Here is a 144,179-nt window from a genome sequence, read left to right as displayed (position 1 = left end):
TCATGTGTCTCGTGACCGTTTGCGACTGCCATATTCCATGATGTATATGTTTGATTGAGATATGACAGATTGACAGAGCCATTACGGACTGCATCAGGAGAAGATTTCCTGACATTAATAACTTTCACTCTCAACCTCACACAAAGCGATTGTATGCCATCAGGGAGCACACCGGATGGAGAGCATCGACCTTTGGGCAACTTTTCTACTGAATTTTGCCTTTTACATGTTTTATATGCTTAATAAATGGTTATGGTTAGGTTTAGGAGCAGGGGTGGGATTAGTAGCTGTAAAATATATATAAATGAATATATTGTAACAAAAATGATTGTCACTGTACATTGTTACTTGTTACATCTTTTTATATTGTTGAAATGTGGTTATGTTGGTCACTGTAGGGTTATAGATAATCTAAAATATCTATAAAACATTACAAATTTATAAATATATTTATAATTGATTCATGTATTCAAATCGTCATCGATTTGTCCATTTTTTACATTTCTAAAGCTGTAAATACGTCAACATTTTTATGTTTTAGGTGCTTTCCAATGTCCATATTAAACGTTTTAGTGTCTTTTCAAATGTGCAAACATGTACGTTAAATGTTACAAATACCAACATACAACATAGCTACGTATATTAATGAGATCAGACTGCTGTATCACATGCAATTTGCACATGTCTGCAATGAACTAAAACTATTTCCTTCACTGGTAATGCAAAAGTACCTACTTTTGGTTTATTTTGCAAAAAACTGAAAATCTGACTGCTCATTATCTAGCTTATTACAACAGTACTTGCCAAATAAATAAGTAAATGGACATGAAAAATGTATTTGTGTTAAAATTATGTTATAAAGTGAGAAGAAAGTAATCGTTGAAAAGCTGAATTCCACCTCTGGTTTGTGTCAGAGATCAATTGGTGATTATTTTGTAAAAACTACTGTCCGGCTGCTTATTATCCAGCTTATTACAAGAGTACTTGCCAAATAAGTAAATAAATGGACATGAAACAATTATATGATTTGAATTAATTTTATTATCTTACTTGTAGATTAATTGCAAAATGATAAGAGAAGTACAAAAGATGACTCACAATACCGGGATGACCTGGCTGACATGTCTTAACCCCCGGATGTGCGGTTGTTACATCAGACCGCTAAATGGCACCATTGACCAATCAGAATACAGTATTCCTAAAACCCGTGTAATAAGTCACAATATTGACATAGGCCTACTTGTCGCAAACTGTTTGCATTTCCCTGTGAGTGTTTGCTTGTAATGTAGTTTTAAGATAACAAATTATCTTATTTTTTTACGTTCATAGATTTAAAAACGGCTGTTGTAACTTCGGCTCCACATTCTGCACCATTATTATAAAACTGAAAAAGTCGATGTTAACCTTTCACAAAATACTCCTCCACTGCACAATTAAGTCTTACCCGCATTAGCCCAAAAATCATGCACAGATGCCCACTCTGAATGTCCAGTATATTCAAAAACCTTTAGCGAGTTACTTTTAGTTTTTGTGATTTGGGATGCAATGTACTATGAGGGATGCAAATTAGGATGAAGCCTGTGCAAATCAATTCACTTGCTGGCCATCTTGGCAAACATTTACTATCAATAGACATATAAGTACAGCTTCTATCTACTTGAATGAGGAAATTATGACATTTTCAAAACTTTTGTATCAAGACTACATTTCAATAACATGTCAAATATGTATTAAAATTGGACAACATTGGTTAGATAAATGTTGCTTTTTTAGTTAAAATCTTACCAAAAATGTATTTTCAAGCTGGTCCAGCTAATGTGCATATGTGTTTTAGAGTCAATAAAACAGTCGATGCCTCTGGCACGGTCACATTTACCTGGACACAGCAAAATTCCACTCTTGAAAGAACGCTTGCAGGTCCCCGACCCTCTTGATGGAAGCGAGCGCGATCAGCAGGGCAGTCTTAAGAGAGGGGGCCCTGAGTCCAACTGATTCTAGCGGCTCGAAGGGAGGTCTCTGGAGGCCCGCGAGGACTACAGTCATCGCAATGGAAATCTATGTGATCGTGAAATTCACGTGATTGGCTTTTGGTGCAGAAGAATTTCCCTTCTCTGATTTTGCGTCCAGTTCAAGTTTGGTGAACTTTGACAGGCGAATTTGCTGCATTAACCAAAAGGAAGATGCTTGGTTTGGCAATGACCTCGGCGCTTAGTACACAGTGACACTGAATATTCAGTGTCAAGGATTTAAATAAAAAATGTTGTGGCAAGTTTCTTTATAACTTCACTCTCCCAAAGTATATAGTGTGGCATTAAAAAGAGGCTGCTTGGCAATTACCTTTTTGCTGGTTTCACACTTGCTAAACATCCACCCACACCTTCTACACCCATGGAATTTGGCTGTGCAAAAGGTAAACGTGACCGCGCCTTTAAAAGGGAACTGGATCTTTTAACTGCCATATTAAAGCTGAAGTGTGTCATTTCAAACAGAATTGCAAATGAAAAAATAAGAAAAAAACACTTTATTCAATACACTCAAAACTTAAGACACAAATGTTGTTGTGTCAGGCTGGATGGGCCGCTTAAAACCAACTCCACAGAGACACAGTGTTTACCTTTTTAGAGAACATTTACCTAAAAATGGCTTACTTACAGTTGTCTCTGCATATTGAAGAAAGTATTTTATCACCTAAAAGGTTTCACACTTCAGATTTAAGAATTGCGATTTCTCCCTTTCATTTTTCTACGAGTGGTCCATCTGCCCCACCTTATACTGTAAGCAAAGGTCACAACACTAATGTATCCTGATGGCTTTCTCTCTCCCTTTTCAAAAACCTTTCTTCTTGCCAACATTTTAAAAGCATGTCCTCTGGAAGGAGACCAATGTGTGAGCACTGATGCTATCTGGGTAACAGAGGGATGCAGCTTGAGGCTGTATGAAAGGCGGTGAAAGGCAGTATTGTACATGTTGTCCACAGCGGCTCTCAGAGGCTGAGAAAGTGAGCAGACACTTGAAGCTGTGCTGCTGCCAAAGTCACCACAATCCAGCACTCAAAGCACTGCCTTTCAACACTGTGATGTTTCTCATGGAGGTAAAGATTGGAAAATGAGAAAATTCAAAACATCAGGGCTATCCTGTAAGCCCTATGGAACTCTATACTCTTAGTATTATCTACAATAAGAACACTGAATAACATTTGTCCATTACATTTAAAGTGTGTAATTCAGCTTAAAGCAATACACCATGCAAAGACACCAATAATTAAAGGAATAGTTCATCCAAAAATGAAAAATCAGTCATAATTTACTCACCCTTGTGTCGTTTCAAACCTGTATGACCTTCTTTTTTATGCGGAACACAAAATATATTTTATGAATATAGCCCGCCATTTTCTTTCAGTACAATAACAGTGAATATTGCCTCATTTATAGCTTAAAAAAGGACCCAAAAGTATCAGAATATTAGTACATGCAACTTGTGTGTCATATTCCAAGTCTTCTGAAGGCATTCGGTAGGTTTTGGTGAGAAGCAAATAAATAAATAAAGTAAATAATGCTATGCTTTTGTTTTTAGCACTATGAAATATTTAACATTTTTGGGTGATTTCAACCCCAAAATGGTTTGTTTGTTTGTTTGTTTGTTTGTTTGTTTGTTTGTTAATGCCATGCCAGCTTCTGTGGCTATTTTCATGGCATGAGACAAATTAAAATACAATACAAAATACAGTGATTAAAAACCTATATAAGGTAAACTGATTCAGGTCTGACTGTTAAAACTAGAGATGTCCCGATACCATTTTTTAAGAACGAGAACAAGTGCCGAATATTCTTATCGGTAATCGCCGATTCCTGTTTTTATTTAAATTTTTTCATATCAACAGTTTATTTCATATATATTTTATCATCAAAATGGTAAATTAATTCATAAAACATTAATCAAATTAAAATATAACAAATAATTTTCAACATAATATTGTATTATTTTTATCAAATATAATGCTTTTATACAGAACCTCACATCACAGATCATCATAGATATGAGATATTGCTTAAATATAATACAGTTACTATTGGTGTGTTTTTAGTAGTAGTAGTAGTAGTAGTAGTAGTATTACAGTGAATACATAACTTTACAGTAGTAATATTTTTCTGTTGTACTTTTTTTACATTTAAATTTAGCTTTATTTTGGCAGAAACTTTTATTTTGGAGTGAAGCTCTTTCAGTTTCTGTGTGTTTTTGACAGTAACTTCTTACCTCCAAAAAAGCAGGTGACTACGTGACATACCCTGCGTTACAATCGGGATAAATCAGTCTCCTAAGGGCACTTCGTAGGGAGAACAATCATGATAGCCATGCTGTAAAATCGCGTCAAACTAAATTTCTAATAAAACAGAATAAAAGTTGAGTTCCGAATAAACTTGATTTTTGAACCCCACACCTTTCAGCCCCCCAAAGCTCTCACAGTGGATGGTAAAGTCTTCGAAGAGAACAGGATATAGGCAAATGGACACCCTTAATGTTATTATTAAACTGCACAAGGCTGCTATTTAATTAAATAAATACATAGTCTGTATGTGCCTCGTGTTACAAAGTAAATGAGCACCCTGCTCGCTGTCATCTGCTACAAACAGAGCACACATAGTGATTGTGTTTTCCGTGTATGAGCCAAGGAGATCTAAAAGGTGTTGGCACGACACCGGCTCCACACATTCACTTTAAAGCACGCAGCACATGCAAACTATATATTTATCTCATTAAATTGCAGCTTTTGCATTTCAATAATCTCATTGGGATATAACATGATTTTCATTTGTGCGCTAAATGTTTAAGGAATGACATTCGTACATTGATAATCATAAATTATAATTTTTACGAGCATGAGTACAACTACATGAGCGCGGTATTGGTTTGGTCAACCAATGGTGTGAGTTTGGAGAGGGATTATCTATTTGTCTGACCAGTGGCAGATGGGGGGCCATTATTGAAAACCATTATTTTTGCAATTCGATTTGATGACACTAGCAGATTTCTTTGCTATTGATCTTGTATATGCACATGTTTTTCACGTCCTTACACTTCCTTCACAAAATACACACACACAAAATCAGATTTTCATTGCTTAAAAGTTTTATCATACAAGTGCAAACATAAAGGCAGCTTTGTGACTCCCTCTCATGTGGCCATGTCCAAATGGCTTTGACAATTCTCCAAGAGAATTCATCCATTTAAAGCACTGAATAGAGCCTGAATGTTCTGCTTGACTCTGAAGACATCTGCTAAGGGATGAGAAATGGACGTCAGACATCGTCTCCCCTTACACGTCAGACATTAACACTTGACCCACAATCTGCCACGAACGGATCACATTTCACTCGCTGTAGCGCAACACATCCTGCTTTGAGCTAACAGAGGAAGATTGGCCTCAGTTAACTACTACCTGAGCAGATTAACTTACCGTCCATTCACCTCCACACTGGATAGTGTTCATACAAACAAAGTGTATGGCTACATGCAGTTTGTGTGAACGTTCTACTTTTGAGTTTAAGTTATGCAAGATTACAACACAAAATAAATCCTCATAGTTATTACGTTCAAACATGAAGTGAGATGTTTAAACGTTTTCATCATTTACTCACCATGATGTTATAAACCTGACTTTCCTGAGTTTCCTTTTCTTTAAAGCATCTCTTTGCATTTCTGTCCCACACTATCAAAGTGAATGGTTACTGAGGCTGTCTAATCAGTTCAGTTCAGTTTAATGATTTATCCGCATGGTAAATTTAATTTGCACAAGTGTCACATTGAAAACATCCAAACATACAAGGAAATAATAATATATAAAATCTCCTTTTGTGTTCCACGGAAGACATACAGGTTTTACCAATGTGCATGCTATTAAAAGATGACAGAATTCTCGATTTGTGGGTGAACTATCCCTTTAAGGGTTAATATTTTTTGTTATGTAAGTTGTCAGCTTCATCAAAGGTTAGCAGGTCCAATATTTGAGTTTTATATGAATTAAAGAGGACGAATCGTACTTTAAAAAATACAAAAATAAATAAAAGAGTTTGTCACAATGTACTGCTGGCTTCATCACAAGTCCGTTATCGAAGAATGAGGTAGTTAAAACTATACTGGACCCAACAGCGAACCCGCAGTCCATGAGTAAGCGTTGTACAGGTGTGGTCACGTGTTTACACACTCCACACTGTGTACGAATAAAAGTGAATGAAGCATGAAGTCTTGTGTTATGGCATCTTACTCATTTCACATCCAAAGAAGTAAGCCAGTCATAACAGAGCGTGTTTACAAGTCTTAAAGGCACAGAAGCAATAAAAAGCCTGTTTAATTTGAAGGGTTCAGGTGGGAAATGGTTATGTAAAGCTAAAGTATCTGTGCTTTGATGGAGAAAATTATATAAGTGGATTTAAGGGGGGAAAAAATATTAATTGAGCCCTATAAAGAAGCTATTATGATGCAATTTGAGCTCCTCTACAGCACCCATACAACAAGTGAACCCTACGTACTTGCAAAAAAACTGAAATAAAATTAAGATTTGTAATTGGAAAGATTTTGAAACCTATTGCTTTTCATCACTCGGAAGAACAGAGAAAATACAGCAAGTTAAAAACTCAGTACTTTCAAATGCTGTATTACTGTATTACTTTAATTTACTGCCTGGCCAAGATTCATGACTGATTCCTTCAGTCCCTCAGAGACAGTGACAGATTTAGAAATATTTAAGATTAAGGATTTAGTCATATTAAAGCTTCTCAGAGGATTTGCGGTTTTTATACAAGCTTAAGCCTATACAATACAATCAGCAAGCGTGGCATTTAGAGGAGTAGCTGAATGCACTTTAATTTCACCTAATAGTCAATGAAGTGACTGAAAACCATGATTTCAGAGATTTCAGCATATGGACAGCAGACCGTTAATCCACTTCATGTACATTTATTCTGTCTTTGTGTGAGGCAGATTGAATTAGATAACAGGTGATAGTGCACTAGTGAAATTTCAGACAGTCATCTGCGGCAAATAAATAAAATATGACGTCTTTATTCGAATCTCCGTGAACTCCTTGACCTAATTCCACTGAAAAGTTCCTGCTTAATCCCAGCTATCATCTTGGTTGATCCAGTGTGACTTGCATAGCAGATTTATTCATTAGTTTTTTTTATGCCCTGGTTGTCTTTAAAATAAATAAAATAAAATAAAAAAAATGTAAAAGAGGGTTAGGTTAAGAGGGAGAATAAAGTTCTCTCTGCCATCTCTCTGAAGCACAGCCACCATTCCCAGTCCCTTCTTTAAAGAGATACTGTACTTTACCCAAATGTCATTGTTTACTCACCCTCATGTGGTTCCAAACCCATTTGACTTTCTTTCATGGCACACAAAAGAGGTTTAGGGGCTAAAAGCCTCAGCCACCATTCACTTTCATAGTGTAGAAAAAAAGATGGAATTAAAGATGAATAAAAAGTTTATTCATTTAATTTTGGTAAAAATTACTCATTTCAGTTTTATGGAAATTTGTTATGAAATTGAAATGCATAAATCTTAGAAATAGGCTAAAATAATTTGAGTGCATGTGACAACTCACCCTGGTCTCCTCTACTTCATGCAAAAGCTGAAAATCGAATGTCCCTGGAGATCAAGAGATATGTTACATAAAACACATGGCTTTACACATGATATGTAATCATGTACAAACGGATACACATTAAATAAACATGCTTCACAGTTTACTGCCCATGAGCTCAGTGACAGAGAAGCGCTGTTTGAATTTCACTCAAGTTGTCCGACAGAGGTAACATGTTAGCTAACAAGGCATGAGCGCATGAAAGTTACATAACATTTCATTTAGAACAGTAAACATGTCAATGCAACTATAATATAAGTGCTAAGACATTATAACATCTCTTTGCATCTCTGTGAACCACCGCCACAAATTCCCATTCTCAGTCCCCTTCTTTAAAGTGATACTGTAGTTCACCCGATTGTCTTATTTACTCACCCTCATATCGTTCCAAACCCATTTGACATTCTTCCGAACACAAAAGGACAATTTAGCCAGAATTTTAGAGGCTAAAAGCCTGTCACCATTCACTTTCATAGTAACATTACATTTAGAACAGTAAACATTTGTTTAAAAGTGGTCAATGCAACTACAGGGGCAAGAAAAATGATGTGAACCCTTTGGGATTAACTGTTGTTTGTGTTTGTTTTTTGCATTAATTGGTCATAAAATGTGATCTCATCTTCATCAAAGTATAGACAAACACAATGTGCTTAAGCTAACAACACAAAAACAATTATAATCTTTCATGACTTTATTGAACACAACCCATGGAACGTTCACAGTGCTGTAGAAAAAGTAAGTGAACCCTTGTACCTCATACATTGTAAAAAAAAAATCCTGATACATTTAGGGTAAAAACTGGCAGCAGTGGTTTCCAGAAATTCACCGTAAAAAATACGGTAACCACTTTTCAGGCTTTACGGGATGTAATTTTGATGCCTTTATATTTTTGCATTACCGTTGTTTATATTATTAAATTACAATTTTGATCTATTAACCTTCTGAAACTGTAAAAATCTTCTTTTCACTTTATAATGTATTGTTAATCACCATAATTACAGAAGGGAACATTATGACATGAAGTTCATCAGTAGAGGCCCTTCCAGGAGCAATGACCAATAAACATGTTTTTACTGTAATTTTAACAAAAATTTACTGTAAAAAGTACATGTACTCTTGTTAAACATAATATAATTTTGACCGTTGATTTTACTGAAAAATCTTACTTTTTACATAATTTGACCATAAAACTACATGTATTGTCTTTTTAAAAATATTAAAACATTTGACCATATATTTTCAAGTAACCACCCATTAAGCAATGAATGTTTTTTACTGTCGCATTTTTACAGTCTTTTACTGTAAAATAAGGGAATTTTATTACAGTGATACCAACAATTAAAGGAATATTCTGGGTTCAATACAAGTTAAACTCAATCTACAGCATTTTTAGCATAATGTTGATTACCACAAAAAAAAATATTATAATTTCGACTCATCCCTCCTTTTCCAAAAAAAAAGCAAAAATCAAAGTTACAGTGTGGCATTTACAATGGACTTGATTGGAGCCAATCTTTGGAGGGTTTAAAGGCAGAAATCTGAAGCTTATAATTGTTTAAAAACACTTACATTAATTCCTCTGTTAAAACTTGTGTGTTATTTGAGCTGTAAAGTTTAAATTGTCATTTTTACAGTTGTTTTCGGGTTTGTTGACATTACATCGTCATTGGCAACAAAGTTGTAAAATTGGATATAACTTTACACAGAAAAGGTTACGAAGTGATTTTATCACACTAAAATCATATCAGCATGTGTATTGTTTATGTCTTGTGGCTATATGTGGCTGGGCGGAGGGCGGGGCCGGGTCGTGATCCTATACACCCGGTCCCGTATTAGGCTTAATTAACCTAATACAGGACCGGGTGTGTAGGATCACGACCCGGCTCCGCCCTCCACCCTGCCACATTATACTTTTGAAACAGTGAGTATTTTAACGTTTACAGATTGGCCCCCATTCACTTTCATTGTAAATCCATCACTGTAACCTTTATTTTTGCATTATTTAAAGAAAAAGAGGGGCAAGTCAAAATTAATTTTTGTGGTTATCAATTTTATGCCACAAATGCTGTCAATTGAGCTTAACTTGTATTGAAACCAGAATATACCTTTAATAACCTTGGAGATCACAGTTGGTCTGTTTTTAAAGGTTTATAAGTTACTAATAAATGAAGTCCCCTATGGAAAATATGTATGGGATATGTACTTCCCGAACTAGACTTGTGCTCTATTTGATTCCCTATGGCTCGGGACGCCCTTTAATGTAAGTCTATAGAATTTGTTTTTCTATAGAAAAAACACCACTAATGAAAGATGCTGAAGGCAAGTATAATCATTTTTAAACAGATATCTATGGATTGATAACAAATTACAAGTCTCATGTCTGCCTTTGTCAGACATCTGGCATCATGTAATCTGTATCCCAACATCCCTTATCATCCATTATCATTTGTTTAACTAATATGCAGAGATCTCACTGGAACCATGTAAGCAGCAGACCTACATTTTCAGTGTGTGTGAGATGCATCCTGTGTACTGACCACAGCTGGCTTCTGCTCTCCTCTTCTGCTCCACTTCCTCTCCCTCACCCATACACTGCTGCTCACCTCAGATGCCCTACACACACACACACACACACACACACACACACACACACACACACACACACACACACACACACAACTGCAGCCCTGCAGAGAAAAGGCCACAAGGCACAATAAATGACAGATTGACCTGTCGTCTCCTCTGCATGCGTCCCCTGAGTAACATTCACAGGCTGACCCATGAAATCTAATGTGAATGCAGCTCTGCCCCTCACTGCTCACCATTAATAACAATCCACATGGAGGAATGCTGAGTAATTTAGTAAGACCATTTAGTAAGACCACATGAAAGAACATAACAAATAATTGAGTTTTCAAGCAATCAAGTCAATGTAATAATTGATTATAATAAATGTTCCAGTTTGTATTTCAAAGCTCAGGTTTACCTTTCCAGCTCAGGAGACTTAAAGTAATGGTCACCCAAAATTGAAAATTCTGTCATCATTTACTAACCCTCGTGTTGTTCCAAACCTCTATGACTTTATTTTGTCAATGAAACAAAAAAGGAGCTGTCAGGTAAAGCAGCGTCAACATTCTACAAAATTGATATAGTCATATGGGGGTTTGTGATGGCATGAGGGGGAGTAAATGATCGCAGAATTGTCTAATGGCAGACGGTTGACTCAAGTGGCAAAAAAAAAAAAAAAAGACCCTTTATTATCAACTTTTGTCTTAGATGTAGAGTATCCAAAAGCTGTACACAAGTAAAAGTACTAAGTCTTTTAAAAAAAAAATATATTAAGTACAATTAAAAGTACATATCTTAATAATTACTTGAGTAAGAAATGATCAAATTAAAATATTACTCAATTAGCGAGTAACTGTTACATTGCAAATTACATTGCAGATATGTGATTATTAATTTGTACACCTTGCGTGCATGAATCATGCACCTGTGTCATCCTTTATGCGCACTGTTACAGTGATAGTTTAAAGATGACAATGATGATATCATTTATTCACCCTAATGTTCTAAACCATAATGACTTGGACACAATGATCACAATTAAGGAGATGTTAGACAGAATTTAACCTCAGTCACCATTCACTTCCATTTGTTTGTCATTATTCGACAGCGAATGGTGACTGAGGATGACAGTCCCTAACATTCTGCCAAACACCTTGTTTTTGGTTCCAGAGACGACAAAGACACAAAGGTTTGGAACAATGAGAGTGATTCTAAATTATGACAGAATACACATTTATGGGTGAACTATCACATGTCAAATTGGCATCCACATGAATGGCCAGACCCAGAGTTGTTCAGCAGAACATCACCCAGAGCATCACACTCCCTCCACCGGCTTATTGTCTTCCCACAGTGCATCCTGGTGCCATCACTTCCCAAGGTAAACTGTGCACACATACGTGGCCGTCCATGTGATGTAAAAGTAAACAGGACTCATAGGATCAGGTAACCTTCTTCCAGTGCTCCAAGGTCCAGTGCCGAGGCTCGTGTGCCCATTGTAGGTGTTTTCATACGGTGGACAGAGAACACACACACACACACACACACACACACACACACACACACACACACACACACACACACACACACACACACACACACACACACACACACACACACACACATATATATATATAATAATCACACACATTTAAAACTATACTTCTCTCTCCACTGCCCCTCCCTGAGAGCCCTCCAAGAATTCCAAATAGCTGCCCCATTTCCCATCAAATCAATCCAAGTTTCCCAGCCTTCTACATGGCACTTCCTCAAAAGCCGCCGCCCTCCCCATCCCTGTGCTCCACTCTTGAAGTGTGGGCACTCCAGCCGACTTTCATCCCCTTAAAACAATCTGTCTGCCAATCATAACACTGGTTAGGACCCAATTTGTATGTGTTTATCCCCTATATTGATGACCGTCCCATCGCCTAAAATACAGAGTCTAGGGCAAAATGAAATTTGAGTGACCAATACGTCACACATAAAACTCTGAACCTTCAAACAAAATTCTTGGATCTTAATACAACACCAAAAAAAACCATGGGTTGTCACAACGTGTTGAATCTGTAATTCTGTATACTGAAATTCCTGCCTTGTTTTGGTGTTGAATGAAGGCATCGCATAAACGTAACTCTTCATTTTCACTGTGTGAATTAAAGATGTTTGTTTTGAACACTTACTGCTGTTGATGCAGTGATGAAATTGAGTCGAGTGACAGAGTGCCGCTGTAAAGTTCCGATGCCATAGAAGTCCCATTCATAAATCTCTCAATAAATTACACATTTATTAACACTTATTGAATTAAAACCAGTAATTTCACGTCAGTAACATCCCTTATTGTAATGAAGAGTACATTTTTTCATTAGAATTTCACTTGAGTAAGAGTAAAAAGTACCCACCATTAAATCTACTCTTAAAGTAATTTGGTTTTGGAAAAACGTTACTCAAGTAAATGTTAAGGGGTAAATGTAGCATGACGATCAAAGGGAGATTTAAAGAGATTTTAAATGCTGATTTGAGCATTTTGAGAGTGTCATGAGGAAGTTGACCAAAAGGCTTTCTGACTCAGTCCACCTAAAAGATTACATTCCTTTCCACTAGGGCTGGGCGATAAAACGATATCAATATTTAGCGTGATATAAAAACTCCACGATATCGACGATAAGCTTTTGAGTAATTTTCTATATTTAACCTGTGTTCTACATCTAGACATGCGTGTTGCTAAAAACACTAGCAGTCTGGCTTTCTTATCGTATGTATCCACTGGCGCGTAGTGAGCGAATGTAAGCGAGCGCTTTCACTGCCTTCCTATGGAAGCCGAGCGTCAAGCTCGCAAGGTGGATTGTAAAATTGACAGCAGCACGGGACAAGCGGTTCCCAAGTGTTGGGAGTGGCTTTGTGCGGATTTCTTCGCTTCAGTGGAAACTCAGCCTTAGAATGTATGAAGTTGCTATTGCCCCCGCTACGCAGGTCACCGTTTTCGATCCGGATCCCAGATTGATTCCGTCTTGACTGCAAGACATCATGACGACGGTTACGCCCTCTCATCATCTCTATTGAGCAGTGCTACAAAAACAGCGGCGGTTACATCATATCTGATCTTTCTGCACTGTATTCTTGAATATTTTTCTCTGGCACTGAAAGACGCTTCACTGATGCCCTGTCCCGGTCCATCCATATCCAACTGCTCTCAATTGATAAACTCTATAAAATATTGTTATATTTTAATAGAAGATCCCTCAGACACCACTGCATTGGTTGTGTCTGTGCCCCCAATTCAGTTTTGTAAAGACTATTTAGACTTTGTAGGATTTAGTTTTCTCTTCTTTTATTGGAAATTCTAAAAAATGTGCAATGTGCAAATGTGATTCAATATCATGATAAATATTGATATCGAATGCTATGAAAAATAATATTGTGATAATATTTTTTGCCATATCACCCAGCCCTACTTTCCACTTCATTACACCCATACACAGAGAACCTGTGTGGTCATCCTTAAATATCGCACCTGTTATTTAAACTCCTGAGACCCCCACGTGACTGCTGTGTGCATTTTCCATTTCCCTTTTTGATTTGTAATAAGTAGCACTAATAATCAAGCAAAAAAAATAATAATCTAGAGCAAATAGTTTTCCTAAAAATGAATGTGCATATATATATGGACAGTGGGACTACTTTGTGAAATTTTAAATAACACTAAGCTATAGATAGTCAAATTTTTTTTAATCAAATTGTTTATTATCAGGATCAGATCAGAATCAGAATGAACATTATTGCCAAGCGTTCTCACTTACACATGGAATATTTTGGGGTGATAAGAGAAAGAAGTGCACATAGAACATTACAGTGAGACACAGAATATAAAACAAGGTAAGACTATCAATAGACATACAAATAATAGGACATATAACAGAATGGCATATGTATGTACATATGCAAGTGGTAATGTATGTACAAGGTAGGGATATGTACAGTTATTGAATTAAATATGTGAATTTACATATGTACGTGAGATATGTGTTTACATTTTTGCATTATGGGGGAGTCCTGAGGCAGTTTATTTGTTCATGAAAATGGCCTTAGGGTAAAAACTGTTCTTGTGCCTGGACGTCCTGGTGCTCAGTGCTCTGTATCACAAGCCAGAGGGCAACAGTTCAAAGAGGGAGTGGGCAGGGTGTGTGGGGTCCAGAGTGATTGTTCCTGCACGGTTCCACACTCTGGAGATGTCTGAGATGTGAGTTTCCCCAGTCTCAATAGCTGCTGCCTATCTGTCAGAAAGCTGGTGATCCATTGACAGATTGGGGTGGGCATGGAGAGTTGGGTCAGTTTGGTTGAGAGTAGATCAGGTATGATGGCGTTGAAGGCTGAACAGAAGTCCACAAACAGACTTGTTTGCTCGGTAATCAAACTGAAGGGGGTCCAGCAGGGGTCATGTGTTTTCCTTCAGGTAGGCCAAATCCAGTCTCTCAAATGACTTCATGAACACAGATGTGAGAGCGACAGGTCTGTAGTCATTAAGTCCTGTGATTTTTTTTTTAAATGTAAAAAAATTTGCAGACTGGAATGATAGTGGAGCATTTGAAGCAGCAGTTGGTCAGCGCAGAATTTCAGACAGGCGGATGAAACACCGTCTGGGCCTGAAGCTTTCTTAGTCATTTGTTACCGAAATACCCAGCACACATCCTCCACACAGATCATAAGTGTAGATTGAGTAGCAGGAGTGGGGGAGGAGGGGGTTCCGGGAGGTGTTGGCATGTGTGAAGTAAAGATTAGAGTGGGGGCGGGATGTGAAACTGGGCTTTTCTAACCTGCAGTAAACATATTAAATTAATCGGCCATTAGACAACTCTCTACAGAGTATGGGGGAGAAAAGTGTTACTTTTCAGACCTTTCCACACAGATAAAGGATAGTTGGCTGAAAACTGTTTTATAGAGTAGCTTCTTTTAGCCACTCTGATTTCCTTATTCAGTGTTTTCCTGAATTGGTTGTACAACATTTTGTACCCACTTCTGTAAGCATCCTATTTGGATGACAATGCTGTTTGAGTTTTCCTGTAAACCATGGTCTATACTAGAAGGGATGCACATATCCTCACAGAAACTGATATATGATGTCAGAGTGTCTGTGAGCTCACAGCTCACACCTACCTGTGTTGTAGGTCAGGAGAAGTTGGTGTAGTGGTGATCCAGTATATTTCTGTCTCTGGTGGGGCATGTGATGTGTTGTTTGTATTTTGAGAGTTCACAGGTGAGGTTAGCTTTATTAAAATCTCCCATAATAATGATAAGAGAGTCCGGGTGTTGTTGCTCTGAGTCTGTGATTTGATCAGGCAGCTGTAGCAACGCTGCACTACCCTGGACATTTGGGTACAAAAGGAGCTGGAATGCAACAACTCATTCAGATTTTTTCTTCGGGTGCGATAGCCCAGTTGCAGGCTGACGCGGAGCTGTCATGGCCACGCTCCGGCCCCCGTTTCTTTCTTCCCGGAGGTGCATGAGGAGCTCATGCGATTGCACCTTTTACTGCCCGTACCCTGTTCACGGGCCCCTTAGCTCTTACTACCCTCAAAAGGCGGTTTTAAAGTGGTAAAACCCATCACACGGCCGGCCACCAGGAACCCAAGAAAGGCTTCGAAGCACCCCTTAGACGGGCAGCCCAGGAATTTGGAGACCTGTGAAACAGGAGCTGGTAAAGAGACAACTCCCTCCCCCTAGTGGAGGGCCAGGTGGTGAATCCTTGTTTTCTGTTTCTTATGATTTTGCCACACCCCCAATGGGCTGCTGTACCCACATTTTCCAAGAAAAGAGCAGTTTCCTCACTTCCTGGGCCATACAGTCAGTGTCCACAGCCATCATTATCATAACTGCCAGGCACCGTTTCCTTTCAGCAGGTACGGCGCCTCTGCACCCAGATGTGGCACAATCTCCACCCCGTCGTGAGACTCCACCCCCAGGTGGTCCAGCTTATTTGGAGTCGATTCAGTCAAGGGCAGGAAGTATGCATTCCCCCTCCACCTTGAAGGTATATGTTGCCGCTATATCGGCACATCACGATGCAGTGGACGTAATATTTAGGGAAGCAAGACTTGATCGTCAGGTTCCTGAGAGGAACAAGGATGTTAAACCCCCCCAGATCACACCTCATCCCCTCGTGGGACCTCTCTGTGGTCCTTCTGGGCCTACGAGGAGCTCCATTTGAGCCCCTATAGTCAGCTGAGCTTAAGGGTCTCTCTTTGAAGACTACCCTCCTGACGTTCTCTTTCAGCGAAACGTGCCTGGAGTTCGGTGAAGACGTGCGCTTTTACTTCCAGTCATGTTCACTAAGTCGTGGACCCTGGATTTCCTTCCTCCTTAGCCCTGTGGCAGGTGACTTTTTTCAGAGAAAATTGCTGCCGGTCTAGTACATGTGCTTACTAGGCCCTGTGCTGGGGAAGGTGCTCCACATGCGCTGGTTACCCGTTGGTAAACAGGTGTGCTAAATTTTCTGCAAAATGGTTTCCCGTTGGTATACCACGTCTTCCTTGGGCAGAGGGACTGGTCACCATGTTTGTAGAACTTCTCCCCACCTGGTTAGGACCTACCACGGGACTTCTCCACATGAAATGCTTCCGAAAAGGTTCGGTAAGACCATATGATATTTTTACACTCAAATGTCCAGGGTGGGGTGTGGTCTCCACGGTGTCCTCCCCTTCGGAGGGACACCCCCGACGCAGACCCTATATGGCCCCCAGCTGAACGATTTCGTTACTTTTGGGGAGAAAAAAGAGAATAGGCCGTGGCTTGGTCAGCCAGTCCTTTTTTGTTGGGCAGTCGACTCGTCCCCAAGGTGCAGTGGACAATTTTGACGCCTATAAGAGCGTTGGGGGAGGTTATGTGATGGCCGGGTGTGCTGGCTACGATGCACACAGAGGTCTGCCCATCTCGCAGTTAGTTCACAGTTAGTTCACAATTCGTTTTGTATAGGGAACCCTAGTGTCACTACATCAACACAACGTCGAGTAAGTGAGAGATGAGGAATATCTCAGTTACTTTTGTAACCTCCATTCCCTGATGGAGGGAACAGGACGTTTTGTCCCCCCTGCCACAACACTACTCGCTGAAATGGCCAGGACCTTGTCTCAGCTCCTCAGCACAAACCCTGAATGAGTGGTTGCATTACAGCTCCTTTTATACACATATTTCTGGGGGAGTGGCATGCAAATTCTACTTTCTCAAAGATCAGAGGTGTCTGGGGCTCCCAAGTGTGACCCCTAGTGTCACTACATCGACACAACTTCTCAACGGAGTTTACAATAGTCACCGAGACGATATCTTACCAGAGGCACTTTGAAAAGAAAATTGACGGCATGCTGTTGTGACACTTGAATCGGTGTGGCAGAAGATAACCCTTTAAATGAAAGTCAAGATTCTTGTGAACATTATTCAGTTGATTTTTATTCATTTAAATTATGCGTTGCTTATAGCGAAGCCAAAATATAATGTCCACACATGTGTACGCGGGGTTGCACGAGGTTAAGATATGTAAATACATCAGTGTTGTACAAATCTTAATAGTTTTGTCCTAAATGAGATCCTTAATGAAATTGGCAGGATTCTGTCCACAATACTGTAATTCACAAGGTGGGCAGAATTTCCGATTGGCTTGCGTAAGTGTGATTGTTGCCGTTTTGTGTGTAGCCGGTCTCTGCTTGCTTAAATGTCATACGGTTAGATTCTTGCTTTTTAAATATTGTAAGATGTCTTTAAAATTTCCCGGGCAATGTGTCCAGTTAATCATTATCCTACTAATCAATCAAAACTAAAGTTTTATCTAAAAACAGCAATGTTATGATCAGAAACCACAGATGCTGCTTCTTCCATCGGTTGCCTACAGAAGGACTGACTTTGAACATCTGTTTGAAAAAGCTTGGAATAATTTGTTTGTGTGCTCTTTTGACTTTATTGGCAAGAAGTCAACAGCAGGGATTACTTAAATTATCCACCGTTACAGTCCAGCTATGTTAGACGTCCAGAAATGGAGTGCAATACATTACATATAAACAATAGCATTATAGTACTAACAGGTATGTGTATATGTGCTGAAAGTTCATTAGACAGTTTGAGAGTTTGTTCATTTCTATTCAACATCTTTTTATGTGCATGCTTCACATGCTTTGAAATGGCATTATTACTGAGTATAAAAAGGAATGGTGTTTTTCCTGAACTGTCTGTGAGTGGTGACGATTTTCAACTGTTTTCATGCTGTGATGCTAAATGAATAATTCTACAGTGAAAGACCATAATTATTAGATGAGACATCTACAGTAGTGAGATGTTTTACCACATTTTAAATTAACTGTTTTATGATTTTCCTCTGCCCTGCATTTTTCCTGCCTGCAATTCATTTTATTTTGAGTGTCTATGCAGAATGTGCATGCCTTCCCTTAAGGGGAAATGGTGATAAATATGTGTAATCAGTTAAATGGAATGGAGGCGGCGAGAACCGGCTTGACGATGTAAATAATTTTTTTATGAGAAACTTAAAAGACAACAACACACACATGACGGACACGTCCGTAAACTATCTCTCTCCCGCACAATCCTCCGCAGTCAGCCTTTATCCCTCTCGGAGGCTTGATTAGCCTGAAAAGGGACTGGGTGTGTAGAATCACGACCCTGCCCCGCCATCTGCCCTGCCACAATATTGTTTTATATTTGATTTACAGAGAACATTGAACTTTTGTATACAATTTCTGTAATGAACTTGGGGCCAAAAGTTTGGAAAAATTTACAGATTTAGCTGAAAATTGGTACTTTAATTCACCAAAGTAGCATTCAACTGATCACAAAGTATAGTCAGGACATCACTATATTTGGTTCATTAAATAAAGCTTAACATTGTCTTTGTGTTTGTTTTTGAGTTGCCACAGTATGCGATTGACTGGCATGTCTTAAGGTCAATATTAGGTCAAAAATGTAAAAAAAAGAAACAGCTCAGTCACTCATTTTTTTGAGGCTATACAATACTTGAAATTTCCAAAAACTGAAGATTTAATACAAAGGTGTACACTACAGTCTTCAAAGACAAAGGACAACTGGCTCTAACAAGGACAGAAAGAGATGTGGAAGACCAGATGTACAACAAGAGAAAAGTACATCAGAGTTTCTAGTTTGAGAAATAGACGCCTCACGTGTCCTCAGCTGACAGCTTCATTGAATTCTACCTGCTCAACACCAGTTTCATGTACAGGTTATTAATGTCCTGACTATACATTGTGATCAGTTTAATGCCACTTTGCTGAATAAAAGAACCAATTTCTTTCCATAAGCGCAAAATCATTATTCAAAACTTTTGGCCACCAGTGTATGTCCAAATATATATGTCTATTTGTATTGCATGTAGTTCTTTTAGTAGAGTACAGTTTATTGTGTGGCGAATACATCGTTATTTCCTAAACAAGAACAATAAATTCAACCTATCAACAGAAATGTTGTTCAGTCAACACTAAAACATTTCATGTAGGTTTTAGCATTTAGATAACAATTATTAAGTTAGATTGAGCTTACTAGACATTGCGCTCCCACAAAATAATTGTATTTTATCCAAAAATGGCAGCATGACAGTCTCATCGCCTGAGTCCTGCAATACACGAGCATCCTGCTCCCCTGTATCAGCACTAAGAACATAATCTTGGTATAACAAACTCTTCAGGTTCTGACTAGACTCAATATATGCTTTAAAATAAACATAATTATCTGCAGTTCTCAAAACATGTCCAACTTTACAGCTGTGAAGGAGCTAATAGGCTACACAGCTTTTCAGGTTAGTCTGCTCAGGTTCTTCCATTGATGGATAAAGACTCAACAAAATAACTAAATGCTTCTATTTGCGATATTTGGCCGACATCCTGAAACCCATAATCATTGCCAGATAGGTGGGGAAGAACAATATCGCTTCGCTGTAATTCTGTGATCATTTGTTCTCAAGTTCCTGTCATTTTTAATGCTGGGTTAGTACATAACATAAGGATTGTTTATGCTTAACCGCAAGTTACGCCCTCAAAGCATCATGGGACTTTTAGGCCATCACCACCATAGACATTGCAGAGGAGAAATATCATTGGTCCCACTTAAACTTAAACATTTTGTTATATCCTTGGAAAAAAATAAAAAATAATGAATTGTATTAAAAACATTTCTCAACGTTACAATTTAATCATGTTAATATTTTTGTGCAGACGCATTTCAAAATGACTTATTCGTGAACACTTCAACAGTTATTCCAGCAATAAAAAAGTTAAGAACATTTCTCTGTTGTGTCACCGAACAGATTTATTGCTAATTAATCTTGCCGCATAAAGGTTAGGGACTTTACAAACGAATGTGCCCTCAGGCTTATGTTTCAGGGCGAAAAACACTGACACTTTTTCAATCTGTGGGAACACAGAACTGGTTGAACAGTGTGTGCACTCGAGTGCACTGTATATTGGTGCACAGGTGTTTGTACACCTCAAATACATAAAACTCCTGTAAAAACATGCACCAAAGGAGGAATCAACAATTTGTCCACATTTCACTGCAATCTCCCTCAACAACTACAAAGGTATCTAGACAAATGGGGCCTGTATGCATGTTCCTTTGCTGACATGTGGGTTTGAAGGCTTTATCTGTTTTTCGGGCACTTGGACTGCATTCCTCCGCGCTGCAGTTTCACAGTCTTTTGACTTTGTTGTGTGAAAGTGTACAGAAGGAACTTGTATACTGCCCACGCTTCCCCAGAGACATTAACTAGGAAATATCCAGTCTGTACCAACCTCTGTGTGAGCCTTACACTCTTGAGAATTGGCTACAAATTCAGTTATGGTGATGCCAGGCAGATGCTATTGTCATGGGGCAATTGGTCATTGTCATTGGTGGTGTAACATACACTCAAAGGTGATAAACAGGAAGGGTCAATGACGTGACGCTCAGTTTTTTTGTTGTTTTTTTGTCCAGTTCTGTTCAATTATTCAAAATTACATTAAAAATGCACTTCCCACATAACAGTTACTTGAATGCACCTCTTCTATGAGTATATTTTCAATATAGTTAAATATAATTTTGATATTTTCTGGGGTTTAAGATAAAAAATGTAATGTGGTGTAACCATCCAGAGACAGTAAATAAATGATCATTAAAGGCTTGAATACTTGAAGAAAGAAATGTTGGTATGACTAGTGCAGAATAAGCTTTTATTATTATTTCTTAAAAAAAAAAAAAGTCAGTTGGTGTAACCAACATGAAGGTAGCCATTTGATTGTTTATGTTGACAAAAAACATTAACTGGCAAAGAACCCTCTAGACCCTCCAGACTGTGTGTGAAGTAAAAAAATTAAAAATAATATATATATATATTTACATGTTTTATGAAAAGGCACATTTTGTTCAGATCATGTGGTGTAACCCTGAGAAAACCTATTGACTTAAAAAAAATCATGATATTTGTTAAGAAATGGAAGTGCAGCGTAGTTCTAGCGGGAAGACTAGCAGCTGTACATCACATCATTAGCTGGGTAATTCCTAGCCAATTGCATGTAAGCCATTGCTTTATAAGTCCGCTCACAATCATCACATTGCTGTTTCGGTGTGCTAACACTGCAACCTCCACCACCCCACCACCACCAGTTGAGCTCCGTCCGTCTCCGTCCATGGGGGTAGGCTCCTCGCCCCTGCCTCCTTTCTCCAGCAGGCCATGACGGTTCCTACACCAGTTTTACATCTATCAAATAAATGGCATCTTAAACTTCACTCAAGCCTGCGTGTCTTCCGGATAGAAATACTCTTTCCCTTGAAAATTGAGTTTTAAAATGTTTTTGAAATTACTGATCAAGTTGTGTACACTCTAATATAATCAAGGTGCAATGAAAGTACTTTTATACCTTTTTCTTCATGACTATACCACAAGACATTTTAAAGCCGATTAATACATTTTTGTATAAAATGCTATAAATGTTTTTCAAACATGTATGAAACCAAACTGGACAACTAGATTACAACTAGATCTTTAAGAACTTGGCATGTGTTTTAAACTAGATCACGGACAACGTTATTTGTCAATGACCCAGAAATATAAAGGTGAAATAAATTCCACATAAATTTGCATACACTGAACAGATTGATGTTTCTGGGCCCAGTTCTGGGCTTGCTTTACCTTAAATGTCAATATTCAAGCGAGATCTGCATATAAAGATATTTAATTATAATACATGCACAACTTATAATGCTTTTGTGTAAACACTCTACCAACGTACACCTTTCTGACAAATTCATTTTTTATGAATTTTCCAGTTGTTTGTGATTACTGTAGACTGTTATGGTTATACCTTGTTACAGTGATGATATCAGATGGAAATACCAAATCAAATCAAATCAAATCACTTTATTGTCACACTACCATGTACACAAGTGCAACAGTGGGTGAAAGTCTTGTGTACAGTTCTGAGCAACATAGCAGTCATGACAGTGACGAGACATATACCAATTACAATAAACAACATATTTACACAACACAATTTACATATCAAATGTACACATACTTACACAACACAATACTAATATACAATGTACAGTAACAATACACACAATATAGAATACACTTACAATAAAAAATATATATAAAGTGTATAAAAAAATATACAGTAGGTTTTATTGTAAAAAGAATATAATTTATGATAGTCCAGTGTGAGATTAATAAAGTGCAGTGCTGATTATTGATCGTGAGAGATCAAGTGTTCAAAAGTCTGATTGCTTGGGGGAAGAAGCTGTCATGTAGTCGGCTGGTGCGGGTCCTGATGCTGCGATACCGCCTTCCTGATGGTAGCAGTGAGAGCAGCCCATGACTCTCTTGAGTCTCTGATGATCCTCTGAGCTTTTTTCATGCACCGCCTGGTATACATGTCCTGGAGGGAGGGAAGCTCCCATGGTACTTTGATGTATACCAAGGTAAATTTGCATTTAAGTCTTTACATGGTACTCCAATGTAGGCTACATGTCCAACAACACAATAATGCAGTTGTATTTATATTTATATATATATATATATATATATATATATATATATATATATATATATATATATACTGTAAGTGCTCTCATGTGCCGTTAGATTTTAGGTTGGAAAATGTCTTTACATGAAGTGATTCTTTCAAATGCTGCACGAGTTGGTGTTGACTTCCTGTAAGAGAGAAATACTTTCCTCATCTCCGGCAAAAGATAGGATGTATTTGCAGATTTTGTTTTAATTGATTTTAGGCAAATATTCCACTTCATCCAGCGTTTTTTTGTTCTCTGTGCGTAAAGTATGCCGTTCAAAACTTTTGAAACACTTGACTGAAACATTTCTCATGACCTTGAAAATATTTTTGTCTGAAGGTGTATGCTTAAATGTCTGAAATTAGTTTTGTAGACAAAAATATAATTGTGCCACCATAATAATTACTAAATATTAAACTAAAATTTAATAAAAAAAATAAAAAAAAGATTTTGAAATGGATGACTTGGACAGAATAATAATTAAGCCAATAAGTGCCCAACATTGATGGGAACTCTTTCAAAACTGTTTAAAAAGCATCCTCAAAAAAACTCAAGAAGTTGGTTGAGAAAATGTCAAGAGTACATTTCTGCAAATTCTAGGCAAACGGTGACTAATTTGAAGATGCTAAAATAGAACACAGTTTTGATTTATTTTGGATTATTTTTTTAGCCACAACACAATTCCCATAGTTCCATTTATGTTATTCCTTAGATTTGATGACATTAATAGTATACTAAAATGTGAACAAAAACAATTATAATAAAGAACAAGTAAGCGTTTCAAATCTTTTGACTGGTGGTGTATATACACACTTGAGGCCAAACTTTTGGAATAATGTACAGAATGTTTCGGAAAGAAATTGGTACTTTAATTCACCAAAGTGTCATTCAGCTGATCACAAAGTATAGTCAGGACATTACTGATGTAAAAAAAAACAGTAGCATCACTATTTTAAAAAAAGTCGTTTTTGATCAAATCTAGACAGACCCCATTTCCAGCAGTCATCACCCCAACACCTTATCCTTGAGTAATCATGCTAAATTGATCATTTGATGCTAGAAAATCTCTTTCTATTATATCAAACACAGCTGAAAGTTATTTGGTTCATTAAATGAAGCTTAACATTGTCTTTGTGTTTATTTTTGAGTTGCCACAGTATGCGATAGACTGGGATGTCTTAAGGTCAATATTAGGTCAAAAATGGCAAAAACGAAACAGCTTTCTCTAGGAATTCATCAGTCAATCATTGTTTTGAGGAATGAAGGCTACACAATGCTTGAAATTGCCAAAAAAAATGAAGATTTCATTGAAAAGTGTCACTACAGTCTTCAAAGACAAAGGACAACTGGCTCTAACAAGGACGGAAAGAGATGTGGAAGGCCAGATGTACAACTAAACAAGAGGATAAGTACATCAGAGTCTCTAGTTTGAGAAATAGACACCTCACGTGTCCTCAGCTGACAGCTTCATTGAATTCTACCCGCTCAACACCAGTTTCATGTACAACAGTAAATGTGTGAAGTTATATCCAACTCAGGGGTGCAGGCCTTATGGGAAGAATTGCAAAGAAAAAGCCACTTTTGAAACAGAAAAAGAAAAAGAAAAGGTTTGAATGGGCAAAGCAACACAGACATTGGACAACAGATAATTGGAAAAGAGTGTTATGGATCTTAACCCCATTGAGCTTTTGTGGGATCAGATAGACTGTAAGGTGTGTGAGAAGTGCCCAGCAAGACAGACACATCTATGTCAAGTGCTACAGGAAGTGTGGGGTGAAAGGTCACCTGAGTATCTGGACAATCTGACCGCTAGAATGTCGAGGATCTGCAAAGCTGTCATTGCTGCACATGGAGGATTTTGTTTATGAAAAATCTTTGAAGTAGTTTAAGTAGTTCTGAATAGTTTTTTTTATTTTATTGTTATGGTAATTTTTCACATTATTAATGTCCTGACTATACATTGTGATCAGTTGAATGCCACTTTGACGAATAAATGTCCCAATTTCTTTCCATAAGAACAAAATCTGTACATTAGTCCAAACATTTGGCCGCCAGTATATATATGAATTTTTTTTCCTGAAATGTTTTTTTCTCCCTGAAAATGTTCCCTCCTTAATGGCAACACATGAGAAAGAAAAATAGTGCTAGCTTACAACAAGCATGTGGTACCACCCCCCAATAGAATCCCATTATAATCAATCATACGGTCTACACTGTAGTGGCACGTCTGGTCGTGCCGACAGTAAACCGGTGCCCTGTTCCATTTTATGCCGCATGCACTGGCACTATTCCTGCCAACAACTCAAATAAATGGTTTCGAATGTTCGAGTCAAAGTGCCCGGCGTAAACAGGGTGTTATGCTTACAAGGTGACATAATGTCTGTGGTATTTTATCTGCTGATTTATAGATTTAAATTATAATACAATAAAAAAAATGTAATGTTAAATGTTCCATCAGGATTATATTTATATGTAATTATTTATATATTTATTTTTCAATTTCTTATAAAAAATTAATGTTTCTTGGAATACTATGTAATAACCATGAATATGTTACCCTTTCAGTACCACTGAAAGTATCAAATTAGTACCATCACTGTACTGTCATCATTTTGGTGAGGGAAGAAAGGGCCAAATGTCCTTTAGTAACCTGAAAACCATCAGCACAGCCTCTTGTATGTAATACACCACCTGTGTCTCAAAAGCATTACTCCAGTCTCACACAGCTATGGGCTATTGAGTTGAGTGAAGTAGCTCTGACCCTGCTAAACTGCCACAGAGTGCAAAATTATCTGCATGAATGAGCCAGCAGTCTTTTGCCTTTTCATGATACTGGCCTTTCTGTGCCAGCCTTGCCCCCGCATACCTGAGCTGAGCACGTGAGGAGGTTATCTGTGTGTGTTATGTAAATGTCCTGCTTTCCCAATGGCTGAACTGCTGTGAAAAGCTGTGTAAAATTTGTACCTGACCTCCCTGATGTGCCCTGCCTGCCATCGCTCTGGGACAGGAGAGTTGCGTAACGCTTTATGCCACCAGCAACTTGCCTACCCAGATCACACTACACTCACATTACCTTTCAGAGTGAGATTAGTTTGAACAATATTTACAGTGCTGCAATTATGCAATCAGGGAAACAACATATGCGTATGCCACAACAATCCCCTTCTGTTAAACATAAGGAACGAAGAGAAAATATTGTGAGCGGTGAAGTTGCGTGATAGTTGGTCAGGTGCAACAGTAATTGTTTCATAACACCTCATTTTCCTGAGGTTGGGTTGATTGTAAAGCTCATGAAACACTAATTTGACATTTTGCTGAACAAATAAGTGGTAAGTGTTATTTTCCCGAACACTTAAAAACACTGCAAGCACTGGAATGTGTGTGCTTGTGATGCAAAATGTAGCCTCAGTGTGTTATATGCTTCAAAATACTCAAGTGATATCCTCACAAAACATGTCCAGGTCACCATTTACCCCAAAATCAAATGATGAAAATGAAGATTATTTTTGCACGGTGAAATTGTTTTTCATGACATATTATCATGACAATTTAGTACAGGATGATTAGATAACATTGTTTTATATACAGTAGTCTCTTAACATAAACCATTACACAACAGTTATGTCTGTACAATTCTAAATACATGGTCCTCTATTCAAGTACAGTATAATAAAATCTCCCAAATGATTATCCTCTCCAGACTTCCAATAGCTCATATCTACTGATAAAAATGCCTCTGGCGATCTGTCACTTGAACTAGTTTTTCCACAAACATAGTTCTGACTGAAATAAACAATTATAGAGACCTCTGAATCTGACATCATAATGTCATGTTCAGTCCATGTTAAGAATGGGCCTAATTCAAACCAAACTGGCCCGGTTGCTAGGGAGGGTAGAGTCACATGGGGTAACCTCCTTGTGGCCGCGATTAAGTGGTTCTCGCTCTCAACGGGGCACGTGGTAAGTTGTGTGTGGATCACGGAGAGTAGCATGAGTCTCCACATGCTGGGAGTCTCCGCGGTGTCATGCACAGCGAGCCATGTGACAAGATGCGCGGATTGACTGTCTCAGAAGTGGAGGCAACTGAGACTTGTCCTCCACCGCCCGGATTGAGGTGAGTAACCGCGCCACCATGAGGACCTACTAAAGTAGTGGGAATTGGGCATTCCAACATTGGGAGAAATGGGGATAAATTAAAAAAAATGCTAACATCTCTGAATAAAAATCCATGTAGTGTCAATACTCTCTTCTGCCTCATGTGTCCCTCTCAAAATAAAGTTTACAGCAAGTGAGGGCATTTCTTTTAGTGCCATAACTCAACATACTTAGAGTTAAATACCTTGAATCGTACAACTCAAACAGAATAAACCACACTGTAATATTTATCTGAAGGCATAATTGATTTGCAGGACACAGCCTTAAAGGGATAGTTCACCCAGAAATGTAAATTCTCTGATCATTTACTCACCCTCATGCCATCCCAGATGTGTATGACTTTCTTCTGTAGAACACAAATGAAGATTTTTAGAATATTTCAGCTCTTCTAAAATCTGAGTGAAGTGGTTTAATCCAATGTCTTCAGAAGCAATATGATAGGTGTGGGTGAGAAACAGATCAATATTTAAGTCCTTTTTTCCTATAAATCTCCATTTTGACTTTCACATTCTGTGAAAGTGACAGTGAAGATTTATAGTAAAAAAAAAATCTATTGATTATTTCTCACTCAAAGCGATATCATTGCTTCAGAAGAAATACGTATATTAAACTACTGGAGACATTTGGATTACTTTTATGTATGTACTTTTATGCCTTTATGTGATTTTCTGAGCTTCAAAGGTCTGGTCACCATTCACTTGCATTGAAAGATTCTAAAGAGTAAAAGTATTCTTCTAAAAATGTTTATGTGCGCTCAGCAGGAGAAAGTCATACACATCCAGTGTGGCATAAATGATGAGAGAATTTTCATTTTTGGGTGAACTAAACCATTAAGAATGGCTTTTCACAATACATTTAACCGTAACCGTAAAAAGGCCACTTTTAACCCTGCACTGAGCAATGTTTCAAAGTTGTCATTTTGAAAGGTCAGAAGTGCTAACCCTGAATTGCGGTAACCCATGTGGAATATGGAACAAGATAACCCAGGATTATGTTGACTATGTGTTCAAAGTGACCCTGGGTTACCAGTTGTATGTATGAAAAGCCAAATAGTGTTTTGTTACCATAAAAAGATGAAAATTCTGTCATCATTTACTCACACTTATGTTGTTCCAAACCTGTATGACTTTCTTTCACAACAATCAACACACACACAAAAAAGATGTTAGACAGCATGTCAGCCTCAGTCACCATTCGTTTCATTGTATGGAAAAAAGAAGTGCCAAAATTCTTCAAAACTACTCTTAAATTTCACAGGGAAAAAAAGGTCTTATTGGTTTGAAACAACACCAGGGGGATTAAATTATAACAGAATTTTCATTTTTGGGTGAAATAACCCATTAAAGGAAAATGAAGTTGAATGTTGATTTCTACATCATTCTGGGTTACAGTGAGGCACTTACAATGGAAGTGAATGGGGCCAATCAGTAAACATTAAAATACTCACTGTTTCATAGGTAGAGCTACAAGACATAAATAATATGTGTGTTAACGTAATTATAGTGTGACAAAATCACTTACAGTACTGACCTTGTCTGTGTGAAGTTATATCCAATTTTACAACTTGGGTGCCATGATGACAACGCAGTAAACCCTAAAATGACTGAAAAAACGATTATTTAAATAACAGCTCAAATAATACACAGGTTGTATTAGAAGAATTAATGTAAGTGCTTTTATAAATGTAAAACCATCACAACCTTCTGCCTTTAAACCCTCCAGAAATTTACCCCATTCACTTCCATTGTAATTGCCACACTGTAACCTCAATTTTTGCCTTTTTTTTTTTTTTAAAGAAAATAAGGTAACGAGTCTACGTTATTTTTGTGGTTATAAACATTATGCCATAAATGCTGTCAATTCAGCTTAACTTGTATTGAACAAGGAATGGTCCTTTAAGGAGCTATTTCCATTTATTTAATAACTTGATTTGTGTAACTTATGTGAGCTTGATTTAGTCTTATTAAAGAATATTTGTACTTGAGTAAAACCAGTTTATCTTGATGTGACCACATCCGGCACATTTGTTTTTACAGTGTAAAGTGTGAAACTCACATTTGGTCCCAAATATGCCTTGAGCTGAAATATGCATGTTAACCTCTTTAACCTCAAATGTTCCTCTAGGTGAAATGAACACTGATCGTAGACGGCGAATGTATTGTTATCTTCTTAATATGTTACATTTTGTCATTGCAAATGATAATATGAATGCAAGCTGTAGTGATAAATGGTGGTCAGTAGTTAACCTGGGTGTTTTGGCTTTTTGTAGCCTCTCTTACACTAAAGATTCACAGACGGGTGTTATATCTGAGTCTTGACTATGCATTGAACTGAGTCCCGTATCAGAATCGTCATCATTAGTGTTGCATGTTTTTGAAAGGCCTCTTGCCTGCTCCACCCACACACTGTCTCCCTTGAGTGGCATCAGTGTGTCTGTTTCTATTGTGTCGGCCTCTTTAAGATTATCAGTGTCCTCGCAATCCTCCTTAAAATCCAAAGAGTTCACTTTCTCCAATAAATCCATCAGTTCCTTCTCTTTTGTCCCCCAAATCTCCTTCGTCAAGTCCAAATCGCTCCTTATAGCCTCCAAATCTGTATTCAAGCGCAGACCTATGTACAAACTCGTGTCAAGTTGAGTTCTGATTCTCTCTTCTTCTAAAAGCAGGTCATTTTCGGTAGATACATCCACCTTTGGAGGTCCTGCTTCGTTATCTTGAGTCTTACTTGTAACTCTAAGAGGTCCCTCCCCGGAGATGGTCTCACAGTCTTTATTTGAAAGTTCCTCGTGCCTTCTTTTCATCCATCTTTGATTGAGTTCCTCTTGAATCTCAGTTGTGATACTCTCCATTAGAGCCTCGTGTTCAGCCAGTTCATCCTGCAGTTTGATGACCTCCTCACATCTTTGAGAGTATTCCTCAAACTGGGCGAGAGCTTCTGCAGAACTCATTTTGTCCCCCTCACCAAGTGAGGTTTGATCTGAGTTTGCATCAACTAAATATGTGTCCTGGACATAATTTATCCCATGCATCTTCATTCTATCTAAGTGAACTTTGGCCTCATACCTGTCAATTTCCCTGTCGAGCTCTTTTATCCTCTGAATCTGCTGGCGGATGGTGTGATCTTGAGATACGACCAGGTGCACAAGGGTCTCCATTTTCTCCATAGATGATGCGTCCTTGGATACAGTCTGCGCCCTTTTCTTATTGATTTTATCCAGCTTTCTGAACGCTTTCCGAACAATCCGCCTTTGTTTTTCTTGTGACAGAGCCATGGTTACTCTTGCGGTCCCCTTGTAGACGCATGGGCTCTCCTTGCTGAGCACTACGCGCGCCTCTGCGCTCCGCGGCACGTTGCTGGGTAAAGATGCCTCGTTTTTCACCAACACAAACCTGACGTTTTCCTGTTCCTCTCCCCACGCACTCCACAGTCGAAGGATCTTCGTTTTGTTCGGTAAAATCCTTTCAATCCCTCTCCATTTCTCCACAATGCAGTAGGACAGTGGCGAGCCCGAGAGCATCGCGGTGGAGACGCACTGCTGTAAGTTCTGCTCCTCCAGTAACACTCGGATCACATCCGCGCAGGTCGTGCGCTTCGACAAGCCCGACACGAGCTTCTCTTCCCTACACACCCACACCGATATTTTGCTTTCCTCTGCCTCCATCTCTCAAACTGATCTCACCAAGTCTGTTAAAGTTGCCTGCCCCCTTCAAAGTTTTTATCCGGTAAATGAACACTGCGTGATAATATGTTTAAAAAAGGAAGGATTACTCCACAGCAATAGGGGGAATAATTGTCGGATAAAATGTTGTTTATTTGCTCCCCATAAGAGTGAAACTCATAGTGCAGTGTTGGCATGTTGCGGAGTCTGCACATGTGTCTCTGTCTCAGTGAGTGAATGAGAGCAGACAGGACAGCACCGCTCAAACTACTCTACTGATCACATGACCCAAAACACTGACACACACACACACACACACGCCAAAAAAAAAATAATACAAATAAATAAACAAATAAATAAATATTGCCATTTTTTTAAAGCATATTTAAATGTATTGTTGTTAAACACAATTACACAATTCAATTGTAAAAATTTTAAAAATAGGCTAATTACGTTTGATGGAAATTTAATGCATGAATATGAATATATATATATATATATATATATATATATATATATATATATATATATATATATATATATATATATATATATATATATATATACACTCACCTAAAGGATTATTAGGAACACCATACTAATACTGTGTTTGACCCCTTTCGCCTTCAGAACTGCCTTAATTCTACGTGGCATTGATTCAACAAGGTGCTGAAAGCATTCTTTAGAAATGTTGGCCCATATTGATAGGATAGCATCTTGCAGTTGATGGAGATTTGTGGGATGCACATCCAGGGCACGAAGCTCCTGTTCCACCACATCCCAAAGATGCTCTATTGGGTTGAGATCTGGTGACTGTGGGGGCCATTTTAGTACAGTGAACTCATTGTCATGTTCAAGAAACCAATTTGAAATGATTCGAGCTTTGTGACATGGTGCATTATCCTGCTGGAAGCAGCCATCAGAGGATGGGTACATGGTGGCCATAAAGGGATGGACATGGTCAGAAACTATGCTCAGGTAGGCCGTGGCATTTAAACGATGCCCAATTGGCACTAAAAGGGCCTAAAGTGGGCCCATTACTCCACCACCACCAGCCTGCACAGTGGTAACAAGGCATGATGGATCCATGTTCTCATTCTGTTTACGCCAAATTCTGACTCTACCATCTGAATGTCTCAACAGAAATCGAGACTCATCAGACCAGGCAACATTTTTCCAGTCTTCAACTGTCCAATTTTGGTGAGCTCTTGCAAATTGTAGCCTCTTTTTCCTATTTGTAGTGGAGATGAGTGGTACCCGGTGGGGTCTTCTGCTGTTGTAGCCCATCCGCCTCAAGGTTGTGCGTGTTGTGGCTTCACAAATGCTTTGCTGCATACCTCGGTTGTAACGAGTGGTTATTTCAGGCAAAGTTGCTCTTCTATCAGCTTGAATCAGTCGGCCCATTCTCCTCTGACCTCTAGCATCAACAAGGCATTTTGCCCACAGGACTGCCGCATACTGGATGTTTTTCCCTTTTCACACCATTCTTTGTAAACCCTAGAAATGGTTGTGCGTGAAAATCCCAGTAATTGAACAGATTGTGAAATACTCAGACCGGCCCGTCTGGCACCAACAACCATTCCACGCTCAAAATTGCTTAAATCACCTTTCTTTCCCATTCTGACATTCAGTTTGGAGTTCAGGAGATTGTCTTGACCAGGACCACACCCCTAAATGCATTGAAGCAACTGCCATGTGATTGGTTGATTAGATAATTACATTAATGAGAAATTGAACAGGTGTTCCTAATAATCCTTTAGGTGAGTGTATATATAGTGTATGAGACACCTACTTGCATTTTCTACCATTTCTATGAATCCGTTTATATTGCAGTTATTATTTGATTAATAATTTCAATAATTTATAATAGTAAAAATAATAATAATATAATTCTAATAACTATAATATGGTTTTATTTTTATAATTAATAATATAAATATATATATATATAGTGTATATAATAAGTATATACATAAGTATATATAGTGTGGCATATATATATATATATATATATATACGATACAACACTTGAATGTCAGCGATTATGTAGGTTATAATTTGTGGTGCTGTTGTCATCTCAACACCTGTGATGGCTCAAGTCACACTGAATAAAACTGATGGTTGTGTTAAAAAATACAAATATCTGCAATGTTTCTGGGTAGGATTTTTTCTCTTTCCTGCAAAATATCAACATACTTTAGGACAGGTTTCCTTTCATGAAAGATGTGTCATTTGCCTACTTTACATGTAGATTAGATTTTGTATTTTAAATTATGTTTTGACCAGAAAAGGTTATTCCAAATCCAGTTTAAGCTGGTTGGAGTGAATGGTAGCTGGTCCAAGCTGGGATCAGCAACAAACCAGCTACCAGTTGGTCATACCAGCTCAAGGTGGTCAAACTGGTTTTTGGAACACAGGAACTGGTTGATCAGCTTGTATGACAGCCATAGTGCAACTGCTCCCTCTAGGGTTCAAATTGTGACTATAAGAAAGAAAGAAAGAAAGAAAGAAAGAAAGAAAGAAAGAAAGAAAGAAAGAAAAGAGAATGAAAAAAAAGTAAAGAAAAGAGAATGAAAGAAAAGGAAAGAAAAAAAGAAAGAAAAGAGAATGAAAGAAAGAAAAGAAAAAAGAAAGAAAGAAAGAAAAAAGAAAGAAAGAAAAGAGAATGAAAGAAGAAAGAAAAGAGAAAAGAGAATGAAAAAAGAAAGAAAAGAGAATGAAAGAAAGAAAAAGAAAAAGCAAATAGAAAGAAAATAGAGGAAGAAAGGAAAGGAAAAAAAGAAAAAAGAAAGAAAAAATGAAAGAAAGAAAAGAGAAAGAGAATGAAAATGAAAGCAAATAGAAAGAAAGAAAAGAGGAAAAAAAGGAAAAAGAAAGAAAAGAGAATGAAAGAAAGAAGGAATGAAAAAGAAGAGCTAGAAAGACAGATTGAAAAAGTAAGAAAGAAAGAAAGAAAGAAAAGGAAGAAAAATAAAGGAAAAAGAGAAAGAAAGAAAGAAAAAATAAAGGAGGAAGGAAAAAGTAAAGAGAAAGAAAGAATGAAAAGAGGAAGGAAAACAGAAAGAAAAGAGAATGAAAAGGGAGTAAGAAAGAATGAAATAAAGAAGGCAGGAAAAAAAGAGATAGAAAGACAGATAGAAAAAGAAAGAAAAGAGAAAAAATAAAAGTTTTTGAAATAAAAAAAAGAAAGGGATTTTACTTGAATGAAAAGTGCAAGCTATACACAATCCCAACAGATCCTATAATTGCACAACTGAATGTCCAGTTAAGAGAATGTCCGGCATATCTGTTTCCTGTTTTATAAAGTAATCATGGAATTATGGGTAATGTAGGACTGGTCAACTAGGCCTTCTGTTGAGGAGCATTCACTGATTATAGTAGATGTATTGTTAATGTTAGATGTGGTAGTTTATGATGTATTTGTTATTTTCTGTATTTATGTTGATGATTGTTGTATGTTTTAATGTTAATTGTTAAGAGTTTGTTTATTTATGTATTTATCTTGTGTTGTGTTGATTTATTTTTCCCCTGGGAGGGTCAAATGGTTTGATCCTTGGGTTAAAAATGTGGTGTCTTTGTCTGATTAATCAGTCCTGAAGTGGACTCAAAGGTCTTTCTCCATGGTATGTACGTTTGCCCAATACGCACGCACGCACGCACGCACGCACACACACACACACACACACACATACACATATACAAAGAGGAAAAAATGACAATAAATTGTTTATGAGCATTGTCTCCTGATGCCTTTCTGGTCAACACCCCACAATATGGTGGCAGCATTGGGATCTTCCAGAAAGGGAGCAGTGCTTTGCTAAATCTTCAGGTGTGGTGGCCCCAAAGCGTGTAGCACGTGTTGAGATGCTAACACAGGTGGAACCTGGTTCAGAGGAAGAAGAACTGCAAGGTTTAGTAGAAGTGCTGTAGAGCAGACATCCCTGTATAGGCCTTCTAGAGATATTGTTGAGCTAAAGGATATGTTCCAGAAATTTCGGGTAGCTCAACAAGAAAGACAGGCTCATCAAGAACAAGAAACAGCACGACAAGAAACAAGATGAGGTCCATGCAACATCAGTACCGGTTACTTCAAGGGGAAGTTAGTCAGCGCACCTCACCGGCAAATCCACAGCCTGGAGGAGGTGATGGCTAATATACGTCTTCTGGAATTTCTGATGGAGTTGGCTTGGACGTGGCCTCTAGAGTTTCTGATGGAGTTCGACATCCAAACACAGGTGGGTCATTGAAGGAGCCAAAGATACAGAAGCTCTGTGAAATGGATGATATAGAACATTATTTGACCACCTTTGAACATATTGCGGGAACTTGCAAATGGCCTCAAGAGGATTGGGCGATACGCCTGGTTCCCCTGCTCACTGGCAAGGCCCGTGCGGCCTATGTGGCTATGGATGTAGCGGAAGTGAACAATTACGGGCAGGTGAAAGAGGCCATATTGAAGAAATATTCAATCAATGTTGAGACCTACCGACAGAGGTTCCCGCTCCATAGAGGTGTTGGCGGAAGAAACTCCTAAGGAATTGTATGTCCGGTTGAAGGATTTGTTTTACAAGTGGGTTGAACCCACTGGAAAAACGGTGCAGCAGATTGGAGACTATTGTTTTGGAACAGTTTTTGAGAATGTTGAGTCTGCAAACTGAACTGCAAACCTGGATTAAAGAGCATGATCCGCCTTCTGCTGAGGAGGCAGCTCAACTTGCAGATGTCTTTGTAGCAGCTGGATGGAGGATGGAGCCTTGGAGTTTTGCCCTGTGGAAAGGAAGGTAGAGGCCTCCTTCCCGCAAGGCATCCTTCCTGCCAGAAGGGGGTAAGAGAATGGGTGAGAGACATTTGAAACAAACTGAAAATTCTAGTTTAACTACAGTTGGGACAATTAGGTGTTATAGTTGTGGGCAGTTAGGCCATAAGAAACCCATGTGTCCAAACCTGACTAAAAAGGTTACTAATGTTTGTTATGTGCCTCGTGTGATAAAACCTGAGCCTAGTATTATTCCTACGCCAAGTGATGTTACAATTCCTGTGGAATTGAATGGTCAGAAGGTAGATGCTTTGGTAGACACAGGTTGCTCACAGACCTTGGTAGAAACCTATCTTTTATCTAAATGCTTCACAAAAATTGATTGCCCTGTCATGGTCAAATGTATTCATGGGGAAGAACAATCTTATTCAACTGCTGAGGTATATTTAGAGGTTAAAGGGCAGTCCTATTTAATGAAAGTAGGACTAGCCCCAAAATTACTATACCCTGTGATTATTGGCCATGATTGTCCTGTTTTGATGGATTTACTGCTCCCCAATAATACCTGTAATGTGGCGTTAACTCGGGCTAAAACCAAAAGGGGTCCGAATGTGAATGAAGGAAACCTTTGGACTTGTCTACCTTTTTATGATTGTGATTTACCAACCCTTCCAGTGAAACCTGTTAAGTCCAAAGCAGAGAAGAGGTTAAACAAGTTCCAGGGACCAGAAGTACAAGTTACTGACAGGGAGGGTCCAGATGATTTGAGCACTAAGTGGCAACTACCAACTGACATGTCTGAACTGCAAAAAGCAGATTCTGAAATTTCTCAAATATATGCCAGAGCTGCAAAACAAGCAGAGCAGGGTATGGAGATAGTCTCTTTTAGAGGTTTTGCTTTTTGTTTAGACAATAACCTGCTGTATCGTAGGACCCAAGGGAGACAACAAATGGTTCTCCCTTTGAGTGTGCATAAAACAGTGTTAACTATGGGACATTCTATACCCTGGGTGGGTCATCTGGGGCGCCGTAAAATGTATCACTGAATCAGTAAAAAAAATGTTTGGCCAGGAATGACTGAGGATATAGCTGAATTTTGTAAGACATGTCCAGAGTGCCAGTGGATTGCCCCTTGAGCCCCCCGAAGCTCCTTTAATGCCTTTGCCGGTAATAGACGTGCCCTTTCAACGATTGGGAATGGATATTGTAGGCCCTCTAGAAAGAAGTAAAGCTGGTAACAAATATATGTTGGTAATTTGTGATTTATGCAACTCGATATCCTGAGGTTTTTCCTTTTGAAGAACATTAAAGCCAAATCTGTAGCCTACTGTTTGGTTCAGTTTTTTGCTAGAGTGGGGTTTCCTCAAGAAATACTCCCCAATAGAGGGTCTAATTTCACCTCAAAGTTATTGCGATAGATTTATCAGTTGTTGAGGATAAAAGGTTTGAAGACCACGCCTTATCATCCAGAAACAGATGGGCTGGTTGAAAGATTTAATCAAACTCTTGTTCAAATGCTCCATAAATTTGTGAGTGACACTGGGTCCGATCGGGACCAGTGGTTACCATGTTTATTGTTTGCATATAGAGAAGTTCCTCAGGCCTCAACAGGTTTTTCCCCCTTTCAGCTGATGTATGGTCATGAGGTGCGGGGTCCTTTGTCTCTGTTGAAAGAATCCTGGGAACAGAATTCACAGAAATCAAGTAAGACAAATGTCATTGATTATGTGTTGCAAATGAGGGAGAAACTAGAGCTGACGACAAAGCTGGCAGTTAAAAACCTACAGGAGGCACAGAGTAGACAGAAATGTTGGTATGATCGGAAAACTAGACAGAGGGTTTTTGAACTAGGACAACAGGTTCTTGTGATGCTTCCAACAGAGGAGAACAAGCTTTTGGGTATGTAGCAGGGACCGTTTGTGGTTACCAAGAAGTTGCGTATGAAATTGTGACTCCGGGGTGTTTACGTTCTCATACAACCCTACATATCCATCTTTTGAAGGAATGGTTCCCAAAAAAGGAGGCTGCCGTGGTAAATTTAATTAGGGTTGTTGAAGAAGAGGAAGAGGTGGAAGAACAGTATTTACCTGTCTCTCATAATTCTTTTTCAGTTAATCTTGATCACTTGTTAGAGGAGCAAACAAGGCAAATTCAAGCATTATGTGATCCTGAATTGTTTAAAAGTACTCCAGGTTGCACATCAGATTGTGTTGAAACCCAATGCTCAGGTAAAAAGAATGAGTTATCGTATCCCAGAAAGTTTGGTTTCAGCTTTTAGAGAGGAAGTTAAGTTGACGCAAGAGATGGGTATTGTGGAACCTTCTCAAAGCAAGTGGTGTAATCCTGTGGTGTTGGTACCAAAAAAGGATGGTAGTTTACGTTTTTGCATTGATTTCCATTACTTAAACTCAGTCTCCAAGTTTCACTCCTATCCTATGCCCCCGTATTGAGGAACTGATTGAGAAGCTAGGTGAAGCCAAGTTTATTAGCACCATAGACTTATGTAAGGGGTATTGGCAAGTTCCCCTGGCCCCTGAGTCTCGAGAATTGACTGCTTTCTGTACCCAACGAGCCTTATGCAATTTCGGGTCCTTCCTTTTGGTATACATGGGGCTCCCCCTACCTTTCAAAGGTTAATGAATGCTGTTTTGCATGACCTGGAAGACTTTACAGCAGCTTATCTCGATGTAGTTCTATTTAGTGCTAATTGGGAAATGCATCTTCACCATATTGCAACAGTGTTTCAGCGAATTAAAGAGGATGGATTGATGTGAGACGGAGTATTTGGGCTTTGTATTGGGTAATGGTGTTATAAAACCCCAAGTCCAAAAGATTCATGCCATTCAGACCTGTCCACTTCCGGTCACGAAAAAGCAGATTAGGTCTTTCCTAGGCCTAGCAGGGTGGTACCGGAAGTTTATACCTCATTTCGCCACTAGAGCGGCCCCATTAACAGACTTGATAAAGAAGTCATGCCCTAATCAGATTCAGTGGTCCGAGTGCTCTAAGCAATCTTTTCAGGATTTGCGGGAAGCTTTAATGAAGGACCTGTCTTGTATAGTCCTGATTTTGAAAAGACATTTGTGCTTCAGACTGATGCCTCTGATGTGGGAATTGGGGCCATTATGATTTAAGAGCATGAAAATGACTTGCATCCTGTTGCTTATTTAAGCAGAAAACTGTACCCTTGTGAGACAAGGTACTCGGTAATAGAAAAGGAATGCGTAGCACTTAAATGGGATCTTGATTCCTTTAAATATTACTTGCTTGGTCGAGACTTTGTTGTTGACACTGATCATAGAGCCCTCAAATGGATTGATAAAATGAAAGATACAAATGCTCGTTTAACTCGTTGGAGTTTGTCAATGCAACCCTTTCATTTTGTTGTGAAACATCGTCCCGGGTCAGAGAATGTAACGGCGGATTTTCTCTCTCGCCTCCCTTGCGAGTGTTCAGGGGAAGGGAAGATGTGAGGATGTGATGGGTTATTTTTGAGTCGTACATGCCCACATTATATGTTTAAGTGATAAGTTGTATGATATGTATTTGTTGTCTTGTTGCGGTCTAAGGGTGCACATTAGGCAAGAAAGAATTACAACAAAAGTTTTTCTTATATGATACAACACTTGAATGTCAGCGATTATGTAGGTTATAATTTTGGAGTTGTTGTCATCTCAACACCTGTGATGGCTCAAGTCACACTGAATAAAACTGATGGTTATGTTAAAAAATAAAAATATCTGCAATGTTTCTGGGTAGGATGTTTTCTCTCTCCTGCAAAATATCAACATACTTTAGGACAGGTTTCCTTTCATGAAAGATGTGTCATTTGCCTACTTTACATGTAGATTAGAGTTTGTTTTTTAAATTATGTTTTGACCAGAAAAGGTTATTCCAAATCCAGTTTAAGCTGGTTGGAGTGAATGGTAGCTGGTCCAAGCTGGGATCAGCAAAAAACCAGCTACCAGTTGGTCATACCAGCTCAAGGTGGTCAAACTGTTTTTTGGAACACAGGAATTGGTTGATCCGCTTGTACGACAGCCATAGTGCAACTGCTCCCTCTAGGGTTCAAATTGTGACTATAAGAAAGAAAGAAAGGAAAAAAGAAAGAAAAGAGAATGAAACAAAGGAGGAATGGAAAAGAGCTAGAAAGACAGATTGAAAAAGAAAGAGAAAGAAAGAATGAAAAGAGGTAGGAAAACAGAAAGAAAAGAGAATGTAGAGTAAGAAAGGATGAAATAAAGGCAGAAAAAAGAAGAGATAGAAAGACAGATTAAAGAAAGAAAGTAAAGAGGAAGAAAAATAGAAAAGAGGAAGAATAAATAAAGGAATGAAAAAGAAAGAAAAGATACAGAAAGACAGATAGAAAAAGAAAGAAAGAAAGGGATGCAAGCTATACACAATCCCAACAGATCCTATAATTGCACAACTGAGAGAGTTTGTACTCATAGATGCATACTATATCAGGTTCAGTGTGAGGATGTGATGGGTTATTTCTGAGTCGTACATGCCCACATTATATGTTTAAGTGATAAGATGTATGATATGTATTTGTTGTCTTGTTGCTGTCTAAGGGCAAGAAAGAATTACAACAAAAGTTTTTCTTTTGTTTTATTAATTTGAAGTTTGTTTGATTCTTCTTACCTTTCTCTTGGTTCATGACTGCAGCATGGTTCCAGGGGGGGTTTTAAGAGAATGTCCGGCATATCTGTTTCCTGTTTTATACAGTAATCATGGAATTATGGGTAATGTAGGACTGGTCAACTAGGCCTTCTGTTGAGGAGCATTCACTGATTATAGTAGATGTATTTTTAATGTTAGATGTGGTAGTTTATGGTGTATTTGTTATTTTCTGTATTTATATTGATGATTGTTGTATGTTTTAATGTTAATTGTTAAGAGTTTGTTTATTTATGTATTTATCTTGTGTTGTGTTGATTTATTTTTCCCCTGCGAGGGTCAAATGGTTTGATTCTTGGTTTAAAAATGTGGTGTCTTTGTCCGATTAATCACTCCTGAAGTGGACCCTCCATGAGGAGGGTCAAAGGTCTTTCTCCATGTATGTACGTTTGCCATATAGATATAGATATAGATATGGATATGAGCATTGTCTCCTGATGCCTTTCTGGTCAACACCCCACATTCAGTAAATAAGGTCAAATCCTGCCCAAACGAATCCGTTAAGACTTCAGCAATAATCTAATTTTTTGAATGCCACACGCCGTTCACTGTTTCAGATCAACACAATTATCTATATCTTTTATTATCTTTTACATGAAAATCTAAAATTTATTTTGTGTTCACCACTGACAATTTTCCAGACAAGTGCACACTACAGTCATCAAGTGCTCAGTGCACAGCTGTTAGTCGAATCATTTATCACACTGCTGCAGAGACCCCTGCTGTTCACTTTCACAAATGAAAACTGGCATCGTCACTCCCCCTAGTGATCAGTGCTGGTAATACATCAGCTACAGGCATTACTTTAGCTATAAGAGAAGACAGATGTTGACTGTAAAAATAAGAAAAGAAATATATAAAATAAGTTATATCGATAACCATCATGATCAGGAAGATAAATCATCCAATCAGATGTGTGGTTTTGCCCTCTTCTTCTTTTAAAGCAGGGACACTGCATTTGAGGAGGGGTGCAATAACTAATTTCTGTGCGGTTATTTGGACGGGATTCACAAGGAGAAAAGCTGTTCCTGTAAGTGACAAAAGAGGGCGCTGTAGACCAAATGTTAAACTCAGATTTTCCATCCATATTTACATTAAGGTACATTAGTTAAAGGGACAGTTCACCCCAAAATTAAAATTTTCTCATTATTTACTCACTCTCACGCATCCCAGATGTTTATGACTTTCTTCAGAACACAAATGAAGATTTTTTGAAAATATTTCAGCTCTGTAGGTCCATACAATGCAAGCGAATGGTGACCAAAATTTTTAAGCCCCAAAAAGCACATAAAGGCAGTATAAAAGTAATCCATATGAATCCAGTAGTTTAATCCAGGTCTTCTAAAGCTATCCAATCGGTTTGGGGGTGAGAACAGACCAAAACGTAACTCCTTTTTCACTATAAATCTTGACATCTGCAGTCTCCTGTCGATCATGATTTTAAGCTTGTTGCACTTCATGCCATCTAGTGCTCAAAGCATGCGTTAAACACTAGGAATTGTAATCGATCTTGAAATCATGATTTTGCATAGAAACTGCAATGGCAAGTTGTACAGTGAAAATGAGTTATATTTTGGTCTGTTCTCACCCCAAATTGATTATATCACTTCAAAAGACATGGATTAAACCACTAGAGTCATATGGATTACTTTTATGCTGCCTTTATGTGCTTTTTGGAGTAAATTAATAATAATTGTTCCTATGACTTTAAGTACAGTAGGTACATATTATTGCATTATTAATCTTTCTGTTGTATCAGAAAACAGACTTAAACTTTTCAAAAACACGTGTTATCCAATATAGTAATGGTTCTGTTTGGGGTCACTTTGAACCCAGCAAAGACACATTATAGAAAAAGACAAAAATCAAAATAATAATGGGCATTTAAGCAATGCTATACTGTGCACAGTCCACCAATGAGAGAATTTGTACCATGTCAAAAATGTATTGTCATTTGTTCATGTTTTATATCTGGGGTCTCAGATTATTTATTGAGGACGTTTGAAGCATGTAATCAAGTTGGAATTTTGTTTTTGATCAGTTCTCAAGGAAAATGAAGTACTACTAACATGATGTTTTAATGTTATGCATGTGTTTCAAGCTATTTCAGACCCCAAACAGAACACGAGAAAAGACCTTTAATTGAACGAAACATGGAAAAGACAAGGAGCATTTTAATTCTTTATTTTATTCAATATTGTATACATACAAAGTGTCTAGAAAGCTACAAAATATCTACCACTTTATCAAGAAGGCATCAAAATGTTACGGAGCAAAGACAAGACCATATGCAATAAAGAACACACACATAGTAGATTTTTTTTCTTCTCTCTCAGCCTTGCTCCAATGTTGTCTTTTTTCCCCATCATCAGGGGGATATTAAAAGATATCACACCTTTGTACCAAGAAAAGCCAGAATTTATAATTTTATACAAAGCACCTTTTTACAAAAAAAAAAAAAAAAAAAAAAAATCTCTGCACACAAACCCAATATCTTCTTATGACACGATCTTGAACTGGAGAAAAGTTCACTTTAAAGCCAACATCTTTAAATGGTAATGAACATAGGAGGTACCAGTACCTACACATAGACAAAATACAAACGATCAAAAAACGTAAGCTAAACTGCTGACATACTGTAGTCCAGATTCCATTAAAATCCTTGCGTAGTTTCCATTACAAGCAAAATAATGTCCGTTTGACATTCATCATATTAAAGACACAAGTTCTCAGATCCCTACAGACTGTTAAAGGAGGAACTGACATAGCGAATGCACCAGCAGAGCAGCAGTAACAGTATCACCACCCAAAACATCATCACAAAACCATCGCATACATGTAGAACAATACAGGAAGATCTCTATATGAAACATGAACAAAGGGCGAAGGGAAGACAAACACAAAACGATTGACATTGTTTGCCTTTTTGATATCAAGCATACTGAACTCCACAGTTTACTTAAAGCGGTACAAAATACAGAGCCGTAAATCTAACTTAGTCTTTTACTCTGATGCTTCCTTTGAAATCATCCACTTACAAAAACAATAAATGTAGTGTATGGTCTAGTGAAGCCAGCTTTATCCATAAAGGATTTTACAAGTGACCTTGTGGGTGACTATTTGCTAAGGTTTGATGTGTAACACACCTTGACGTCACTTATAGTGTTTACTAAATTCAATAAAGAAAAAATGACATTATAATGGCTTAAAACCAATAAAAAAAATTACGCCATGAGGTTTTTCACATTTACAATTTGATTATGCACTATAAAAGTAGCTAAAGCTCTATGTCAAATAAGTCTGTCACAGAAAGGAACTCAACTTTCTTCAAATAAATGTACAGTTTGCCACATCCACCAAATCAAATGCTGATAGATATTTTTCTCTTTAATAGATACTATATAAATTTATCTCCGTACATATCCACTCACTAGCCCATGTTGATTTTTCTATAAAATTTTATGAAGGCAATGTGGTGAATATTTTACCGACATCCACTTATTTGGTATTTTTGATAATCTTAATAATGCAAAATAATATTAAAGGGATAGTTCACCCAAAAATGACAATCCTCTCATCATTTACTCACCCCCATGACGTTTAAAATTGGTATGACTGACTTTCTTCTGCAAAACACCAAGACATTTTGAAGGATGTACAATGAGTTTTTGTCCTAAAAAAGTCAAAGTCAATAGGGTCAAAACCTTACAAGCTCCAAAAAGGACACAAAGACAGCATAAAAGACTCAAGTGGTTTAATCCATGTCTTCTGAAGCAATACGGTCGCTTTGGGTGAGAAACAGACCAAAGTCCATATTATTCACTATTAATCTTGACATCCGCAGTATCCATAGCGCATTTAAGATTTATAGTGAATAAGGACTCACATTTTGGTCCATTTCTGACACAAAGCAATCGTATGACTTCAGAAGACATGGATTTAACCACTCGAGTCGTATATATTATGTTTATGCTGCCTTAATGTCCTTTTTGGAGCTTCAAAATGCTGGACCCCAATGACTTCCAGAGTAGCGACATAAACACATCATGGGATGCATCATTTAAAAAAGCTTCATTTTTGTTCCACAGAGGAAAGAAAGTCATGCGAGTGAAGACGGCACGAGAGTGAGTAAATGATGAGATTTCATTTTTGTGTGATCTATTCCTTTAAGTCTTTTCTAAGCTGGAAAAGTCTGAACCAAAGGCACTTTCATGCTACAGTGCAGGAAACAAAGAGGAGATAAATGCATCTCCTTACACTTTTTGGTCTTTTTACGGATAAAAAAGGCAAGATCGGATAGCTATGCATGTCATACGTTTTACATCACTGAGACTTCAGTAAGAAACGGTTAAAGGTCGACCAAATGTGCACACTGGCCAGTGCTCTTTAATTATGATGACACATACTATAGAATTTAAATAATGATGCTCTTCTGTGTTAACTTCATACACTAAGGCACTGTGCTGTATATTGTTACACTTTGGCAGTTTTGTACTGTACACTTCCTAAAACATGTGACGATAATGAAGTCTTCCAGCTTAGGAAAGAGGTCACAGCTTTAGTGGCATCTTTTGGAGTTCACACAACTATTATTAAGGCTTTGCAGTCGTACAAAACGATTAGGCCACTGAGACATGGGCTGTGTGGGTATGACAAAGGCAGCAGGATTGATTCCATAACTAAATCTGTATTAAAGATGGAGAGCATGTTCAGGGATGGGCTTCATCTGTGGAACAATTGTGTCCCAATTCAGAGGGGAAATCTGTGGGAGTTTACGCTCTAAGGCAAGTCCAACAAGTGGATCCAAGTGCTCGGGTTAAGTCGATAGATAATCTATCATCCCCTGTTAGTTAATGCAATGCTTCTTGTTTTACTTTTTACACAAGCATGTTGGCAGGAGACATTTAACTGTAGAGGAAACAGTAAGGGGGTTAATTTTCTGCGTTTTCTTATTGCAGGCGATGACATAAGTGAAAATAGACACAGGTTGCTATAAACTTCTGTTATCACAGTGCAGTAATTGCTCCGGATGCCAACGAAAAGGAATAAAGGAACGTGCACAAAACAATTCTTTTCAATGGCTGGACTACTGAATTCCCTGAATTTTCTGGATGTTCTGAATGCAGGAACTGCTGTTTTCCGACAGCCACAATAATGTTTTCTTTTTTCATCTACAGTAGCGTTCATTCAAATAAAATAGAAATAAAGAATGACATTTCTCAAATACCTTTTCTTTGGGAAAACCTACAAGTATGTGAGAATGTATATACACATTTGTACACCTAAATCACACATTTATGGCTACACCCATACACGTTCATACAAATGACATAAAACACGGACAGGAGACTAATATGTTATCTTTTCGTGAACTTACAGGATAAAAATCAAAGTGAGGTTGTTTTTTTTAGATTCAATCTAAATCAACCCATGCTTAAATTCGAATGATACTGTCATTTTATATGTACAGCCTATGAAATGAACGTTGACATTCTTTCTCGTATTAAAGCATAATACAACTGTACCGCAATTCACAGGTGCAGTTATACGTCAAACACATATTAATAAAGAAAAAAATATATAATTATATGCGTCACCCAAATGTGTGGGAAAATCATCTTGAGTAAGTGTTAAGCGAGAGGCACTGCCACTGTACTGAGGTTGAGAGTCTTTGTGAAAGAACGGCTTCATTCCTTCACAAGTCTGTAGATGTGATGCTGGGCTCCGTGTTCACTGTTTGACACCTCGAACACACAGGCCATGCACAGCAGGGTCTCCTGTGTGTCTCTGTTCGTGACCACCTGAAACAGAGAGAGAAATGGCATAACTGTAAAAGTACCACAAATAAGGTAAAAGTACCGTCTACACTAGGGCCTGTTTGTGTGAATACCACTAAACCAGCCAACAACATTTTCACCCCAAACTCAAAAGATAAAAGCAAATGAAAAAGTTGTATTGTTTATAGGACCATAAAGATTTTATGCACTGTGACATCATTTTCTTGCCAGTTAAAGGAATACTTCACCCAAAAAAGGAAAACTCTTTTGTCAGTCAAGCTCCAAAATCCGTAAGAGTTTTCCTCCTCCGTGGAACGCAAAAAGAGACATTTTGAAAAAGTTTGACAATATTTTTTAAATGCAATGAAAGTGAATGGTGACCGATTATTCTGCCAAACATTTTCTTTTGTGTTCCACAGGAGAAAGAACTGTAAGTCTTTGGAACAACATGAGGGTAAGTAAATAATGACAGAATTGTCATTTTTGGGTGAACAATCTCTGTAAGTACTTCCCCCTCCCACCCTATTCTCAAACGTAAAGCAAAAAATATTATATCATAAATATACTGCAAATAAATCCACAAATAAATACATGAAATTATTATTATTATATAGTTACTGTTTTCTTCATTATTATTATTTATAATATAATAATAACAATAATTATAAATAATATTAATTATTATTATTATTAAATATTAATGAAATAAATGTATGAAAATGACCATGGAAAATAATGTAAATAAATTATGATTTTGTGTTTATTATTATTATTATTAGTAGTAATAATATATTTTTTTATTTTTTTTATTTTAATAAATATAAAACATTGTAACTCATAAAAATCACCATGAAAAATAATGAGAATTACTAACAAACTCAAAAGTTAAATATGGTAATAAGAATTTGCTGTAAGTTGCGTTAATATGAAAATAAATCCACAATGAAAAAAAATCTTAAAGGAATAGCTCACCCAAAAATGTACATTTTGTCATGATTTACCATAATCTCATTTGAAACCTGCATGACTTTCATAGAACACTTAAGGAGATGTTAGGTAGAATGTCAGCCTCAGACATTTCATCACTTTCATTGCATCTCTTTTCTTCATACAATGAAATGATTTGGCAACTGAGCTTCTGCTACACATTTTCTTTTGTGTTCCACAGAAGAAAGTGCTGTAAGTCTTTGGAGCAACATGAGGGTGAATAATGATAGAAACCGACTGATATAGGATTTTTGAGACCGATAATGATACCGATTTTAAATGGGGGAAATTAACCGATTACCGATATGGTGGCTGATATAGCTCATTTCTGGAATAAAAACAGACCTTTTCTATATGACTATGCGAAGGTACTCAGAAGGCTGCTTCCTTAAACAAATATTCTTTATCAAAGAATATTTGACATTATTATTATTATTATAATACAGTTCAACAAATTCTAGAAATGAACACTGAGAAAATAAAGAATAAATAAAAATACAACAAATAGCTTAAAAAACACCAGTACTGTATGTTTAGTATCAATCTAATGCTGACTATTAAAATAAAGAATAAATAAAAATAAATAGCTAAATAAACATCAGTAGTACTGTTGAGTATCAGTCAAATGCTGACTATTTTAATACTTCCAGTCAATTTTTGGTTGCAAAACAAGAAGCATTTACACCTGCCGAGACAAGAGATAAACAGCAGCAGCGGTGTTCCACCATATTCTGCTATACTAGTTCAGGGGAAACTTTCAAGGGTGGAAAACCAAACTTTTAAATATGACATTTTGTAAATGCAACGACTGGAATTGTTCGGTTGAAGGGGGTACCAAACTGTGAATCCTGAACAAACAGTTTGGAGAATACGTGTTTACACGCTGACAAGGTATGTATGTATCTATATGATTAGCTAGTTAGCTATGAGCTTGTTGTCACTGAGAGTAAAAGATGGACTTTATTTACTTTCCAGCATTGCGTCTCACCAACTAGGTAACATGAAAACAACACTCAACAGACACAATCCACCACTCCATCGTTGTCTGCTGAGCTGAACAAAGATGCTCTGATGTTTACCTTTCAATCCACTACATTACTTACTGCACTGACAATCTATAGCTGGCTAACCACATGAGTGACATGGTTTTCAGGGACAGGATTAACGTTATATTAGTTATATTGTAAAGGGAAAATTATGGGGTCATTGTTTATTAACTTTCCAGTATGTATTTCACAAACTAATTTGGAAGGGTGGATCGATACTAAAGTATCGATACTTCCAATACTGATGTGCTATCAAGAATATCGATCCTGAAGCTCGATACTAGTGATATTATTTACATTACATGAATATCAATGCATCACATAAGCTTTGAAGTGGAAAATAATAATTATATGAGCGAATTGTTGCATGGCACTGAAAATGTAAGCTCAGTGTAGTTCTAGTGGGAAGACTAGCAGCTGTACATCATCGTACCTTTAGCTGGGTAACACCTAGCCAATCACATGTAAGCCATTGCTTTATAAGTCTGCTCACAATATTACATTGCCGTTTCAGTGTGCTAATTGAATAAATTACATTTATTAGAGGTATCACTATTGGTATCGGTGACACTGGCCTAAAAGTACTTGGTATCGGGTCGAAAAGAAAATAAGTGGTATTGCCCATCCCTACAAACTAGTTAGCAAGTTACAGAGAAGACACCGCTTAACTCCGCCCTGTGTGCAGAGCCACCGTCAGCTCAGCTCTGTAAACAATGGAGTTGGAGAGCGCTCTGCTGGACAAACTACGTTATGACACCAATTCTAAAGCACTGTTTTCTTCATTATATTTTCTGAAAAAAGTTTTCATATCTGCGCATATCAGTAAACATATACGGCGATATCGATATGTTGGTGACAGGCTAATATCGTCCGACCGATATATCGGCACTAGAAAATAATGACAAAATATTGGGGTGAACTATCCCATTATGTACGTCCCTCCTCACCCTACTCTCAAAAATGTAATACAAAAATAATTTTCATTTACATTGCTGTAATGTAAATAAATATATTATATTAATGATATATTGTTATTTTTTTCTTCATTATCATTAACTATAATATAATGATAATCATAACAACAACAAAATAAACAATTAATATTATTATTATTATTATTATTACTATTAAATGTTAAATTACAAAAAATGTGAATGACAATGGAAAATAATGTAAATAAATTACTATTTTGTTATTATCATTAAATAAATAAATATTCATTTTACAAAAAAAAATCCTTGTATCTAATGAGAATCACCAGGAAGAATAATACATTTAAAGTTTAATAAACAAACTCAAAAGTTAAAATATGGTAATGGTAATTTGTGATAACAATGTGTATAAATATGAAAATAATGACAAAATGAAAAAAAACCCCAACGGAATTGTTTATCCAAATTATCATTTTTGTTTTCACGATTTACCATAATCTAGTTTCAAACCTGCATGACTTTCTTTTTTTACATAAAACACATCTCCATAAGGAGATGTAAGGCAGAATGTCAGCCTTAGGCACAATTCATCACTTTCACTGCATATTTTAGCCCCCAAATTTAATGGTGACATGTCGGCCCATAATATTCTGCCAAACATTTACTTATGTATTCCACAGAAGAAAGACAATAATGCAGACTTGGAAATATGGGTGAGTATAAGACATAATTACAATTTTTGGGTGAACTATCCCTTTATTGGTCCTAGCAATTCACCAATAAAGGCAATGTGCTCACAGATGACAGTCAAAACCCAGAAGAGCAGGCTTGCTGCTGCACTGCTACAGGTTTAACAGTGAAGCACCAGGAAGTGAGGAATTTGGAAAGGAAGAGAAAGGAAATGAGCAGGAGAACACAAGAGATTATCAGGCTGTGCACAGCACTACAGGAATGCAAAAAATGCAGCTCAGAGGCCACAGGCTCCACCTTGCACTGGCCGCTCTCACTGATTGGCTCAGAGGAACTTGGTTTAAACATGAGTGATAGATAAGCAGACTCACCAACAAGATGGTAAAGTTCTCCAGGACACTATTCATCATGTATTTCTCAGGCAGGTGTTTGAGTTTGTGGATGAAGTTTATCATGTACTCGCACATGGGAGATCGGCTTATCCTGTAGACAAAGCGTCCGTTCTCGAAGCGAGCATACTCTGTCTAAAAGGACAGATGAAAGAGAGATGACAGAATGCACTAACAAAAACTACCATGATTTTTTAACAAGTACCATCACGGTTCCTTAGCATTCTTTTCAAGTACCATATAACTACACATTAAATGAATATTTGGGTTCAATATACAGGTGAAACTCGAAAAATTAGAATATCGTGCAAAAGTTCATTAATTTCAGTAATTCAACTTAAAAGGTGAAACTAATATATTATATAGACTCATTACAAGCAAAGTAAGATATTTCAAGCCTTTATTTGATATCATTTTGATGATTATGGCTTACAGCTTATGAAAACCCCAAATTCAGAATCTCAGAAAATTAGAATATATGAAAAGGTTCAGTATTGTAGGCTCAAAGTGTCACACTCTAATCAGCTAATTAATCCAAAACACCTGCAAAGGGTTCCTGAGCCTTTAAATGGTCTCTCAGTCTGGTCCAGTTGAATTCACAATCATGGGGAAGACTGCTGACCTGACAGTTGTGCAGAAAACCATCATTGACACCCTCCACAAGGAGGGAAAGCCTCAAAAGGTAATTGCAAAAGAAGTTGGATGTTCTCAAAGTGCTGTATCAAAGCACATTAATAGAAAGTTAAGTGGAAGGGAAAAGTGTGGAAGAAAAAGGTGCACAAGCAGCAGGGATGACCGTAGCCTGGAGAGGATTGTCAGGAAAAGGCCATTCAAATGTGTGGGGGAGCTTCACAAGGAGTGGACTGAGGCTGGAGTTACTGCATCAAGAGCCACCACACACAGACGGGTCCTGGACATGGGCTTCAAATGTCGTATTCCTCTTGTCAAGCCGCTCCTGAACAACAAACAACGTCAGAAGCGTCTTACCTGGGCTAAAGAAAAAAAGAACTGGTCTGTTGCTCAGTGGTCCAAAGTTCTGATGAGAGCAAATTTTGCATCTCATTTGGAAACCAAGGTCCCAGAGTCTGGAGGAAGAATGGAGAGGCACACAATCCAAGATGCTTGAAGTCCAGTGTGAAGTTTCCACAGTCTGTGTTGGTTTGGGGAGCCATGTCATCGGCTGGTGTTGGTCCACTGTGCTTTATTAAGTCCAGAGTCAACGCAGCCGTCTACCGGGACATTTTAGAGCACTTCATGCTTCCTTCAGCAGACAAGCTTTATGCAGATGCTGACTTCATTTTCCAGCAGGACTTGGCACCTGCCCACACTGCCAAAAGTACCAAAACCTGGTTCAATGACCATGGTATTACTGTGCTTGATTGACCAGCAAACTCGCCTGACCTAAACCCCATAGAGAATCTATGGGGCATTGCCAAGAGAAAGATGAGAGACATGAGACCAAACAATGCAGAAGAGCTGAAGGCCGCTATTGAAGCATCTTGGTCTTCCATAACACCTCAGCAGTGCCACAGGCTGATAGCATCCATGCCACGCTGCATTGAGGCAGTAATTAATGCAAAAGGGGCCCAAACCAAGTACTGAGTACATATGCATGATTATACTTTTCAGAGGGCCGACATTTCTGTATTTAAAATCCTTTTTTTTATTGATTTCATGTAATATTCTAATTTTCTGAGATTCTGAATTTGGGGTTTTCATAAGCTGTAAGCCATAATCATCAAAATTATATCAAATAAAGGCTTGAAATATCTTACTTTGCTTGTAATGAGTCTATATAATATATTAGTTTCACCTTTTAAGTTGAATTACTGAAATGAATGAACTTTTGCAAGATATTCTAATTTTTCGAGTTTCACCTGTAAGTTTTGGCATTATACTGATTACCACAAAATGTAACCTCTGTGAATTTGAATGCACAATCCAGAAATAATAAAATCCACATTATGTAGAAGGGTTGGCACACCAAAGAACATCCTATTTAATTTTTATTCATGCTTGTTCACCCAAATATGAAAATTCTCTCATCATTTTCTCATCCTCATGCCTATACTATCAGCTCTATACTATCAGCTCTGTACTCTTACTGTATTTCAACAATTTTCTCTCATTTAAATCTGTTAATAACAACTAAGCAATTTGAGGGGAAAGATCTGAGACAAAGTTGAGAATTAAAAGAAACAAACGAAAACTCCATTAAGTGCCAGATGAGATTTTGTAATTTCATGGACAACATCTGTTGCTTCCTTTGGCTGTGCCTCTATTCAGATGAAATTTACCTCCACTTTCTCCACGACCTGTTTGCCGAATGAGCAAACCTTTGTGGAGCAGGTGATGGTCATGTTCTCCGGACTCTCGTACAGACTGGTCACTCCGTAGAAGGCCCCCGTTTCATCTTGAATGTTGCAGTTTAAGTCAGCCTAAGAACCAAATGACATCACAGTTTTAAGTGATGGATGGCTTTACGTGCACATTATGTTTAGGTACAAAACTGCCATCTAATGGAGATTGTTAGCATAGCTGTGCAACTTATTTGCAATGAATGACTTACATTTCAGTCTGTTTCTCAAAAAAAGCTATCATATGGCTTCAGAAGACTTGGAATTTAGTGCAAGGGTCAAATTGACCACTTTTTACTTATAAGTCATTTTGGACGCCCCTTCGCACTCATTATGAAAAAGACCACTCTGGACATTATATTGCAATATATTGGTGTTCCACAAAACAAAGAAAGCCTTACAGGTTAGAAACAATGGTGAGTAAATGACAACATAACTTAAAGATTGTATTTTCCATGTACTAAACTACAAATCAAAGCAATTTCTCCATATTAGTCTTTAACAGAAAAGAGTGTCTGGGGTTCAAGAACATATTAAAAAACTTGAAAACTCAGAAAGAACAGCTTGCTCGTAGCTCTTTCAGTACGCTTGTTCATTACTAGTATTAAAAAACAGGAGAAGAAAGCAAGCTCAAATATTAATTTCTGCCATACTCTCTTTTCATTAAGACCAGCTTGTTACATTTCCACATCATTTTCAAGAGAGGCATTATTGTGCAGATCCAGAGTTTCATTTGAAATTCAGATCCCTCTGTCACTTCAAACGGAATTTGAGCAGCCGCGCTCTGACCGCAACATGGCCTACTTTGTTGGTTGCCGCTAGTTAGCATTTCACAAAATGCATGCAATGTTTGAATAGCTATTAGGGAAGCAACCAGGTCATCCAATTGTTTTGAAATATTAAACTGAATAAGCGCAAGCTTTGATCGTGGACTCTCCAGCTATGCCATGCCAAATATAGCTGGCAGTCTGGATGCACAAAGCTGTCTTTAAAACTTAAGTGGCCCAGTGTCTTTAGGGAAATGCATAATTTTTCATGGATGTAATCACACCGTGGATACATATTTGTGATAAATAAGCAGTTGTTTCTAATCATTTCACTCTCATTTGTTGAAACCAAATACTGGGCATATATTATACAGCACACAATAAAACTACAAAATATTTCCTGAACTAATTGTGTTACGATGGCAAATTTTTTCTTCGTATAATTGGCTCTTGCATTTTGTAAATTGCTAAACAAATGCACATTTTCTGCAAAGATTTACTTACCCAGAACTTAATAAGGAAGAAGGAATTCTGAGGACCCTTGCCAAACAGTTCCTTTAATCCTCCTTTCTTCTCTGGGAATTTATCGTAAATCTGACGAATGTCCACCGACTCCAGCAAGGCATCATTGTATGAGTAATTTGTCTGACCGATGTGCACGAAAAGATGCTTGTTATACTGCAGGGAGAGAGAAAAATTCAAACAGATTAGACGCAATAAATAATCTTCTCGAAATAACAAGTTTGCGCACATTTTAATACTTTTGAAATTGTAATTATATTTGTAAAAACCTGCAGGGAAAGCTAATTGTGATATTCTCAGAAAACCCACACAGTATCACAGAATATTGTCTTTTTTTTTTTTTTAATCATATAGAAATAACTGAAAGTTATTCAGCACAAATGTATATATTGTTTCTCATTTTAGTTATTGATATAAACACTGCAAGCAACGCTTAATGTGATGTTCCCACAAAGTAACTGAAAAAGTTTTGCACTTGCTCAAATTTGTAAATTTCGCACATTTGAATTATTATTGTGATAATAATTCAAATTATTAACATATTTAAAAAAAAGTATACAATCTTCTCAAAATAACTGCAAGTTGCATAAATTCTAATATTTCACACATTTTGATTATAGTAAAACACTACTGGGAAAGCCTATTGTGATATTCTCAGAACAACATCCACACGGTGTTATAGACAAAACATATATTTATATTCCTGGATTTTTTTTTTTATAAATCTTCTCAAAATAACGGCAAGTTATTTGCGCATACATTCAGATAAAAATAAAAAAACACAGCAGAGAAAGCTTATTGTGATATTCTGAGGACAATACCCACATAGTATCGTGGAAATAAAAAATATATTTGTAAGTGGTACTTGTCCATGTAAAACTCGCCACCATGATGCTAGGGTGTTGTATCTGGTTGCCAAGGTGGTTCAGTGTGGTTGCTATGGTATTCTGGGAGGTTACTAGGGCATTAATATGTGGTTACTTACTGAAACAAGTCAAAAGAGCCCACCTTCAAGTCTCTTGAAGTCAGAAGTTTACATACACCTTAGTCAAATACATTTAAACTCATTTTTTCACAGTTCCTGACATTTAATTGTAGAACACATTTCCTGTCTTAGGTCAGTTAGGATCACTAATTTATTTTAATAATGTAAAATATCAGAATATGAGTAGAGAATTATATATTTAACTTTTAATTTCTTTCATCACATTCCTAGTGGGTCAGAAGTTTACATGCAATTTGTTAGTATTTGGTAGCATTGCATTTAAACTTGGGTGAAATATTTTGGGTAGCCTTCAACAAGCTTCTCAAAATAAGTTCCTGGAATTTTGGCCCATTCTCCAGACAGAACTGGTGTAACTGAGTCAGGTTTGTAGGCCTCCTTGCTCGCACATGCTTTTTCAGTTCTGCCCTCAAATGTTCTATCGGATTGAGGTCAGGGCTTTGTGATGTCCACTTCAATACCTTGACTTTGTTGTCCTTAAGCCATTTTGACACAACTTTGGAGGAATGCTTGTGGTCATTATCAATTTGGATGACCCATTTGCGACCGAGATTTAACTTCCTGGCTGATGTCTTGAGATGTTGCTTCAATATATCCACATAATTTTCCTTCCTCATGATGCCATCTATTTTGTGAAGAGCACCAGTCTCTCCAGCAGCAAAGCACCCTTACAACATGATGCTGCCACCCCCATGCTTCACAGTTGGGATGGTGTTCTTCGGCATGCAAGCCTCACATTTTATTCTCCAAACATAAAGATTGTCATTATGGCCAAACAGTTCAATTTGTGTTTCATCAGACTAGAAGATCTTTGTCCCCATGTGCACTTGCAAACTGTAGTCTGGCTTTTATGGCGGTTTTGGAGCAGTGGCTTTCTTGCCGAGCAGCCTTTCAGGTTATGTTGATATAGGACTCATTTTACTGTGGATATAGATACTTGTCTATCTGTTTCCTCCAGTACCTTCACAAGGTTCTTTGCTCTTGTCTTTTTGCACCAAACTACGTTCATCTTTCAGAGACAGAATGCATCTCGTTACTAAGCGATATGATGGCTGTGTGGTCCCATGGTGTTTATACTCACGTACTAATAATGTTTGTACAGATGAATGTGGTTCCTTCAGGCATTTGGAAATTGCTCCCAAGGATGAACCAGATTTGTGGAGGTCTACAATTTTTTTCTGAAGTCTTGGCTGATTTCTTTTGATTCTCCCATGATGTCAAGCAAAGAGGCACGGAGTTTAAAGGCCTTAAAATACATCCACAGGTACACCTCCAATTCAGTACACCACCTATAAGAAGCTAATTGTCTAAAGGCTTTAATTTTCTGGTATTTTCCAAACTGCTTAAAGGCACACTTAACTTAGTGTATAAAAACTTCTGACCCACTGGAATTGTGATATAGTCAATTAAAAGTGAAACAATCTGTCTGTAAACAATTGTTGAAAAAATGACTCGTGTCATGCACAGAGTAGATGTCTTTGCTAATATTAAATCTGCAGAGTGGTTAAAAAAAATTGTTTTAATGACTGTATATTATGGGTCCTTCCTTCAATGCAAGTGCAAAATATTATTTTGCCCATTTTACGTCCACTACTCAAAATTCTTATGTCTGATCGGATATCACAGCTCTCCTCAAGAAGCTGCATGAGTATCATGTGAAGTATCATTTGTGTTCTTAGCAAGCATCTATTATAGGTCTTTAGGTAGCAACCCCAGACTTAATTGTAAAGACAGAACAATTTCATAATTTCAGCTAAACGGCTGATAAATGACTTCAGTCATGCCTAATCGATAACAAAACAAAATTCTCTGGAAAGCACACACAAACAATGATGGATTGCTGCCGTCTGAGGCAAATAAAAAATATGTGAATCCTAGCCTCTGGGTTGACATTCTGAGAAAACAGAAAAATAATTATTTAGCTACTAGAATGTCAAGACATTATCCAGCATTACTCAAAAAGAGGGAGTTGGTGAAATGCCTCTCAATGTTTAAGAGCCAGGGGGCTTTCCAAGAAGTGACTGTGTTTTGCCTCCATAAAGAAAACAAGATTCAATGTCATAATTATAGGTGCTTGCCAAGGCAAGCGTTACTATTATTATTGCTCATATGTTTTTTTTTTCTGTGTTAAATTCGCCTCACAATTTTTGTTTGGTGGATGAAAAAAAAAATTATAATAAATTGGCAAAACAATATAATAAATATAATGAGACCAGAATATCCTCTTTTGATTTTGGATAGTACACAACCACTTAGACAAGCCAAGCAACCACCTACTGCAGAACACGATAGCAACAGCATACCATTGCTCTAAAAAACAATCAGAACACCTAAGCAACCACATAGAAACGCTCTGACAACCACCCACAGAACTCTACAATTACAGTTATAACTTTTTGCACCACTCACATTTTCTTTATTCTCTATTCAACTGAATTACTGAATTGTGTTACAAAATCTACTACTGACACTTGATAGACACTAAAGTGACAAGCAAAATCTACTCACAGAATCTGGATCTCTCTGGTGTTCCAGAAAAGCGGAGAACTCCACCAGTCTGAGTTTCGATGTGCCGACAGATCGGCCCTGCCAGGCAGGAAATGTGTGTGCTGGTGGTGCTGCAGGCTCATAAGCTACACACACACATTAAATAAAATATTAAAGATTTATTTATATCCACTCGTCATAGAATTCCGATGCGTGTTTTTTGCAGAAAGATTGTAGGTCACACATGTCAATCATTACGAACTTTTCCACTATCGGGCCAAACTGTTCTTGTTGCGGAACAAGGTTCATTGGCATGATTACGGTTTTCTTTTTCCACAATGGTTCTGTGAAATCAGGATTAAAATGGACTGACTGGGCAAGAGACCAATCTTGAGTAGTCACGTCACTGAAGTCATTCCAACAGCATGGTTCACTGTACGGCTGTGAAATTTGTATCGTACCTTATTCAAGTGGAAATGGTAGTGGAACGGTTACTTACCGGGCTCAGTGGAAAAAGAATGCTGGAAAAGAACTTTGTGATAACAAGGTCACACACACACACACACACACGTTGGTCTACCTATCATTATGAGGACTTTCCATAGACATAATGACTTTTATACTGTACAAACGATAGATTGTATCCCCTAACCCTACCCCAAACCTAACCCTCAAAGAAAACTTTCAGCATTTTTACATTTTCAATAAAACATTGTTTAGTATGATTTTTAAGGGATTTAAATTATGGGGACACTAGAGATGTCCTCGTAAATCACATTTATAGCATAATTACCCTTGTAATTACCAGTTTATAACCTAAAAAAGTGTCCTCGTAAATCACATAAACACACACACACACACACACACACACACACACACACGAAGAGCCTGTTGAATCTGGACTGAATCAGAGTTATTGTAAATAAAAACTAAATTAAATAATTTCTGTTAACTGAAATAAAAAAATTACATAAATGGAAAAACAGAAATTAAACTAAAACATTTGTGACTACAAACTCTCAAAAATAAGTATAAAATTAAACACAAATTAATTTCTGTTTTTTTATAAATTCAGTATATTATCAAATTTGAAACTATTACAACCTGCCTTTATCAAACATGAAAATGGCATTAGATAGCGATAACACTAGACATTTTAACGGCATGACATTTTTTTTTATGTAAATGCATGAACTTGGTGGCATTGAAATACTAAAACAAAAATAAAAGACATACTGTAAAAGAACACTAACAAAAAATAAACAAAATTGAAAGGACTATTTGAAAATAAAATACAATTGTGATACATACTTGAAATTGTAGTTGTGACTGCTGGCTGGATAGTGTATGCTTGTTGAGCAAATGGTTTGATGCTAAAACAAAGAGAAAGGAGATTTAAGAATGGGAAACCAGCAGTCTGAGTGTCTAGCTCCTCTACATACTGAAGTGATTATGAGGGTTATATGGCAAAGAAAAAACAAAACTGTGCAAAGTATTCAAACTTGGATTCAACCCATTTCTGCCTCTAAGAGATAGAGAGAGCTGGACAGATTGGGGAAAGACAAACATCAAGAGGAAAATAACAACAATAAAGCATGAAAACAGCTAAGTAAAGGAATATTTAATTCTCTCATAATTTACTCACCCTCATGCTATCCCAGATTTGTATGACTTTCTTTCTTCAGCTGAACACAAACTAAGATTTTTAGAATAATTTCTCTGAGGTCCATACAATGCAAGTGAATGTTCTCCAAAAATGTAAAGCTCCAAGAGCACATAAAAGTAATCCAGATGAGAATCAAGTGGTTTAGTCCATGTCTTCAGAACGAATATGATAAGTGTGGGTGAGAAACAGACTGATATTTAAGTCCTTTTTTACTATCAATCTCCACTTTCACTTTCCTTTTCTTTTTGCCGATAATACATTCTCGCATTATCGCCACCTACTGGGCCAGGAGAAGACCTGTTTCTCACCCACACCTATCATAAAGCTTGTGAAGATATGGATTTAACCACTGGTGTCTTATGGATTATTTTGGATTACTTTTATGGTGCCTTTATGCGCTTTTTGGGGTAGCTGTGGCTCAGGTGGTAGAGCGGGTTGGCCACTAATGGCAGGGTTGGCGGTTCGATTCCCGGCCCACACGACTCCAGATGCCGAAGTGTCCTTGGGCAAGACACTGAACCCCAAATTGTTCCCAATGGCAGGCTAGCGCCTTGCATGGCAGCTCTGCCATCATTGGTGTGTGTGTGTGTGAATGAGTGTGTGAGCACTTTGAATACCGCTAAGGTTAAAAAAAAGCGCTGTATATGTGCAGACTATTTACCATTTTTGGAGCTTAAAAGTTCTGGTCTATTAGAAGTATATAAGAAGAAATATTCTTCTAAAAATCTTCTCTTGTGTTCTGCAAAGGAAAGAAAGTCATACACATCTGGGATGGCATGAGGGTGAGTAAATGATGAGAGAATGTTCATTTTTGAGAGAACTCTTCCTTTAAGTAGATGTGCTTTTCCTGAAGGAGAAGGTTTTAGGTTTTGATTCTGTGTAAATTAAATGCTGCATCAGAGCCGCATTGCCGTTGGCATGACACTCAGTGCGTGTCTTGTTTTTAGTTGGATGTGTACATGAATCACCATATAATATGACACCAAGGTCAAGGCAAGTTCAAGCACACATTACAAGACAGAAGGTCATCACCCTGCGCACACTCGCAGTTTCTTGTTTTCTGTTGAGTTGGTACGCACTCTCCACAATCAATAGCCACCTGAGTGAGTTCAGATCATTCTCCTCTTTGACTGTAGCTATGATTATGAAATTCTCACACAAACTCATGCGCATGGCAACACGAGAGTTGATTCTTGACAAAATGCTAACAAACAATATGGAGAAAGGGCAGTCATTTTTGCACTGATTTGCACAGAACGGAAAAGAAAAGCTGCCGAAATATCTAGATGAGACTTAGACAGCAGTTTGATCCCCTTTTTATTAGCTTACCAATGCCTCACTTTCGTCTAGTTTTTTCCCCCCACATTGGCTGTTACTCTTTGTTCTTCTCTTGCTAATCGGGACATTGCGCAAACTTGACAACTGGCCGACTAGATTAAGGTTTAATTTGAAATAAAAAGTCATTTAAATTTTAGTTTTTAGATTAAAATTTATTTCAAGTAAGTTTAAACAATACTTTAGTTTGAAATTAAATTATTGAAATTTAAGAGTGCACACTAGAAGAACGTCGCTGATGGGCACGTGCTGCAAGTTGGCTACAATCTGGGGGATTCATTTCGCAAGACTAGTCACAGACATCAAAGATGACAGGATGAGCGGCTACAGATGCAAGAAACAAGAGTAGGGATACACCGATGTATCAACTGCCAATTAATGACCAAAATTAAACCATCGGCAAATTGATTTTTAAGCATGAAAACGCTGATATAAAAAAAAACGATGGTTTATTAAAAATTAAATTTTTTATGTTTTAATGCATGACATGTATCATTAAACATGGTTAAAACTTTGTGTATTCAAATGCACTATCCAGAAACAATGATAGCCACACATTAATGAGGAAAAACCATTGTTATAAATGTGACAGTTGTTAAAGCGGCACTTTAATACAATACATGATGAGTTAAAACCATCCAAAACGCTTTGAAACCCGCAAACTTTGACATTGGTATGGTATCCATTAAGGATGCATGACTGAGTTGAAATCACAATATGGTCTTTTCGATTACTAAACCTTAAAAATAGTCTGCATTCAGCGATTCAGTCAGCATTGTGTAAGCAAGCGGCACCCTCTACTGGTGTTTATAGCATTATGTATTATCCACAATAAACTTAATAAAAGGTGTTTTTTTCCTTTGATAACTTTTTTCATAATGTGATTGACATTTCCATGGAATTGCCCCCATATATGCATAATATGAATTTGTAATGTTCTCTTATATACAGTACAAACATGTCAAATGTGATTTCTGTTGTTTTGAACTACAAAAACTGTAGTGCAAACATTTACAAAATAATATTTTTTTTCACATCAATCATCACGCTTGATATTTTATTTACATCTTCTATTTGTCTTTCATTGTGGTTCTCTTTAAAAATGTTGGCCTGTCATGTGTTCAACCGATCCAATCCATGTTCAATGGAAATTGTTTATTTTTAGAACAATAAAAAGCTTTTGTACCTCTTTTTATACATTTTTAAAACGTAACTTCTGAGGAAAACAGTGAGCTGATGGCAAAATAAGGCAAGTGGCAAATTGGCCAATAATCAGGATCGATATTGGCCAATAATGTTTTGATAAAATCGGTATTGGCCAAAAATTGTCATATCGTTGCATCCCTAAAAAAAAAGCATGCAAATATTTCAATCATCATTGCCATCGGTTTGATTTTGAACAGCCAACGATAAATGGCAAACATCAATATCAAGTCAATAGGACATTTTCAAATATAAATCTTTCTTAGGAAGCCTGAGGGTTTCACAAATCAAAAGGGTGAAATTATGGTTTTCAAACTGAATTGATTTAAATTAAACTGAAAGTATGGCTCACCCAAAAATAAAAACTCTCTCATCATTCACCCATCAAATCGTTCCAAATCCAAACAACTCATTCTTCAATGGAACGCAAGAGGTGAAATTCTGAAGAATATTTATGTTGCTCTTATTTCCATACAATGAAAGTGAATGGTGACTGAGGCTGTCAGTCTCTAACATTCTAACTAACATCTCATTTTGTGATCCACAGAAGAAAGAAATAATGGTTTAGAACAATGGTGAGTAAATGATGACAACTTTTCTTGTATGTTGAACAATCCCTTTATGGCTAAAGGAAGTGTAATGTAGACTAAGTTTGTTAATAAAGCGCTTTGACGTGGTTCAGAATTAATTGCAGATTACTGTCGAAAAAATAAATCTGAGGAATATCAGTACTCACTCTTGCGAGGATCCAGGCTGGCCCGTAGAAATCATGCCCTGCCAAAACTAGAGAATTAGATAAATAAATAGACAACAACAGTCTATCCACACTCACACACTGTCTGTACACTCTTGATACACAATATTACAGCCCAGTAAAAACGAGGTACACTACTGTATTTGCCATGCATTCTAGTTATCTTGAGTGTGGCATTAGTGTGTTATCTGATGAGGGCAGGTGATGTGGGTATAGCTCTGAGAGTGTGAAATGGGATTGGAGCAGCCCGGTGGCCAGCCGTGTGGCTGAATTAAGTGCACTGATAGGTGGGTGCCAGAGGGCGGACTTACCCCTGCTGCTCCAGGGAAGGCAGGACGTGGGATGCCTGGAAGACCCAGCTTGTTGTGGATGGCTGTGGCGGAGACGATCTGGGCTGAAGACATGGAGGCCATGCTCTGGAGAGCTTTGTCCTTCACACTTTGATCCTTCAACAGCATTTACAAAAAGAATGACTCAGAAGGGTACAAATACAGTAAACTAGGGGTAAAACAGTTCCCATAGAAAAAAACATGGTTCAGTTTGCATGTCTGCATGAAGTGCTTCTTAATCTCATGTTTAATGAGTCTGACAGCACTTTTGAAGTATGCATTCTTTTAATACAAATGTAATATTTGTAATATTAATAATGTAATAATTGCAAATTATCAGGAAAACAACGAGTGACAGTTTATGTCAGTTTCTTTAACTTTGGGCACTTTTAGCCCAGCAAAATAATGGTAATGACGCCAAATTAAAATAATTGCTCTTCACTGACAATTTTGTTAACTGGGTTCACAAGTACCCTAACTTATTTAAGGGCAAAACAGTTTGTTGTGGTGGAAATGATGCCACAAATGTGCAACATAATTTTTCACACATAAATAATGTAAAAGGTTTGTTAACCCTTTAAGCTCTGAAGGTGTTTTAAAGATTTCCTGTTTCAGTGGCATACCTGATCTTAACTATTTGTGATCATCACAAAGGTAGTGAAGCGAGTTGAGCCATTCGCAGTGTTAAAATAACAGTTACCATTATAAATCGGTCTCAGCCTCACGTTTCCTAATCAGTCCATCCTTAATAGCAACATAGAAAATATATAGTGGAACACAAAACTGTTATACAAACCAAACCATGAGGAATTTGAACCGTTTCACCCCAAGAAAGAACACGGAACATAGAACACGGAAAGACAAAGCAGCCCAGACCCTTACACACAAAGGTACATGGACAAAAGGTGTGTTAAATCATTTTCCAAAGCCATAAAAGCAGTTAAAAGATATGTACTACAGTATTAAAGACACTGAAAGTCTGAAAAGAACGAAGCCTGAAGCGCAGAGGATGGGAGATAATAATGTTGATTATAGAGTGAAGAACTGAAAGAACTGAATCCATCTAGTAGTGATATTGATGTTATTTTTTTCTAATAAAGTGCATTGTATCCATTGGGAACAAGGGTTAAGTAATACTAACTTTCTGTTTCTGTGGTTTGTAATGTTCTCATTGTAAAAGCTCCCATCAACGTCAGCAAACTGAGCAGAGCAAACCATACAGACGAACGTGCTGAAGAAAAGGGGCTGAAGGACACTGATGTTTCTCCTTTACATGTCTTCCTTGTTATTTGTACAAGGAGACCAAAAGCGATATCTGAAAATAGACTTTTAAAGACTCAAAGAATGTCTGTGCACAGACGGATTTCTAAAACTGGTCATTTAATTAACTGAGCTAAAATGTGTATGCCGAAACGCAACAAAGCCTAACATTCCACAGACAGATTATATAGTGTGCACGTGTGTATCAGGCTATTGTTCAGATCAGTATGGAAGTCCAGCCAACCCGATCTCGCGAAAATTCGTAAATAATTTACAAGTTGGCTATTTCGTATGGTCTTGCGCGAATGTTGTTCGCATAAACTCGTACGACTTCATCACGTGCAAATTCCAGGATGTCTAATGCGGAAGTAAGCGTGAGTTCGCACACGAGGCGCTAAGGACATACTTATTAATAATGCGCCTTGCCTAAACCCCTTATCTAAACTTAACCAATCGGTAGTGTGTAGACATGCTAGGAAGCTGTTGAGTGTGACAGAAGTAATTGTTGCGTATTAGATGGAAACGATGTCCAGCGACGTCATTGGCTGTAGTAAAAGCCGTTGGAATTCAAACGAGTGCAGTCACACGATATCATAGGAATTAGCCAAATGTAGAAAAGTCGTACGTATCCTTACAATTTCACCATGAGAGTGTGTTGGTCCTGCCTTTGAACATTTGAAAAAAACAACTGTAGTACAAAGACTTTGAAAGTCAGTGGGCAGATGCACAAGTTGAGAATGAACATGCTGGCAGTAGCGATTCAAGAGTGTGCGTATATATATGATAGAGAGCAAGAGAGAAAGAGAGCTGGCTTAGAGACAGGCAGAGAGGCTCAGTTCTCAAGCAGGTGTTTAGCAGCTGCTATAAAGCGACAACATAAGCGGAAGACATTCCTCAGCTAGTTCAGCGACACATCAATGCAGTCAAGAGCATTAAGAAATTGTACTTACCATGCTCGTCACCTAAACACAAACAAACAGGGTTTCATTGTAAATTTTAAAGTTTAGAGTATATTTATGTTACAATTTTTCTAAGAGTGCGCTGAGAAATTGAGGCAATTTCACAGATTTCCACACAACAGCTATACCTGCAAAAAACTGGCATAAAGCATTATGTTGAGGTTTTGATTCAGGAGAATTGGTGTCATCACCAGGCCTCTTAATAAGCTGAACCAGCAAGACTTTTGGTCAACCAGCTTCACCAGAGAGTCAGTGCTGGTCAACCACCAGCACAGGCTTGGATTGTGAACAGTATGGCTATCCAAAAGCTAGACCAGCACTAACCAGCATAAACCAGCATCGCCATACTGTTTACTTTGACCAGTATGATATTCTAGGTTGACCAAAAAAGCACTAACTAACATAAACCAGCCTGGACCAGCACAGCCATTCAGTTTACCTTTGATAGTTTGACAAGTTGACTTTCTGGAAAAGCTTGTTGGCCAAGAGTGTCTGCTGGTTCAGCTAGGTAGGTAGCACCAAACTAGCCCTAACCTGGATAAAAAAGCCTGGACTAGCATAGCAATACTGTCTACCCACAAAACTTTGATTGTATAATATTTTAGTAAAGCTGGTTGACCAAGCAACTCTTGCTGGTTAAGCTAGATAGGAAGTCCTAAACCAGCTCTAACCAGCATAAACCAGCCTGGACCAGCAAACCCACAAAGTTTACTTACACTGCTTTGACAAGTTCACTCTCTGGTAAAGCTGCCTGACCAAGAACGTCTTCCTGGTTTAGCCATAACATGCATAAACAATGCTGGACCAGTATAGTAGGGAAGTGCAAAACTACTTGACTTGTCTGTGTTAAGGATACTGCATGATTAGGCTTTGTTATGTTCATGTCCTGATTAGATGAGTTTCAGAGGGATATACGGATGCTAAGCGGAGCACTTCAACATGGTCACGAACCCCAATTCAACAAAAATAAATATGCTAGTTAGGAAGCACAAAAACAGCACAAACCTGCATAAAACAGCCTGGACCCGCATAGCGATACTGTTTACCAAAACTATGACCAGTATGGTATTTTTTTAGTTAAGCTGGTTGACCAAGAAACTCTTGCTGGTAAGGCTAGTTAGGAAGCCCTAAACCAGCCATAACCAGCATAAACTAGCCTGGATCAGCATAGCAATACTGTTTACCAACAAAATTTGAACCAGCTGACTTTCTGGTAAAGCTGGCTGACCAAGAACGTCTAGTTGGTTTATGTAGGTTAGTACTGTTTTGGTGCTTCCTAACAAGCTTAAACAACTAGACGTTCTTGACCAAGAACGTCTAGTTGGTTAAGCTTGTTAGGAAGCACCAAAACAGTACTAACCTGCATAAACCAGCCTAGACCAGCATAGCCATAATATTTGCCCAAAAATTTGATCTGTATGGTATTTCTGGTAAAGCTGGTAAACTAAGAAACTCTTACTGGTTAAGCTAGTTAGGAAGCCCTTAACCAGCATAAACCAGCATGGACCAGCACAATACTATTTACCAACAAAACTTTAACTTTCTAGTTAACTATTTAACTAGTTAACTATTTCTAGTAAAGCTGGTTGACCAAGAATGTCTTCTTGGTTAAGCTAGTTAAGAAGCACCAAACCTGCCTTAATTTGCATAAATGAGGCTGGACCAGCATAGCAATAATATTTACCCACAAAACATGGACAAGCTAACTTTCTGATAAAGCTGGATGACCATGAACATCTTGCTGATTAAGCTAGTTAGCAAGCCCTTAACTTGCCCTAACCAGCATATTCCAGCCTGGACCAGCAAAGCAATACTATTTACCAACAAAATGTTGACCTATATATTATTTCTAGTACAGCTAGTTGACCAAGAATATCTTCTTGGTTAGGCTAGTTAAGAAGTACCAAATCTGCCCTAACTTGCATTAATGAGGCTGGACTAGCATAGCAATAATCTTTACCCACAAAACTTGGACAAGCTAACTTTCTGACATAGCTGGTTTACCAAGAACGTCTTGCTGGTTAAGCTAGTTAGGAGGCACCAAAGCATTACTAACCTGCATAAACCTGCATAAACCAACCTGGACCAGCATAGCATTACTGTTTACCCAGAACATTCACCCGTATGGTATTTCTCGTAAAGCTGGTTGACCAAGAACCTCTTCCTGGTTAAGCTAGTTAAGAAGCTAAAAACCAGCACATAACCTGCATAAAGCAGGCTGGACAAGCATAGTCATGCTGTTCACAAACAAAACTTTAACCAGTGTGGTCTCTCTGGTGAAGCAAGTTTACCAGGAAAGTCTTGCTGGTTACACTAGTTAAGCATTAACCAGCAAAAAAGCATTGAAATTCATGCTGGTTTTCACGGGTCTTTTCAAAAGGGATTTAATACAATGAATGAAATGTTGGATAACAATGCTGGCAAAGCCTACATAAGGATTACTATTTACAAATTTGATAACATTTTGAAATGATGCATGTTTCTAAAAAAGAATATATGCTACGTCCTACAAAGTCACACTGCAAACAGTAATAGTAAAATCAAGATTAACTCAATGTGAGCGCTGAGCGGACAGATGAACTGCAATAAGTATCTTTACAGAAATGTATAGCTGATAATATGGCAGTTTGAGATCACTGTGGCTAGGTTTTCATTACAGACTAGCTCAAAGAGTGGCACCATATTGACTGTCATTTCAGTCAACATGTCTCAGATAAGAGCACACTGGGCAGGTTTACTTTAATGCTACGCTGCAAATGGCAGGAGGGAGCTCAAATTCTTCCCTGCTCCTGATTTCTAATTTGCTTTAGATGAGAGCAGACAGAGACCCATACAAAAGCTGGCTGTCTTTACTCAGGCAGCCGCCAGTGTCCCTGAAAGACCAGCCATTCATAACAGAAATGCACACAAAACGCTCAACTAGGCACACACACTTACACACACACAAATGGGGGGATTCATTAATCTATCTGAGTAAACTGGAAACTGTGGTAAAGTGTGTTGGTCAAAAGGAGTTAGTCATCACCTTACAAAGAGAAAGAAACAGAAGGAGAAAGAGAAGTCAGTCTAACCTAAATGTCTTTTCTGTAAAAACACAGACATTAGGACACAACCCTTGCAGATGTGTCTTAAATGACAGGTCAATTTATTATCAGATTATCCCATACACAAAAGCCCCCCTTTTAATGTAAGCCACAGCCTTTGTGGATGAGATGTATTTGATGTACGGTGATTATATGCAGCACATTTAGCTGTTTATATGGCTGAATCACACAGGAGGGACATTTGGAAATGGTGGGGGGTGGGTGATTTCAGTAGTTTCATTAATGCAGCATGATGGAAGCGTTTGACGGCCAGTGGGTTATTGGGGAAAAAAGAGCCAAGAGAAGGAGTGAGGACTGAAGTGAACAACACAAAAAGCATCTTTGCCTTTGCGACACCTCTAATGGGCCTCTTTGGTCCAGATTTCTTGCGCAGGGAGTTTGGGGAGAACAGATGACCTCATTAAACTCCAGAAGAGAGAAAGGCAAAGCAGCGTACGCTCAACTCTAGATTGGTGCCCTTCCAAAAGTCATGTTGTTTTATGCAGTGACCAGAACCCTGCCGAACTCTGACCTGCAGCTCTCAGCCGCTCTTCACCAGCTGAAGCGTACTGCCAGCATAAGAACACACTCCACACACACATGCAAACACAACAGAGACAAATGCATTCGCCAGCAAAGACCAGCAAAGTGCAAAATGCTTTAGAGGTTTTTTGTTTTCTGAAACAAATCAGGAATGTTACAAATCCCTTTAAATTAATAATTAATGGTAATTCTTCAATGCGGCAAACTTAAAGGGACAGTTCACCCTAAAATAAACATTTTGTTATTATTTACTCACCCTTATGTTGTTGCAAACCCAAATGACTTTCTTCCTGCCATGAAATACAAAAGGAGATGTTTGGCAGAATGTTAGCCTCAGTCACCATTCTCTGTCATTGTACGGGAGAGAAAAAAGATGCAATGAAAGTGAACGGTGACTGGACCTAAAATCTCCTTCTGTGTTCCATGGAAGAAAGTCATACAGGTTTAGAACATAATGAAGGTGAGTAAGTGATGATTTTTGTAATTTCTGGATAAACTATGCCTTTAACATTTCACGTAAAAAATACTGGAACTGGTCATTAAAACACACAGATTTCAATTGCACATTAAATAATCTGTGAGAAGTTTCAGTTTCATAATATAAGCTATGGGATCATTCTTAATATGTAATAAGTGCTAATTTTTAAAATACAAGATTAGTTGATCCAAATATGAAAATTCAATCATTGTTTACTCATCCCTGTGTTGTTATAACACTATTTGGCTTTCATTCTTTTTCTTAACACAAAGGGAAACAACTGTGAAACAATTGTGTGCTCTGTGATGTCATACAGTGGCAGTTATGGTGACCACCTCTTCAAACTTCAAAAGAATGCAAAAGTATAATTCAGAATTATTTCGTGAAAATTTTCACTGACCGTTAATCTCCTGTGCACGTTCGTGATAGGGTTATAACAACACAGGGTCGAGTAAACAATGACTGAATTTTCATTTTTGGGTGAACTATCCTTTTGAAATGGACAGTATACACCACCGGTCAAAATTTTAGACAGTATACTTATTATTAATTAACCTTATTACTATTTTCCACATTGTAGAATAATAGTAAAGTCATCAAAACTATGAAATAGCACAAAGTGAAGTATGGGAATTATGTTAAATAAATTAAAACCATCTTAAACTGTATTGAATTCTTCAAAGGTCCCAACCAACTTCATGAGGTGCTCCATGAGATGCTTTTCGTCACTATTACGCCAAACTAAACAATTAAAAACAATAGTGTTTGTAAAGCAACTCATATATAGGAACAATTTATATTTCTCTACAAAAGTTATTTCAAGCATTTAGCATACGCCTTTAGATCAAATGGTTTTTAAGATTATGAGAAACATACATTCAGTGTGACTTTTGACTGGTAGTGTAATATAATTTGATTTCTAATGACATTTTTTATAGAACATTTCCATATGCCACAACAGGTACGGGCTGTAGATGTAGTTTTGATTGTGAACTTTTCTATAAAAATAAAAAAAATACTCACAGTCCCCAAAATTAGAGGGATGGAAATTTACGGGATTTATAAAACCTCCAAGTCGGTGAGCAGAAAAATTTCACCGCATTATGGAACAGACGTGTAATAGTTGCCTTTGCTTTCCAGAGGCTATTGAATTTCTCATCCATATTAATTTCTAAAGCATATGCTTCTTTTTAGCTTTGGTGTGTGTGCCAACAGTTACTCCACTCCTGCTATATTTAAACCTGCAGTCGCAGTAGGATCTATAGTGTTAGCCTCACAGCACATGCACTTAGTGGTCAATGAGACACGGGGGGGAAGACAGTCATTAAAACAGACGTCTACTGATGAGTGACCGTTGAAGAGACACTGAAGGGAGGATGTTCATCGGGGGACTAGATCAGGGGGTAGAAGTGTTGAATTATGTATGCTAAACAGGCGGTCACATGCAAGGGATCTGGGTTACAGGAATTAGAGCAACAAGGCATACACCAGGAAACAGGAAGTGACACGCATGGCAACCACAAGCCCAAAAGCAGAAAAGCGCATACCTTTAGCTTGGAATGAAACTCACGAGATTTCCTTCTGGCAAGAACCTGAATGTGACTAGATACCTGCGGGGTAGGGGAGGGGAGGAAAACAAAGGAACAGCCTGTAACCATGGCGATAAAAAGCCCCCCTGCAACTGGGCAGAGCCAGACGTACCTTGATGGCAGCTTGGATTTCTCGAACTTTCTTTCTTGCTAAGACCTGTATGTGACTAGACACCTCCATTAAAAAAAAAAAAAAAAACAAGAAAGGCAAAAAGAAAAGAAAACAATGAAGAATTATATACATTTTTAAAGGATTAGTTCAACCAAAAAAATAAATAAATCGGCCATCATTTACTCACACTCATGTTGTTCCAAACCGACCATATGACTTCCATGTAACACAAAAGGAAAACATTTTAACAGATGTACTTGTTGCTCTTTTCAATGCAATTACAAGGAATGGGGACTGAGGCTTTCAAACTTAAAAGTGGTCCATGTGACTTATGCGCTATATTCAAAGTCTTCTGAAGCCCTATGATGGCTTTGTGTTAGGAACAGACAAAAATGTAAGTAGTTTATAGAACGATTCATTTATAAATCGGTCATCACTACTTCTCTCACGAGTGCGCCAAAATGTCACAAATGTTTTCAGTGAATAACTTACATTTTTGTTGCTATCATACGGCTTTAGAAGACTTGGAATAAAGCACATTAGATGTATGGGCCACTTTTCTCATTCTTTAATGAGGCTTTTTTTTTACATTTTGAAGCTTGACAGCTTCATTACTCATTCACTTTCATTATTTGGAAAAGAGTGGCCAGAATATCCCTCAAAAATTCACAGAAGAATGGAAGTCATACAATGAGGGTGAGTAAATAATGACAGAATTGTCATTTCTGGGTGAACTATTCCTTTAACAAACAGAACATTTGAAGGGGGGTTTAGTGCGCTTTTCATCCGGCTCCATTAAAAGGAAAGCATGTCCAAGCCGCACAGCGAGCCGACAGCCACCCAGCGTCTGCTCACCTCCTCACTTAAGTGAGCTGATTAAGGAGGATGCAGGCTTCTTAAGTACATTAAGAGAGAGCACAGATGTGATTTTCTGTGTGCTGAATGAGAATGGCTACGTCTAGAATTCTTTGGGGAGGAGAGCGAGAGCGGCCGCACAGGCCTCTGAGCTTTTTAACCACCCCGCTGCATATTCCAACAAGTCATAGTTGTGATTGTGAATTATCTACTAATGGTGTATTAATAGTGGGAGGTTGTGTGATGTTGTAATGAGGCTCTGCTGCGAGGGGTTACACGGAGAGCGTTCCTCATCTTAATCAGGCCAATCATACATAAGTGGCTGTTGAGCGGACCTCACACTGAACGTGGCGTGTTAGTGAGGTCGGTGGTCTCCGGAGGCCTTCCGCTCTCAACTCTCCATCCTGGCAAAGTCACATTTAAACATTTCTCAGCACCACAAGTGGTCCTTTGACCTTTCCAAATTAATTACAACAATCACTTTAATGGTTTAGGCTTGGCCAAATTAAATTAGAATGGAATTGTTGTGATGTTGCAACATGTGGGTCGATTTCTGGACTTTTCTCTTTGCAGTGAGTTTCAACATAAACATTTTGCCATTTGCATGTTTTCTACTATTGTCTGCATATGTTTTGGTGTTTATTCTGGGTTAAAACAGCTTAAGCTCTATCATCAGCTTCTGTGGCATCTTTTAGAAAATTATTTGACTCTAACAAATAAAACAAAACAAAAATCACATTTACAAAAATTATATCTTGATATTTTTCAGCCTCTAAACGATATTCAATATATATTTTAATAATTATGTATTTGCTCTGAAATGGCTCAAAAAATGTGTTTGTATATATAAATCTGAGGAACCATCATTCTGTCCAAACATCAGCTGTATCCATGTAGAATCAATGTTTAAAAGGCATTAAATAAAAATCTAAAAATAAAGGCATGTTTCTCACAGATTTTCACAAAATTAACACAAGGGATAATGAGATTTAATCATTTTCATTGATATCCACTGCACTTTTATGTTTATATTAAAAAAACAAAAAGCATAATTTGCATAAAAGCATAAAAAGAAGCATAATTTGCCTTTTTAACTAAAACATTTTTTTGTGAATGATCAAAGTGGACAAAAACTACACTAATATTGCATAATACTTTAATAACTGTGGGACCTAGTCAAGTTTATTATTATAATATAATACTGAATTATCATTATTATTTTGAGGATAACTTTTGTTTTAAATAAAATATATCTCTGTTCTATTTATTTCACCTATAGCTTTTATTTTGATACTGAAATTGCAGTGTGTATTTTACAGTAAACTATGTTACGCATCTGCTCCTTTTCTGTTATAGGCCACTGAGCCGCATTTGTAGATTTGTATAATAACTTGTAGTGGTTAGTAATGTTTGGAATTGTGTGAATTCTTGAACATGCAGCATTTTTCTTTCACAATGCATGTGAACTGCTATAAAAGTGCTAAAAACACAATCCCATTACCCCCCTGGCATGCACAGGACAGTGCATCAACTGATCATTCTGAAGCGCAAACATACCATTTATTTTACTGATGCTCTATTTATGAAAGTTAATTAATCTTAAACCAATTCACAATATTCACAATATTGCTTAATTTTATTTAGTCCGAAAAATCCTCGTGAATATTCGATACATCGCCCAGCCCTTATTCACAGTAATACACACACAATGGAAGTCAATGGGGCAAAGCAGTTTGGAGGGTTTTAAAGCAGAAATGTGAAGCTTGTATTTTTGTTAAGCACTCCCATGAATTATTACATCTTTTTTTATTTGAATTTGTCAATATTAGATAACTTTTCCCAATAAAAATGTGTGATGTTGAAAAGTTAGGGTTATGCTTTAAAACCTGTGTAAAATTGTATATTTTTTGTTTATTCGGTTGCTGTTCTCTTGCCCCTTTGACTTCCATTGTTGAGTGCATTACTGTAAACACGCTTCTTGCTTGTTTTCACATACTAAGGGATAAGTCAGAATTACTGTTTATGTTAATCGGCGTCATACCACAGATGTTGCTAATAGAGTTTAAGTTGTATGTAACCAGAAATATTCCTTTAACTAATATTACAAAAATGACAAATTATCATGTTCCCTCTCCACTGTTGTAAATCTAGCTGATAATAACTTTGAGACATACACCAACACATAAAGATCACCATAACAAATTACATTAGAGTTAAATGGAAAAACAAGTTACATGAATTTAAACATTTCATAATGAATCATCTGGCATGCATGTAAAAGCAGGTCAGTTTGTCTGTTTTGTGTTTTGCTAGATCAGATCTCAGCATGTAATACACCTTAAAATAGTGCTAGAGATAGGCAATATGTTTGGCAATATGTTTGCTAATATGTGATAAAGTGTTTCTTGGCCATAGCTGTAGTTTAGCACCATGCTCCCAAGCAGCTGAATAATATATCTAAAGTCAAAGCCCAATGTTACGGGTACATCACTCCAAAAATTGCATTAGCGTTCTTGCACCCAGCCTTAACATGCTGCAAAGCTCTATGAGCAGCAATATGTGTTTGTATGCGTGCGTGTGTGTACAACCTATATTTCTACGTGTCAAAGTAGGGATGGGCGATATACTGCTAAGAGTGAGGGGGAATAACAGTATTTCGTTAAAAAAATAAATATTATTTACATGACTGATCAAAAAGGCACCTTTCATTGCGGACCATTTTCTATAGTGTTTGAATCCCTTTTTAAAATGTGTAAATCGACAAGACTGCAAAGAATATTAACAAAATAAATGTTTGCTCAAATCGGCCACCCCTAAGTGTGAGTATCTCTTTATTTCTGCTCTTTGTCTACGTGTGAGATGCAAGTTTTCTGTCTGCAAAAGCTCGGACAGCAGGCGCATTCAACAGCAGTGGCCTGCCCTGTTTAGTGGCATGCATGCAACATCACACAGATTCTCTTACCTGCTTCCTTGTCCTCGTCTTCCCAGTTCTGAGTTTAATATATCTGGCTATCAGCTCATTTCGACCTATGAAAAACCACATAAGACAAGATATGTTAATTGTCTTGTCAATAATGCAATTTATTTGAATCAATTACCCTAATCAAACAGGAAATACATGGCCTCCAGTTGATATGCATAAGCTAAAATTGAGGCAACAGTCTCAATTGTTCCCACCATGTAAGCAACATGTAGCAGTCTTTAACAAACACGCCTAATTTAAATGAAAACATGCCCGTGCATGCGATTACCATGAAAATAGCCCAACAGCTCTACAGCGTTTCAATTTAATCTAATTTAATCCCAATTTCTTCAAAGTCTCACACTAGGAAAAGAAACCGATCCAGACATTCATACAGTTACAGCATGTAACAGCAGAGAGGAAACATATTCATTTAACACACTACTGTTCTCACTAAATAATAATTAAAGCATGGTTTTGTAGTGATCTCCAATTAATGGCAGCTTTACACATTCTTGTGCCCTCGGCACTGCTCTAATTACTGATGCAAGGCACAATGACCCATGCTTAGCCTTTTCATATGGTAATAACATACCGCCACCCCTAAACTATTACGCAAATTATAGGTAAGGAGCCACTCTAATTATGTGTCCAGCTGTAGCCAACGGTTGCCATAGAGCTATCTCTCTTTTTTATCCAGGCCAATGGAATAAAAGTAGCTTTTTAAACAGGCAGCCGCTAAATTTATGTCGCTACAATTTACAACGTGTACCTCAATTTACTCTGGAACAACATTAAACCGTTTCCATCAAAATATTATTTGCATAAAGTAAAAGAACGAGCAAATGGAAGAAGCAAGCCTCCCAATTACTACAGCTCATACTATTGCTCATATATTCCTCATATGTGTCCAACTGTAAATCCCTTAGGCTAAACTTTTGTGCGTAACCAGGGCTGGACTGGGAAGAGAAATCGTCCGGAATTTTACATGACAAATAGTGCATATCGCGGCACCGTTTTGTGGTCCGTTCTGCATAATGCGGCGGCTCATTGTTGCTTATCGCGGCACGTTCGGCACGTTTCGGGACCGAACCACCGGCCCGCTTGGTTCTCTCGATGGACATTCCGCCCCTGATCGGATTAAAAGTGTGTCGTCCCACCGGGAAAATGCCCGGTATGCCAGATTATTGCCAGATATTTCAATGTTATGTTTATTTATCACATCATCAAATTAGGTTACACCAACAAAGGTCATTTTTATGGGTTACAACAAGAAGACATAGAGCCTTGAGACAACAAATACAGGCAAGTATGCTATTACGTTTCTAAGCAAATGTACCTAGAATTGTTGCCTGACAGATGACACAACTGGTAAAAAAAAAAATCCCATAGACTTACACTGAAGGAAGAACCTTTGCCATATTTAGTGACCACAATATCATGTCTAGGCTCTTTTGACTTAAGCCAAAATGTAACCACCTACCAACCACCAAGATCACCCTAGTAACCACCTTGAAATGCCTTAGAAACCACCCAGAATACCCTAGCAACTGCAGAGCAATGCCATAGCAACCACCCACAACACCCTAGCATCGTAGTGAGTTTTGCAAGGGCAAACTTTTCTTCAAAAATAATAAATTAAAAAACAAGTTTTTTATTTTATTTTGGCATGTATTTGATATTTAGAATGAACAGCAGACAGGAAATGATGAGGAAATGGCACCAGGAACTGAAATTAGATGTAAAAAACATGATTTTCCTGTATAATAATGATACAATTTACATTATGATTAACAAGAGAGTACATTTACTTTTTACAGTAAATTATTGTTAAAATTACAGTAAAAACAATAATCAGGCGTTCCCTCAATTCCCCGCATGATCAATCATATTTCATTATATTTTATGAGAATATGTTTCTTCCTGTGTAGCTCAGTGGTAAAGACGCTGGCTACCACCCCTGGAGTTCGATAGTTCACTAGTTCAAATTCCAGGTTGTGCTGTGTGACTCCAGCTGGGTCTCCTAAGCAACCAAATTGTCCTGGTTACTAGGGAGGGTAGAGTCACATGGGGTAACCTCTTGATTGCAATAATGTGGTGGGGTGCGTGGTGAGATGATTGTGGATGCCACATACACTATGTCTCCGTGGAAACACTCTCAAGCCACGTGATGTGCTCAGACACGGAGGCAGCTGGGATTCGTCCTCCGCCACCCGTATTGAGGTGAATCACAACATGACCACGAGGACTTCAAAAAAATGGAGAATTGGGCATTCCAAATTGAGGGGAAAAGGATAGAAAATCTCTGTCTCTACATGTTTATTGGTCATTGCTCCTTGAAGAGCCACTATTGGTGGTCATCATGTGCCCTTCTGGTGATTAACAATACCTTAGAAAGTAAAAAAACTGATTTTTACAGTTTCAGAAGATTAATATCAAGTTTAGGATGTTTTGTTATACTGTAAATTTTTACAGTGCCATCGTGGTCATTTAAATTACAACAGTTTTAAATTGTAAAATTTACAGGTTGATCTGTAAAGTTGTTTACATTATTACTGTATTTATTTACACAATTATTCTGGCAACCACAGCTGCCAGTTTTTTGTTTTTTTTAAAAACAACAATTTTTTTTTTTACAGTGTGGATTCAAACCTCTATGACTTTTCCCATTGAAAAGGGAAGGACATTTTTTTAGCCATAATACTTTAATGAAAGTGAATAGAGACTCGGGGATATCAAGCTCTAAAAAGGACAACAAAACAAATCATAAAAACCACAGTAAAAAGTATTCAATATGACTCTTGCACAATATTGAAAGTCCACATCCACTTTGTGTGAGGAACTGACAGAAATGTATGTTGTTATTCACACCTAAATCTCGAAAGTCAATGACTGGCATATGGGTTTGGAGCAACATTATGGTGAGTAAATAATTACAGAATTTTCATCTCTTTTTTTTTTTTTTAAAGGTAGCTTTGAGGAGGAATGGCAGCAAATGTGTTAAAAGGTGTGGACTGGAGTGGATGTGGGGCGACTGGCTGTGGCTGAGGTCTGCTGTTTGTGAAATGGGCACACACTGAGATGGCAAAGCCGTGGCGTCCACCTGCTGTGCACTGGGGGTAGAGGTGGGGGGCACGCTGTGTTCAGGTGGGCTGGACAAACTCTTTTAAGCTTCTGCTATTACACACACCTGTCGTGTTTTAGGGAATCTTGTTCTCACTCACCTCTTCTCGCCCACATTCAATCCGTCCTTTTCCCGTCTCACTGTCAGCAAAATTCACATATTTTCATTCAGTTGAGTCAAATGAAAGTGTGAAAAGAGGCTAAAAAATAAATAATCCCAAGCTATTTAAAGCTATATATTTTATCAGTATGTGCAATCCCTGAAATTTGACCCCAATGACCTTAAACCATCTTCTACAAACTGAGCTACATAAACTCACAAATCATCCAAACACTTAGCCATCCCAATAAAACTGTTGTCTCTATATAAAAAAAGAGGCACTCTTTCTATGAAGACTCTCTGCAAAAAAGGACCAGAGGACCAAAATATGAGGGTGTGATTCCAACATGATGCATGTGTGGCCTGAATGAAGGAGCAGCTCTTTTTCTTCACATAGGGCATTTTGTTAAGGCTACAACAACAAAGGGAGACCATGTGACCCGCAGGACAAATAAATAGCATCTGGGGATTTTCAGTTCCAGCCCACCTCAGCATGCCAACACTGTAATCTCTCCCATATGAAGCCAGGGCTTCGCCACTTTCAATAATTCACACTGTACACATAACATGACAATAAGGGCATTCGTGCAGAGGCCTGATTCCTAGATCAAAGCTCAAAACGGCCAGCTGTAAACATGCTTACCAGTCATTCTACATGAACTTCAATGGCTAAGCGCTTTGTAAAACAATTTTCTTGGTGAATATTCACAGCGCATATTCGCTCTTGGTATGGACAGGCCAGTCAGCTGGTTATTCAGCAGTGTGGTAAAAGTGAGGATGAAGGCAAAGCAGAGGGTAGGATCGGAGAGGATGTGAAATCTCTAAAGTAGGCCTGGGCGAAAAATCGATTCAATGAATTAATTCGAATTTTTTGTTGCGGGCGATTTAAAAAATAAGTAAATCGAGTTTTTGTGTAATGGCGCATTTTTGGCTCCCCGGAGCATCCGTAGCGTTAGTTTCACATAGCAGTATGGCAAGCGACAACAACAACATCATAGCACACACGAAACGGCAACAGCATACAGCAAGCGACAACATGGCTACCGGTGAGAGTGGGAGGTTTGTTCCCAAGAAACTTCATCCCAGAAATGGGGGTTACATTTGTCTTGCTTTTGATTAAATAAAAGCAAAATTTGCTTTAAGTTGTCTGCCGTTTGTCGTATTGATTTCCTTAATAAGTAGATGGGAAAATCGGGAAAAAATCGTAAATCGAATTAAAAAAAATAAAATCAGAGATTTTATTTTTAGGCCATATCGCCCAGCCCTACTCTAAAGGGTTTCTTCAGTTGTCAGTCAAAACAGCAGGGAAAGGATTTGGTATTAATGGACCCTCACTCTGCCAAAATCAGAGCACTGGACACCAGGCAGAAAAAAAATAAGTATTCCTCCTCTCGAATAAGAAAAGGCTTCCACTAGTCTCAAAGACATCAGAGTCCATATCAATAGCTCCCAAAAGAGCAGAAACCACTCAATGGGGCCTGCAGGCACCCCTCTTTCTAGGACTGTACCCCAGCTGACTCTTCATTCAATTAGGAATGCACCTCTGCCCTCAGCACCAACTCCCTGAGAGGAAAGAAGCGCACACTCCCTCCCTACTCCCTACTGAGATCTGTCAGCATTCCCTCACCAATTTAGATACCAACTCATCTTAACCTGCTCAGACTTCACAGATATGCATGGGCAGACACTTGCCATTGAAGGCTTTCTCCGAAAAGGGTGCAGCATTGATAACTGTGTGATCTAGAGCGGAGATGTCACTCTAGTTGGACGTTGGCTAAGCTGGAGGACAATTAACATTCTTAATACAAAAGCTCACCCTTTTATTAGATCCGTCCATCCCGTGGTTCCTGCATTCTCTCCTTGATCTGATGAAGTTTACACAGCTGCTGCATCTGCCACTACTCTCCAGACACCCCCACGACCCCCTGCTGCAGTCCACTTTGCCACACATTCACTCGCCCTTCACAATACTGCATCACACTACTTTCATTTGGGCAAGGTTTCATTACCTCAACTGGGCTGCTTTTAATCTGCTCTGCACAGCAAGCATCTCCTTAGTGTTTTATGGCTATTTCTCTGAGTTGCCAAAACAACCAAGCAGCCATGGACGAAAAGAGCTTTATAATTTAAGTTTCAAATTAGTAATCATTATTAATGTGTCTAGACTCAACATCCTTTCTCAGTCCACAATGATACATCATTTTAAACTTAAATCTACATGCCCTGAGCATTTTATTAGGAAATCTATGGTCCTCATAAAGTGCCCGACGTGGTCTTCTGCTGTTGTAGTTCATCCCCCTCAATGTTTGACATATTATGCATTCTGAGATGCTGTTCTGCTCACTAAAATTGCACATACTGAAACCAGCCTGTCTTGCACCAACAATGATGCCATGGTCGAAATCACCAAGATATTTATTTTTTCCCCATTCTGATGGTTGAACATTAACTGAAGCACCTGACACATGTCAGAATGAGTTTATGCGCTGCACTGCTGCTACATGATTGGCTGATTAGATAATCGCATGAACAAGTAGGTGTACAAGGTGTTCCCAATAACAAACTTGTACTTTGTGCTGGAATCTTGCAAGAAAATCCAGTTTAAACCATCTTTTTATATTTATTTTATCCCCTTGTCTCCCAATTTGGAATGTCCAATTCCCACTACTTAGTAGGTCCTCATGGTGTCGCGGTAACTCACCTCAATCCGGGTGGTGGAGGACAAGTCTCAGTTTCCTCCGCTTCTGAGACAGTCAATCCATGCATCTTATCACATGGCTCCCAGCATGTGGAGACTCATGCCAATCTCTGTGATCCATACACAACTTCCCAAGCGCCCCATTGAGAGCAAGAACCCCTAATCTCAACCACGAGGAGGTTACCCCATGTGACTCTACCCTCGCTAGCAACCTGGCCTATTTAGCTGTTTTGGAGACCTGGCTGGAGTCACCCAGCATGCCCTGGATTCGAACTCGCAACTCCAGGGGTGGTAGTCAGAGTCAATACTCACTGAGCTACCCAGGCCCCTCAGTTTAAACAATCGTAAGATTTAAGATGGTTTATAGGTGGTCCAAGCTGGTCGTTTGTGGTCATTAGCTGGTTCAATCTGTACTACACGGTTGGTTTCGACCTGGTAACCTACCTTGGTCAAGCTGGTTAGAGCTGGTAGAACACTTTAGGCCAGCAAGACACCAGTTAGCATGTTATACAAACAAGCTTGATGACCTTAAGCTAGTATAATCAGAGGTTTATATTTGGGTGCTAATTATTTATGGTCATTAACTGGGCCAATCTAGTCTGTATGGTTCATCAGCTGGCCTAACAGTTGGTGGATCTGGTTTCAACCTAGAACATCTTGGTCAAGCTGGTCAGAGCTGATAGACCACCTTGGAGCAGCAACAAACAGGCTTGACTACCTTAAGTTGGAATTACCTGGTTTTTGAAGCAACAAGTAGAAGCCTTCTCCTTCTCACAGGTCTAACTGGGATGAAACCATCATGACCAGCCCTTCCATTAGCATCCTCTCAGCCCTTCACAAACAGCACTCCACAGGAGCCAAAGAGCCTCTACTGCGGGAGTGTGTTATATCATTTAAAAAGACAGCATAAAATTGCTATTGATTCCACATGGAGGGGGTGAAGCAAATAAAGCCCCATCATCCTTCCTGCCAGCATGTCATAGCAAAGATGATTTAATCAAAGCAAAATCCTGCCACTCAGCTCAGACCCCATGCCATAAACATTGTCCTCATTTATAGTTATGGCATATTAAATCCTTTTAATGTCTTTGGTTATGTCCTTTAATTGCAAAAAAAACATCAAGTTTTTTTCTCAGAGCTTTTTAAAAAGCTCATTTCCTGCACATTTGTTTAACACAGGCCTGACCGCACTCACATCTGGCTGGTTGGACAAGAATGATGTCAGTGGATGCTGGATCATGGTTGTGGAGTTGGAAAGTATCAAGAGATTTCTCACACGTGAAAGGCTCACTTGAATTCTGTCTGTGCTTAAAGGGATACTTCACTCAAAAATGAAACTTCTGTCCTAATTTAAGTACGCCTAGCCAACATATTGACCTATCAATGGTTGTAAAAACATACTACCACAAATGCATGAATTCTGATGTTTGATATGCTCCAGGCGAGCGGAGACAGCAATCCTTCTTGAATGTGAAGTACAAGAGACACACAATGGCCCTGATTCCCTGTCACGTGTAATAGATGACTTATGGGTATCCGGCTTCCATTAGCATCACAATAGACTACACCAACAATATGGACGCATTCACTCCAAGGGTCCCTGGCTCGGGTGGGCTGGGGGGAAGGGCCAGAGTGGCCCAAAGGGAGGCAGGCAGGAAGCCTTTTACTCCCAAAAACAACAGCATTCAAGAAACACTGCTTGCTAGAACAGCAAGATTTGTGCCTTGGAAGTAGAGCAGGTGACACAGAACTGGATTCAAGTGCGCAGAATGAGGCACTGAAGCAGGAAAAAAATAAAATTTTGATCAAGTTTCAGAACTGAGAAAAAAAAACAACAACTCATCAGGTCAACAATGAGTCCTTAAATACATTCGTAATTAATTTAACTACATTCATTTAATTCAACATGATAGTTCAAATACAATAAGGAAACTATACAAATTATTTTACTGACTGTGTCAAAAGTATTCAGGTTATTAAATGTGATGCAGTGTTATACTGATATATATATCAGTATAACACACATCCTTGTAAAAATGTCAAGCACTGCATTGCCTTAATTTCTTTCAAAACAATGATTGACTGATGAGTTTCTAGAGAAAGCGGTTTCTTTTTTGCCATTTTTGACCTAATATTGACCTTAAGACATGCCCGTCTATCGCATACTGTTGCAACTCAAAAATAAACACAAACACAATGTTAAGCTTCATTTAATGAACCAAACAGCTTTCAGCTGTGTTTGATATAATGGCAAGTGATTTTCTAGTACCAAATTAGCAATTTAGCGTGATTACTCAAGAATAAGGTGTTGGAGTGATGGCTGCTGGCCAGTCTAGATTTGATCAAAAATGACTTTTTTCAAGTGGTGCTGGTAATGGTGCTCTTTTTTACATCAGTAATGTCCAGAATTATTTGTGATCAGTTAAATGCCACTTTGGTTAATTAAAGTACCAAAATCTGTACATTATTCCAAACTTTTGTCCGCCAGTGTATATATATATGTTTTGTATCTGTATGTGCAGTAGTGTCTAATAAAGTACTGGCAATGCACACTTAAATTTATCTTGCCATTAAAGCTCAGCATACCCATTGATTTTATGCCATGTATACATATACTTGTATCAAAGATTTATACTTCTAAAAAAATTTAATTATCCGCAAAAACATTTTAACGTTTATATTTAAATAATGAAAATAAATTCTGAACTAAAAAGTTTTTTTTTTTTTTTTTGATAATTATTAAAACTGAAACTAGACTAAAATAAATTTTCCTGACTCTGGAATGAAACAAAAATGTCCATATTTTAATATCAATTAAACATAAAAATGCCTAAAATACACTAGTGGTAACACTAGATAAACCTGTGAAATTTAACAATGTTAAAAATATTTAAATAATCTCATATAATGCATTAATTTTGGCAATTCTAAAATACTTAAATAAAAACTAAATATACTGAAAAACTTAAAAGGAAAAAAAAAGATTAAACTAAAATGAATAGAAATTAAAAATTAAATAAAAACTAAATTAAATGAAGCTGAATTAGAAGGATTTTTTTTTTTTACAAATCGCTTAGCCATTAAAGTCCATGTAGAATGATTGGTTATAAAGTTTGCTTCCAAAATGTGACTAATGCCAACCAGCTGCCTATTATGGGTGGCTTAGAGGGAAAGGTCACAAGATGAATGTCAAGGCATGCCCTTAGAGGTGACCACTACTCAAAACCTAGCCTTTTTGGGGGGTCAAAATGCTGGCCCACCACCCACAAGTTGGCTTTAACAAGCTAAGAGTTCAAGCTTCTACATTTTGCACTGTGACCTAATGAGTGTATGTGTGCATGTGTCTGGGGTCAGGCCATTCTGTGTCCCCTGTGCCATCTGCCACCCACTGAGAAAGCAAAGCCTCACTCATACACACAAACACTTGCATCTATTTTCCATGGGGGGGAAAAAAACTAAAATCTAGTTAATTTCTATTATATAAATCTTCATGAGCATCATCAAAAACTAAAAACTTTAGACCAGGCGATATCAATGCAGACACTATGTCAGATTTTCCTAATTAAGGTGCCTGCTTGTCAATGCTTGGCAAAAATCAGGCTGATTTTAGGAGCATTAGGTTAATGGAAGTACTTGTCCTGATTTCTGAGCTGTGAGCATTTTCACAGCTCAAAAACACAGAAAACTGGGAGCATCACACACAAAAGAAAAGTCGTTTGAATCCATCAGACAATATCTGTTTGGAGATGCATTTGAAACCCATCTTATAAGAAGGCATTCATTTTCTGTTTTATAGCAAACTTCAATAATGTATGACAATAAACCAGGACTGCATGCTGGCAAATCTAGTAGTACCCGTACTCTCTGCTTACACAGTCATGCACTTAAAATCCAGGCAGTATGTGATTTAAAGTTGTTCTGCTGGAAAATGCAAGGACATCCCTGAAAAAGATGGTGCTGGATAGCAGTGTATGTTGCTCCAAATTTTTTTACAGATCTGTCTGCATTTATGGTGCCCTCACAGATGTGCAAATTGCCCATGCCTTGTGCACTGAAACACCCCTGGCCCATACAGACACTGGCTTTTGGACCTGATGCTAATAATGATGCTTGGATGGTTCTTCTCCTCTTTGGCCCAGATAACACGACAGCTATGTTTTTCAAAAACGTTTTCAGACCAAAAACACAGTGCCACTGTTCTACTTTCCATCTAAGATGAGACTGAGCCCACAGAATTCGGCAGCGCTTCTGGACAGTGTTGATGTATGGCTTCTGCTTTGCATAGTAAAGTCTTAACTTGCATCTGTGGATGCAGCGGTGAATGGTGTTGACTAACAAAGGTTTATTAAAGTTATTCCAAGCCAATGTTCTTGATATCATTACAGATGAATGCCGTTTTTTAAAACTGTGACGTCTGAAGGATCAGAGATCATGTGCATTCAGAAGTGGTTTTAGCCTTGCATTTTACTCAACAAGATTTGACCAGATTCCTTGAATCTTTTAACTATATTGTGCACTGTAGAGGGTGAAATGCCTAAAATCCTTCCAATTTGTCTTTGGGGAACATTGTTCTCAAAGTGCTGGATTATTTGCTGAAGCATCTGTTGGCAATTTGATAAATCTCAAATGATCCTTGCCCTTGAAGATCTAGGCTGTTTTTGGAGGCTCACATATACAGCAGTATGACACGATTGCCTCACCTGTTTAACATCTCCTGTTTCACATTGCCTTATTTCTACTCATCAAATTGTTATTAGTCTTAAATTGCCCCTGTCTCAACTTTCTTCGAGTGTGTCAACTGATGTGAAATTACTGTACATTTTCAAAAAACAATGAAATTCACATGGAAAAACCTCATATAATGTGTAAATGTAGTGCTTTCAATATAGCAAAGGCTGAATATAATTTACAAATCACTCCTTTTTGCTTTTATTCAAATTTTTCATACTTTTTGGAATTGGGCTTGTACACTGAGTGTACGTCTTTAATCTTTCAGATACTCGATTAAATCCAATCTTCAAAGGCTTTCCTTTATTCCAATCCACACATTTGAGTCAAGGAGTTCTTGGCTTTGTCTTACAGCCTTCATATATATATGGCTATACTTCATGATTCTCAATAAGCATACACATCTTTAAAAGCATTTAACCTTAATATAAAAACAGCAGTTTATATCAGCAGCTCTTGAGTGAAAGGTGAATGACAATGGATTATTGTTTATCCTCAAGCGACTACAACACAGAAGTAGGAATGTGCAAAAATGCGCATTTTCATGCCTAAAAAAAGGAATTCAGAGTACAATTAGGCTGGTTTTGGGCACATCTGACACGATCAGACACATTTTTTAAAGGCTGTTAACATTACGCATTCTTGCACAACAGAATGGACAAATTCAGAGGTTTCAAGGCACATTTGACACAGTATTTTACAAACGCAACGGTTATGGCGGGAGGCTCAAAACAGCGCAAGACAACGCAACTGCCAAAGACTGTCTGAATGTGTGCTTCCATAACGGCAGTGAAAGTATTAAGTACTAAATATAGCATTACAGCTAATATATTGAACCTAAAATTAGTTAACCTCACTAATCAACTTGTGGTGGTTGACTAGTCATCCAACAACAGACAACAGCCTTCAAAAGTCATGGACACATTTGCAGTCAACAAATGACGAACAGGTGATGCAGGCCTAAAATAAATGGCTAATGCCTTCTTATTCAGCCCAAAATATCCCCCACTCCATCAGTCATGCAGTACACTGCTGTTACAGTGAGTGGGATTCTGGTATGTAACCAAGATCTACAGGCATACGTTGCTAATAGACAATCACTTCCATCTACATAAAGAGAAAGTACCGATAAAGACTGACAGGGAACACAGCGGAACTCTACCACCATTCATTCCACAGCTCTCTGGAATACTTGGTCCGACTGGTCAATCTTAGCATTCTGCAGTCAGAAATGTTTATATAATGACTGCAAAACTGTACTGACAATTGTTGCAGGCAATCGATTTCCTACCTAACTGTGCTTGTTTCACTCCATAGTCTTTTTTTCTCACATAATACAATTTTCAACATCATTCAATATTTTATGTCCATTGTTTTATTCATTTTGGTAAGCAGACGAGGAAAAAGCAGGATAATGTACAGTCAGCCGGTCATTATCGCAAAATAAACCTCTTCACGGTGATAACAAGACCGAACACCCTACTATTGCTATAATGACCGAGTGACTATACATACCTTCCTTGATAAAGAGTCAAAGTTTCATTCATTCAAATTAGTCATTTCAGGGAATGTTTTCCATCTGACGGCTTGTTTTAATTTTTACCAATTAATTTGAGTCATCATTCAAAGTATTCCCAGAAATTCCTGTCAGACACGTTTGTTTTTGTAGAAATGTAGTTTTAGTTTAATACAGCTGTTTATCTCTATGTTTTTTTATTAGGTTATATAGATTCTGTCAAATGTGTTGTTTATGATTTCAATAAACAAAGTTTTCTTCAATGATTCTATGAAAGCGCTTATTGTCACCGATTGTAGAGTACTGCATTACAGAAATGTAGTCAGAATGATTTAAGACTACATTTCTGTAATGCAGTATTTAACACTGACTAACAGATAATCAGTCTTATAGTAAGTGCGCAGACTTGAGAGCCGATCAATTAATTTCCCATTATACTGTCTTTAAAATAATAAATACCACTTTAAGAAGTGAAAGTGAAAGAACACAAAAAGAAATCAATGTATAACTCCTGCTGACCTGTGAGAAGTCTAAAAGCTCTGGTCACGGGACTCTGGATTAGAAAACCACAGTAGGATTAACAATGGACATCCATTGTGGAAACAGACAAGCCACCAGCAGAAATCTGTGGGTCGCAACCCCTGAGCCTTCACCGAGAGATGGAGGGGATTACAGAAGATGACCTCTCGTGAATCACACTAATGGTGAGGTGGCAGGTAGGGCTGACAGGGGTGATATAGCATATAGCTAAGAAATTATATCTGGATATTTTTCAGGCTATAAGCTACATCTTGATATTTATGCCAATTGTAATATTGCCATTGTAGCCAATATAGCTGTTCAGGTTGTAGTCAAAACCTGGAAGAGAATTCGCCATTGGTTCCCTCAGGATTTTCCTATGGGTTCTTATAATGGGGCTTTTCAATTTATGAGTAAAATAAGGTCTGTGGTAAACATAACTTGATGATATGCAGACATTTTGTTCTACAACATTAATTACACAAAGTCATACACTGCCTGGCCGTTTGGATTTAAATAAGCTGATACTTAAGAGCCTATGATTGGATCATTATTGCAGTGATTATTATGTTTCAGCTGGCAACAATTATTTTAACCCTAACTGATGCAACTATGTCGGAAGACATATCCCGTGGTCGTGGAAAAGATGTTACTGTGTTTCAGAAGTGACAGATTATTCAAAATAATAAGTCACATTGCAAAAAATCGACAGTAGAACTCACGGCTATGTTTAAAAGTGAAAGTAAGAGCATTTCCACACGCACAATGCAACGAGAACTTACAGGATTGGGACTTAATATCTGTGTGGCCACAAGCAAGCCACTTGTTAGTGTGGCTAATTGAAAAAAACAACAATTTGCTTGGGAGCATAAAGATTGGACTGTGGAGCAATGGAAAAAGGACATGTGGTCTGATGAGTCCAGATTTGCCCTATTCCAAAGTGGAGACGTCAGGGTAAGAAGGGATGTGCATGAAGCGATGCACCCATCATGCATAGTGCCCACTGTACAAGCCTCTGGAGGCAGTGTTATGATCTGGGGTTGCTTCAATTGGTCAGGTCTAGGCTAAGTAAAGTTATGCGGCAGTAAAATGAAGTCAGCTGACTACCTGAATGTACTGAATGACCAGGTTATCCCATCAATGGATTTTTTTTCTTCCCTGACGGCATGGGTTTGAGCATGAGGAATCATTTTCACACATGAATTGTCCATCGCAGAGTCCTGACCCTTAACCCCATTGAAAGGGTAACTTTACGATGTGGTGGAGAAGACTTTACAGAGTGGTTTGACTCCGCCATCATCAATACAAGATCTCGGCCAAAAATGTATGCAACTCTGGATGGAAAATTCTTTGGTGACGTTGCATAAGTTTGTCGAAACAATACTATGATGACTGCATGCTATGATCAAAGCTAAAGGCGGTCCAACAAAATATTAGAGTATGCAACTTTTTATTTGGTCAGGCAGTGTAACTTAAATGGGAATTTTGAATTAACATTGTAAAACAAAATGTCCATGTATAATCAAGTAATGTTTACTACATTACTACCTTATTTTACTCGTAAACTGAAAAACCCCATTATAAAAGCCCAGAGGAAAATCCAGAGGAAACCCATGGCCAATTAGCCTTTCGGGTTCACCTACAAATTGATGTCAATGCTGAACAGCTCTTGTATAGCATTGACAAAAGTTTAATGCATGATACAATAAAAATCAATAACCAAGGCATGTTTTCCACATTGTTTTTCATTAAATGAACACAAGTAAGATTTATTTGTCATTTTCATTATATGCACCAACACAGGCAATATTTACCTACAAATATTTGTACTTATACTATGACATTGTTCCTACTCAAGTTTAAATGAGAGAATCTATTATTAGATCTCTGTATTAATGCTGCTATAAATGTGAGGCACAAGACAATGAGGATTGCAGAACTAACAATGCAGCCTATATAAAGTTAATGACCAAATAAAAAGCACAATAAAATCATTGAGATACTCATGTTGCTTAATTTTATCGGCAGCAAAATCATTATGAACATGGGAGACTGGGGCTTGTTGTCATACAGGGAAGTTGTCACAAAGTCTACACATCTCAGTTATAAGGTTTTGAGTCAAACGTCCAATTATGAATCGATTATGAAAATTGGTAGCGTTGTTGTTTCTATCAACTAAGCAGGATTGACTGCTATGTGTTATCAGAATGCCGTAAACACAGACAGGCCAAGTGATACAAAGACTGAAACATCCCAGTGCTGTTACTAAATATTAGCACTCCAAGAATGCCATTTGTCTAATCGAATTATAGGACCAGAACAAAGTTTTGTAGAAATATATACAGTATATTCAACACATCGCCCAGCATTAGTGGCAGGTGGAGCCTTTGCTCTATCTACTGTACTAGCGCTTCGTGTTTCCCAGCAGCCAAACTTCCATCCTCCCAGGGTCTGCTTGTGCTCCCATAGGACCAATTATTACAGCGAGTCCTCCACTGAATCACTCTATCAATTAGGAGGCGGTGAGTACATCATCACATATATTACTGCTGAGGCAGGCCTGGCTGTGGGGGTTACGAGAGAGAGAGAAAGATGGACAGCAGACTGGTGTCTGTAATCAAAACTCCCCAGAGAAGCATGAGAACTCCACCTCCAGCCCTGCGGAAGTGTGAACACACCGGTGGCTGGCACCTTCTAGCACGCACACATTCAGAGCCAGAAACAGGGTTAAATCAATATTTTCAATCTCTCAGGATCAATGCCACACCTGAACATGGAGAAACCTGTTAGCAGACAACAATATGTGTAAATGAAAAGCCAAACTTCATGACCCTGATGGGTCTCCTCTCTAAGATCCCCTCTCTGTCTTGTGCAATGCAGGGCTCAAGTTTCAAGTAAACAGTTTCAAGTGAATTGTACTCGTGAAAATCAACACGATATAGTATTTATTTGTATGAATGTGAACTTATATATATATATATATATGAAATAATTACAAAAATAATTGTCTTTTGTGTTAAACTATTTATAAGACAGAGCTTGAGGAATACTAAAGAGGTGTGGGCACAACGCCAAAAAATGAATGAGGTACAGAGGGCTGAATGAGGTCCCGGGTCACGAGATATGCGTTTTGGGGTAAAAGGAACATTCTGAGTTCAATATAAGTGGTTCTTGCTCTCAATGGGTGATGAGTTGTGTGTGGATCACGGAGAGTAGCATGAGTCTCCACATGTTGTGAGTCTCTGCGGTGTCTTGCAAAATGAGCCACATGATAAGATGTGCGGATTGACTATCTCAGAAGCGGAGGCAACTGAGACTTGTCCTCCACCACCCGGATTGAGGTGAGTAACCGCGCCACCACAACGACCTACTAAGTAGTGGGAATTGGGCATTCCAAACTGGGAGAAAAGGGGATAAAAAATTACCCATTCACTTGCATCACTCTAACCACAATTGTTGCTTTTTTTTTAATGAAAAGGCAGGACAAGTTTGAATTAATTTGTGTGATAATCAATATTAGGCCACAAATGCCGTCGATTTATCTTAATTTGTATTAAACCCGGAATATACCGTATCTTTAAGAGAGCAGAAAGGAAAGGAATATGTTCGCATTAATAAGATTTCATAATGTTGCTATGTCTTTAAGTGGAGCAGTTTCCTGCTTCACTCAAACAAAAGCAGCCAATTGGAGTGGTGAAATATGAGACCAGCGTCTGCACTGACTGACTTCTGCTGGACTCGCTCTTCAACACTGAAGAAGATTAGTCCCTTAAAGGGGTAGTTCACAAAAAAAATAACAAATATTCTGTGATAATATCATCACCTAAAAGTCTAAAACATCTCCTTTTGTTCCACCAAAGCAAGTCAGAGGTGTTTGGAACAACATGAGGGTGAGTAATGATGACAGAATTACAATTTTTGGGTTGAACTATTCCTTTAATGGCTGCACACTGCTCACATGCCACAAATATCTGCAGTCATGTCCAGAAAATGCAGTCTAATCTGTTCAGCAGGCAAATGTACTCTTCATATGACATTACAGAATCTTTAAATAGTTGAATTGTTAGTGTAGATGAACCTTGAGTCTTAACAGTAAACCCTTACTTACAGTAAGCCCCCCACTCCCTGTGACAAACTTTACAAGACTGCATATATATATATATATATTTTTTTTTTTTTTTTAATTATTATTATAATTTTTTCTTTTTCTTTTTTACCCCATTGCTGTTTAGAAGAATAAATTGGGTAATTAAATGATAATTGTTTCCTATGAGTCCTATTCTGGTATCAATCAGAAACAATGCTTTCGATTAACTTGTTTCTTTTCCTCCATGCTTAAGATAAAATTGCTCAAACTGACCACAACATTTTACATGTGGTCATGGTCTCTGATCTTAAAAACACTCTCTTTGTGCTATCAGAGAAGCTGTCAATAGTATCATGTCACACAGTGGTCAACAAATAGCAAATGTTAAATGCCTTGGGCGTTTGGCTTTCAGAGTTGGCCAGCCAAGCATGAGATAGACTAGACAACCCAAAGCACTTTGGCTTGCACTTCTTTTTCACCTGGTAGAAACAGAGAATATCTGACCAGTGTGGACATGCAGTTGTAGACTACAGGGTCAATTAAACAACTCCAAAGGTCAACACTAGGGCATATTTTTGCCTTGAGTACTATAGATGTCAAGAAATCTAAAACCTCAATACAAACAGGGTGATGTTTGGAATATATGTTGGTTTTCTGACAGGTCCATATGTTTTAATGACATCTCTGTAATTGGGTCCAAATGAGAAAGTAATTCCTCATTCATTGTTGTTGTCACAAAACATCAGGTGCTAACAAGCCCCACAAATGCGGTCAACACTGAGCTTAAACGTGACAGAACCATGAGACTTAGGATAATATCTACATCCGTCACACTAAAAACATGGACAAACATCCCTGGACCTATCAGATCATACATATCCTGTTGGTATGGGATTTTTAATGCTCACTGCCTATTACCTAGAGAGTGGGGTAATATGTGTGATACTGGCTAATACAATTTAATTAAGGCAGTTGAGACTTTTTGTCCATATTGAGCAACTTTGAGGTCATCTATGTGCTAGTATACTCACAAATGTTGACTACATTCACTTTTAGCACATATACACATTTAAAATTTAGTATCTCTCTCTTTCAGGAAAAAGGACCAAATATATTGATGACTCATCTTGCACTACACAAATTTGTGTACAATCAAATGCTCTCTACAATGGGAATGCTCCTCCCCCAATAGAGCACAATAGTTAGGTTCTGAAAGTAAAAATCCATTTAAGTTTCTTAATAGACAAATAGATTTTTAACAATAACTTAGATATTTAAAGACAGACCATCCAAGAGCAAAGAGGTTGTTAACCAATGGTATATGCTTCTTTAGAAGTCATCAGTATGCATTATTTGAACATCATATTAAAAACATCATGTTTAATAGTGGAATTTGTGGTTAAGTAGCCTGACCGATATGGGATTTTTGAGAAACATACCGATTTTAAATGGGGAAATTCACCGTTTACCGATATGGTGGCCGATAAAGTTAAAGAGCTGGAATAAAAACAGACCTTTTCTATGTGGATTGTGCACCGATATGACTATGCGAAGGTACTCAGAAGGCTGCTTCCTTAAACAAATATTATTTATCAAAGAATATTTGACATTATTAATATACATTGTCAACAAATTCTAGAAATGAACAAAGAGAAAATAAAGAATAAATAAAAATACAATAAATAGCTTAAAAACATCAGTACTGTATGTTTAGTATCAGGTCAAATGCTGACCATTAAAATAAAGAATAAATAAAATACAATAAATAGCTAAATAAACATCAGTACTGTACTGTTGAGTATCAGTCAAATGCTGACTATTATAATACTTCCAGTAAATTTTTGGCAGGTTGCAAAACAAGAAGCATTTACACCTGCCGAGACAAGAGATAAACAGCGGCAGCGGTGTTCCACCATATTCTGCTATACTAGTTCAGGGGAAACTTTCAAGGGTGGAAAACCAAACTTTTAAATATGACATTTTGTAAATGCAATGACTGGAATTGTTCGGTTGAAGGGTTGTGAATCCTGAACAAACAGTTTGGAGAATACGTGTTTACAAGCTGACAAGGTATGAAAGTAGCTATATTATTACTTTCCAGAATTGTGTCTCACCAACAGACATAATCCACCACTGCATCTTGTCTGCTGAGCTGCAAATAGATGCCCTGATGTTTACCTTTCAACCCGCTACATTGCTTATTGCACTAAAAAACTTTAGCTGCCTAACAGCAAACAGATGTAATAAACATGAGTGACATTGTTGTCAGGGACAGGGTTAAAGTTAGTTACATAAAATGATGGCTTCATTGTATATTAACCTTTCAGTAAGTATTTCACAAACTAGTTAGCAATTTACCAAGAACACACCGCTTAACTCCACCCTGAGTCAGCTCTTTAAACAATGGAGTTGGAGAGCGCTCTGCTGGACAAACTACGTGAAGACACATATTCTAAAGCATTCTGCATTATATGTTCTGAAAAAAGTTTTCATATCTGTGCATATCGGTAAACATATACGCTGATACCGATATACTGGTGAAAGGCTAATATCGGCCAATAGTATCGGCCGACCGATATATCGGTCAAGCACTATTAAGAACTACACTATCCATGATCCTGCAGAGAAAGATTCACCAGTCTGTAAACACCAGTGAACAAAGCACGCAAAAACATCTCATCTGAGACTGTTTACTTCCATGACGGACGGTGAATTACTCTTACTACACTCTCAAACTACTTATACATTTGTATATATTGGAATATTTTACAATAAACTTAATGTATTGTTTCTATACTTAAAATCAACAACTTTAATACAAGTTTGACATTTTTCCATCATCTTTCATGTTATTATAGTGCATAAGTATGCAGTCTTGTCCCTTTCTCTTTTGTCCGATTTTTTTGTACATCATTTCATACAAGTTTGTAATGTTGTGATTCACCTCAGAGCAAGTTGGTTTGGTTTATGGCATAGAACTCTTTTGAAGAATGTAATGAATTCCCTAAGGAAAAAACTAATGGGAGAAATACTTCCAGAACAAGATGGCTGAAAAACTGGGCGGGCACTGCTGCTGTCTTTTTGGATATAAAAAAAAAAAAAAAAAAAAAAAAAAAATGGCGTCAAGCACATTGATATGCCCTGCCCAAACATCCCGTTCCAACAATTTCAAGATGTGTTTATAAAGACGTTAAATTCATAAAAAAAATTTGACAACAATACTTACTCAATTCAAGATAATCATTTGAAAACAGAAATCAACACTATATATTGGCCTATTTCTACAGCTACTCTTGTGTTTGTTAGGGTATAAAGAAGAAACATGCACATTTCTTTGTGATTATGTCACAAAATTCAGAGAGACCCCCTCATTCTTAATTTGAAATCAGAAGGACAGGAATAATCTGAATTTTAGGGCACACAATGAATGATAATTCAATCTGCTTTGTTAGAAACCACTCCAACTTATTTCTGGAAAATGAATACATCTAACAAGACACAAAGAGAAAGGCTCAGCTTGTTTCCTGGTTTGTATTATCCAAACAGGAATCATTGCAACTGTTCCACTAAGGAACATCTTATTCACATCATTCAGTGGATTTTTAGGCAAATAAGAATGTGCAAAAACACTAGCCATCATGATACTGCTATCAAAAACCACAAACTGCTTCATATTCTTTTTGCTGCATGCAATATTTCCAACTCATTTTAAAGGTATAAAATGTAATAGTTTTGTAATCGCAAATTGTTTCTTGCAAAATTACCGTGTAGTGCCACAGCCACAATTGCACATAAACAAAAGCGAGAGATTATTCTGGAAGTGTGTGTTGAGACTAAAGTTCTACAGACAACAATTCTGAGCGAATGCAGGATGCAGAGGCCTGAGCGGATCCCAGAATTCCTCATTATCCTCACAGCGGGTAGTTGGGGTGCGCCGGCGGTGTCAGCGCGAAGCGGACCGCTACTGAGGCAAGTCTGGGAACAGCGCTCTGGCTGCCCCACGGGGGAGGCCAGGCTCGCTCATTAGCCCTAAATGATCCACGGCAGCCCTGCAAACCAAGTGCCACTTAGTGCCCGTCAGAGATGCCAGTCCGGCCCTGATGAGATGACTGAGCAGCGAGCACACTGCATATCTGTAATAACACGATGGACAAAAAAGGCTGCACAATGGCGGCAAATGGGTCCAGCCAACGCCAGGCAGCGCTCTCCTTGTAAATGTCTTTCATTCTTTGGTCTTAGTTGAAATGACACAATATGATAAATGTTAGCCACCTTCAAAACAAACAGATGCATTGTGGGAACTGTTCTGGTGGCAAAAGCCTTATTGCAGGGAGTCCAATTGCGACTAAATGCTGCTCATTGCTCCTGAGACAGATGTACGTTTCACAGGTAATAATTACAGCAGCCTCATGTATTCTCATGCTCCTGTCACATTGTGATATTTACATGCTGTATTGTAATAATCTAAGTTAGGATACTAATAAATGTCATGAAACTTTCTTAGCATGTGCATCTGAAAGCCAGTACATAGATTATCTTATATATATATATATACAAAAATACGTACAGTTAGGTCCTCTAATCTCTTTGGACAAGCGGTGTTCCAAGAGTGCTGATGGGTTGGACGATACATGTAAAAATTTGTATTGCAAAATTCTTGACATATTAGGTCAATAACAATATACACTCACTGAGCACTTTATTAGGAACACTATGGTCCTAATAAAGTGCCTGATGTGGTTTTCTGTTGTTGTAGCCCATCCACCACATGTTTCGACATGTTGTCCATTCTGAGACGCTATTCTTCTCACCATATTTGTAAAGAGTGGTTATCTGAGATACCGTAGACTTTGTCAGTTCGAACAAGTCTGGTCATTCTCTGTTGACCTCTCTCATCAACAAGGCGTTTCTGTCCACAGAACTGTCGCTCACTGGATGTTTTTTGTTTTTGGCAACATTCTGAGTGAACTCTACACACTTTTGTGTGTGAAAATCCCAGGAGATAAGCAGTTACAGAAATACTCAAATCAGCCCATCTGTCATCAACATTAATGCCATGGTAGAAATTACTGACATCACATTTATCTGAAGCTTCTGACCCGTATATGCATGATTTTATGCACTGCACAGATAATCGCATGAGTAAGTAGGTATACAGGTGTTCCTAATAAAGTGCTCATTGATATCACCATATACATGTACAGTTCCACACCTAGTAAGGATGCAGATTTTTAGAAAGTAAAGTGAATTGAACCAAAGTTTGCATTAACCTGAAATGTATCCTTGTATAAAGCTAAAGTATGTAACTTTTTCCTCTGTTTGTTTTCAATGACCCGCTTAGACCTGCCCCAACAATGTTACTCAACTGAAGGCATGAGTTGGAGGCGGGCCTATCTCTTTCTTTTACCAACAGCAGAAGAAAGGTGTATTCAGAAAGCTTTTTTTGAAAACAACAATTATTTTAGCAATTTCATTTGGTGGCACAGAAATGACATACTTCAGCTTTAACTAATTTTTAAAACATTGATGGATAAAATGCTGGCTGTCACTGAGGCCACATCCACAATGATTTGTTTTCATTTGAAAACGCATCGATTTGACTATGTTTACACCTCTCATCCACACTAGAACAGTGTTTTCCTCCAATGCAAATGGAGACTTTCGAAAAAGTTCTCCATAACCACATACTTTGGAAAACTATGACGTTACGAAATTTGAAATATGTCTTAGACATAAGAATTTTTTTTAAGAGGCATGAAATAGAGCTAATGCATCGGTTTTCATTTTAACCTTCTTTAAGTGTCTTCACACTCTTCACATCTGCCTGTGCTCAGTATTTGTGTGTGCATATGAGGGAGAAAGCGCACTCTGTGAGACGATGGACAAAAAAGGCAACTTTAAATGCAAATAAAATGCAAAAGTCAATATTGATGGATAAAAATAATAGAATGATTATAATATAATAATGATTTGTATCATAACCTCTGATTTGACTGTGCATTCCTTACCATGCTACGACACTAGGCATAACCACAACACATTTCTACAGGTTGACAAATTTCTAGAAGTATATCGATTTAACTATCACCCACCCCTAAGTAAATTTTGTGTGACAGCATTTTGTAGCCCATTCGCCTCAAGGTTTGACGTGTTGTGCATTCTGAGATGCAATTCTGCTCACTACAATTGTACAGAATGGTTATCTGAGTTGCCATAGACTTTCTGCCAGCTCAGACTTTCTGTCACCAGTCTGACCATTCTCTGTTGACCTCTCTCATCAACATGGTGTTTCCATCCACAGAACTGCCACTAAATGGATGATTTTTTTTTTTTTTGATTTTGGCACCATTCTGAGTAAATTCTAGAGACTGTTCTGCGTGAAAGTCCCAGGAAATCAGCAGTTACAGAAATACTCAAACCAGCCCGTTTGGTACCAACAATCATGCCACAGACCAAATCACTGAGATCAAATTTTTCCCCATTCTGATGGCCGATGTGAACATTAACTGAAGCTCTTGACCCATTTCTGCATGATTTTGTGCACTGCAATGCTGCCACACAATTGGCTGAGTAGATCATTGCATGAATAAGTAGGTATAATGGTGTTCCTAATAAAGTGCTCATTGAGTGTTCATTTCTTGATATTAAAAGGGATAATTCACCTAAAAATACAAATTCTGACATAATTTACTCACTCATGTCATTCCAAACCTCTATGATTTTCTTCTGAACATAAAAGGAGATGTTAGGCAGAATGTTAGCCTCAGTTACCACTTTCAATGCATTTTTTTTCCATACAGTAAGTGAACAGTGACTAGTGTAGGCCATGTTTCAATTTAGGTTAGCACGTTAACTGATTCAAGCCATCAAGCCAAGAAAACTGCAAAAATATTTTCCTGTTTGAAACAAGAATCCCAAATTTGTGTGAAATAAAACTCCTTGTACAGATACTTAATAAAAACACATATCTGTATTACGGACAGCACTGTGCTGTGGCACAATATTCATAACAAATTGACTTAAGGCTCTGCTGCGTGCACAATAACACCCATTAAATGCAATTTCTTGGAACTCAATGTCCCATTGTGCGTTTCTCGCCATATTTTAAATCTGGTCATGTGTTCATTTGAATCCTCCAGAGGGTATGTAATCACGCAGGGCTGCTGAATGGAGGCTCGCAAAGCAGGTGAATTATGTAAGTGCTGCGCCTTCGCTTCTTTACCCGCCACTTTCTTCTACCCCTTTTCAAGCTCGTCTCATCACAAAGCAGCTGTTGTGGTGTTTTCACCGTGGTCACAATGAACCTCTAAGGCTGGGCAGTGAGCCAGCCCCGGCACAACTCAAGGCGCTAGAGAGCCCATCAGGTAAACAGTATGATAAGCTTTGCAGCAAAAATTAGACATTGTTTTGAAGTGAGAGGCAGTTGCTATAGTGACTGTTGCTAATTAACTGCATTCAGCCAGGGGAACAAAGGGCTTAAGGGTACTTAGGACGGCGTCTCTCACAGAGAGCTATGAGCGATGAATATGTACAATTCCATGGGTCTTTCGGCACCAAAATACCTGTGCCTATTCTTCTCTCCTCCTCGTACGAGCCAGGAGATGTGTGGTGGTCATTTTATCAAGACTAAAGGCTGCTGGACACCAATTAGAGGACTGAGTGAATCTCGATGCCATCAGGTTCCCTACAGCTTTAAAACAAAAATAATCATCCAATCCCCGGCCAATCAGGGTGCTTCATCAGCATGGAGGACCTCTCAAAGGGGATCTCATCAGCTCCTGTGGCATTCTGGGGAATGGACTGCCAGCTAGTATATATCATCAAAGCAACACAGTGGTGCATAATGAATAATATTAGAGATCAGAAGCTTGTCAGGTCACTCTTGCTAGATTTACAGGTTAGTCTTACATCTTAAAAGAAAACATTTCTGATGGTGATCTTTTGGGTATAAAGGTGAATTGTGTAGTTTTTTAAATAATGAAAATACTTCTATTCCACTTTAATACGCACAAAAGGCCAAGTAGGGGCCATTCAGAGCGAACACATTATTTCGTAATAAAAGAAAAAGCTGACGTAGAGCAACGAATGGTACAGAATGCAGGTGTCTCTTTTTACAGGACACAGCGTTTTAAAAACACAACACTCCTGAAAATAAGACATGCCACAATGGTCAAACACAGTCCATCTAGAACATGTTTACACAGACAAATTATTTAAAATGACGGGGAAAAAATGTTCAATGTGAACGGCCCCAAAATCATTTGTTGGTTGATTTCCCTAAAAAGTATAAACACTGTGGCAAAGCTTGTAAGGTGTATTAATGTTTTGACATTAAAAAACATTGCTCGGTTTTTGAGCGGTCCAACAGATACATTTGTGCATGTGAAAAAAAACGTAAGAAGCATGGCCATGCGTCATTTCCATGTATGGTTTCAAACGCAACTGTCCTCGTGTTCCGCCGCCGCACAGCAATTCCTAGGAAATTTCCCATCGCCTTTTAAGGAACGCAACGTGAAGGTTGTAAAAAGTGACATTTATCTTTAACATTGCAATCAAAGTGAATAACAGGCACAACATAGGCCACCGTCTAGATTATTTTGGGTTGAATGGATCATATGGCTGCGTCACATGACAACAAATACATCATTGTTTTGGAATGTCGTTTTACCTGTCCACACTACAAACCGTAGACGCCGTTTTCAAATGTATCCACTTGGGAGAGCATTTTCGAAAAGCTGGGCAAAAACACCGTCTCAGTGTGACGGAAGGCCAAAACGTAACGAAATTAATGCGTTTTCAAAAGAAAATGTATTAGTGTGGACGTGGCCTTAAACGGCAACCTCTGAGCAACAAATTGTAATGTGTACAAACTTATATGCAAAGTATATAAAGTCTTGCCATAAGAAATTATCATAACCATATTTTGACAATGATATTCCTAGTGAAACCATAGTGATAATACAGGCAAACGAAAACTCTGGAAATAAAAATTGTAATTTTTTTGGTTATGGTTTTACAATACAAACACCATAGTTGAACTATGGTTTTAAAATAGTACTATTGTAGACTGTACTAACTATGACTGTTGTGGGCTAACCTCATTTTTTTTGTTTTACTTTAGTAATATTGTATTAATTATGAAAAGTACGTCAAGTCACCGTGTATTTTTTTTGGCTGAATCTATAGTTTTAATACAGCACTGTACTGTATCCACATCGTAACATGGTTTTACTATAGATTTACCAACCAGAATCTTGTGGTTACTCAAATACCATATTATATTAACCACAAAATTATTATTTTTATTACCATATTACCATTTTCCTGTATTATTACGATTGTTTTACTATGAATATCAAGGTTAAAATATGGTTACTAAATGGTCTGCACTTATATAGAGCTTTTTTTTAACCTTAGAGGTTACCAAAGCACTTTACACTGTGTCCCAATCACCCATTCACACACACATTCACACTCATACACCAATGGTGGCAGAGCTGCCATGCAAGGCGCTAGCCTGCCATTGGGAGCAACTTGGGGTTCAGTGTCTTGCCCAAGGACACTTCGGCATGTGGAGTAGTGTGGGCCGGGAATCGAACCACCAACCCTGCGATTACCACCTGAGCCACGACGCAAATCTACTTCAGAAAAAACATTCTCGCCCTGTCCTATAAGGGGCTCAGTAGATAAAATACACACAAATTATTAAATAAGGTCTTTGAATTATTAAGCTGCATGTTTAAACTCTACTAATGCTTTGGCAATGTAAACTCGATGTTTTCTCATGCCAATTAGGCTTCTTTGAGTGTTGTATCTTGAGTGTAGCTCTAAAAGGCCATGTTTGGGCCTTTCACTGATGAAACAAAGTTTGGCGGGACATTGAGCGCAGCAGATTGCAGCTCCCTTCTCTCAGAGTCGTTGTGTAGTCTTGTCTTTCAGCTCTGCAGCTGTCACTGGGTCCTAGTGCCAAAGCCATCACACCATGAACTGTGACCTGTTCACTCACTCAACCATTAACAAGGGCCGTTACAACTGTCAAAACAACAGGGTGCGTCTGTCAGTGGGGTTCCAGTCCAAATTAGAGAAACACACTTGATTGGCATTTTTTGTGAATAGAATTTGGTTAATGGCCCACTTTTCTATATAAGGCTATTTTGACTCTTGGGTTGTTGTGCTGGTCATTTGTTGCTCGTTTATACAAAACAGAGATAATTTGCTGTAACGTTGAAATAGGACACTTTAGCGTCCTAAAATTCCATAAAAAATAGACTTAAATGAGACCATGTTTGGTATAGAGTAGTGCAGCAATTAATAATAGCATAGCATATGAGTTCAATGAGAAATGTTCACATTAAAATCTCTTGAATACAGAATTTGGTATCTTGACAAATAGAGCTGAAACGATTAGTCGACGTTATCGGCAACGTCGACAATAAAAAATTGTCGACAAATATTTTCATTGTCGAATATTCGTTTGATCTCATTTAATTTAACACGAGATCACATTAAACTGTAATGATGATGCGTGAGAGCAGCACTGCAGCTCTCGTCTGACTGAGGAGAGGAAGAATTACACAGATCACCGTCCAGATGCACCCTAAACTTTCCAAACAGCTTCAGATGATGTAGATCACTAAGTACAAGGGAATTATACAAAAATACAAAATAAGTAAAGCACTCTCGTTGTGGAATAAGCGGAGCCGGAGCTCTTTAAAGGAAACACCCCAGTGTTACATCTTAAATGCAGTTATATTTAATGCATTATAGCTTTATTAAAGTTCAAATAATATGGAAACAGGTCATATAATTAACTACAAACTCCGAAACTGGCATTTCTATGTACGGTCAGCGCCTCTTCTATGAGTTGTACGAATGTCCCGATCTAAGGGGGAGATTGAAACTGCACCCGGCTGATACACACTTTGTCACAGAGACGCTCATCACTCGAGCGCGCACACTTAATGCAGCTAGATTATAACGTGATGGCTCATGACTTATTGAATCATAATATATGTGTCACTGTGCAATTCTTATCATGAAGAAAATTGGCAATATGCAGCTTTATTAATAAGAGAGTGTTTGTTTTTTGTGAGTTAAAGATGGATTGAAGGTGAGCGAGGAAGTCTTCGCCCCATTATACACTGCAACAAAATACGTTTATGATTTGTTTTGGCTTGTTTTCCAATACAAATATCTAAAACTAACTTAAAACAATGTGCATTTACTTTAGCAGCTATACAGCAGAAGAAAAAATTGTTATCTGATAATGTTGAAAACAATATTAAAAATACAATTATTTTAAAATATCTATAAATCCTTTAAAAAAGATGCATTGACCTGAGAAGCAGCATATAAGATATTTAGACTGTGCTTTTAGAGAATAGATGCTTGAATATAAGTATACTTTGTCTTTACTGCACTTGCAGAAGTAACCAATTGACAAAATACACGTACATAAAAAATACACTTATATTTAAGATACATTCTCTTAAAGCAAGTCTACATATCTTATATGTTGCTTCTCAAGTAAATTTATTTAGTTTTTTAGACAATTTTAAATGGAAAACAAGAGAAAAAACTTGATAACAATAGCTTTTTGCAGTGAATTTCTTTACTGAATTACACTTAATTCAGTGAATGTCATTTAGAGGTATTTTTAAAAGATGATTTTGTCCTCTTTATTGTAAGTAAGCACGTTTAATACAACCTTTTAAATCAGGGCACAAGCTGAATAATCGGTTAAGAGCTAATGATTAATTGTTGCAATAATCGCAGAATAATCGTTCTAATAATCGTTAGATTAATCGATTATCAAAATAATCGTTAGTTGCAGCCCTATTGGCAAATCTGAGCATGGTTTGGAACTGTAACTTTCTTGGTTAGGGCTTCTCTTGATTTAGAGTGGTTAAAGTAGTCAAAAAGCAGTAAAAGAGATGTTAAGCAGAATTTTAACCTCACTTTAATTGTATGGAAAAAAGTGCAATGAAAGTGAATAGTGACTGAATAGTGAATTCTGTCTAACATCTCTTTTAGACTTCCACAGAGTAAAGAAAGTCATATGGGTTTGGAACATCATAAGGCAAGTAACTGATTACAGAATTTTCATTCTTGTGTAAGATATCCCTTTATGATTTTTGTATTATTTTAATTTGATCTTTGTTAACGTCTTTACACCGAGTATGTATTGCATGGTCCTAAGTCCTAAGATGACCTGGTTGCAGGGATGGTCTGTATAGACTTCCCTTGATCTGTCTTTTTTGATCTGTCTTTTTATCTAAAAACTCCACCATTATGTTACAGATTAAGAACAGAACTAAAATCTCAAAACAATCTTGAGATCTCGCAGAGTAACTAAAACAATCTGCTTTTTAAACATCTAAAAGTCTGAACTCTGCTGTCAGTCATTAGTGTTCAAATCTGACTCATCTACAGTATATGATCCTGAGCTTGTAATACATATTGTGGACTGAGAGTGTTTGTTGCTTATCTGTTGTCTCTGCCTGTGGTCTGTGGGACTGTGAAGCTTCGTAGCTGTTGAGTAAACATGCAACCAGACACCTTGAACAGCTGGTAAAGCTGACCTCTGTTCAATCCCTGTAGTCTCACACAGGTCACCAAACCCAGTATTGCACACAACGCTCAAGGTGAGATCCTCAATGACAATACTTTCAGGTGGTTCTGTTGGTGTCTTTTCCAATGGGCTCTATTGTTCACATGCTACTTTCTGTGTTCAAATTATGTACAATGAACGAAGAGTAAATGCAATCAGTCTTATTTTCCAGTAAAAAAATAAAATAAAAAAAATATCAAATGCAAAACTGCATACTGTATTCAGACAAGTTTTCATATAACTATTCTTGAATTTTGAGTGTTTTATTTCTTGGTCCAAATTTTTTATTTTATGTCCTATTAGTGGTAGCCCTATTACTATTGCATATAAACTCAGCAAAATGAAAAGTCCTCTCACTTTCAACTGCTTTTATTTTCAGCAACATTAACATGTAAATATTTGTATGAACATAAAAAGATTTAATAACTAAGACATAAACTGAACAAGTTTCACAGACATGTGACTAACAGAAATGGGATAATGTGTCCCTGAACAAAGGGGGAGGGGGGGGTACACAAAAGTAACAGTCAGTATCTGGTGTGGCCACCAGCTTCATTAAGTAACGCAGTGAATCTCCTCCTCATGGACTGCACCAGATTTGCCAGTTCTTGATGTGAGATGTTACCCGACTCTTCCACCAAGGCTCTTGCAAGTTACCGGACATTTCTGGGGGGAATGGCCCTAGCCCTCACCCTCCGATCCAACAGGTCCCAGATATGCTCAATGTGACTGAGATCTGAGCTCTTCACTGGCCATGGCAGAACACTGACATTCCTGTCTTGCAGGAAATCACATACAGAACGAGCAGTATGGCTGGTGGCATTGTGATGCTGGAGGGTCATGTCAGGATGAGCCTGCAGGAAGTGTACCACATGAGGGAGGAGGTTGTCTTCCCTGTAACGCACATCGTTGAGATTACCTATGACAACAAGCTCAGTCGATGATGCTGTGACACACCGTCCCACACCATGACGGACCCTCCACCTCCAAATTGATCCCACTCCAGAGTACAGGCCTCGGTGTAACGCTCATTCCTTCGATGATAAACGCGAGTCCGACCATCACCCCTGGTGAGACAAAACCACCAGGACTTTTTGCCAGTCCTGTCTGGTCCAGGGAAGGTGGGTTTGTGCTCATAGGCGACGTTGTTGCCGGTGATGTCTGGTAAGGACCTGCCTTACAACAGGCCTACAAGCCCTCAGTCCAGCTTCTCTCAGCCTATTGAGGACAGTCGGAGCACTGATGGAGGGATTGTGCGTTCCTGGTGTAACTCGGGAAGTTGTTGTTGCCATCCTGTACCTGTCCCACAGGTGTGATATCCAGATGTACCGATCCTGTGCAGGTGTTGTTACACGTGGTCTGCCACTACAAGGACGATCAGATGTCCTTTGTGTCTCCCTGTAGCGCTGTCTTAGGCGTCTCACATACAAACATTGCAATTTATTGCCCTGGCCACATCTGCGGTCCTCATGCCTCCATGCAGCATACCTAAGGCACGTTCACGCAGATGAGCAGGGACCACAGGCATCTTTCTTTAGTTTTTTTTCAAAGTCAGTAGAAAGGTCTCTTTAGTGTCCTAATTTTGTATAACTGTGACATTAATTGCCTACCGTCTGTAAGATATTAGTGTCTTACCGACCATTAATGTGCATGTGCATGTTCATTAATTGTTTATGGTTCATTGATCAAGCATAGAAAACATTGTTTATACCTTTTACAATAAAGATCTGTAAAGTTATTTGGATTTCTACAAAATTATCATTAAAATACAGTGTCCTGAAAAAGGGACATTCTTGTTTTGCTGAGTTTACTTGAGGTTAGTAATTTGAACAAACATCTTACACTAAGTTTTAAAATGCAGAATGTAACTTGTCCCATAACATTTGTGCTACACACATGAATGAACCCTCAAATAAAAAGGCTTGTCGATGGAGTTCTTTTACTTTCTAAGTGATCGGCCTAACGATTTCAGATAGCTGACGATAAAATAAGCAAAAAAAATCCCAAAATTAGGGACCTAAAATATATCTATTGATCAGCAATGCATTATCAACTAGAGGTCGACCGACAGTGGATTTTGCCGATACCAATAAATAAGGTGGCTGATAATTGGCCGATCATTTTTAAATTTGATTTAAATAGTGTAAAAACAATTCATAGTCTTTCCTTACTATGATGGGTACAGACATAGAGGCTACAACAGTCCAAAGATTTATAAATCCCAGATGGAGTTTATTGTGCAACCAAAAGCCCAATAATAACCAGAAAAAATAAGATTTGATGCATAATGCGGTACTTTTTAAAGCCTACATATTCACCTGATGAAGAGTGAAGAGAGATTATATTTAATTAGGAATAAGGTTTATTATTATTCGCAAGATATGAAGTTGCTGATAGGGCATGTTTTCATATACTGAACATTTAAGACTGGTTAGCCAACCCCATTTTTCATGCTTTAATCCTGAGTGAAAGTAAATGTTAGAGCATGCAGAGCATTCGGGTGGCCCTAAACCCTTATTGTAGTGGCAGCTGAGAGGCTTCACTGCCACTCCTAAACTTTACATTTCATTTGGCCAGAGGGGTCACATGACAGCTGCAAATGATTGCCCCGAGGGCCTTCTGCTTTCACTTGACACTGACAAGCTGTGAAAGACTCCAATACTGCAGAAAGAAAATATTCCCTCTTTCCATGACATCACCCAGCCAGGAATGGGGGGGAGGGTAGGAGGAGGGGGGTGGCACAGCTGGTGACAGCCGCAGTACCATCTGCTCCTGACTAATAGTTCATACTGCTTTACTTACTCTCGTACTACTCAACAACAGCCGAGCCAAGACTTCTGAGTTACCTGATTGACAATTATTCTCAAGTTCTCCACCCGTTCACCCTCATGTGTGTTCTTTGAGCTCTCAGTTTCACTTCTCACCTCTGGCAATCACCTCCGAGACTGATCCAAACCCCCGGAGAGCTCAGAAAACATAGGAGGGCTTTGTGTTGTTACCTTGTCATGTAACACACTTACATCGTTTCTTATACAACGACGTGATAAGCTTCCAGCAATAAGTAATTTCTCTGTCAACAGTGAAAGCGGAATGTACCACAACCAATCAGATATATTTAATGTTTGAAGCTAAAGTATGTCATTTCTGCACTACTTCCGTCACTAAACAGAATGATTGTTTTCAATCAGTTTCTGAACACTGACAGTGTCTTCCAATGGTTGGAAAAACAACTAGTCCCACCCCAAACTCACACCATTGGTTGAGCCAGATTTGCTGTGTCAGGCTGGACAGCATGTTCAAACAAAAGAGCAACGTTTTGAAAGTGCCACAGAGCAACTCTTTGAGGAAACTAACCAACAAAATGGCTTATTTATAGTAAAGAGAAGCATTTGAATATCGCAATGTAAAACTGATCATCTTCTTCATATTGCACACAAAAACAAATGGCATGCACTTTCTCAATGTGGCAAGCTCTAACCTGACTGGATGACTTTACTCTACTTCCAATAGTGGGTGTCTATAAAAAGCAAATAAAAAGGAAAATAAACTTGGTTGTTCTTTTTACATGTTGATCAGATGGTCTCTTTAGTCCAAGTAGGCGGTTCTTGGCCAGAATAAGCTGCAAATTGGACCAGACTTTGTTAATAGTCAATTGTTCGGAAGAAGAGCCTTTATCTTACCATACATCTTGCCCTCATCCGAGAGGATAATTTTGCGGCGTCCACAGGGTGGGTAGATGGCCAGCGCTTCCTGGAAGCTCTGCTCGATGTCAGGGCTCCAAACCCCCTCAGCGTCATTGTCAATGGGCTTGTCTGCTGAGTCGCTCATCCTCTCGATGTCCTCGGCAGAGCTTTCACTGCCACTCCAACTGCTGGGATCAATGATGGCGGTTGAGACCTCCAAGCCGAAGCCTGGAGCAGACTAGGGTGAATCCTGAAAGTGATAAAAAAACACATGGCTGTGGTTACACTCTACTTACGCTATACCACAGGGTGGATAATGGCCGATATACAGTATAATTAATACAATACAATGATAAAAACAATAAGATGTGCACAAAAATGCTGAACTGAACATGTATTTTACACAAACTTTACTTATTATTTTGGAACTGATAAAATGTAGCCAAAAGTCACCCTTGTAGATATATCGGTCACTACTCTCCACAGAAGAGAAATCTGTCTATGAGGAGGTTTAAAGTGGTGCTTTGTGTGATATAAAGCAAGAACTTCAATTTTAAGGTAAAGTGCGCATTTTCCACACCACTAGCGGCACCAAATTAAATAAAAATCATCCTTCCAACAATCAAGCAACAATCCTTCCATTTCTGACCCCATATTTCTTTGTTCAGAAAAACAGATAGTTCTGCCCTAGACTTGCGCCATTGGTTGAACCAGAAGTTGGTATTTTGGACTACTGAAACACTGCAATGTTTTAAGCGAGTCGCAGAGCCAATGATTACACTCATCAGTTCATTGAACTGGTATACAAGAAAGTATTTTGATATTGAAAAACGTTCACTCTCCACCTTTAACTGCATTATCACTATAAAATCTAATTTGCTCTTTTCTATAATTTTAAATGTTTGGATGATCAAAGTAGAACGCTGAAATGAAATCATCTTAACCCTAGTGCCCCTGAATTAGTTTCATTATTCCTCAAGAGAGTTATGACTGAATTCATTCTGAAGACAAACATCTAAAATTTCTGTGAGCGAAATCCAAATGACTGAGGAAATTAAGTGTCTGGCTTGAAGGTATAACCTTAAAACATTTCCAAAAACCACATGGCATCTCCATAAAATTGCAGGAAAACCATAAAATTGCAGACATATTTCTCTGTAAAAATGCAAAAACCCAGCTGCCTGGACGTATTATTGATATCTAATGAAATTGCTTCATGTTTTAGTAATGTAAATAACCTTAAGATCCAGGAAGTAGAAGACAAGTCTCAAACACAGAGTTCAATTCAAGTCTCTATTCTTTTGTCACAAGCCCAAGTCAAGTCTAAAAGAGATTGTTACCCCTAAATGTCATCATTTGCTCATGCTTTTTTCCCCTCAGTGAAACGCAAAAGGGCATGTTAAGCAGAATGTTAGCCCCTTTTTTATTTCTATACAATGAAATTGAATGGTGGTCCAAGTGAATTGTGGACCGATTCATGCTGGACGAAGTTTGCATTATTGCATTATCTAGGTCTGTGAGTCAGGCTTCGCAAACTCGACTGGTACAATTTCAGTCTGGCTAAAGCATTTACATAACATTTTAAAAAGTGCATGTAAACGTACTGATTGTCAAACATGCAACAATTCTTTTTGGTGGGATTCTTGAAGTCCCTCAACCCCCCCCCCAAATCACTCCAAGTACCACCCTTCCCCTTTCTCTGTGCCTTCTCCCTTTCAGGCAGCACAAGCTGTTGGGATGTGGGTCTAGCAGCATATGTTTCTTCTAGAATGTCAGTTCATGAGGGGGGATGGGAGCAGCCTGTTGGAAAAAATGGGTGGGGGGTGGAGTGGGGGTGGCACTAGGGGAGAGCGGAGGGAGCTTTTACTGAATTCCGTTTTTGTGTGCTGAATGCTGACACTGCAGAACAGACTCACAGACTGATGAGAGATGGAAAAAAGCCTCCCTTTTCTGACCACTAAATGGTTTGGGCCCTTTTTTCTGCTCCACTCCCCCCAAATCTAACTGAATAATGAACTACACTGGTAATCACTTCCAGCACAGCTACAAACATCTTGGAATCATGTTTTTCCCTGACTGTCAGATATACAAACCGTATAAAGATTGCCAGTTTAGCGGGAAAGCTCAGGAGCTTGGAGCAGATAAACATTTTTACTTTGGCTATACTTTCAGCATTGGCTCCCATATGGCAACAGAAACCCTTCTTGAAAAATGGCTGCCATTGGTCCCTCTGCCAAGGGTAGATTACTTGAAAGAGAGAGCAAATACAAAGGTGATATGTTTGTTGCGCCTGCTGGAGTTTGATCTTACTACAGAAGTCATCAGTGTCATCAGTGCAGTTGTGAAATTCAGAACCATTCCAATTGACAATTAAATCCACATTTCAACAGGTAGATTCCCCCTAAAAAGTTTTCCAGACCTTTTTTTTATTATCAATGAATTTCCATGGCTATTTCAGTCATTTGGGATTTGACTTAACAAGGATTTAAAAGGAACAGTTCATCCCAAAATGGATGAAAGGATGATTTACATAGCCTCATATTGTTCCAAACCCATATGAGTTTCTTGAGAGAAACAACCAGAAAAAGTATTTTTTTGTTGTTGGTGAAAACACACATGCCACAGTGCTTCTAAAGTTTCTCTCATACACTCGCATATGTGCAACGGACATTAAGATTTTCACTGAAAAACATTTCTCATCTAAACCTATCATAAGTCTTCAGAAGTCTTGGAATATTTCGCACAATTCACATGGACTACTTTTATGATAATTTCAGGTACTTTTTTAAGCTTTAAAGTGAGTCACTATCAACTGCCATTGCATTGAAAAGATGGATTGGGATACTAAATCAAAGCTTTTTTTTATTATTCTACAAAGATAAAGAAAACGTGATGAAAAAGACGCATCATGGCGATAATTACATTATTGTATTAAATAATTGTATTGACAAAAATATTATGAAAAAAATAACATTGCAAGATATTAACAGTGCAAAATACAAATAGAAGAATAAACATCTAGAGTACCATCTGTTTATAGAAGATGTTAGATATGGATTCATCAAATCCAATAATCCAGAATGTTGGGATTCCCCCGCTTGACATGCGCGAGTTGAAACCACTGAACACCGGCTAAATTAACCACTTTAAAACTGGTTTATTACCTCACTCAAGTGCATCCTATTTATTTATGAGATTAATCACTATATCTACAACATATATAAATGAACATTGCATTTATATAGCGCTATTCTGACACTACACTCAAAGCGCTTTGCACAGTGAGCAGGGGGTTCTCCTCAACCACCACCAGTGTGCAGCAACCACCTGGATGATGCGAAGGCAGCCATAGTGCACAGTACACTCACCATACACCAGCTGTTGGTGGAGAGGTGAGAGTAGAGTTATAGAGCCAATTCAGGGATGGGGATTATTAGGAAGCCATCATGGATAAGGGCCAATTGGGGGAATTTGGCCATGTCATTTGTAATATTACAACTTACCTCTGAACAGACAATGAAGCAAATGAACACGTGAACATGAACTAATGCACAAGTTATAATATGCATAATTTGCGTTGCGTAACGTGTTGTGAATATACTGTAAAAAAACAAGCTACGAAATGCAATATCCTAAACAGTCTCTTCAGCAGGAATAAATCAGAATATATTAGGCTAACTTCTAAAGTGTAGCTAGAAGTTCAGTCTATGTATTATAAGCTATTATTACAAGAGGTTTTAAAACAAGGACAGCTGTACACTATTTTGTCTTTTATATGTTTGATCAATGTTTAAATTAAGAAAATGTTAGTTTTTTCTAAATGTTTGAAATTTTGATTAAATAAAATTTTTGTCATTTTGCACATTATCAACAACAAAAAGATGTTTTTTTTTTGTTGTTGTTGTTGTTGCTGTTGTCTAAAATTATATTTTTGTAAGAGTAAAACTGACCAAAATAAATGAAAATGGCATGACGAAATACTGACAAATTTTAAAGAACATTAAAAAACTGTGCAAAAATGAACACTGCGCCTAAGAAAGAAAGTCATATGGAGTGAATACATATTGACAGAATAATTTTTTTGTGTGTGTGTGTTTAACATTTAAAAATATTGTATAAAGAATAAACTCACAAGTCACAATTTTCTAACCAATGTAATATTTGAAAGCAGCCAGAAATATATTATATGTATATTCACTAAAGAAAGGTTTTGGATTCACAAGGAAATGGTTCTTGCATGATTTTGGAATATTCTCTTAATTCAATGATTATCGCAGGCCTGGAAATCTTTAAAAAATCCCTTATATTTTTTTTTCATTACTGTGGGAACTCTGCCCTAAAGACACTTTCCAATTAACCAATGCAAGTTGCTTCATGCAGATATTGTAGTTCAGAACAGAAACACCTACTAGTGACCAAAAGTATGCAGGAATTAGGCAACCTGCAGTAATTTGATCAGAGCCATAACAGATGAGTAACGCTTTGAATTTGTAGCTTAAAAATGATTAAATCCTTCATATTGGAAGCTTTTCTACAGTTATGAACATTGAGATAACAATATTCCCTCCGAATTCTGAAAGATTGTGATATTAAAACGTTTAGCAAAAACAGAAGGCAGAAATTTGGAATGAAACATTTTAGATAATATTACAAACCCTATATAATATATATAACCCCTATATAAAATGTGGATATACTTTCAACATACTATTTGACCCTTGGTAGAAACAAATGTGACAGCATTTAAATCTTGATTTGCACAAGATGAATGCAAAGCTTAAATTGCAAGAGATGAATGCCTCATACAATACAAGGCCCATGGTCATTTCTAACCACTCATAGAGCTCATAGAGTTACATCATCAAACCAAATGGATCTACTCTGAATATACATTTCCACTTACATTAATTGGAGGTTATTTTGATGCCTTCTGAGGCCTTTGATGGTAATGGAATGAGAAGCTGCTGAATCTAGATAGGTAAAATCCTTTGCTGTGGAGGTTACAAGGGACCAGGCCATGGGATGTAATGCAGGCCAGTTACAAGGTCTCCCGTTAAATGTAACATTCGCCTTTACACCATGTGTCGTCTTGTTGTAGATTAAGTGTAAAATGAGCATGCATTACCACAAACAAGTGTTAAGGAGGAAAAATCAATAGCATAAAAACATAGCCTAATCATGGCTGAAGTCCCTCGCTGATCATTTAGTCTTTGATACATCAACGGAACTGATTTACCTCTGCCACTATTTCATGCAACATTTCTCACGGGAGGCCCAGATCAATGCTGCTTAAAAAGATAATGATCATTTCCACCCAGTTAGAGAGCTCTGCATTACTGGATTACATCAACATGCACAATAAACGGAGTATGATTAAAGCTGTCAAATTTGTCAGATCAGAGCAAGAAAATCTTTTGCAAGTCTGAACTTTTACATTGAGGTAAAAGGATTTACAAAATGTTCTTACACTTTTACAAAAAGTGAAAATCCTTTCCTTTCAACTCTAAAAGATGCTATTTTATATCAGGTCATCCATCTAATTGAAATTAATCTCAAAAATATTTCACAGCAAATCGTTAGTTCTCTCACATCTCGTCTAAAGAGACAAACAGAAGGTATATGTTTGCTGAGCCAACATTTTAATTATAGAAAGGAGCTAATTAGATTTATCTGCTATGAGAAAACCTTTATGATAAAGTATCTTTATCTCATTAATTAAATATATATTTTTACAAAATCTTGCACAGAGTAGTGTTATTTAAGCTCAAATATGATCTAAACACAGATTTTACATTGAACATCAAGTATAACATAGTAAAACATAGTAAAAAGTTTTGTTCATGATTTTCAAGTATAAGGGCAAATCAAGTGTCAATCATTATTTGTGTTGTTGATGTCAACAACAAAAAATACAGGAAGTTTTCTTTCCCCTTTAAAAGTTGATGAGTCCATTTATGAGCCTATAGTTTATTTCGGAATATCAAACAGCATTCCAACAGAAAATATATTAAAAAAAAAACCGTTAACCACAGTTTGTCCAAAAGAATTTGAGGTCCAGACTTTAAAGCCTTTTATGTACATGCCCTTACATTTGAAGTCAGAAGTTTACATACACTTAGGTTGAAGTTATTAAAACTCATTTTTAACATTTTAAGCACTCCACAGATTTCATATTAGCAAACTATAGTTTTGGCAAGTTGTTTAGGACATCTTCTATGTGCATGAAATGAGAATTTTTTCCAACAATTGTTTACAGACAGATTGTTTCACTTTGACAAATCCAGTGGTTCAGAAATTTACATACACTAAGTTAACTGTGCCTTAAGCAGCTTGGAAAATACCAGAAAATTATGTCAAGCCTTTAGACAATTAGCTTCTGATAGGCTAATTTGCATCAATTGGATGTGTACCTGTGGATGTATTTTAAGGCCTACCTTCAAACTCAGTGCCTCTTTCCTTGAAATCATGGGAATATCAATCTGGTTCATCCTTGAGAGCAATTTCAGAATGCCTGAAGGAACCACGTTCATCTTTTCAAACAATAGTAAGCAAGTATAAACACTATGGGACCACGCAGCCATCATACCGCTCAGGAAGGAGACACATTCGGTCTCCTTGACATGAACATTTTGTGCAAAAAGTGCAAATAAATCCCCGAACAACAGCAAAGGACCTTGTGAAGATGCTGAAGGAAACAGGTAGACAAGTATCTATATCCACAGTAAAACAAGTCTTATATCAACATAATCTGAAATGCTGCACAGCCAGCCACTTTTTGAAGAAATGTTCTCAGTCTAGTCTAATGTAACAAAATGTAACTGTTTGGCCATAATGTCCAACTTTATGTTTGGAGTATAAAATGTGAGGCCTGCAAGCCAAAGATCACCATCCCAACTGTGAAGCATGGGGGTGGCAGCATCATGTTGTGGGGTGCTTTGCTGCAGGAGGGACTGGTGCACTTCACAAAATAGATGGCATCATGAGGAAGGAAAATGATGTGGATATATTGAAGCAACATCTCAAGACGTCAGCCAGGATGTTATAGACATCAACTCTGTAGCAAATGGGTCTTCCAAATGGACAATGACCCCAAGTGTACCTCCAAAGTTGTGGCAAAATGGCTGAAGGACAACAAAGTCAAGGTATTGGAGTGGCCATCACAAAGCCCTGACCTCAATCTGGCAGAAATGAAAAAGCGTGCACGAGCAAGGAGGCCCACAAACCTGACTCAGTTACACCAGTTAACAATTTAAAGGCAATGCTACCAAATACTAACAAAGTGTATGTAAACTTCTGCCCCACTGGGAATGTGATGAAAGAAATAAAAGCTGAAATAAATCCTTCTCTCTACTATTATTCTAACATTTCACATTCTTAAAATAAAGTAGTGATCCTGACTGACCTAAGACAGGAAATGTTTTCTATGATTTAATGTCAGGAATTGTGAAACACTGAGTTTAAATGTATTTGGCTAAGGTGTATGTCAACTTCTGACTTCAACAGTATATTTACAGTGCAATGCCATATAAGCACATAAGACCATAGATGGCTGTCCACTTCTGTGGGTAAGTCAATGTTTCTAGTATTTCTCATAACTAAAAGTGACTACTATCCAAACAGACCAACAACCCACTTTTGAGTCGTGACCCACCAGTTGAGAAACACAGATCTAAACTAAAGCATTTTGCCTCATGACACAACTTTGTATAACTTCACTAAAAAATCAACATGAAATCTTAATTAACCCTATTTACTTCACTACACATTCCTGGTCTTTTTGTGAATGATTCATGAGTGCATGTTATTCCAAATAAAATGTCTTAACGTTGCGCAAAATGCAAAAAAAAATAGCACCTCATTAGAGACATTTGTACGGGAAACAAACTACACTGGTCGTGCTGGTGTTTCACACTGTATATTCTGAAGAACTGGCTCAAAAGAGTAATTTGTTGAAGAATCGGATTACACTGGTCAAGCTGTGTGTTTTGAGCAGTAGATTTAGATGTGGGGCAGCTCTGCCACTGAATTGCTCTGCAGAAAACACTGCCAAGGGTATTGTAGTATGGTGTTCTGTCCACATCTGCAAAAAAAATTGCATGTTCAGGAGCCATTAATGGAACCGAAAGTCATTTAAATCATTTGGTTCCAGTTCTCTGTTCCAAAGTCCATAGACGTTACCAATCCTCTTTATTTTTCATTCCCTCCCATCCAACCCCCTGGCACATTGAGACCACTTTTTAAAATCCAATACACTTCTGGTAGAAAAAAAAAGTCCTGCTCTACATTTTTTGTTTTACTCATACATCACATTGCGAAAGTAAAATGGGTTGCGAATGCTGTTTCATATTGACTTTAACCCCGTGTGTATTACGAGTATAAGAGTGAATGATCCTACATCATAGCCTCTTCAGTTTTCAGTTGTCCTCACAGGAAATCGCAAACCACGGCAACGATTACAGAATGACTGACAAAAAAAGATTTCCTTATGCTGCATCAGCTAGCAGTTACACACAGCTAAAAAGCCTTGACAACATGTACTTTGCCAAGAATGAAAAAGAATGTAGTTGGGAGTCACTCCATCTTGATTCATTAAAAATAACACTATAATGGAGAAACAACTGCTTCTCTTATTTCAAACAATGTGAGCACCTGCACCTTACACAGAGTGCACATAATAACCACAGCGAGGAAACAAAAACCTTTTCCCACATTTTCCCTTGAATATTTCACATGAAATGATGCTGCTCCCAAGATTGATTCATTAGAGAAGTCTATCACAAAATAAGATTACAGGAATTTTGACATTATCCACAAAAATGTAATGAGAGACATGGTCTTTCCACCCTGATTAATATTGTTAACATTGTGTAAATAGACAATATTGTTTGAAGACTTAAAAGAAAAAATAAATGTCTGTAATGTTATTTTTCTTGGAAGCTAAAGACCTCAATGCTTCAGAACTGTGATTTGTTACAGCCTGTCTTGTTGGCTCGGCTGTAGGTATGAAAAAACTAATTCTGTGGCTATCATCTTCCCCGGTTTTAGAAAGCCATCCAACAATATTCTCTTTAATTCAGTTGTTCAAAACTTGCTGAGGAGACATGAACAATACTAACTGTGGTCATAAACTGATCGGAATATGCGTAAACACAATGCTATCAACTCGTGGGTAATGACCCAAAAATGGGTCACAGGTCTGTTCTGAGCAGGAAAAACAATGCTAAACAAAAATCATAAAAATACAACTAACCATATAATCGTGCATAGTTAGGCTTACTATATATTCTAAGTTTGCATTTTGGTCAAATAAAAAATAATTGCGTGTTTGTTGACTTAATACTGCAGTATGTTTGGTTTTCTCTCAAACTTGTTCTGACTGGTGCTCAATTTTTCCAAAAACAAAAAAATGAATATGAAAAACTAACTAAAAACATCAGTCCTTGCCGGTTGAGTATCAATACAATTTTGTGAGATTAAATACTGCGATACTTTGAAATATAGATTTTTCACCTCTAATATGGCGACTGACAATCAACATGTAATTCCCCATAGAGCCCTGAGGTATTAAACTAAACACTGTTAACCATCTGCACGCATTAGAGACATCCACTCTCGTTCATGTGGTACCTTCTGCATGCATCTATGTGTGCGTGTGAGGGTATAAATGCATGTGCTTTTGTTTGTGTTCATGTGTGTCAGCACATTTGTTTTGTGTTGTGTTATGTGTGCATGTGTGTGTGCGTGTGTGTCGCTGATAATACTCCTGCACATTTGAGCCCGGATGTGCCCAAACATGCCTCTCTCACAACTCAATGTTATTTAAAACTTTCCCTGCCCCAGCAATCAGGATACGGAAGAAAGAATACAAATGAGAGGTGACACCTGTAGACAGAGCTTAAAACATTTTCTGATGGGTGTATCCTTATAATTGGGACCATTAAAGGGATAGTTCACCCAAAAATGAAAATTCTGTTATTTACTCACCCTCATGTGGTTCCAAACCACTATGACTTCACTGGAACAAAAAGAAAGAGGATAAGCAGTATGTTAGGACTGAAAACATCAGTCACCATTCACTTTCTCTTATTGGAAAAATGCAATGAAAGAGAATGGTGACTGAGGCTAACATCTCCATTTGTGTTCCATAGAAGGAAGAAAGTATTCATACTGGTTTAGAACGGCTTGAGGGTGACATTATACAGTATTATGTCATATTATTGTGGATAATTATAATATTCAAGTAATTCATGTAAAGTATAAGCAGGCCCAAAACTTTAAAAAACTTTTTGCATTTTCTACAGAATAAATTTAAACAGATAATTTTTACATGCACAGTAACACACTGATAACAACAAAAATATGCTTATTAAAAAAAAAATGTTTGTATAAATAATCAGGTTATTCTCTGCTTTTGACATCAAAATATGAAAATTGTGCCAGTAAGAATGCTGTTAAAGGTATTTCCATGCAACAGAAAACTGGGCAAATGGGCAAAATTCTATGAGTGCCATTCAGTAATTGCTTAAACCATTTTTGACCTTGCCCTGATAAAAGAAAAGGTTTAAGCCATTCACATGACCTTACCCATCGTCAACTTATTAAAGGGAGAGTTCACCCAAAAATAAAATTCTCTCATAATTTTCTCACCCTCATGCCATCCCAGGTGTGTTTGTCTTTCTTTCCTCTTCTGTACACAAACAAAGATTAAAAAATATATATATATCTCAGCTTTGTTGGTCCATAGTTAAGTTAATGGTGACCAAAAATGTTAAGCTCCAAAACAGCATATAAAGGCCGCAAAAAAACAATGCATACGACTCCAGTGGTTAAATCTCTGGAAGCGATATGATAGGTGTGAGTGAGAAAGAGATCAATATTTAAGTCCTTTCTTCCTATAAATTCTCCTTTTCTCCTATTGTTGCCCAGTAGGTGGTGATATGCACGCCAAATCGCCAAAATCAAAAGAAGAAGAATGTGAAAGTGGAGATCTGGGATGGCATGAGGGGTGAGTATGTGATGAGAGAATATTCATTTTTGGTTGAACTCTCCCTTTAAGCATAATCGGTGTGAGATAATGCATGTAAATGCACTCAATGTTAAATAAAGATGAGAGCACCACACTCTTATTAGTAGCTGAAAGCATCATCATATTAGCCCAAATATTTAATAATATGGGTGAGTAAAAATAGCGATTTTCCGATGATTCGCAATCTTCATTTGAACTTTCTCGATATCGATTCTTAAATCCCAAGATCTCTCTTTAACTTCATGCAGCAACCCTCTACTATCCGAGTAAATGAAAAGAAGCCACATTCTTAAAGAGAAAGGACCGTTTTAGCACTTGTAAATAGTACAAATTATGCATGTAAACAATGGGCATATAATACATGCAATTTCAAGACAACACATTCACTGATGGAATACACTGATTTGTACATTTCTGTGATAAAATACAATTTGTAACCAAGTTAGAAGGTACCCTGTTTAATTAACAGCATTAGCTGAGAGATCTTTTCACATGTAAGCAAAATGGACATTATAACTGCAATATACCCAAATAAATCAGAATCTAATCGAATCAAGTGCTTGTGAATCGGAATCAAATCATGAAAACACCCTATTTAATAAATGAACACGAGACTGTATCAATAGCATTCTGTCTGAAGCCTGGTCTTAAATTCTAGTGTACCTCGGGTATGCGTATCATCTCCTCTGTTGTTTTCTGTTTGACCTCCAGTGTAATGACGGTAATCTTTCCCTTATAAAGTATGCTGATGATATGGCTCTGGTTTCATGTCAGGGAAAAATGAACAGCCCCTCTAATTTTAAATATAATGACAGTCTTGTCCTTTGGTTTGATATTATGAGAATAGTTATGGAGAATAGTGTGACGCCTCCACATGCGCAAGGTCTCTGGGGTAACGTGCTCAACAAGCCACGTGATAAGATGCACGGATTGACGGTCTCAGACGCGGAGGCAACTGAGATTCGTCCTCCGCTCCCTGGATTGAGGCGAGTCACTACGACACAGTCATCATTTACATTAATCGCATCTTTTTTCCATTCAATGAAAGTGAATGGTGACTGCGGCTAACATTCTGCATAACATCTCCTTTGACTATCCCTTCAAGCACAAGCCTTTAGATCAAAAGTAGCTTATAATTGTAAAGTTTGGTCTTTAAATCACTTATACATCATACAACATTTCTTTGAGTCTAAACTTTTTCTCTGGCAACCGCACCGAACATTCAGAGGTGTTAGGTAAGTGGCTCTCCACTAACTTTAGCGAGACTGCATCTTCGCCTCTAGTCGCAAGTCCGTCAAAGCCACAGTGGAGTGTGCTACAGCTTGTTAGAACACTAATTATCACAGTTACTAAAAGGCAGGAATGTCACCTGTGGAAACAGTCTTAGCCTTAACAAATAATTGCATGCTCCTATCTGCCCGTCTACAGCACCATGGAAATGGTCTTATTAGCGAGATAAAGGAGGAAGCAGGCAACAAGTGAATGCCATGGTGAGAGCGGCCCATGGCTGTGACACGGCATGATGGGAGATGACACTTATCGACAGATTACATAAACCACTCAGGTTCTAGCTAAGCAGGAATTTGGCTCCCTAAATGAAGAGAACCAATTTCAGGCGTCGCACAGTGCTGGGGTAATGAAACAGAAGATGAGAGGTTTGAAATGTAATTTTCCGCGTGGAGTCCTTTGGAGCCGTTATCTCTAAGGTTGCAATAATGATCATGTGAACAACTTTCACTGACCCCTTAATGACCCATAGAAGTTAAGGTCTACTCTGACGAACTATAATTGCCAAATAATGACTAAACATGTTCACCGAGTGTATTAATTTCTCTGGTTAATTATTTCAGTAATCTCTAAACTATTTCAAAGTATGCTTGTTTGGAATAGGCAGTATCAAATTATGCATATTCATAATAACTAGACATACCTGGGATTCCATGCACTCTGCCAAACATATTCATTCCTAACATATTCATTATTTCTGGAATGTAGGAAATGCCTTAGTACAACACATAAACCTTGAGAGGTAATTTTACTCATTTTTAAGACAAAATTGAAAATGGTGTTTCGAATTTCATTAACATTGTTTGCATAACAACATATTTTCATTGAAACTAAAGTCTACAATGATTAATGAAATGCTTCATCTAAATGCCATGACAGCCAACAACAGGTTTTCTTATTGAAGCTCACTAGAAAATTGAGAGCTCTCTTTTCATAAATATTTCAACTTCTCACATTTTTTTGTTCCTACAAACACATTTTTGAAATAAAATAGGCAAATAAGGGTGATTCTTCAATCACGGAAAAGTGTGATTGAAAAGAGGTTTTTTTTGTGTTTTTTTTAAAGGGTCGATTGTATGAGCATAACACTTTATTTATGTCTCTTGAATTACTTTTTCTTTATTTGTAAGTGTTAAATGTTGAATTTGCCAGAAAATGTGTCTATTAGGTTTTGTTCCTAACCCAGACCTTTTAACTTATACCATCATGTCAAGCATTTTAGAAAAGCTTTTAATTTTCCCAAAAATCTCAATATCATAATATTCTTAAAATCTTAATATCTGTCTGTATTCAAGAATTTTAAATAACTGTTTTTTTTTTTATTTTCATACTATTTGTAAAAAAAAGAAAAATATTAGTATAATTGTTCTATTGGCCAGTATTAAAAAATACAAATGTTTAATATTCGTAATTAATTAAAATGATTGATTACTGACCAACATTAATCAATACATTTTTTTAATAGTGTCCTTGACCTCCTGAGACCGGAGCGTGACTGCTGTGTGCATTTTCCATTTCCATTTTTGATTTGTAACCAGTAGCACCTAATAATAATGGGGGAAAAAATACTAGAGCAAATAGTTTTCCTAAAAATATATGCACACATATGTGGACAACGGGACTTAGTCCTCATCAAATTGTTTATTGTTTCTAGGATTAGTTGGTTATTCAAGTTTTTGAGATGTTACAGACATTAAATCAGAAATTAGCATAATTCATTCTTATTCAAATAATGGACAGCATCATCCAATAACTGCCAACCAAGTTAATTAAAATGATAAATTCTGAATCTATGTACTGATTACCATTGTTTCATGTCTGCCAAACATGTTGAGCGGTCCAAACAACATCAACAGCCTGAAACTGAACTTTTGATAGAATGTTTAGAGTGAATGCAATTGGCTGCATATAGAGCTATAGGATGCTCCCTTGCTCCCTATTTAGTGAATGACTTAACCTCCAGTGTGCTGTTTGTCTGTACTGGTCTCAGAACAGTTTGAAATGCACCTTATTTTTTCATCCGAAAAATTTGCTTATGTATACATAAGTGTACAATGTGTTTACCAGCATGACTTTTCACGATAAATCGCTCAAATTTAACAAATGGCATATCAGATTGAAAATAGACTCTAATCTTTCGACACAAACAGGTTTCAATGTCAAAACGTAATTAGGTTTCTTATCCAGATGTAGTTTTGTTGGCATTCCTCCCAAAGACAATCTCAGCTGAGATCGGTGCCATGTTGTTTTGTCACATGACTAAATGATATATTATCATTTACTGAAAGCACAGAGTCTCCTGAACTGAGATCAGTCAGTTTAAATGCATTTAAATTATGCGTTGCGTATAGCGATGCCAAAATAAAACATCCATCCTTGTATTTGTGGGGTCGCACAAGGTTAATAGCTGTCAATGATCGGGAATTAAATTGTTTTTTTATTAATTAAAATTCTTGAATAGTGACCAATATTAATCAATTAAAATCATAATATTCTTAATATATTAAGAAAGGAATATTTTGATTTATTTATTTATATTTTTTAGGAATATATATGATTAATAATATATAGTATTTAACAAATTTTAAGCAACTGATCTTTATTCCAGGACAAAGTTTTTATACAGATGAAACACTGGAGTTGAATTTTTCAAATTTTCAAGCCGTCACATGAGCCCCGCAATTGAAGAATCTCCAAAAAAAAACATAATCAGCAATGTTCTTCAACATTGTCCATGAACTCTGGTTGCTGGAAGAGAAATCAATTGATCTGCTTTGTACTGGATCTTTCTCCAGTTTTCATGAATAAATCTAAAGTCCCTGAGTGCTGATGAATCAGTGATTGAGTCTCTCACCACCAATCTCCCCACACAGACCGCAAAGGTCCAGCGGAGTGGACGGCCAGTGATGTTCTCCTGCTGGCAAGACCCAAGAGTTTATTTCATGCCTCTTTAAACCGGCGAGGCTGGATGCAATGAAACCATCTGATAGCATCCAACTCAAACCTGAAGCCTGAAGTCTTCTGCCTGGTGCTGCGTCTATGGGCCGCTTTGGGATCAATTTATGTTGGCCAAACGCTGGATTGATTTACAGGGCCTATCAAAACAACTTTCTCCACCTGCCTCCTATGTGCCACAATCAGGTACGGTGCTTGTCCCATCACACCGATGGCACACAGAGTGGCAGAGGTGGTAGAACCATTTTCTGCCTGGAGCTTAAAGGGATAGTCCACACAAAAATTCTGAAATCATTTATTCACCCTCAAGTTATTCCAAAAACGTATGACTTTATTTCTATGGTAGAACACACAGTGTAATATTAAGTACAGTGCTAGCCTCAGTCACCATTCGCTTAAACTGTATTTTATTTTGATATTTTACTTTTTTAATTTTTTATTTATTAAACCAGGAAGGTCCCATTGCCTATATTTGCCTTTTAAGTCTGATTTTTGTTGCTAAAACCCATTTGTCTTCTAGGAAAACAGACCAAAAAATATTAACGATCATGTTGCGCTAAACGAGTGAACCACCCAAACTTCCTGTTTCAAAAAGAAATGCGTCATCACCGGACCAAAAACGAAGCTTGCATTAGTTAAATACTACCGCTTAAAATGAACACCTGTGAACTGATATACTAACATATTTCTGACATACATAAACAATAAAATATTCAATTACACTTGAATATATTGTTCACCTTATCCATGCTTCTTAGAATGCATTAGGTGGCCTTTTAAAAAAGGGTCTATATAAATATGGTGCAAATTCCACCATTCCAACTTGCAAGCTTGTGAAACAAGAGTGGAAATACTGCATATAGAACACATGTTATAAAAGCCAGCCTACGATAAGAGATTTCCTAGCCAGAGCTGAGGACACTGGCAGAGGGACGTGCGGTAAGGCACTGAGGAATGAAATGGCAGTGATGAGCAGAGAGGCCATCTGCATTTCACAAGTCCCAGCATGTCAAAGAGAGCGTCTGTTTGGAAAGCAACTCCATCTGTCATAAATCACTGCTTCCCACCACAGCACTAATGGTGGAAAGGTCACATGGAATTTTCTGACACGTTTGTTTGTCATCCATCGGCAAAGGGATTCGGCTGCATTTATTGGTGTCTCACGAGCAGTGGTGACCAGATGAGACCCATCCACCAGACGTTGCAGTAACATGCTCATAAAACCCTTCAGGTCAGGTTAAGCAATGCGATTTAAAAATAATGTATGGGAAAAAAATAAGCGTTGCTTCAGAAGATTTGTTGACAGGTTTCTTAAAAGGATAGTCCACCCGGAAATTTAAATTCTATCATTATTCACTCACACTTATGTTGTTCCAAACTCATATATATGACTTTCTAGGTTTAGAATGTTTATTTTTGATGCGTGTTTTTTTTTCATACAATGAAAGTGAATGCGATTGAGGCTAACATTCTTCCAAACATCACCTTTTGTCTTCCACAAAGGAAAGAAAGTCATGAAAGTCGAGTAAATGCTGACAGAATTTTTATTTTTGGTTGATCTATCCCTTTAAAGTCATTATCATTATCAATAGACATATATTGTGGTGGTGGTGTAGTGGGCTAAAGCACATAACTGTTAATCAGAAGGTCACTGGTTCGATCACCACAGCCACCACCATTGTGTCCTTGAGCAAGGCACTTAACTCCAGGTTGCTCCGGGGGGATTGTCCCTGTAATAAGAGCACTGTAAGTCGCTTTGGATAAAAGCGTCTGCCAAATGCATAAATGTAAATTGCAAAGTTTTGTTTGAGTATGCCAAGCAACCCAACACACAATGGCGCAAATTTGGGGCGGTATGTTTGTCCATACAATGGAAGAAGTTGGGAGTGTTTGGAAAACCTGTTTGAAACTGGCATTATTTTAGCAATTTCGTTTTCGGTGTCACATCTTTAATGCAGTTATATTTAATGCATTATAGCTTTATTAAAGTTTAAATAAGGAAGCAGGTCATGTAAGTAACTACAAACTCTGAAAGTGGCAATTCTTTGTGCGGTCAGCGCCTCTTCTATGAGTTGCACGAATGTCCCAATCTAAGGGGGAGATTGAAACTGCACCCGGCTGATGCTAACTTTGTTGCGGGGACGCTCATCCCTCGAGCACACACACTTAATGCAGCTAGATTATAACGTGATGGCTTGCGACTTATTGAATCATAATATACGTGTCATTGTGCATTTCTTATTGTGAAGAAAATTGGCAAAATGCAGCTTTATAAATAACTGAGAGTTTGTTTTTTTGTAAGTTGGATTATATATATATTTTTTGTGAGTCAGTTATATATATATACACAACGTATATTTACTTTAGCAGCTATACTGCAAAAGAAAAATTGTTATCTGATCATGTTGAAAATAATATAAAAAATACAAATATTTAAACATTTCTAATAATCCTTTAAAAAAGATGCATTGACCTGAGAAGCAGCATATAAGATATTTATGCTCGCTTTAGAGAATAGATCTTGAATATAAGTATATTTTGTCTTTACTGCACTCGCAGAAGTATAACCAAGTAAAAAATACACTTTTATTTCAGATCCATTCTCTTAAAGCAAGTCTAAATATCTTACATGTTGCTTCTCATGTAAATTATTTAGTTTGAAGTGTTTTTAGACCATTTCAAAATGGAAAACAGGACAAAAACACAGATTGTTTGCAGTAAAAAAAATTCTGAATTAAACTTAATAAAAAGTATTTTTTTCCCCTTTAGTTCAGTGAATGTCATTTAGAGGTATTTGATTTGAAGTTGATTTTGTTCTCTTTATTGTAAGTAAGCACGTTTAATACAACCTTTTAAGTCCGGGCACAAGCTGAATAGTCAGTTAAGAGCTAATGATTAATTGTTGCAATAATCGTTAGATAATCATTAGTCGATTATCAAAATAATCGTTAGTTGCCGCCCTACTGGTAACTGTAGCAAAACTTAATAAAATGCAATTCTATCAACCGGAGCATCTTTGCCCAACTGTGTGAAAATTACGTGCAGCAAACTTGCTTTAACAGAGGTGTGCTGGTGTCGCGTGGCCAAGTGCTTATGGGTTTTTTTTCTTGGATCTTCAAAATTAATGGAAATTATACAACATCTTAACCCTGCATTGCAAGACTGCAAAAACCACTTAAAACAGCATACCTTTTGTTCACGGTTTATAATGAGATCATTATGTGGCTGCAGGTCTCTGCATTGAGCTGGACAATAGAACAGTAGAAATGTGTCAAGCACTATAAATCAATCAGGTGTCATGTCTACCGCATGGCAGGCATTTTTTTTGCATATTTCACGGCCATGGATGATATAGCACATACATGGCCGTGATTTACAGTATGTATAGACTTTCTGATATACAAGTAGAGGAGGCTTCAAGGTAAAAAGTTTGGGAACCACTGTTTAAAAAACAGTATATAGGCCTAGGAATGCAGAAATGCATTTTTGTGAGGTAGTTTATGTGCATGTCATAGAAAATATATTAACACACACACACACACACACACAAGAGACTTCTACTAATTCCAGCCTACAAGCTTAGCATAAAATAGCTTAATGTGGCAGTACTACAGACAGGGCTGGATTGGGAAGAGGATTTTACATAGCAACTGGCCCAAAAGTTGTTGAACAGGGGGTCCTTTTCTGCACATCGCGGCGCCGTTTTGTGGTCCGTTCTGCATAACGCGACGGTTCATTTTAGCTTATCGTTGCCCATTCGGGCCATTTCACGGCCAACCCACCTGCCCGCTCGGTTCTCCCGATGGACAGTCCGCCGGATCGGTCCCAAAGTGCATTGCCTGGTATGCCAGATTACCAGTCCAGCCCTGACAATAGACATTCTATGGATGGTACTGTTGTAACACGTATGTAAGGTGCATTTTAATTCAAGTTTCAAAGCGCCGTTTGAAGCTGCCATTGCCGCTCTGACGCTAATCATGAACGCAGCTTCATGATTGCTGTAACAAAGCAGATAGCCACAGTCTACCGGCAGATTAATATTGCGGAGGAGGAGAGTTTAGAAGATTTAATGCCCATTGCAGTGAATATACAACCAAACTTCCACTTAGACTTTGGGAAACATTTAATGTTACTTGAATTGGTGCTATTTTAGTGCATTTCTATCTTTATTCTGAGGTGGGCTTTGTTTGGAAAATGCTAGTAAAGCATTATATTGCTACATATTGTTTTGTCTTGTTTCCTAAAATGGAAATACATGCATTTTGACAGGAAAATAAGTATATATAGTGTCTAATTTCAGCATTTTCAAAATCTGCATTATACAATGCTTAACAGAATTAACTGAAGTTAAATTATTAGATTCATATAGTGATGAATGTCATGAAAAATAGATTTAAATACTGATGAACTACTAATCTATTAGGAATTACCTATATGTTTATTAAAGCTGCACTATGTAACTTTTGGTCCTCTAGCTGTTGAAGCATAAAGCAGCAAATTACTTGCGGAGGAACACTTTACGTAAATTGTGATTAAGCACTGCTCTTCTGGAGGATGAATCTAATGGTTTGAGCGAGGACTCTGGAGATTACCTGCAGAGTCATGACAAGCTATTTTCATGTTGATATTGTGTTATTCGCTTAAACATTTATAACTGATATATCATTACTTTGAGGAAGATAAACACTCTTAATTACATTTTAATATGATTATTAAAGCGTTTTATCCACTACACATTACACAATGTTTGTATTGTTCTACACATATCATATTAAGAGGGTATGCTGGTGATAATGGCTGATATGAGTCCAACTGAAGACACTATATTTATATTACAATCTATAGCCTCAATGGACAATCAAAGTGAACCATCATACTACAATAGTAGGTCTATGCACTGCAAACAAAAAAGTCTGTAATATATAATAATAAAAAGAGATGGTTACACGCTAAACAAATTAATAAACATTACTGTGCTATGAAATCGGTAGATTAAAGACAAATTTAGATGAGCATACATTAATGGGAAATTACCTTGAACCTATATTGGCTTTTTAGATCTGTTTAAACATCTGCTAAAAAGGTAAAATGGCAAGTATCCATACACAGATTTATTGCTCCAATACATTATTGGCTTACACTTGCTTGCAATGTTTAGACCATTAGGTCTTCCACAGACAAAAAGAAAAAGAAAATGCCTATGAAAACAGCAGAAAACATATTAAGAGACACACAGTTTGGGGATCTTGAAACTGCAGCAATTTTATAAAATACTCAGAAGTCATGAATATTAGTAAATATGTACAGCAAGTTCATTGAAAAATCTAAACTTACAAACACTTTGCGCATCAGTAAAGTTTGATTAATTTAAACATGACAAACAAAATACTCTTCAACAACCCTACCAGACTCCTGAAACTATGATTGGTTTGACTGAACAGCCGTCGCACTTGCTTCCCGCTTCGACACAGCCGGAACTTCTTTCTCAGCTTACGATGTAAACACGCAAGGACATATGACAAATGCCTGCGATTTCATGTCAAATCCGATCCGAAAGCCCAAATTCCCTCAAAATAAAAATAATTATTGTAGTCAAGTCAAGTTTATTTGTATAGCGACACACATCGTTTCAAAGCGGCTTTACAAAAGATCAGGCATTAACAGAAGGTAAAACTAATGTCTATACTGTCGATGAATCATCATTGTGTAATTAGATAAAATACGATTGTTTATCGTGTTTAAAAATAAGTAAATAAATAGTAATTGTATTAATAACCCCAGTGAGCAAGCTGAAAGCCTTACTCTAGTGAATCGGGGTAAGACAAGGACATGGTTTTGAAAAAAAAATGTTTTATGTACTCATTCAATAATGAACTTTTGTTAATTGTAACCAAAACAAATCTTATATAGTGCAACTTCAATGGCAAATGAAAGTATAAAGTGTCATCAATATATTATTAATTTATAAGTGGCTAAAATAAGATCAGTGTTATGTATACCTTGTCTTGTCTCACTGTTGCCCTTCGTTTGTCATTTTTGTCACTTTTGTAGTTCCTTAGTTTTCACTTTTGTCACCCTTATAGCTCCATAGTCGTCTTGTTAGCCCTCGTGTTCGCTGTTCATTGTTTTCACCTGCCCTCGTTAGTTTCCCATTGGTTTCTGTTTATCACCTTGTCATCTTGTTTGAGTTCTGTTTGTTCATTGGCTCCCGTTTTCCCATGTCCATGTATTTTAACCCGGTTGTTTTCACTCCCCTCTGTCAATCGTTGAATGTTGTCATGCCTGGTATGTGTTTCCTGCCCCGAGTTCTCAGTTTTATTTCATTGTGTTTAGTTTCCTGTTTTCCCATTGTGGTTGTTTCTTTTGTGTTTATTCATTTGTTTATTTAATAAAGTTAAGTTGCATTTGGATCCACTCTCCTCGTCTGCCTTCGCTGCCTCATTCGTAACAATCAGGCAGGCCTGTGAGTCACGCATCAAGAATATTTGGTTTAGGTATTCTGTAGTAATTTTTAACGCCTGTCTGTTGTGACACATTAACAGTTAACTGAACTCGGACTGTTTACAAAAATGTTACCATAGAGCTCTGAATATAAATTTTATCTATCTAAAAATATACGTAATTTGTCATTTATTTATATATATATATATATATATATATATATATATATATATATATAATTCTCCCATTTACCATTGTTCTAATAAACAGGTCCCGCCCTCAAACTTAGTCCATTGGTTGAGCCAGAAGTTGACACTTCGGACAGTTCAAACAGACAGAGCTATGTTTGGAAAGCAGAGCCACAGTGTTTACACTTTTCTGGAAGCCAACCTATGAATGGCTTACTTAAAAGTTGTCTTTGCACATAATTTTGGGATAGGTATTTTAGCATTAAATGACACACTTAACCTTTAGTTCAATGGTTGAATCAGTGGCATAGTATAATAAATATGTCAAGCAACAATAACCTAAATCTGAATCCCTGGGATTTCTAATATTTATATAAGGCACTGGCGATGTAAGTCAGTGTTTAAAAAACCGAGACTGCGCTGAAGTGATATTTAAAACTCATTGAGCAGGCCCACTTTGCATATTAATGTTCAGAGGTAGTCTAAAGTCTGTCTCTTCACCCTTTAAATCCAGGCCGGCTCCAGGGCAGAGCTTCTCAACCACTCATGATAACAATACAGCAGCAATTCATGAAAGGCCTGCTAGGGATTTATTGCAATGGAGGAGTAGAATATGGTGCCAGAGAGCCTGGATGCTCAACATTTGAATACAGGCCACAAATTATAAACAGTTTCAGTAAATGAAGCGACTGAGCAACTTTGTTCCTCAGGCATACATCTTCCTATTGCAAGCAAGGAGCGGGACGAACTAACCACTAGCGTGGCCAACTCTGGGTAAGGAAATTATTGAAGTCTGGATTTCCTGCTTTCAGCTATGGCCAAGAACTTGGAGGTTTATGGTGGTTTCAGGAACTGACTCATCTAATGATTCATGGATCAGAGATTGCTTTTCATGTGTCTGGTCATGGAAAGACTTGCTTGAGACCATACAATGGTATAGTACACTACGGACTAGTGAGAGATACAAATATGATATTATTAGAAATGATACAAACTTCCATTAGAATGATTGCTTTTAAAGTTGTTTGGACAGACTTTGCTTCAACATCAATTTCTTCCTCCAAACTGACCAAGCTTGCCATGTGGTTTGAGTTACAAAGCCATGTATTTGAAGTGTTGTCACACTGTGCTTTTAGGTTTAAAGGAAAAGTTCACACGAACAATTATGTCATGTTGTTCCAAACTTGTACGACTTTTTTAATTCTTTTTGTTGTTGGGGCCTGTACCATGAAGCTAGTTGATCAAACTCAGGGATACAGGATGGGTTTCAAGTTGACAAAATCCAACCAATCAGGTCAGGCATAATTGGTACCATGATGCCGCTCATCACATTTCTCTGTCAACTCAGGCTTTGATCCTGAATTTAAGATATTTTGACGCATGTGTGCACATGAATGAGTGACGTTTGCAATCACGTCAAAAATTGGGGGGGGGGTTGAGACAGAGATAGAGAGAACACAATTCAATTCTCATGAGAGAGTCAGTGGGATTTACCTCTCAAGGCCGTTCAAGTATGAAAATATGAAGAATTTAAAATATAATTTTAACAGCACAACAAGAGTGAATTTATAAAGAATACATGATTTACATAGCACAAGGAATCACTGTATAATTTTGAAGAATTTAAAGACATTTACACATTAAAATTGAGCGAAACTCATGAATATTAATTATTTTATGCACAATAAAAGATTATTTTAAATCACCTATTTTGATAAACAGTCATCCTTAATGACCAGTTCAAGCACTACAATAGATATTACACATAATATGGTAATTTCATCTCTACATCTGCCACTATCAGTCTTGGGATTTTTTTTTTAGTCAGTAGATGAACAAATAGACCAGCAATATAATCAAGAACATGACTGATTGGTCAAGTGGTTACTTTTTGCATCTAGTTTTTAGAGGTTCTGGTTTCTAATTCACCGAAATATAACTTTTTATTGTAATAAAATTCACCCTTCAGAATTCCACCTTTTGTGAACCACGCAAGAAATAAAGAAAGCCATAAGGAATGACATGAGGGTGAGTAAATGATGACAGAATTTTGACTTTCAGGTGAACTATTCATTTAGCCACGAATAAAAAATGAACATTCATTACTTCTGTTTACTTTGAACACTTCACAATCACAATTAATTTTCAAATTAAAGTGTCTCAATGTTATTGAATAGGGTAAATTAAAAAAATTGCCCCTGAGCTTATGTCATTATAATCACTTGCGCAGTTGATGGACAAAGACAAACGTATTTTTATATATTTTTTTATAAACAAGTCAAGTGTTTTCTTTTCTTAGTTATTCAGATGGGGCAAAAAGTGAATTGCAATAGTAGAGCTTGTCGTCAGGACTATCGTAACTGGCAGTCGACCTGAAGCGCATTTACTTACATGACGTCAGTGGCTTAGAGCCAGCTTTTTATTTTGGTGACAATTTACCTCAGCTTCTTTAAGGGCCTGTTGTAACAGCTAAACAGCAGACCGCACACAGTCGTTTCCCTTTGAGAATCAATTTACCTCTGCCATGCCCAGAAGCAGGCTACCCGTTTCTGGTTTTAACACACGATTCAGCACATTGCCAATTTTAAGAAGTAAGTATTTATATAAAACATATATTTTCCCCAAATTGATAACAAAGCCAACAGGAATTTCACAAATATAAAAAACCTACCCTACTGCAAAAGATGAGATCCTGCTATGTAATACACATCAAGAGTGCACCACATTACCTAAATAGAGTTCAAACACAACTTTTCACAATTTTGGCTGTTGCTCTAATATGCATTCTGTGGAAATGGTTTCCATTGTCATGACATCGGAAATACAAAACCTGTGTAATCACAGGAAATACAATCATTTACTCATCCTCGTGTCATTTCAAACCCATATAACTTCCTTCCGTTGAACACAAGAGGAGACATTTTGAAGAACGTTCAAGTGAATGGTGACTTAACATGATGTGTTTCACTCAAAACAGAAAGTCATACTGGTTTGGAATGAAATCAGGGTGAATAAACGAGGTGAGATTTTCATTTTTGGGTCAACTATCCCTTTAAAGGAGCAATTTCTACCTCATTTTACCCTTTCATTGGGGTAACCTTTTTTTTTTTACCTGAATAAACCCAGTTTATTTAGATGTGCATTTTGAAGCACATTTTTAGGTTTCATAACAACATTTTTTATAATGTAGAAGTGGCTCTAATCCAAATCCTATATTTTCAGAGCAATGCGAGCACAAAGAAAACACAAAAGCTGATATTTTCTATTTCAAAAAATAAATAATAAAAAAAGCCATTTTCATATGTGATCCTATCCAATCCATGATGGTCATGTGCCCTAAAGGTAAATCATCCAAACAAAATTCACATGCTTCTATAACATTACACAACACTGCACAGGTGCACACCACTGCTGTCATCTTTCAGTGCCAGCAGCACCTTTCTTGAATAATAAATGTAGAACTACTACTTTTGGACGAGTGCAAATGCGGGTACTTTCACTGTGTCTGTGTTCACACTGATGATAGATATGGCTCACTTACAAACATGATTAGTCAAAGTGTTTGTGATAAATACGAAGGGAAAGAAAACCAGACTGATTGATTTTGGAAAATAGCCAAAATCTGCTTTTATATTGTGCTTAGGCATGACCAATAACCTCAATTCAAATCAGTTCATGAGAACCAAGTGTGCAGCACAAGCCCTCAAATGTGAAGCCAAAACGTCTCGATCACCCCCCCGGTGACTGGTCCTAGTATAGGTCATAAACCCCGCCTCCCCATGTTATTCAACGGGACGTGAGACCAACTAAACAATGAAATTACACTTCACATATCTTTTTTCCAAAGATAGTTTCTGTCATTTACTGTAGTTTCTATCATGTTGATGTAATTTCAAGTGTTTGTTTTCAAAATAAGTTTGTTTTTAGTTAGTTATTTGATGCTATAAAAACGGTGCTGTGACATCATGATTGACAGCTGTAATTGACAGGTTCTCTGAGCAAAGTAGTCACTGAAGCCCCAACTGACTTTTTTTCGGGATCTTCGGAGGACTGAGGAGATTGGAGCTTTAAATTTAATATCTAAATTTCTATACTGAATTATTTCACACTGTCATAAGTCAAAAGTGCAGGGGCGTGTGCTTGCGATTGAGTCAGCGAGAGTGAGGGTGGGGCCTTGATTTCACGGCTTTACTTCCTGCTCACTACTGCGCAGGTCTGGTCCCGAAATCGCAACTGCGCAGACTCAAGTCCCAAGATGTCAGCGCCATATCAGGACACTGGCGGCTTCAGTTCTCACCAATGGAAAAGAGCGAAGGGGTGTCGTCCATATTTTTTAACAGTCTATGATGAGAACGGATATTAGTGATTCCAGCATTCTGGTGTAAAATATTGAAAATGCCATTGTTTACACTTCTTGAAGGAATCAACCAACAACGTGGCTTTCTCTGCATATGAAGCGGAGATTGAAAGTATTTAACATTGAAAAAACTAAACATGTCAGCTTTAATAAACTAATCTGATTGATAAAGTTTTCCAGATTTTATATCGATTCATATGGGAATATTTCAGCTATAATGCCCCTTTTGCTTACATATGAAATAAATTATCTCCCAGCTAATGCTGTGAATTATACAGGAGACCTTCTAACTAGGTACATTATGAAAACATACGATTAGTTTTTCATCATTTCGGTCTACAAGTATTTACATTGATTTGTTGAACATGTGTTAAATACCGGTACTGGCTCTATAAGAAAGACGGCATTTCTGTAAACAGCGCATGATAATGAAAGAGGACTCAAACGGCTTTATCTCATCTGTCCTACGCGTGATTACATTTTCTTTTTTGTTGTTTTTGATCAACAACTGACTGTAGAGAACAGAAAGTGTATTAAAGGGGCAGTATTCAATAACAAATGGGTTGCGTGGATCTCGTCTTTGGACACATTACAAGAAACGACTTTTACTAAATCCAACATGCAGTGAAGGATCTCCATGCTCAATACTTCACCACTATAGCCAGTTGCCAACATACATTTTAGTCGCAGAGCGCGAAATTTGGTTGCTAATGTAAGCGATTTCCTCTAATTGTAGTACAGGGTTGCGCATAGAGTAAAAGATCGATCTTGGGATTTAAGAATCAATATTGAGACCATTCAACGAAGATCGCAATGCATTGGAAAATCTATATTTGTATCCACCCCTAGTGAACACTTAATGATATTTGATAAAAATGTCATCATAGCCACTTGTGGTAGCAAGCTGCAAAAGGCCAAACTTTGTTATTACCTAGCCTAACTCTTGGAAATTATGAGACAATTTATTTTTTCTATGTCCAAACTATGTGATTCATTTTCTTCAAAACATCACATTGTGTTACAAACAAAACAGTACATCTGTTTGAGTTTCATCAATCAGGAAAGAGTGACTAATACTTGGGTTTGTGTAAAACTGCGATCAATTCAGCCCTTTATTTACAACAGCTGTTTCCATTTATTGAAGAATGCGCTAGTGAGATGAGACATGCTTATTTCTGTTAAACATAACCATCCTTCCATCCTTCCATTCTCACCTATTCTTCACTATATAAAAGTGTAATATGAAATACAGTTAGGGAGGAATACTTCTTTTAAAACAGCCTTGCTATTATGTCAGTCATATTTTCCATGGCTTTGATTTTTCTTCCCTGTCTGCAATAATCTTGATTCCTGTTTTGACCACTGATAGATTCTAATAGGAAATTATGCTTATGAAGTGTAAAACACACAGGACATGGTTGTTTGTGTTGGTCTGTCTCCCAGCAGAGTTTAGCAGTTCACATTACTCCATGACCACAGAGAAGAGGAAAGTGAGTTAGCTGCTTCTAGAAGTGGCAAAGGCACTTTTGTGCAGTTCATTCATATCTATTGTAGCCTTGTTGAGGTAAACCCTATTTCATAGTGTATCGCCATTATAAACCTATTTGTTCCATGCTGCCCTCCGAGTGTACATAAATCACATGAAGTCAATAAAAGCATCAACACGTGAGAAGAAAAAAAAAAAGCCCAGAGAAGCTCAACGGTTTTCTAAAAGCCTATTGCGCTTGTTTTCAATTCCCTGTGCCAGGTGTTATAATTTAAGAATAGCCACTAATTTGGGTTTTCGTCAAATCAACCCTTGAAATGATTCACTAGGATGATGCAATGTTTCCAGTGGGGGGTCTTACTCATGGAAACCACATAACGATAAACTCATACATGGTTAATATTAACTCTTAAATGCATACATCGGGTCTTTAGTGACCCGGGACCACATTCTACCCCAGCCCCCCACCCCCCTTATACATAATCCATTTTTTTAAGTTGGCCCACACCTCTTCAGTATTCCAATATCTATCTCTTATGTATAACAAAGATGACAAAACTGCAACAAAAAAAATATAATGTTTCAGTACCATAAGTACATAGGCTCATTAGGGACCCAAGGTATGTAATAGTTCCTTCACTTCTATAAATTATATTATTATAATTATTTCATATCTATATAGGTTTACTTTTGAAGGATATCTATTTCTTTATTTATTACAAGAGAAATTAGTACTATATTCATGCAAATAAATGCTATATCATGTTGATATGCAGTGCAACAATGGTGAATTATTAGGTGTTGTAGTTGTTTAAGTGATTGACTTGATTTACATTTGATATTACTATTTGACTTCCAACATGGAAGTAAACTATAGCAAGTGTAACACATGACCAGTATGATATGACTATTGCCATTTGGGTGTACTGCTAAAATTATGTAAGTTGTGCATATATCTAGATGTGTATCTTATGAGTAACTTAGGTGTACCTGACGTGTAGTTTATGTGTAGATTATATGTAGCTCAATATGTGTTTGACAGACAGTTGCGTCTTGTGAAATTTCAGTGCGAGTAATAAATCCTGTTCTAGAATTGTCCTGATTTGTTCCATTTGATATATGAAAAATAAAACATCAAAATATATTTTATTATTTTCTAATTGTCTTAAACATATTTGGAAAATGTTACATTTTGCGGATCCATTTGTGATAGATATACATGCTGGGTCTTGGTGACATTACCATGCATTTAAGGGTTAATTTAACCTTATATTTGGAGTGGACTGAATCAACATGTTGTTTTATTGTATTTCAGTATTAAAAAATATGTAATTTGCATGCATAATAACTCAACTTCCATCACAGTCACTCTGTGCATTCACAAATTTCAAAAAGGACTGTTGGCAAATATCCCACAAGGGCATATAAAAAATACAAATCAAGGAAATGCTATTGTTTAGCGAGCAGGATGTCATTCAGACTACAATATTTTACATTCTGATCTTTCATCCTTTAAAAATATAAAATAAAAAAATAACTTGAAAACACGTGAAAATGTAGCAACTCAAAAATGAAGTGATTTAAAATTCCATTGATAAGGTAAGTGAACAGATATCTTATCTGAAGTATACATGGGCCATATGGTGCCACGTCCGCTGCAGCCTGTTGCTGGCATAACAATAGCCGGGCCTGTACAGTGAATGACGGGCACAGTATGACAAATGGCAGTTAGACTTGATCCATGAGAAGTAAATGCATGAGCAAACGTTTGCATATTTGCATTTTTTTCCCCTTACAGGTGAGAGAGGGACTAAACCAGATGTCTGCTTGAGCACAACACTGTTTGCCGTCTGCAATTCAACAGGCTCGCACACACTCCACCCTGGCTAAGCAACAGGAAAAACAATAGGTTCTCTCTATCCGCTCCCATTCCCCCACAATCCTCCATTCCCAGAGGTAACCCAATCCACTATTTCTTAGCAATGCACCTATTCTCTTCTCATTTCACAACTGAAAGAACGCTTTCTTCCTCGGCCACGCCAAAGAGCACCATTGAAACAGAAAGTATTGAAATTAATGTTTTTTCCCACTCCTGATTCAAATTCATTATTTATGCCCAGCCACGTGGGATTTCCCTTAACACAGATCGTAGTCCTATTTTAAAGCAGGCTATGCTGTACGTTGCAAGCTAAACAAAATTCCAATTAGGTGTCGAACACCCAAGTTGACAAGAAAATAAAATAACTAAGAAACGTTACAAACCAGAACAGAATCAATTACAAAACTCAGTTCAGTTGTTGGTGTCATATTCTGACCAGTAAAAAATTGGATGTAGGCAATCTATTACAACTTACAATTTAAAAAAAACTCATGCAACTGGATTATTACAAAATTGCAATATCAAAGTTAAGGGGTGCCGATATACAACTATGACTAGGTTTTAAACTTTTTGGCCACTGCTCTAAAGAATTATTTCTACACATATGAGATTGTTTATATTTGTTTACCAAATTATGTATGTAGCTGATAAGTAGTTTGAGAAGGTTACGGTCTTCTAAACACATACACTCACTAAGCACTTTATTAGGAACTCTATGGTCGTGGTCTTCTGCTGTTGTGGCCCATCCGCCTCAAGGTTCGACATGATGAGCATTTAGAATTGTACAGAGTGGTTATCTGAGTTACCATAGCCTTTCTGTCAGCTCGAACCAGTCTGGCCATTCACCGTTAACCTCCATCATCAACAAGGTGTTTCTGTCTGCAGATCTGCCACTCACTGGATGTTTTTCGTTTTGACACCATTCTGAGTAAATTTTAGAGACTGTTCTGCGTGAAAATCCCAGGAGATCAACAGTTACAGAAATACTCAAACCAGCCCGTCTGGCACCAACAATCATGCCACAGCCAAATGTATGCATTGCACTGTAGGGCTGAAATGATTAGTCGACATTATCGGCAACATCGACAATAAAAATTTGTCGGCAAAAATGTTCGCAGTCAAACAGTCGTTTGATCTTATTTAACGCAACATGAGATCAATTGAAACACTAATGATGACATGCGAAAGCATCACTGCAGCTCACGCCTGAGTGAAGAGTGGAAGGAAATGCAGTCCAGTCCAGTCCAGACACTCTCCAAACCTTCCATACAGCCTTAAAGGTGTTGTAGATCGCAAAGTATGAGGGAATAATGGTACAAAAATAAAAAATAAGTAAATACTGAAGCAGTGTCGTCCTGACGTGAAATAAAGTGGAACCTTACCTGGCTTTCCACTTGTGAAAAACTTTCCAGCCAGATCGTCTAAAAAGGAAACACCCCAGAGTTATATCTTAAATGCATCTTTTTTTAAAGTTCAAATAATAAGGAAGCGGTTGTGTAAATAAGCACAAACTCTGAAACTGTCATTTCTCTGTACGGTCAGAGCCGCTTCAAACTTCACCCTCTCCTCTCGCGCGTCCCTCGCACCCTCTTGCAGCAGCTAGATTGTAACATGATGGCTCACGATGTAGTGAATCATAATATACTGTATGTGTCACAGTGTGTTTCTTATCATAAAGAAAATAGTCAATACGCAGCTCTATTAAGAAAAGAGTTTTTGTGTGTGTGTGTTAAAGATGGATCAAAGTTAACAAAAAGGTGAGAGACTGTAGTCTTAGCCCAATTACGCAATGCAAAAAAAAGGGTTTTGATTTGTCTTTTTTGATTTCCAATATAAATCTTTAAAACTCCTTACATACATTTACTTCATGAGTTATACTGCAGAAGAAAAACTGTAATCGGAGAATGTTGAATATAATACTAAACAAATTTTATATTTTAAAATATATTAAAATCCTTAAAACCAGATACATTTACCTAAAAAGCAACAAATATGATATTAAGACTTTATATCTTTAAGTACATTTTGTCTATACTGCACTAGCAGAAGTATGAACAAGTGAAAAAATATACTTATATTTAAGATACATTCTCTGAAAGCAAATCTGTATATCTTATATGTTTCATCTCATGTAAATGCATCTTGTTTTAAGGATTTTTAGATCATTTTAAATGGAAAACAAGACAAAAACGTTTGATAACAAAATGATTTTTTCACAATGATTTTTGTAATTAATCAAATTAAGCTTAATAAAAAAATATTTAGAGGTATTTTAAAAAAAATATTTTGTCCTCTTTAATAGTTAGTAAGTAAGTTTAATACGTCCTTTTAATTCGGGGCACAAGCTGAATAGTCAGTTAAGAGTGAATGATTAATCGTTGCAATAATCGTCCGAATAGTCGAATAATCGCTCGATTAGTCGATTATCAAAATAATAAGTTGCAACACTATTCCACTTCTGCCACATGATTGGCTGATTAAATAATCGTATGAATAAGTAGTTGTACAGGTGTTCCTAATAAAGTGCTCAGTGAGTGCATTCACACAACATCAACACATGTGTTCAGTGTATGACCATGTTTCCTACTCATTTAACACTGACAAGCAGGTCTTGTGTTCAGGCAGGTTCAAACAGGTTTACACTTATTACTATGCTTATTTTTCATAGATCTCATAAATCTAAGCAGCCTAGATTTGCTCCTCGTCACTGTCTGTGACATATCTGGGGTAACTTCTGATAGAAGTCAATCCGTTTACTGTACAACATGATAATAGCCTAGTTAGAGGATACAAACAACACATTGTGTGTCTCTGACCCTTCTTTATAAAGGGCCAAAGTGAAATGTAAGACAACCATTAACTGCGAGAAAAGGGGGCTTTTCCTAAAACACACAATAGGGGAACATGTTTCCAGTCAAGAATTAAACTACATAGCAGGGCAAGGGGAAACAGTCTTAAAGCTTTAGGAAAATCATAACCATGACATATGTAAATTAGATGCTCTTTATATAGAAGTTATGAAAAATAGTGTAGGTGCCATAACAGTACTTTTTTGCCATATTAGTACTTTTTTATAAGAGACTCTTAATAATCAGCTCATGCACAGTGAAAAGCTACACAACTTGGCTTTAACCCCTTTCTTTAATTCAAAATACTATGAATATTTGATTAATGCAAAAGTATTGGGCTTATTAAACTTCATTTAGTTTGATTAACCCATACAGAAATCTGATATATGGCAATAGATACAACACAAATAGCCTATGTAATAATGAGTATGTTGATGTATAGTTTTCACTAATATAGACGTAGCATCCTTGCATTTAAATGAATTCAACATAGTATATTTTTAACACTTCGAACAAGGCCGTTTTCATAAATGTAACATGTGTTTTGCCAAATCATGGTAAAATTGCAATATGTAGCTACATACATACTCAAGCATTGTTGTATGTTCATAATGTATGTCAGACTTCTGTATGGGAAGTGGAGGTGAATGCCACACTATTATAACCTGAAGAAGAGCAAAGAGCGACAGGTCCATGTGTGTGAGTTCACTCTGACAACTCCAATACAATTTATAAAGCATTGAGAAACACTGAACACTCTCTAAAATATCAAACTACATCACTGCACGTTTTGATGAAGTGCTAGGCTAAGCTACCGTCCTTCTGTTATCGTTACGTTCGTTATCGGTTATCCTGATTAAGAAAACAGTGTTTCTCAATGCATGGGACTTTATAACACACTGACAAACTGTAACTTACAGTATCGTTAATAAAGTCAAAACACAATACGCTCGACATTGCTCCATGAAGAAACAGGGCGGGCAATCCCAACAAAGGAAATGACAAGAGGAATAGCGGCCAGATTCTACCATGCAACCTTTCGGAAAACAAGCAGACACGTCTTAAAACGGAGTCAACAACTACTGGGATTGCATACAGGTTGCAGCTTTGGACAAATAAATGGGTTATTTTAATTTATTAACAAATGCAACAGTCAACAAAAGTTGCCTAAGCCAAAGAGAGTGACTGAGACTGCACGTAGAGTTGTTGCTTATAAAATAAAAGACCAGAATTTGAGCTTAAACTTAAAATGGATTAGATAGTTATTTAGTAACAATTAAATTATGAGACGACCATTCTGATATAAATAATATAAATAAAGGAAGAAGCAAAGGGTTCAGTTAAGTATGATAAATACAGAGAAGAAAAGTCAAATGAGTACTTACGAGTATTTCAACTGAAGCTCGCGAGTAAACGCCAAAGACGCGCGAGCAACAAGTCTCTCCAGCGCGATATTTTTTGCACCGCTGCGAAAATGTTGCGAGGAAATATGCAGCCAACTATGGAGGAGAAAACAGCAACATTTGGATCCGTCATCTTGTCCAAAAATCTTTTTCATGCAATAATGTACGTCCATAAACGTTTCCCCAAAACGACGCTTATTGTTTCTGGTGTACGTGTGCAGGACTTACTGCGGGGCACGAGCGCGCGAGGTCAGGCTTCTTGCGCAAAAAAGAAGAAAAAAATGCGAAACATGTAAAAAGATTTTCGCGCTATGTCACACTGAGTCGGTGCACAAAGTGAAAGCACCCTGTTGCTGCTGCGTCGAACTAAATCCCATTGAAAAGATACTTTCAGCCCGACCCCTCTCGTTACATGCCTGTCAACAATCATAATAATGTAATACAGTTTGTATTTGCTCGTGCCCCAACTTATACGAAAAATAATTTCATCCTAAACCATTTCGCATACCATAAAGGGCTAATTACCTTAAAACTTACCTTAACGTCCGCTTTATTTATATCAAATTTTAAGTTCGGCCCCTTTGTTTCTTTTCTATTTTCAAAGAGTGGGGTTATATAGTTTTTTGTAAACTGTGTAAAGTTATTCTTGTGTTTCTTGGGCCGGCCGGGAATGTGAACGTGAATCTCCGCTGCACCGATAGAGATGCGAAGAATGCTCGGAATGAGAGCAGGAATGAAATGAACGCGAGCGTCGAGTTTGCGTAGGGCGGAGCGAAAGAGTGTCGTCATCCCAGAGCTTCTCCACCGGGAAGGAGGGACCACATCCATGGAGATGACCTCACTGGACACATAGAACTCTTCCTCCTGTGGGAGAGCAACTGAGCTGTTTATACTTTATAACCCACTTTTTTTTGGTCAGGATTCAGTTCAATATCTTGTAGTTTTAATAGTTCCTAATATTTATCTGTATATTAACTGGCCCCAAATATGAACCTACTACTTACACTTAAGTCACAGTAAAAACACAAAATATTTTTTTATTCAGATAACAATAAGTATAAAAGCAAGTGCCATTTATTTTAAATGCAGATAGTTGAACCCTTTAAGCTCTGGGGGAGTTTTTAAAGGGCACCTATTATGGAATTTTGAAAATTACCTTTCATGTAGTGTGTAACATAGATTTCAGTGAACAAAAACATCCTGCAAAGTTTTATATATGAAAGTTCACCGTAAAAAAAGTTATTGTCTCTCAAATGTAGGAGTCGACTCTGAGTCAATTTAATGAATCGTTTTTCCAATGAGTCATTTTCCTTTTCATTGTGACGTCAATACGAAAAATTATCAAATTGGCCGCGCCCACTCATTGCGCGCGCAGACACCAGGGAAAACTTGAAAACATCATGTCGACAACAAGACGCTGTGTTCTGAAGTGCATATCAAAAGCGAACCTTTTTTTCACTGCCCAGGGACGAGCATGTGAAGAATCAGTGGCTAGAGTTTATATTTACAACTATACCACACAAGTATAGCCCGAACCTTGTGCTGTGTTCGCGTCATTTTAATGACAATTGCTTTACTGAACATGAATGCTTTCAAGTGTGGATTCATGAGTCGGTTGATACTGAAGGAAGGTTCAGTACCAAGTTTATTTGGATCAGCTTCCTCCTCCGAATCACAACCTGTAAGTATTATTAATAATTGTTGCTTTTATGTGTTTTTTAGCATGCTTAATAAGTATTTGTGTGTGTTGTGTAAGTTACGCTCAGCGCAGCTTCTAGGTCTCCAATGTCAATTTTTTGGAAATATGTGAAATGTTTGTCGATGTTATTGGAGTTGTCATAAAGAATAGAGCAATAACTTGTAGTAATGCAGTGCTTTACCAATATGTTTATGCGTTGGGCTAACGCAAACAATAACTGATTGGGTGTTTACCACCGAACTTTGGGCTATGATCGCTAATATAAATCAACTCAAATTCCTTCTCTGATTTAGATTTTTTTTACTACAAAGCGGTGATGGGCGTTCCGTTTTTGACAATCTCTGCACAGAGTATACCAATCACAACTGACTGGGTCATCTGACCAATCACCGCAGATTAGCGTCACGCAAAGGAGGGGTTTGGAAAAATTAGTCGTTGAACGAATCATTTGGGAGTCGATGAGCAAATCAGGTAAACATAAATGCATATTATAAGACAACAAAAGTGTTTTTTGTCATTGCATGCATGTAAAACTGTTGTTGGGTACTCCCAAAACAATATTAGGAACATTTTAAATGCCATATAGGTGCCCTTTAAAGATATCCTGTTTCAGTGGCATACCCAAAATTAAAGGCGTATAATTCGACAAAAAAAAAACAACAACAAAAAACAAGGAGGGTCAAGTGTTTGATATAATTTTCAAGAAAACTATTTTTTAAATAATATAGATTATGATAAATTCTGACACTTACTGCCTTAGAAACTGCTGAAAAATCACACAAAGTCACACAAAAAAGAGCCAAAAATGTACTTTTGTTTCTGATTTTTCTGATTTGACTTGATGTATTTCTGGGTGTAAATAAGGTGGCTCCGAAAAACTGCTTTTGTTTTGTTCACAATCATGTCACCTGTGGCTAAGTTATATTTTGTGTTGGTAGGATAAATCAATCA

At 37.5% G+C, this 144,179-nt stretch overlaps 2 protein-coding genes across 3 annotated transcripts; both read right to left on the bottom strand.

Moving 5' to 3' along the window:
- Positions 1–23,263: 23,263 nt before the first annotated feature.
- On the bottom strand, positions 23,264–31,283 carry LOC127660247 (ras association domain-containing protein 10-like). The gene has a single exon (XM_052150382.1). The coding sequence runs from the start codon at positions 31,074–31,076 to the stop codon at positions 29,691–29,693; it is 1,386 nt and encodes a 461-aa protein (XP_052006342.1). The 5' UTR covers positions 31,077–31,283; the 3' UTR covers positions 23,264–29,690.
- An 11,401-nt stretch (positions 31,284–42,684) lies between these two features.
- LOC127660265 (transcriptional enhancer factor TEF-1-like) lies at positions 42,685–142,233 on the bottom strand. 2 transcript variants are annotated; one of them, XM_052150398.1, is made up of 14 exons: positions 142,067–142,233; positions 141,512–141,625; positions 107,656–107,908; positions 74,595–74,659; positions 70,778–70,840; positions 70,624–70,686; positions 62,736–62,870; positions 62,407–62,453; positions 58,778–58,839; positions 57,488–57,612; positions 53,959–54,132; positions 52,628–52,768; positions 50,313–50,465; positions 42,685–46,310 (listed from the first exon to the last, which is right to left on the bottom strand). In XM_052150398.1, the coding sequence occupies exons 3-14, from the start codon at positions 107,801–107,803 to the stop codon at positions 46,197–46,199; spliced, it is 1,290 nt and encodes a 429-aa protein (XP_052006358.1). In that variant the 5' UTR covers positions 107,804–107,908; positions 141,512–141,625; positions 142,067–142,233; the 3' UTR covers positions 42,685–46,196. The 2 variants fall into 2 exon arrangements, with proteins under 2 accessions (XP_052006358.1, XP_052006365.1); XM_052150405.1 differs by lacking the exon at positions 70,778–70,840.
- Between the last annotated feature and the right edge of the window lie 1,946 nt (positions 142,234–144,179).

The sequence above is a fragment of the Xyrauchen texanus genome, chromosome 2, assembly GCF_025860055.1.
Source record: "Xyrauchen texanus isolate HMW12.3.18 chromosome 2, RBS_HiC_50CHRs, whole genome shotgun sequence".
Classification (NCBI taxonomy): Eukaryota; Metazoa; Chordata; class Actinopteri; order Cypriniformes; family Catostomidae; genus Xyrauchen; species Xyrauchen texanus.
The sequence above is the reverse complement of the archived record's forward strand: the minus strand, read 5'-3'. Positions and strand labels throughout refer to the sequence as shown.

Coding starts and splice junctions, on each gene's coding strand:
- LOC127660247 (XM_052150382.1), bottom strand. CDS start 31,076: ATGGAGGCAGAGGAAAGCAAAATATCGGTGTGGGTGTGTAGGGAAGAG.
- LOC127660265 (XM_052150398.1), bottom strand. CDS start 107,803: ATGAGCGACTCAGCAGACAAGCCCATTGACAATGACGCTGAGGGGGTT. Junction 74,660..107,655: donor GGATGAGGGCAAGATGTATG/GTAAGATAAAGG, acceptor GGTTTTTCATAG/GTCGAAATGAGCTGATAGCC. Junction 50,466..52,627: donor AGGTCGTGGAGAAAGTGGAG/GTAAATTTCATC, acceptor CTGTCCTTTTAG/ACAGAGTATGCTCGCTTCGA.